A 144,179-nucleotide genomic window follows, 5' to 3' on the forward strand; every position below is an offset into this window, starting at 1 on the left:
GATCACGTGATCATTTAGATGACTAGAGGGATGTCTATCTAAGTGGGAGTTCTTAAGTAATATGATGTAGGAGCAACTCCGGATGTTATGAACGTCTGGCAGAGCAAAGCTAATGACTACTCGATAGTTCAGTGTGGCAAGCTTTACGGCTTAGAATCGGGACTTCAAAGACATTTTGAACGTCATGGAGCATATGAGATGTTCCAGGAGTTGAAGTTAATATTTCCAGCAAATGCCCAAGTTGAGAGATATGAAGTCTCCAACAAGTTCTATAGTTGCAAGATGGAGGACAATAGTTCTGTCAGTGAACATATACTCAAAATGTCTGGGTATCATAACCACTTGACTCAGCTGGGAGTTAATCTTCCTGATGATAGTGTCATTGACAGAGTTCTTCAATCACTGCCACCAAGCTATAAAGGCTTCGTGATGAACTATGATATGCAAGGGATGGAAAAGACTATTCTCAAGCTCTTCGCGATGCTAAAGGCTGTAGAGGTAGAAATCAAGAAGGAGCATCAAGTGTTGATGGTTAACAAGACCACTAGTTTCAAGAAAAAGGGCAAAGCGAAGAACGGGAACTTCAAGAAGAATAGCAAGCAAGTTGCTGCTCAAGGGAAGAAGCCCAAGTCCGGACCTAAGCCTGAAACTGAGTGCTTCTACTGCAAAGGGGCTGGTCACTGGAAGCGGAACTGCCCCAAGTATTTGGCGGATAAGAAGGATGGCAAAGTGAAAGGTATATTTGATATACATGTTATTGATGTGTACCTTACTAATGCTCGTAGTAGCGCCTGGGTATTTGATACTAGTTCTGTTGCTCATATTTGCAACTTGAAATAGGGGCTACGAATTAAACGAAGATTAGCTAAGGACGAGGTGACGATGCACGTGGGAAATGGTTCCAAAGTCGATGTGATCGCCGTCGGCACTACCTCTTCATCCACCTTGGGGATTAGTTTTAGACCTAAATAATTGTTATTTGGTGCCAGCGTTGAGCATGAATATTATATCTGGATCTTGTTTGATGCAAGACGATTTATTCATTTAAATTAGAGAATAATGGTTGTTCTATTTATATGAGTAATATCTTTTATGGTCCTGCACCCTTGATGTGTGGTCTATTTTTGTTGAATCTCGATTGTAGTGATACACATATTCATAATATTGAAGCCAAAAGATGCAAAGTTAATAATGATAATGCAACTTATTTTTGGCACTGTCGTTTAGGTCATATTGGTGTAAAGCGCATGAAGAAACTCCATGCTGATGGGCTTTTGGAATCACTTGATTATGAATCACTTGATGCTTGCGAACCATGCCTCATGGGCAAGATGACTAAGACTCCATTCTCGGGAACAATGGAGCGAGCAACTGACTTGTTGGAAATAACACATACTGATGTATGCGGTCCGATGAGTGTTAAGGCTCACGGCGGGTATCGTTATTTTCTGACCTTCACATATGATTTGAGCAGATATGGATATATCTACTTAATGAAACATAAGTCTGAAACATTTGAAAAGTTCAAAGAATTTCAGAGTGAAGTGGAAAATCATCGTAACAAGAAAATAAAGATTCTACAATCTGATTGTGGAGGTGAATATTTGAGTTATGAGTTTGAAACAATGTGGAATAGTTTCACAACTCACGCCACCGGGAACACCACAGCGTAATGGTGTGTCCGAACGTCGTAACCGTACTTTATTAGATATGGTGCGATCTATGATGTCTCTTACCAATTTACCACTATCGTTTTGGGGTTATGCTTTAGACGGCTGCATTCACGTTAAATAGGGCACCATCTAAATCCATTGAGACGACACCATATGAACTGTGGTTTAGCAAGAAACCTAAGCTGTCGTTTCTTAAAGTTTGGGGCTGTGATGCTTATGTGAAAAAGCTTCAACCTGATAAGCTCGAACCCAAATTGAAGAAATGTGTCTTCATAGGATACCCAAAGGAGACTGTTGGGTACACCTTCTATCATAGATCCGAACGCAAGATATTCGTTGCTAAGAATGGATCCTTTATAGAGAAGGAGTTTCTCTCGAATGAAGTGAGTGGGAGGAAAGTAGAACTTGATGAGGTAATTGTACCTTCTCCCGAATCGGAAAGTAGTTCATCACAGAAATCAGTTCCAGTGATTCCTACACCAATTAGTGAGGAAGATAATGATGATGATCATGAAACTTCAGATCAAGTTACTACCGAACCTCGTAGGTCAACCAGAGTACGGTCCGCACCAGAGTGGTACGGTAATCCTGTTCTGGAGGTTGTGTTACTTGACCATGACGAATCTACGAACTATGAGGAAGCGGTGATGAGCCAAATTCTGCGAAATGGCTTGAGGCCATGAAATCTGAGATGGGATCCATGTATGAGAACAAAGTGTGGACATTGGTTGACTTGCCCGATGATCGGCAAGCCATAGAGAATAAATGGATCTTAAAGAAGACTGACGCTGACAGTAATGTTACTGTCTACAAAGCTTGACTTGTTGCGAAAGGTTTCCGACAAGTTCAAGGAGTTAACTACCATGAGACCTTCTCACCCGTAGCGATGCTTAAGTCTGTCTGAATCATGTTAGCAATTGTTGCATTTTATGATTATGAAATTTGGCAAATGGATGTCAAAACTGCATTCCTTAATGGATATCTTAAAGAAGAGTTGTATATGATGCAACCAGAAGGTTTTGTTGATCTTAAAGGTGCTAACAGAGTGTGCAAGCTCCAGCGATCCATTTATGGACTGGTGCAAGCCTCTCGGAGTTGGAATATACGCTTTGATAGTGTGATCAAAGCATATGGTTTTAGACAGACTTTTGGAGAAGCCTGTATTTACAAGAAAGTGAGTGGGAGCTCTGTAGCATTTCTAATATTATATGTGGATGACATATTGTTGATTGAAATAATATAGAATTTCTGGATAGCAAAAGAAGTAATCCCCCCATGTCATGCTAGCCATGCCATGTCTTATGCCGCTTTACACATGTATAATGCATAGAAGTTGGAATACTCTCAATTGGAATGTTAGAGGGATTAACTCAAATGATAGATGGGATGATATCAGGCTGGAAATTGATGAAAGCTCATGTTGTGTTATGACTTTCCAAGAAACTAAGAGAGAACAATTTGACCTGGCATATATTCGGAATTTCTGTCCTAAAAGGTTCAACCAATACAGTTTCATGCCCTCTGCCGGTAATTCAGGTGGTCTGATTACCATCTGGAATGGTAATCTTTTCAAAGGTAGAGAAATATCCAAAGATTATTTTCAGATTACTGTGGAGCTCACATCAAAACTGGATAATACTGTTTACTTCATAACTAATGTTTATGGGCCAAACTCTGTGGAGGGCAAAACTGAATTTTCTAACTGGCTTCTCAATGTTAATATCCAACCTATGCAGTTGTGGCTCATTGTTGGGGATTTTAATTGTATCAGAGGGCCTGAGAATAGGAATAGAGGAGGAGGTGACTACAATGATATGATTCACTTCAACAACATCATTATCAATCTTGATCTAGTTGAGATCCCACTGAAAGGCAGGCAGTTCACCTGGAGTAATATGTAGGATATTCCTCTATTGGAAAAGCTTGATTGGATTTTCACAAGTGCTGATTGGACCAGCAAGTTCCCAAATACTCTTGCAACCCCCATGGCCAAACTCTCCTCTGATCATGTCCCCATAAATATTCAGATTGACAGCATGATCCCCAAGTGCCACATATTCAGGTTTGAGGAATTTTGGTTGGACTTTGAAGGTTTTATTGACACTATCTCTAATTATTGGAATAACTGCACTTTCTATGCTGACTCAGCAAAGAACTTGGTGGCTAGGTTTAAATCCATTAGAAAAGGACTGATAATTTGGAGCAAGCAACTTTCACGGCTCAATAAAACCATTGAAAACTGCTGCTTCTATGTTAAGCTCCTTGATGGTATTGAAGATCAAAGAGATCTCTTTCAACATGAGAAGAACTTCAGGAAGTTATTGATCAGGCACACTAATAAACTTCTTGAGGCCAAAAGGAAATATTGGAGAATCAGAGCGAATATTAGATGGGCTCAGCTGGGTGATGAAACCACCAAATTTTTCCATGTTATAGCCACACATGTTTTCAGAAGTAATTATATTACTTTCCTAATCAATACTGATAACCTGATTGTTAATGATCATGAGCAGAAAGCAGCTATTTTGTGTAACTCATTCAAAAATAGGATTGGCAGTGCTGGCACATCCCAGATGAACTTCAACATTGATCACCTTTCCAGAACAATTAATCAAGAGGAGTTGGAACAACCTTTCTGTATGAAAGAAGTGGATGATATCATTAGTTCTATGCCTAATGACATATCCCCTGGACCTGATGGTTTTAATGGCATTTTCATGAAGAAATGCTGGCATATCATTAAAGAGAGCATCTATAAATTTCTTCAGGATTTCCAATCAGAGAGTGTGGATCTTGCTCCAATTAATACTGCTTATATTGCCCTGATCCCTAAGAAAGAAAACCCTGAAACTCCCAATGATTTCAGGCCCATCTCCTTGGTAAGTATGCCTATCAAAATACTTACTAAGCTTCTTGCAAACAAAGTCCAAAAATGCATCATTCCCGTGATAAGCAAGAATCAATATGGCTTCAACAAAACCAGGAATATTCAGGATTGTCTTGCATGGTCTTTTGAGTACATCCATATGTGACACAAGTCTAAGAAAGAAATTGTCATTTTCAAAGTAGACTTTGAGAAAGCTTTTGACAAAATCAACTATGGGGCCATTCTTTTCATGCTCAAGCACCTGGGATTTGGAGACAAATGGATTAGATGGATCAATAACATCCTACAGACTGCCTCGGCTTCTGTAATTTTAAATGGTGTACCTGGGAAGAAAATCAAGTGTAAATGTGGAGTAAGACAAGGGGACCCTCTCTCCCCTCTTTTATTTGTTATTGCTGTTGAATTGCTACAGATCCTGATCAACCAAACTTGGCACAATGGCCACATCAATACTCCCATTGAGCAACCTGCTTCCATGCCATACCCTATTGTCCAATATGCTGATGACACCTTAATTATTATGCCAGCTGTGCCTCATCAGATTTCACATGTTATGGAGACTTTAAAGATATTTTCAGATTTCACTGGGCTTCAGGTGAATTTCCACAAATCTTCTCTTGTACCCATTAACATCTCTGATAAAAAGCCACTCAACTTGCTAATATCTTGGGCTGTAAAAAAGAAAGCATGCCTTTCACCTACCTGGGACTGCCAATGGAGTCCACCAGACCAAGAGTTGAGGAGTTCATGCCAATGGTTTCAAGACTAGATAAAAGGTTATCTGGGATTGCAACAATGATGTCATATTCAGGTAGGCTCACCCACCTAAAGGCTATTATCACTGCACTACCTATATTTGCAATGTGTTGTATCAGGGTACCCTTCACCATCTTGGATCATTTTGAAAAATCTGGCAAAAGTTTTCTTTGGTATGGTAAGGACATCAATAAATTTGGCAAATGCCTTGTTAAGTGGGAACAAGTTTGCTTACCCAAGGATGCTGGTGGTCTTGGTGTTCTAGATCTTAGAGCACACAACAAAGCATTGTTGACCAAATTCTTGCACAAGTTTTTCAATAAAATGGATATCCCATGGGTGCAACTTATTTGGAGCAAGTACTATGGAAATGGTAAATTACCACACTTCCCAACTAGGCTTGGCTCATTCTGGTGGAGAGATTGTTGCTCTATTCTTGACAAGTACAAGAACCTCGCAACCTGTTCTGCTGGTATTGGTGACACCATTTCTTTATGGCATGACAAATGGAATGACAATCCAATGAAAGACAGCTTCCCACACATATACTCCCATGCCATAAACAAAGACATCACACTCCAGAAGGATTGCATTGAAAGTGAGAATGACTTCTATAGCATGTTCCACCTAGCTATGTCTTTTGTGGCTGTCCAACAAAGCACAGAGCTCATGGCCCTCATTAATGGTGTGATGAGTAACAGTGAACCTGATACCTGGAAGTTTAAATGGGCCTCTGGACACTACAATGCTAAGAAGGTCTACTTTGAATATTTGGGATGCCCCGAGAAAGCTCCCAAGCCTTTCCAATGGATTTGGAAATCTCGTTGCCTACCTAAACAAAAATTCTTTTTCTGGCTCCTTCTTCTGGACAGATTAAACACCAGAGATCTTCTCACCAGGAAAAGCTTCTACATTGAGAGTTCCATATGTGTGTTATGTGATGATGAGCCTAATGAATACATGAAACATCTATTTTTCTCATGTGATTTCAGCCAAAACTTTTGGTTATCAATTGGTTTTGAATGGAACACTGATTTGAGCTGCAATGATATGCTTATTGAAGCCAGAAACAGAACTCAGATTCAGCCCTTTAAAGAATGCCTAATTGCTGGTTGTTGGACCATCTGGAAACACAAAAACAGCATCATTTTTGACAACAAAGAAAGAGATTTGAGCTACTGTATTTCCTGTTTCAAGGATCACTTTGGCACCATCATGAAAAGAGTCAAACCTAGTTTAAAGGAGGGAATGCAAAGCTGGTTGGATTATTTGTAATTTTTTCTGTTAATGCTACTGTCCTTTGTTGTAATCCATCTGTATATAACACCCCCCCCAATATCAATGAAAAAAGAGTTAAGTAGGGTTTTTACCCTATTGTGTTTGCTCAAAAAGAAGAATTTTTCAATGAAAGACCTCGGTGAAGGTGCTTATATATTGGGCATCAAGATCTATAGAGATAGATCAAGACGCTTAATTGGACTTTCACAAAGCACATACCTTGCTAACGTTTTGAAGAAGTTCAAAATGGATCAGTCAAAGAAAGGGCTCTTGCTTGTGTTACAAGGTGTGAAGTTGAGTCAGACTCGATGCCCGACCACTGCAGAAGATAGAGAGAAAATGAAAGTCATTCCCTATGCCTCGGCCATAGGTTCTATCATGTATGCAATGCTGTGTACCAGACCTGATGTGTGCCTTGCTATAAGTTTAGCAGGGAGGTACCAAAGTAATCCAGGAGTGGATCACTGGACAGCGGTCAAGAACATCCTGAAATACCTGAAAAGGACTAAGGATATGTTTCTCATTTATGGAGGTGACAAAGAGCTTGTCGTAAATGGTTATGTTGAAGCAAGCTTTGACACTGATCCGGATGACTCTAAGTCACGACCGGATACGTATTTATATTGAATCGTGGAGCTGTAAGTTGGTGCAGTTCCAAGCAGAGCGTCGTGGCGGGATCTACGTGTGAAGCGGAGTACATAGCTGCTTCGGAACCGGCAAATGAAGGAGTCTAGATGAAGGAGTTCATATCCGATCTAGGTGTAATACCTAGTGCATCGGGTCCAATGAAAATATTTTGTGACAGTACTAGAGCAATTGCCTTGGCAAAGGAATCCAAATTTCACAGGAGAACCAAACACATCAAGAGACACTTCAATTCCATCCGCGATCAAGTCAAGGAGGGAGACATGCAGATTTGCAAAATACATACGGATCTGAATGTTGCAGACCCGTTGACTAAGCCTCTTCCACGAGCAAAACATAATCAGCACCAAGACTCCATGGGTGTTAGAATCATTACTATGTAATCTAGATTATTGACTCTAGTGCAAGTGGGAGACTGAAGGAAATATGCCCTAGAGGCAATAATAAAGTTGTTATTTGTATTTCCTTATATCATGATAAATTTATTATTCATGCTAGAATTGTATTAACCGGAAACTTAGTACATGTGTGAATATATAGACAAACAGAGTGTCCCTAGTATGCCTCTACTTGACTAGCTCTTTAATCAAAGATGGTTAAGTTTCCTGACCATAGACATGTGTTGTCATTTGATGAACGGGATCACATCATTAGAGAATGATGTGATGGACAAGACACATCCGTTAGCTTAGCATTATGATCGTTTAGTTTTATTGCTATTGCTTTCTTCATGACTTATACATATTCCTCTGACTATGAGATTATGCAACTCCCGAATACCGGAGGAACACCTTATGTGCTATCAAATGTCACAACGTAACTGGGTGATTATAACGATGCTCTACAGGTGTCTCCGAAGGTTTTTGTTGAGTTGGCATAGATCAAGATTACGATTTGTCACTCCGTGTATCGGAGAGGTATCTCTAGGCCCTCTCGGTAATGCACATCACTATAAGCCTTGCAAGCAATATAAGAGTTAGTTACAGGATGATGCACTACGGAACAAGTAAAGAGACTTGCCGGTAACGAGATTGAACTAGGTATGAGGATACCGACGATCGAATCTCGGGCAGGTAATATACCGATGACAAAGGGAATGACGTATGTTGTTATGCGGTTTGACCGATAAAGATCTTCGTAGAATATGTAGGAACCAATATGAGTATCCAGGTTCTGCTATTGGTTATTGATCGGAGATGTGTCTCAGACATGTCTACATAGTTCTCGAACCCGTAGGGTCCACAAGCTTAACGTTCAATGACGATTTGTATTATGAGTTATGTGATTTAGTGACCGAAGTTTGTTCGGAGTCCCGGATGAGATCACAGACATGACGAGGAGTCTCGAAATAGTCGAGAGGTAAAGATTCATATATTGGAAGGTTGTATTCGGACATCGGAATGGTTCCGAGTGATTCAGGTATTTTACCGGAGTACCGAGGGGTTACCGGAACTCCCCGGGGAACTGTTGGGCCAACATGGGCCTAAGGGAGAGAGAGGGAAGCCCGCGGGGGGTGGCCGTGCACCCCCCCTCCTAGGGAGTCCGAATAGGACAAGGAGGGGGCGGCACCCCCCTTCCCTTTCCCTCTCCCTCTCCTTCCTATTCCCTCCGGTGGAAGAAAGGAAAAGGGGGGCCGGATCCTACTTGGACTAGTAGGACTCTCCCTGGCGCGCCCCTCCTAGGCCGCCGGCCTCCTCCTTCCCCCCTTTATGTACATGGGCAGGGGCTCCCCAAAGAACACACCAAGAATTCTTTTAGCCGTTTGCGGTGCCGTCCTCCAAAGTTTACTCCTCCGGTCATAACGTAGTAGTGCTTAGGCGAAGCTCTGCGTGGATCACATCACCATCGCCGTCACCACGCCGTCGTGCTGACGGAACTCTCGCTCGACCCTCTACTAGATCAAGAGTTCGAGGGACATCATCGAGCTAAATGTGTGCTGAACACGGAGGTGCCGTACGTTTGGTACTTGGATCGGTTGGATCATGAAGACGTTCGACTACATCAACCGCGTTAACATAATGCTTCCGCTTTCGGTCTACGAGGGTACGTGGACACACTCTCCCCCTCTCGTTGTTATGCATCTCCTAGATAGATCTTGCGTGATCGTAAGAAAATTTTTGAAATTGCATGCTACGTTCCCCAACACGAACTCTATTTGCATTTCCGGTAATTAAAATACCAACAAGGCCTACGCTAGTGGCTGCACCTCACGGTCGAAATGTTTGAAAATTCTCCCTGTTTCCCGGACAATGAATGAAAACTCGCAAGCGGTACACAAATGATTTTGCTAACAGCCACATGTAGTTGCCGCTAGGATTTGATATGTATGCACTAAATGCATGGTAAATGTAAAAAATGGCTTAAATATAGCAAACGAGACCCGATATGCGCTAGAAAATCAAACCTAGGGTATAATGGTGATTGCGTACCGTGGATAAAAAATTGAGGCGAAACAATGAAACCACGTCTTCATTGGAACAAAAATATTTTGTTAGTTGATGTAACTGTTTCCAAATAGCACACGTTTCATTCATGAAAGTTGTGTGCCTACCAAACCATGGCCGATGCACCCCCCCTACCGCGCGCGCTATGTGAGTCGTATGTTCTAATTTTCCAGAACCCAAACCCAATGGATCATACGTCTGCACCATTGGATGCTCCCAGATCGAACGACAATCCTCATCCCTTTCATCAGCACATGTAGTTGCAGCTAGGATTTCATATGTATGCACTAAATGCATGATAAACGCAAAAAATGGCTTAAATATAGCAAACGAGACCTAAAGTGCGCCAAAAAACCAAACCTAGGGTATAATGGTGATTGCGTACCATGGAAAAATATTTGAGGTTAAACGATGAACTCACGTCTTCATTTCAAAATTAGCATGTCTTCATTTCAAATGAAATTATTCTATTTGTGCACATGGGCGCTTAGAGGTAGCCGTTTGCATAGGCCTTTCTGCGAGGTGACCGTGATCTTTTTCCACCTTTTTCACCAAAGCCGCCAACATCCCCCCACCGCTCGCCCCCATTTCACTCAATAGTCCGCGTATGCCACCTAATCTCCATCGCCAGCACCCCCTCCCCCAGATCCACACCAGAACCCTCTCCGGTGCCGCCATGCTCAACCCGTCCGTGTACCCGCTCTTCAGCGTCAACCCTACCTTCACTGCCATTCCCAACATGCGGTTGCCCACCCCTCGACGTCTTCGTTTGCTCGTCAGCCGCCCTCGAGCATACCGATCCTGTAAACCCTCGCCTCTCCTGTGGTCCTGTCGGGTTGCACAAAAACCTGTTAGTTACTTCTCTCCAATGCAGTGAGGCATATTTCCTCGTAATACCTCTTCCTATTTCGTTCGGTATGTTCCCAAATTGGCTATAAAATAATGGAGAGCATACATATGTTCATTATCTACCTTCCTAACTAGTACATATAAGTTGTATTTGTTCCAATTAGTTATTGTCAATTTACAGATCGTGGGCACCCGAGTCACACAAAGTTTATAAATTAGCCGTACATTTTCAAAGTTATTGCATGACATGTTTAGACAGCTTGCTACCAAGTTGTTAGCTTTATGCTTATCCTCCTTTGCTGAGTTTCACACGTGTTCTCTATAGATGCTGAGTAGCAGCAACATCACTCATGCTTCAGGCGATGTATCTTCATCTGAGTCTGACAACCCTAGGTCTCCAGCAGATGGTCAGGGATTGATGAGGACATCAATACCATTGTTACAACCGCAGCCCCTGCTGATATACATACTCGACCAATTACTAGAGCTTGCACATGCCAATTAAATTACCAGGTACTTTCGTTTCTTGGTAATGATTCTAATGTTCATGAGAATATGATGCTACCTAAATTGGATACATTTTTCTTGCTTACAAATGAAGGGCCTAGCTTGGATAAGAAGGATGAGCATTGGAGCAAGATCAAGCATGGAGATGATGGCATGCGCAAGGGAACAGGAACATAGTTACAAGTGATGATTTCAGGACTTTGAAGCCACCATAATGAGTGCATGAAGCCTTGGATGAAATATACAAGATGCCACTTCATAAATTTATTCCAGAGGCTGTTATGGGTGCTGCGTCACCTTATTATTGGGCCAGGCCCATGTAATTTCGACATACTTGAGTATAGGCTGTTTTTAGAGTCCGTATGTGTGGGGAAACAAGAGATACAGTTGGTTTCGGACCCCTCCTCCAAGGGCCACGAAATCCCCCCCCCCTCTTCTTCCATGTATATAGCCCTTAGGGCACCGTTTAGACTCTGGGTTTTGTTTAGATTAAAAATTCGCCATAGCTACAACTTCGCGTACTTCGTTTGTGTTCAACGACCAGACCAAGATGTCACAGAACCCCACTTGATCAATAAAGCTTTCCTCCTTTATTCGCAATATCCAGATTGCAATTTCAGTTTGTTGCTTGTTCTTCGTTTGCTTGCAGGAAACAGACCTCCGTGGTCAGGTTGATCGTGCTCCAGCGTGGTCAATGGGAAGAGAGGCAATAATTCTCCTTGGACAATTTATTTGTGAAAATGTATGTCTATTTAAATCGCACATAAAAAATCTGGTCAAATTTTCATTGTAAATATGAATTCCTTTATTATAAGAGCAGCTAAACCTTATTTGGCCACTACAGGAGCAACGGTTAATGGTCATTATGGAGAAATCCTTTACAAGGGAGATAGGTTAGTTACGTTTATATATGAAAAATTGATATCTAGTGACATAACGCAAGGTCGTCCAAAAGTGGGACAAATCTTTGAAGCGCGTTCAATTGATTCATTATCCCCGAATCTCGAAAGGAGAATTGAGGATTGGAATGAGCATATACCAAGAATTCTTGGGGTCCCTTGGGGATTCCTGATTGGAGCTGAGCTAACCATAGCCCAAAGTCGTATCTCTTTGGTTAATAAAATCCAAAAGGTTTATCGATCCCAAGGGGTACAGATCCATAATAGACATATAGATATTATTATATGCCAAGTAACATCAAAAGTGCGGGTTTCCGAAGATGGAATGTCTAATGTTTTTTCGCCTGGGGAATTAATCGGAATATTGCAAGCGGAACGAGCAGGGCGAGCTTTGGATGAATCGATCTATTATCGGGCAATCTTATTTGGAATAACAAGGGCTTCCCTGAATACCCAAAGTTTCATATCTGAAGCAAGTTTTCAAGAAACTGCTCGAGTTTTAGCAAAAGCTGCCCTACGAGGTCGCATTGATTGGTTGAAAGGCTTGAAAGAAAACGTAGTTCTGGGGGGATTATACCTGTTACCGGATTCAAAAAAATTGTGCATCATTCCCCACAAGACAAGAACCTTTATTTCGAAGAAAAAAATCTATTCGCGTCAGAAATGAGAGATTTTTGTTTCTTCATACAGAATTAGTTTCTTCAGATTCTGACGTAACAAACAATTTTTATGAGACATAAGAACCCCCATTTGACATTTAACCCTATATCATTTAAGGATACATAAAAAATATTTTTTACTTTACTAGACTTTTGAACTTAGAACACTAACACGCCAAATTTTAGATTTTCAAGATTTTTATTTTCATAAGTAAAACAAGTCAGTTAATTCATTAAGGTGGTTATGTTTATACCATGTATCAATGGCCAACACTTATCTTAGTACAAGGTTCTCTCGGAACAATTATTACTTATTTCAAGCTATTTCGGATCTTTCTTAATCTTTAAAAATAACTAAATTCCGTAATGGAATGGTAGGATTAAAAAAAGGAAGTGTGGAAAAAATGACAAGAAGATATTGAAACATTAATTTGAAAGAGATGATAGAAGCAGGAGTTCATTTTGGTCATGGTATTAAGAAAGGGAATCCTAAAATGGCCCCTTACATTTCGGCAAAGCGTAAAGGTACTCATATTATAAAGCTTGCTAGAACGACTCGTTTTTTATCAGAAGCTTGTGATTTAGTTTTTGATGCAGCAAGTCAGGGAAAAAGTTTCTTAATTGTTGCTACCAAAAAAAGAGCAACAGATTTAGTAGCATCAGGTGCAATAAGGGCTCGTTTTCATTATGTTAATAAAAAGTGGTTCAGTGGTATGTTAACGAACTGGTCGATTACGAAAACTAGACTTTCTCAAATTCTTAATTCGCAACTATCACACGGTCAATAAATTCTTAATTCAAAAGGTTGAATTAACTAATTCATTTCCTTTTTACTTTTGGATTTGTTATTTGATTTGGCATTATTCAATAATAATAAAATAAAAGTTTCAACAAATTCCTTTTTTATTATGTGATAATTATGAGAACCAATCCTACTACTTCTCGTCCTGGGGTTTCCACAATAGAAGAAAAAAGTACAGGTCGTGTCGATCAAATTATTGGACCCGTGCTGGATATCACTTTTCCCCTAGGCAAGTTACCTTATATTTATAACGCTTTGGTAGTCCAGAGTAGCGACACTACCGATAAGCAAATTAATGTGACTTGTGTGGTACAACAATTATTAGGAAATAATCGAGTTAGAGTTGTACCTATGAGTGCTACGGACAGGTTGATGGGAGGAATGGAAGTGATTGACACGGGAGCTCCTCTCACTGTTCCAGTCGGTGGAGCTACTCTCGAACGAAACGTTCTTGGGGAGCCTGTTGACAATTTGGGTCCTGTAGATAGTAGTGCAACATTCCCTATTCGTAGATCTGCTCCTGCCTTTATCGAGTTAGATAAGAAATTATCCATCTTTGAAACAGGTATTAAGGTCGTCGATCTTTTAGCTCCTTATCGACATGGAGGGAAAATAGGACTATTTGGGGGCACTGCAGTAGGTAAAACAGTACTGATCATGGAATTAAACAATAACATTGCTAAAGCTCATGGGGGCGTATCTGTATTAGGTGGAGTAGGGGAACGGACTCATGAAGGAAATGATCTTTATATGGAAATGAAGGAATTCAGAGTAATTAATGAAAAAATATTGAGGAATCAAAGGTAGCTCTAGTCTATGGCCAAATGAATGAACCACCGGGAGCTCGTATGAGAGTTGGTTTAACTGCCCTAACTATGGTGGAATATTTCCCAGATGTTAATAAGCAAGACATGCTTTTATTTATCGATAATATCTTTCGTTTTGTTCAAGCAGGATCAGAGGTATCCGCTTTATTAGGGAGAATGCCCTCCGCAGTGGGTTATCAACCTACTCTTAGTACAGAAATGGGTTCTTTGCAAGAAAGAATTGCTTCTACTAAAAAGGGATCTAACTTCGATTCAAGCAGTTTATGTATCTGCAGACGATTTGACCGACCCTGCCCCTGCCACAACATTTGCACATTTGGATGCTACTACCGTACTTTCCAGAGGATTAGCTTCCAAGGGTATTTATCCAGCAGTAGATCCTTTAGATTCAACCTCGACTATGCTACAGCCTCGGATCGTTGGCAACGAACATTATGAAACCGCGCAAAGAGTTAAGCAAACTTTACAATGTTAAAAAGAACTTCAGGGCATTATCGCGATTCTTAGCTTGGATGAATTATCAGAAGAGGATCGTTTAACTGTAGCAAGAGCAAGAAAAATTGAGCGTTTCTTAGCACAACCATTCTTTGTGGCAGAAGTTTTTACTGGTTCTCCAGGAAAGTATGTTGCTCTTGCGGAAACTATTAGGGGATTTCAACTAATCCTTTCTGGAGAATTAGACTGCCTACCTGAACAGGCTTTTTATTTGGTGGGTAACATCGATGAAGTTGGCACGAAAGCTATAACCATAGAAGAGGAGAACAAATCGCAGAAATGATATTAAATCTTTATGTACTGACTCCTAAGCGAATTATTTGGGATTGTGAAGTGAAAGAAATCATTTATCCACTAATAGTGGCCAAATTGGCGTATTACCAAACCACGCCCCCATTAATACAGCAGTAGATATGGGTCCTTTGAGAATACGCCTCCTCAACGACCAATGGTTAACAACGGTTCTGTGGAGCGGTTTTGTGAGAATAGTTAATAATGAGATCATCATTTTAGGAAATGATGCAGAACTGGGTAGTGATCTTGATCCGAAAGAAGCTCAAAAGGCACTTGAAATAGCCGAAGCTAACTTGAGTAAGCCGAGGGTACGAAAGATTTGGTTGAAGGAAGCTCACTCTCGGACGAGCTAGTATACGAATCGAGGCTGTCAATTGGATTCCCCCATCCAATTGAAGACAATCCAGTGGTTTATAGTTGATACAAAGAAAAAGGGAAGAGGGGTAGAAAAAGTTATTAGATAGCGAAGTGAAGTAAGTCCAATGCTATCTAGTAATTTTTCTACCTACTTACCTACTATTGGATTTGAACCAGTGACTCCCGCTGTATGAAAGCAATACTCTAACCACTGAGTTAAGTAGGCAATTTATCACCACAAAGGAAGACCCATTACTTCGATCGATTATATATTGAATCCCTTTTCTAAGCAATATCGCTCTGTTATTGGTCTATTATATACTAAATACTAAACTAAATACTAAAAAGATACAGATCAAAGAGGTATCCTCTGGCATTAGAAAATATTCATCTTGACAAGAAATTATCTATATGTTAAGATATCTCTGATAAGGGCTATAGCTAACCTCTCGGAGTTGGTTTAGCGATTGCTAAGGCGCGACGTCCTCGCACATTCGTAGTTGGATTGTCAAAGTCTACTGCACCAAAAATGAGAGCTACCATCTCATCGGAACACAGGACACCCTCGCCTCTATCAAGTGGTATCAGGTTTCCAAGTTTCTCGGTGAGATTTTACAGTTTTCTTAGTTTAGATCGAGTTTGTTCTTCATACCTACAGTCCATGAAAAAGCCAGAAAAAAAATTAGGGTTAGTTCACCATATCCGAACCAGTCTGAGCCTTTGCATAGTCTTTTTAGTATTTTGCTTTGTTTAATTTGCGGTTGCATCATCGTGTCAAGTTGCTGGTCTTAGCGTCTAGTCTTTTAGAGTTTTGAGTTTTGGTCATAAGTTGTCACACCGCCCCACCATCATTATCGCCCCTGCCGTCTGCCACCACCGCTTATCCGCCACTGCTCTGAATCCATATACCACCACGGATCTGTATCCATATACCGCCACCGATTCGTACCCGTATACCACCACTACTACCATATACCACCAACGCTGCCATATCATACCACCATATATCCACCACTAATCCGAGTTCTTTTCACATTAGGTTTGTTTTCGAGATCCATCTATTTTCCGATTCATGTTTCCTTGGCTGAGTAGGTTTCAGGAAAAAAAGGAGTCTGGAGACCCCCGGGCAGTTTTTAGGCCAAAATTTCAGCTCGTGAAAATATTTTTTCCCTATCCCATTTTTAGGCTTTTCTGTGTCTTTTGAGACACGTGCCATCATACTGATTTTTTATCGCACTTTTTGGTCGTCGCTGCCCTGATTTCCGGAAAAAAATAGTCAAAAACAAATTCGTGCCTATCCTGCTATTTTGACTTGGGAAGAGTTTTGAGACACTCGTCATTATAGTGATTTTTCACAAAAAAGAACAAAATTCAGAGTGTGCTTTTCCCTTGTTTACGTGCCGCGTCGTGCTTTTGTTAGTGTTCTAGGCTCGCGTCTCTAGTACGGTCTAGCCTAGGACCAGCACAGTACCGTCCTTGAGCGTTTATTCAACGTTGCATCTCTGAATTGATTATTGCTGACATTTTTGCTACCATATCATAAGCCTTCCCAGCCCCACATACATCTACATCGTGTGTTTGACACCACCTGGCAATCGCTCTGTCCAAGCTCTGAGAGTTTTGACTACCATGGTTGCCGATCACCACCTGCTGCTGGGTAAGAACTGGTAAGAATTTGAGATTGGCTTGACGGATTTGTGACACCCCGCCACTTTCTAAAAGTCTGTATGATCATATTCTTGTGTGTTTCTATTGCTGCTAACCATGGCAGGACCACAAGCCGACGAGATTGACTGGGAGAATATGACAAAGAAGGAGCTTCATGATAAATTTCAGCAAATGTTGAGTCAACAGGTGGAAGACGTGATGGCCAACTTTGGAAAGGCACTTGAGAGGATCGACGTTGAGAAGACAATTGACACCAAGTGGGACGCCAAGTTCGATGAAGTACTCACGCATCTCCACAACCACCACCCGAATCTATTGCACCATTGCTACAACATCAACAACCACCTCCACGTCGCGCTCCAGCAGGGCGAGCGCAGTGTGTTCCTCTTGAGCCAGGACAAACTTCTGGTGCCGCTGCTACTGTTGTTGATGCTTCTGTAGCTCCTGCTGCTACTGCAAAGGTGGAGGACTATTACGAAGATGAGGTTGATCAAAATCAGAACTACGTGCAACCAGCAGCGCCACCAGCACCAGGTTGACCTCATGTATATAATCGCAACGGTAGGGCTGCAGCATCACCTCAGGTACAAGATTATGACCATATTCCTAAACTAAAATTGAATATTCCACCGTCTGAGGGTAGATACATTCCTGATGTATATCCCACTTGGGAGTTAGAAACTGAACAACATTTCACATGCTTACAATATCCTGAGGATAGACATGTTGCTGCTGCTGTTTGTGAATTCACTAGTTTTGCTTCTGTTTGCTGGTCTGAACATTGTAGATTATATCATGATAATATCCCTACTACTTGGGCTGCTTTGAAAACTGCTATGCATACTCGTTGGGTTCCACCATATTATTAACATGAATTCCTTCAAAATTGCAGCTTTTAAGACAAGGAAAAAAATTGTAGAAGAATATTATCAGGAATTACAAACTGACATGATTAGATGTGGTATTGTTGAGGATAATGAAGCTATGCTTGCACGTTCTATGGGTGGATTAAATAAAGAGATTAAGACCATTCTAGAGTATAAGGAGTATAATAATATCACTCGTTTATTCCATCTTGCTTGCAAAGCTGAACGTGAAGTGCAGGATCGACAGGCATTAGCGCGAAGTAATTTTTCTGCAGGTCGATCTTCATCATGTACACCACGTACATCCTCTACTCCCACACATCCTACTGCAGCACCAATGACTTCAGCCGCCAATTCCAATCAAGATACAAGAAAACAGGCTCCACCACCACTATCTGCCAGGAGTACACCCTCTGGGCCTGCCAGAGCTCTTCTTCATCCATGACATCAACAGGGCACACACATGATATTATTTGTCGTCGTTGTAAGGGAAGAGGTCATTATGCGAGAGAATGCCAATCTCTGCGTGTTATGATTGCTACTGAGGATGGTGGGTATGACTCTGCTAGTGACTATGATGAGGAGACTTTGGCTCTTATTACAAGTGAAGAACACAGTGGAGATGATTCTGATCATGAGACGCAATACATGGCTGTTGAAGATGCTGACAGGTATGAAAGTTTAGTTGCACAGCGTGTTTTGAGTGTGCAGGTCACACGAGTTGAGCAAAATCAGAGGCATAATTTGTTCCATACAAAGGGAGTTGAGAAGGAACGTTCTGTTCGCGTCATCATAGATGGAGGGAGCTGCAACAACTTGGCAAGCATGGAGATGGTGGAGAAGCTATCTCTCACCACAAGACCACATCCCCATCCTTACTACATCCAATGGTTCAACAACAGCGGCAAGGTTAAGGTAACATGTACTGTTCGTGTGCATTTTAGTATCTCTACATATGCTGATTATGTTGATTGTGATGTGGTACCCATGCAAGCATGTTCCTTATTACTTGGTATACCATGGCAATTTGAACAAAATTATGTACACCTTGGTAGAAACAATTAGTATACTCTTGTTCATAAGGATAAACATATTACATTGCTTCCTATGACTCCTGATTCCATTTTGAAAGATGATATTAATAGAGCTAATAAAGCAAAATAGGAGAAAAATAAGAGTGAAAATTAGATTGTGGCCAAAGAATTTGAGCAACAAATGAAGCCTATTAATAAACCATCGAGTGTTGCTTCTGAAATTAAATTGAAAAGTGCGTGTTTACTTGCCACCAAGTCTGATATTGATGAGCTAGATTTCAGCAAATCTGTTTTCTATGCTTTTTTGTGCTAAGAGGCATTATTTTCATTCGAGGATGTGCCTTCCTCTTTGCCTCCTGCTGTCACTAACATTTTGCAGGAGTTCGCTGATGCCTTTCCACAAGATGTGCCACCGGGATTACCACATATTCGCGGGATTGAGCATCAGATTGACTTAATTCCCGGTGCAGTGCTGCCAAACCGTGCGCGATACCGTACCAATCCAGAGGAGACGAAGGAGGTTATGCGTCAAGTACACGAGTTGCTCGACAAAGGTTATATATGCGAATCTCTTAGTTCTTGTGTTGTTCCTATTATACTAGTGCCAAAAAAGGATGGTACGTCGCGTATGTGTGTTGATTGTAGAGGCATTAATAATATTACTATTCATTATCGTCATCCTATTCCTACGCTAGATGAAATGCTTGATGAATTGAGTGGCTCTACAATATTCTCATTTTTTACCAGAGCATGATAAAATGCCAATTCTTTTTGCAGAAGATTAATATACAAATTTCTCAGGTCTTCCTATTTTTTCAGAATTTTTGGAGTTCCAGAATTTTTCGAAAAAGTTAGATTGCTACAGACTGTTCTGTTTTGACAGATTCGGTTTTCTTTGCTTTGTGTGCTTATTTTGATGACTCTATGGTTTTCTTTGATGAGTTTTTGCCATAGAAAAGTTGGAATACAGTAGATATAATGCAAAAACAAAATATGAATTGGTTTGACACAACACTTATAGTAGTGATTTATTTTTTCTCACACTAACGGATCTCACGAAGGTTTTGTTGAGTTTGTGTGATTGAAGTTTTCAAGTTTTGGGTTATCTTACGATGGATGAAGGAATAAGGAGCAGAAGAGCCTAAGCTTGGGGATGCCCCTGCATCCCAAGCTATTAACCAAAAATGAGCAACCAACTAAGCATGGGGATGCCCCCAAGTGGTGATAGAGGCGGGGGTGTCCCGATCTTTCGATGAGATGATAATTATCGATTTGGTGGAGACGACTTTGATGATCCGACTACAAACATGCACGATGTTGCGCCTTAGCAATCGCTAAAGCAACTCCGAGAGGTTATTGACCACGCCGCAACACGATCAACCTGACCACGAAGGTCTATTCCTGCAAGCAATCGAAGAACAAGCAAGAATATGATAAAGCAATCTGAATATTGTGAATATATATGAAGTATTGATAATGGTGTGGATCCGTAAGCGGTCCTGGTCTGGTCGTTGGACACAAACGAAGTACACGAAGTTGCAATGGCAAACTTTTAGCTAAACAAATCCCAAGGAAAAAGCTACTAGATGGATCTACTTATATAGGAGCAAGGGGTGACGGCCAAGGAGGTGGGAGGACGTCCCAAGGCAGCCTAAAACCAACCCTAGGTCGTACAAGGCTCATGGGCCCAAGTGGAGGTGATGCAACACCTTTGGACTTGTTGTTTGACTCAGATTCTGCTGCAGCGTCAGATTGTTTCATCCATATCTCAACGCTTCGGACGAATTTAAAGGTGAATCCAATTGGGTTGGAAAGAGGACGAAATCTACTTTCCAACAAAAAAATTACCCAATTCGGAGTCTGTATGAAAAAGTTGTTGGCGTTTTGAGTCAGGTATGTCTGTGCAGTCCGAATCTGAATCCAGAACGTGAGAGACTTGGACTCTATCTTCTCTTGGCCCAAAAGTGACGTGAGAGGACTTTTTGAACAAAACCTAAACTTCTCCTTTTGCCTTATCTTCATATGTGGATTGTACAAATATTCCATACACCTGCAATTAGACAAAACACAAAAGTGTGTGAAGTATTTTTGTTCTGGAGAACATAAATAGATTATTGAATAGTTTGCACTAGAAATCACCTGACAAATATGCATGTATGCAATATTTTTGGTCGTATCCAAGGTAGTCATGTCCTCATCATCATCCCCTTCTTGAAAACAAAGCCGTCCTTGGCGTTGCTTAATCTGAAATCTGGCTAACAAAAGAGACAAGGTGTACATGTTGTATATGAACTTGAAACAAAGGGCTCCTCGTGACCTCCTCCCCTCGTGCGGCAGCGCCGCGCCGCACCGGGGCCTCCCCGCCAGGCCTCCCTCTACTCCCGCCACCGCCGCCAAGGGCATCGCAGCCTAAGCCTGCGAGCCGCGGCGGCGGCGGCGGCAATCTTCCTCGGCCGGCGATCGGATCTGGGTGGCGGCGACCCACTCCGGCCGATTCAAGGGCGGTGGCGCAGGCCGGTGGCAACCAGGGTTGTCGTGCTGGTGGCAGTGACGAAGAGATCACGGCGGCGGCTATGGTGTCCGATCTGGATCCCTTTCGAATCTGGATGGTGGTTCCTCGAGCTGTCGTGCACATCCTTTGTTCCGACGTGGCAAGCGGCCTCTGGACTAGGCACGCGACACGAGGACGTCGGGGGCTCCGGCCCTGGGAGTGGAGGTGGTGGCCATCTTCTTCGCCGGAGGTGGTCGGCTAGATGGTTGTGGATTCTCGCATCCAGTCCCGGCGTAGAGTGGGGAGACGAGGTTGCCGGTGAAAACCGTGCTATGACTCGGGTCATGGCGGGCGATGGCGGCGTTTTCGCCTCGTTATCTTGTTGAAGACATCGCCTCTGCAGCTTCTGTCGACTTGCTTGCGCTGCTCTGGGTGAAAACCTAGATCCGGAGTTTCCGGATCGGACGATGCATGTGCTTTTGGCGTCGTTTTCCCTCATGGGGCATCGTTTTTTGAGCAACGGCTGGATGCAAGACCAGAGGACGGATTCTTTAGTGGAGCGGTGCGGCATCTCACTCATTGATGGTGGCGGGTCTCGGCGGCATGGCGCTGTGGTGACTCTGCGTCCGATGCACGGAGATGGACTCGCGCAGGAGGGTGACGCGGTCTGGCGTCGTGGTGGCGTCGACGGCAGCTAGACCGGGGAAGGTAGATGCAGCAGTACAGCTCTGAAGATGGATTGGTGGCAGGTGGCTGCGGCGGCCTCAGACCCGGCAGGCGTCCTGGTTGAGTAGTGCGCCGGACTGGTAGGTGACCCATACCCGGCAGGCGTCCTGGTTGGGACCTCAGGTCTTAGATGTTAGGTTTGGCTGCGAGGTCTGTTTGGTACTAGGCCCAGACTATCAGCATCCCTTCATCACTTGGATAGGAGTAGCGACACTTTTGTTGCCTAGACGGTGGCTTCAGTCTTACTGTTGTATGACTTTATAAGGTCTTGTGTGAATAATTAATAAAGTGGCTGCATGCATCATCCAGATGCAGAGGCCGGGGGTCCTCCTCCATTTCTAAAAAAAATATGTATATGTCATCCATTTTTACTGATCTCATTTGGTGCACATGTGACACGGTTATACAAGAGCACCCATCAAAAGTCGTGAAATGTAAAGCCAATATTTATCACAAGAAGTCAAAGGCATGAAAATATTGCAACTCAGTTTGCACATATAAGTGAAGCTCTTATTCATATCAAAATTTTGACAATGCTTATCATTAAACCATCCCAACATTGATGAACCATCACCAAGATTAGAGGTCATATCAAAATGATTAAACATTGGCACAATTATTTTCAAACATATTCGATCCAAATCTGATTTATTCCCTGATTCACTTGATTCTTTTGCATCGATAGTTAATTCAATGGGTTCACTCAAAATTGTTTGATCACATGGCAAAGTCAAATCATCAACGTAGCCCTCTAAAGTAGCTGGTGTGATCAAAGTAGTGGGTAGCTCACCGCATGGTGCACTTAAATTGACAAGGCATTCATCATACTCATGTGGAGGTGGAAGATTAGTACCTTTGTCATTACCTCTTATGATCAACTCAGATGATGTAGGCACTCTCGGTGATGATGTGTCACATGGTGGAGGTGATGTAGTCCTCACAACAACGGATGTGGTTGTCATAGTATGCCTAGTAGTTGAAGGGACAACCGTATCAACTCTTGGAATGTGCATCTCGCGCTTGTTCTCCTTGTGGGCAACACGTCGTTTTATTTCCTGTTCAGCTTTGCAAGCAAGATGAAACAAATGGTCCATAGGATAACACTCTTCATGAATTAGTATCTCCTGAATGTCACGATTTAATCCTCCCCAAAATCTATCCATAAAATCTTCTTCACTTTCTTCTAAAGAGGAATGCAGCAAGGTAGTTTGTAAAGTATCATAATATTTCGTTACGGTGTCACTACCTTGTTTTAAATGTTGCAACTTTGTAATCATGTCACGAGTATAATAAGCGGGAACGAATGTATGTCGCATGGCAAGTTCCAAATCATCCCAAGTAGTAGGTATATCATTAGGGTGTAACCGACAATATTCACTCCACCAAACTACAGCATAACCGGTGAAAGAACCAACCGCAACCTTAACTTTTTTACGTACATCAAAATTATTGGAAGCAAATATATTATTTATGTCAAACTCCCATTCAATATATAAAGCAGGTCTAAAACGGCCATTAAATGGTGGTATAGAAACATTAACCTGATCATGTGCATTTGGATGTTTGTGCACCTCTCGTGACAGTTGTGGTATTTGCATAGGTGATGGCACGTCTCCCACGATCGACAAAGCCCATGAATTGACTCTAGATCCTGTCATGATTAGTAGAAACAAGAAACAAAATTCAAGAATAATGTTCCTATGAACTACTAGGATGTGGTGGTAAAGCGCTCACAGTAAAGCAAATATCAATATCTTACAAGTTCTTACCAAGCAGCAGGTGGTGACAGGCAACCAGCGGTGTCAAATAACTCTGAAGATTGTGTAAAGCGATTGCCAGGTGATGAGGACATCAATACCATTGTTACACCCACAACCCCTGCTACTATACATACTGGACCGATTACTAGAGCTCGCGCACGCCAATTAAATTACCAGGTACTTTCGTTTCTTGGTAATGATTCTAATGTTCATGAGAATATGATGCTGCCTAAATTGGATACATTTGTTTTGCTTACAAATGAAGGGCCTAGCTTGGAGAAGGATGAACATTGGAGCAAGAACAAGCATGGAGTTGATGGCATGCGCAAGGGAGACAAGAACAGAGTTTCAAGTGATGATTTCAGGACTTTAAAGCCACCATAATGAGTGCATGAAGCCTTGGACGAAATATACAAGATGCCACTTCATAATTTTCATCCAGAGGCTATTCTAGGTGTTGCGTCACCTTATTTTTGGGCCAGGCCCATGTAATTTCGAAATACTTCAATATAGGCTGTTTTTAGAGTCCGTATGTGTGGGGAAACAAGAGTTAGGGTGGGTTTCGGACCCCTCCTCCAAGGGCCACGAAATCCCCCCCCCTCTTCCTCCATATATACAGCCCCTAGGGCATCGTTTAGACTTTGGGTTTTGTTTAGATTAAAAGTTCGCCATAGCTGCAACTTCGCGTACTTCGTTTGTGTTCAACGACCAGACAAAGGCGTCACAGAACCCCACCTTCATTAACAAAGCTTTCCTCTTTTATTCGCAATATCCAGATTGCAATCTCAGTTTCTTGCTTGTTCTTCATTTGCTTACAGGAAATAGACCCTCGTGGTCAGGTTGATCGTGCTCTGGCGTGGTCAATAACCCCTCGGAAGTTGGTTTAGCGATTGCTAAGGCGCGACGTCTTCGCACGTTCGTAGTCGGATCGTCAAAGTCAACTCCCACAGAAAACGATTGCTATCTCATCGAAACATCGGGACACCTTTGCCTCTATCAAGTGGTATCAGATTTCCAGGTTGCTCGGTGAGATTTTACAGTTTTTCGTAGTTTAGATCGAGTTTGTTCTTCATACCTATAGTCAACGAAAAAGCCAAAAAAAATTAGGGTTAGTTCATCCTATCCGAACCAATCTGAGCCTTTGCATAATCTTTTCTGTATTTGCTTTGTTGAATTTGCGGCTGCATCGTCGTGTCAAGTTGCTGGTCTTAGCGTCTAGTCCTTTAGAGTTTCGAGTTCTGTTCACAGGTTGTCACGTTGCCGCTGCCATATATCACCATTGCATCATCATCATCGCTGCTGCCATATATCACCACCGCATCATCATCATCGCTGCTGCCATATACCACCACCGCACCAACTTCATTACCGCTGCCATATACCACCGTCACATCTTCACCGCCAATCCGAGTCCATATACGCCACCACATATCTGCCGCCATCACGCCAGTCCGAGTTCCACCAGATTCATCTCCGCCACCAGTCCGAGTTCCACCAGATTCATCTCCGCCACCAGTCCGAGTTCCGAGTCTAGTATTTTGTTACTCTGTTTTGGATTTCCAAATCACGCCATACTCCGAGTCGTGACGGAGAAGGACTCCCAAACTTCCGTGTTACCCGCAGTAGAAAAATAGTTCCAGTTAAAAAAACGAGAGGAAAAAATTGCAAAAAAAGGAAAAAAAAGAGAAAAAAATTCAGAGTGTGCTCCTCCCTTGTTTACGTGCAGCGCCGTGATTTTGTTAGTGTTCTAGGCTCGCGTCTCTAGCACGATCTAGCCTAGGACCAGCACAGTACCGTCGTTGAGCGTTTATTCAACTTTGCATCTCTGAATTGATTATTGCTGACCCTTTTTGCTACCATATTATAAGTCTTCCCAGCTCCACATACATCTACATCGTGCGTTTGACTCTCCCTGGTAATCGCTCTATCCAAGCTTTGAGAGTTTTGACTACATCGATTGCCGATCATCGCCTGCTGCTGGGTAAGAACTGGTAAGAATTTGAGATTTGCTTGACGGATTTGTGACACCCACCACCACCACCACTTGTTAGTAGTCTATAGGATCATATTTTTGTGTGTTTCTATTGCTGCTAACCATGCCAGGATCACAAGCGGACGAGATTGACTGGGAGAACTTAACGAACAAGGAGCTTCATGATAAGTTTCAGCAAATGATGACTGAACAGGTGCAAGATGTGCTGAACAATTTTGAAGAGGCCATGGAGAAGATCACTGGCCTTGAGAAGACGTTCGAAACAAAGCTCGATAACAGATTTAATGAACTGCTTGCGCGTCTTCCACCACCGGCTGCACCTGCCGCACCTCTACAACAACAACGACTACCTCCACGTCGGGAAACAGCCCTCCGCCGAGCGAGCCGTGTCCCTCTTCAGCCTGGCCAAACTGCTGGTGCTGCTGTTGATACTTCTGTGGCTCCTGCTGCTGATGTGGAGGAGGATGATTATGCGGGAGATTACGAGGATGAGGTTGATCAAAATCAGAACTACGTGCAACCACCAGCACCAGAACCACCAGGTCGTCCACATGCAAATAATGGCAATGTTAGGGCTCCCCCTCAGGTACGAGATCATGACCATCTCCCTAAACTGAAATTGAATATTCCACCATTTGAGGGTAGATATGTTCCTAATATATATCTTACTTGGGAGTTAGAAACTGAACAACGATTTACATGTTTACAATATCCTGAGGAGAGACGTGTTCCTGCTGCTGTTTGTGCTTTCACTAGCTTTGCATGTGTTTGGTGGTCTGAACATTGTAGATTATATCCTGTTCCACCTACTTGGGCTGCTTTGAAAACTGCTATGCGTACTCGTTGGGTTCCACCATACTATCAACGTGAATTACTTCAAAAATTGCAGCGCTTAAGACAAGGAAAAAATTCTGTAGAAGAATATTATCACGAATTACAAACTGGCTTGATTAGATGTGGTATTGTTGAGGAGAATGAAGCTATTCTTGCACGTTTTACGGGTGGATTAAATAGAGAGATTCAGACCATTCTAGAGTATAAGGATTATAATAATATCACTCGTTTATTCCATCTTGCTTGTAAAGCTGAACGTGAAGTGCAGGATCGACAGACATTGGCGCGAACTAACTTTTCTGCAGGTCAACCTTCATCATGGACACCACGTGCATCATCTACTTCCACTGCAGCATCAGCTCCTTCAGGTGCCACCTCCAACCGTGATACAAGAAAGCAGGCACAACCACCACTATCTGCCAAGAGCACACCTGTCGGGCCTGCACAGAGCTCTTCTTCTTCCATGGCGTCAACAGGGCACACAAGTGATATTATTTGTCGTCATTGTAAGGGAAGAGGACATTTTGCGAGAGAATGCAAATCTCAGCGTGTGATGATTGCTACTGATCATGGTGGGTATGAGTCCGCTACTGACTATGATGAGGAGACTTTGGCTCTTATTACACATGAAGAACACGGTGGAGATGATTCTGATCATGAGACGCAATACATGGCTGTTGAAGATGCTGACAGGTATGAATGTTTAGTTGCTCAACGTGTTTTGAGTGTGCAGGTTACACAAGCAGAGCAAAATCAGAGGCATAATTTGTTCCATACAAAGAGAGTTGTGAAGGAACGTTCTATTCGCGTCATCATAGATGGAGGGAGCTGCAACAACTTGGCTAGCATGGAGATGGTGGAGAAGCTATCTCTCACCACAAGACCACATCCACATCCTTACTACATCCAATGGTTCAACAACTGCGGCAAGATTAAGGTAACACGTACTGTTCGGGTGCATTTTAGTATCTCTACATATGCTGATTATGTTGATTGTGATGTGGTACCTATGCAAGCATGTTCCTTATTACTTGGTAGACCATGGCAATTTGATAAAAATTCTGTACACCATGGTAGAAACAATCAGTATACTCTTGTTCATAAGGATACAAATATTACTTTGCTTCCTATGACTCCTGATTCCATTTTGAAAGATGATATTCATAGAGCTAATGAAGCAAAACAGGAGAAAAATAAGAGTGAAAATCAGATTGTGGCAAAAGAATTTGAGCAACAAATGAAGCCTAATAATAAACCATCTAGTGTTGCTTCTGAAATTAAATTGAAAAGTGCATGTTTACTTGCCACCAAATCTGATATTGATGAGCTAGTTTTTAGCAAATCTGTTTACTATGCTTTTGTGTGCAAAGAGGCATTATTTTCATTCGAGGACGTGCCTTCCTCTTTGCCCCCTGCAGTCACTAACATTTTGCAGGAGTTCGCTGACGTCTTCCCACAAGACGTGCCATCGGGATTACCAACTATTCGAGGGATTGAGCATCAAATTGACTTAATTCCCGGTGCATCGCTACCCAACCGTGCACCATACCGTACCAATCCAGAGGAGACGAAGGAGATTATGCGTCAAGTACAGGAGCTGCTCGACAAAGGTTATATTCGCGAATCCCTTAGTCCTTGTGCTGTTCCTATTATTTTAGTGCCGAAAAAGGATGGTACGTCGCATATGTGTGTTGATTGTAGAGGCATTAATAATATTACTATTCGTTATCGTCATCCTATTCCTAGGCTAGATGATATGCTTGATGAATTGAGTGGCTCTACAATATTCTCCAAAGTTGATTTGCGTAGTGGATACCATCAAATTCGTATGAAATTGGGAGATGAATGGAAAACAGCTTTTAAAACTAAGTTTGGTTTATATGAGTGGTTAGTCATGCCTTTTGGGTTAACTAATGCACCTAGTACTTTCATGAGACTAATGAACGAAGTTTTATGTGCTTTCATTGGACGATTTGTGGTAGTCTATTTTGATGATATACTGATTTATAGCAAATCTTTGGAAGAACATTTGGAACATTTACGTGATGTTTTTATTGCTCTACGTGATGCACGTTTGTTTGGTAACCTTGGGAAGTGCACCTTTTGCACCGACCGAGTATCTTTTCTTGGCTATGTTGTTACTCCACAGGGAATTGAAGTTGATAAAGCCAAGATTGAAGCTATTGAGAGTTGGCCGCAGCCCAAAATGGTCACACAAGTGAGGAGTTTTCTTGGACTCGCTGGTTTCTATAGGCGTTTTGTGCGAGATTTTAGCACCATTGTTGCACCTCTCAATGAGCTTACAAAGAAGGATGTGCCGCACAGGAAGAAGCCTTCATGATATTGAAAGATAAGTTGACACATGCTCCTTTACTCCAACTTCCTGATTTTAATAAGACTTTTGAGCTTGAATGTGATGCTAGTGGAATTGGATTAGGAGGTGTGTTATTACAAGATGGCAAACATGTTGCATACTTTTCTGAAAAATTGAGTGGGCCTAGTCTGAACTATTCTACTTATGATAAAGAATTATATGCTCTTGTTCAGACCTTAGAAACATGACAACATTATTTATGGCCCAAAGAATTTGTTATACATTCTGATCATGAATCTTTGAAACACATTAAAAGTCAAGCTAAACTGAACCGTAGACATGCTAAATGGGTTGAATTCATTGAGACTTTCCCTTATGTCATTAAACACAAGAAGGGTAAAGAAAATGTTATTGCTGATGCATTGTCTCGTCGTTATACTATGCTTTCACAACTTGACTTTAAAATATTTGGTTTGGAGACCATCAAAGATCAATATGTGCATGATGCTGAATTTAAAGATGTATTGCAGAATTGTAAAGAAGGTAGAACATGGAACAAGTTCGTCGTTAACGATGGATTTGTGTTTCGTGCTAACAAGCTATGCATTCCAGCTTGCTCCGTTCGTCTTTTGTTGTTGCAGGAGGTGCATGGAGGAGGACTAATGGGACACTTTGGCGTGAAGAAGACGGAGGATATACTTGCTACACATTTCTTTTGGCCAAAGATAAGACGGGATGTTGAGCGTTTTGTTGCTCGCTACACTACATGTCAAAAAGCTAAGTCACGACTCAATCCTCATGATCTAGGTGCTGCGTCACCTTATTTTTGGGCCAGGCCCATGTAATTTCTAAATACTTCAATATAGGCTGCTTTTAGAGTCCGTATGTGTGGGGAAACAAGAGTTAGGGTGGGTTTCAGACCCCTCCTCCAAGGGCCACGAAATTCCCCCCCTCTTCCTCCATATATACAGCCCCTAGGGCATCGTTTAGACTTTGGGTTTTGTTTAGATTAAAAGTTCGCCATAGCTGCAACTTCGCGTACTTCATTTGTGTTCAACGACCAGACAAAGGCGTCACAGAACCCCACCTTCATTAATAAAACTTTCCTCTTTTATTCGCAATATCCAGATTGCAATCTCAGTTTCTTGCTTGTTCTTCGTTTGCTCGCAGGAAATAGACCCTCGTGGTCAGGTTGATCGTGCTCCGGCGTGGTCAATAACCCCTCGGAAGTTGGTTTAGCGATTGCTAAGGCGCGACGTCTTCGCACGTTCGTAGTCGGGTCGTCAAAGTCAACTCCCACAGAAAACGATTGCTATCTCATCGAAACATCGGGACACCTTTGCCTCTATCACCATGGGAACGTACGTATACACGGTGCAGAAATATGTGGAGCTGGGTTGGCTATATATTGTAGCAAAATATTAGCAATAATCAATTCAGAGATGCAATGTTGAATAAACGCTCAACGACGGTACTATGCTGGTCCTAGGCTAGACCGGGCTAGAGACGCGAGCCTAGAACACTAATGAGGTCACGGCGTAGCACAACTAGCATCAATGAAGGATACTAAGTAGCTCTGGACAGCAAGATATAAGTGAAGATCACAACGGCAGTAAAGATAATTATGAAAAACAACTACCAAGCAGGATATACAACAACTCTCTCTCCAACTTTCCTCTTGAAAAGTTTGAGCCAATTTTCTGATAACTTTTTTCAAAGAATGCTACTAACTCAAGCTTTCAAATGCAGAAAGAATCACTCAATTCCGAATTGATATGAGGAGTCAAAGAATTCTAAAACTGGCTTGAAAAACTGGAATAAGCTGTGTCCGCGAACTTTGGAGAGCAAAAAGACCTATTTAGAAGCCGATTTTGAGGTGTCAAATAGTGAACTAACCTCTGCAACTATTTAGATGCGGCTTGTCGCTAGCTTTAATTTGAGTACTCGTGGAGCCAAAACTGACTTTGTATGAGGAAGTTATGCCTGTTTTACTGAACAGTGCACAAAACAGATTCCAAACCGAATTCAACTACGAGATTGAGTCTAGATAGATCCGAATTTTGTTTTTTTTCTTCTCTCTTTTTTTCCTCACACTTTTTTTCTTTTTCTTTCTCTCTTTTTTTCTCTTTTCTCTCTCTCTCTTTTTCTCTCTCCCTATTTCCAAAACAAACTAGATAAGATGCAGATTGGATCAAGCGAAGATGTGAACGATCTCAACTATGATTATGACAATGAACGGTGGGTAGCACATGGTGGAAATTGATGGATGGGTGGTGGACAGCGGAAGGGATAACGATGCAGTGGCTGCGTGACTAATGTGAACAGAACCCGAAGCTCTAAACGAACTAGACACTAAGACCAGCAACTCGACACGACGATGCAACCGATAATTCATTAATGCAAACAATGAAAAGAAAACTGCAAAGGCTCAGACTGGCTTGGACAAAGGATGAATAGATCTAACTTTTTTTGTGGCTTTTTCTTGGACAATAGGTAAGAAAATAAATCTAATCTAGAAAAACTGGAAATTCTCACCAAGCAACCAGAAAACTGATACCACTTGATAGAGGCGGGGGTGTCCCGATCTTTCGATGAGATGATAATTATCGATTTGGTGGAGACGACTTTGACGATCCGACTACAAACGTGCACGACATTGCGCCTTAGCAATCGCTAAACCAACTCCGAGAGGTTATTGACCACGCCGCAACACGATCAACCTGACCACGAAGGTCTATTCCTGCAAGCAATCGAAGAACAAGCAAGAATATGATAAAGCAATCTGAATATTGTGAATATATATGAAGTATTGATAATGGTGGGGATCCGTAAGCGGTCTTGGTCTGGTCGTTGGACACAAACGAAGTACACGAAGTTGCAATGGCTAACTTTTAACTAAACAAATCCCAAGGAAAAAGCTACTAGATGGATCTACTTATATAGGAGCAAGGGCTGGCGGCCAAGGAGGTGGGAGGACGTCCCAAGGCAGCCTAAAACCAACCCTAGGTCGTACAAGGCTCATGGGCCCAAGTGGAGGTGATGCAACACCTTTGGACTTGTTGTTTGACTCGGATTCTGCTGCAGCGTCAGATTGTTTCATTCATATCTCAACGCTCCGGACGAAATTAAAGGTTAATCCAATTGGGTTGGAAAGAGGACGAAATCTACTTTCCAACAAAAAAAGAATCACCCAATTCGGAGTCCGTATGAAAAAGTTGTTAGCGTTTTGAGTCAGGTATGTCTGTGCAGTCCGAATCTGAATCCAGAACGTGAGAGACTTGGACTCTATCTTCTCTTGGCCCAAAAGTGACATGAGAGGACTTTTTGAATAAAACCTAAACTTCTCCTTTTGCCTTATCTTCACATGTGGATTGTACAAATGTTCCATACACCTGCAATTAGACAAAACACAAAAGTGTGTGAAGTATTTTTGTTCTGGATAACATAAATAGATTATTGAATAGTTTGCACTAGAAATCACCTGACAAATATGCATGTATGCAATATTTTTGGTCGTATCCAAGGTAGTCATGTCCTCATCAAGTGGCATCCCCTCTTTCTTCTAACGACCATCGGTATTTTACTCAAAGCTATATTTTTATTCGTCACATACTATGTGTTTTGCTTGGAGCGTCTTGTATGGTATGAGTCTTTATTTGTTTTATTTTGTGTTTTAAGCCTTGATCCCTTGCTGGACACACCTATTTGGGAGAGCCAAAATTATGTCATGACTTGTTAGAATTGCTCTCTATGCTTCACTTAAATTTTTATGAGCAATGGACTTGCTCTAGTGCTTCACTTATATCTTTTTGAGCACGGTGTGCTTTAGTATTTTTGAAGAAATGCTCTCTTGATTCACTTAGATTTATCTGAGTCAGTAAAATTTTCAAGAAATTCTCTCTTGCTTCACTTAAATTATTTTGATATAAAGAAAGAAAAATTATGCTCATGATCTTCACTTATATTTGTTTGAGCTTATGAAAAGCAACACATGAAAATTAGTCCCAAAGTGATAGATATCCAATAAGGATATAATAAAAACTTTCATGAAGATCATTGGACAAAATAAACTTGATTCTTAGTAATAGTTTTGAGATATGATGATGTAATATGTGAGTTATGTTGATGAGTAATTATGCTTTAGTAAGAATATTGGTGTTAAGGTTTGTGATTCCCTATGCAAGCATGAAAGTCAATAGTCATGCAATGAAATTATATCCTACTTGTGGTGCATTATCTGGTGTTATTTATGCTTAATGCTTGCTTATGAGATTATTCGTTTCTTGGTTGGTCGCTTCTCAATCTTTTTGCTAGCCTCCATTTTGCACTAACTATGATCTCTACTTGTGCATCCAAAAACCTTTAAACCAGTTTTGCCACATGAGTCCACTATATCTACCTATATGCGGTATTCTTTTGCCGTTCTAAGCAAATTTGCATGTGCCATCTCTAATTTTCAAAATAAACTTCTCTTTTGTGTGTTTGTTTCGCTCGCGGAGCGGTGAAGGGAGGCTAATATTTTCCATGCTAGATGTGTTTGTATGTGACTTCTCCTTTTTATTGCTCTGTTGAGCTGATTTTTTATTTATTTCTCTAATGATACATTACCTATGTCTCTTTTTTGTTGTTGTACATTGAAGATAAATGGATGGTGCACGACTGAGTTAATTGCAAGGTGGAGAATGGGGCTGCTACCATATAGATTTAAGTTAATTTTATAGAATGTCATTTTCATGCTCAATGTACAGAAGTCATGTATATCTCAATGTACAGAAATCATGTATATGTATTCTTTGGATTGCATTCCATCTAATGCAACTGACTCGATTTAATATATGAGATCTTTTTGTTTTATGGATTGTTGCTTGTGTGCACTATCGATGTTGATCTAGTAACAATTATTGGTAGTATATAAAATACTAGTAATTTTTCATGCTAAATCGGTTTGTGTAAGTTACCACCAACCCATATGAAGCGTTGTTAGGCTGCAACTATATACGTTGCTATCTTGCAACGTTTCCTCATGTAGATTACCAACGCAATTATATCCGTTGTTGAGACCCTAACAACGCCACCAATGACAACGCATATTAATCCGTTGGTGTAGACCTTAGCAACGGTTATATGGACATACGACAATGCATCGATCCATTACTAAAGGGGGGGTCCTCTTGTAGTGAGCGTGCCACCGACGAGGAGCTCCGGTGGGCGCCCAACGAAATGGCAAGATCGGCCGCGCGCGTCCGCCAGCAAGAGGCAGATCCGTACGTCAAGCGCTGCGAGGCGGAGGAGTCGGAGTACTGCCTCCGCACTGGGAAGACGCCGCGCACCAGGGAGTTGCTGGCGAGGGGCTGCACCTAGGAGTCGGAATACTGGCCCCAGGTTTTAGTATTGTTCGTTTTTAATTTTATGCATTGCACCTAGTAGTTAAGTATCATCACGTATATGTGATGATATTATATATATATATTCTGTGATGAACTAATGAATAATTAATATATATATATATATATATTATGAAATCCATTTTCTATCTGTTTTTGTATACTAATTTGAATCTAGTTGTTATCATCCACATATACAGAATGGAAAGCGTATACACACACATTGAAATAGAACATATAAGAATGAAAAACAGAGTACACACATTGAAACAGAGCAATAAACAGAGCAATACTATGATTGTTGTGAATACATAGCTATCCACGTCGAAACAACTTTTCAAAATAAAACGCGTCCATGAGACCATGACCAGCAGCCCTTGCCTAGGGTAGCTCTTGGCTCTGCCTGAACTCGTGCAGGCGTTCGTCCAAGCAGTCGACACGCTCGCGATACATCTGGAGCACGATCTCGAGATCCAAGTTGGCTATTTCATCGAAGATCACCAACCCGAGGATGCGACGGCCATGTTCCTCTACTGCGCCCAGGTGGACACCTCGGCCAAGGAGGCGGTCGAGCCTACGGACCAGCGCATTGGCATCCAGCGGGCCGCGGACAAGGCGAACGGTGGCACCCATGCGAACGGCGCGGCCGGCCTCTGGTGCAAGTACGACGCTGAGGGCCTCTGCCCACTCCTGGCGAGGAATGGGGGTACTGACAGGACGTGTACCCAGCTGCGACGCTGTGTCGACAACAGGCAAGCGCCGATGGATCCGCTCTTGCTGTGCGGCGCGCCGCGCCTCTTGCTCTGCGGCGCTCCAACGGTCTCGCCGTGCGGCGAGCCGCAGCCTATCGGCGCAGACACGCCTAGCTTGCTCTGCGGCGCGCCTTCGATCATGTTGTGCGGCGAGCTGCAGCCTGTCGGCGCTGACATGCCTATCTTCATCCGCGGCGCTCAAGCGCCATGCGCCAAAGGTCTGCTCAACCCTGGCGATGACGCGCATCATGGCGTCGTCCATCGCGTTGCCGGGGAGCGCCTCGGCCTCGACGGGCCGTGGCGACTGCTCGTTTTCCTCGTCGACGAGGTTGATGGCAGAGGCGGCGCTTTGGTGGGTTGGCATGCTTTGAAAAGGTGGATGTGCTACAGGCTATGCTTGTCGCCTCCGTGCGTCGCGCGCCGCCTATGCGCAATGTAGCTGGGTGGTGGGAAACATGTGAGGAAATGGCGGGAAACGGTGGCGTGTTCGTAAGACGCCGTCAATTAATGGAAACTTAGCATAGAAGGAACATCGAGCTAGCACAGGAAGTAGATGATGATCAGATGAACACAGACCACACTAGGGAACCCGTCGGTGATGAATTCATCAATCCCAAATGGTTGAATACTAGCAAGCGTTTGCCCGGAACACACACGGCCTATTCCATCACATACAGGTCGGATGGATCAACTGTATGCCACGTATTGCACATTGTCAAAAAGTAATGCGGTAGACCTTCTTTAACATGTGTTAAAAAATAAAATAAAATAAAAACAAGGACCTCGAGGTTAAATTAACTCATGGGATGGGTCGTATCGGTCATTTAATTTGACAGATACGACCCATCCTATCCGTTCATTTAACATCAACACAACTTCCCATCCAGTCACCCATCTCATGGCTGCTCCAGCCTGAGCACGCTTAACTTGAGAGCTTTCTTACATGAGCTACTGGTGGAACAACTAGTCCTTGCTGATAGGATGCCTCTTCGCATCCTTATGGCGTATCCGGATGACCGCCCGTCCCCCGATGGCCAATAGATGTTGTGTAGACAGAGCATATCACATACGTCTTATTAGTTGCAACCGTCTGTGTTATTATTGGTCTTCGCACAAATTTCTGATTACAGACCTCTTTACCGCGTATCACACACATCTTGTTATATTGAACCATTTCTGTTCTCTTGTCTCAACGCAAACAGTTCATCCGAGTGAACCGCATGCCGTATATCACACACACCTTCATCTGGCTTACTGTTTATTTTGTGTTACCTAATCACAAACAGTTCATCCGAGTGAACCGTATGCTGTATATCGCACACACCTTCATCTAGCTGCCCGTTTCTTTTGTTCCTCCTCAGCGCAAACAGTTAATTGAGCTGAACCGTATCCCCTACATCGCACACGCAACTAAAATTTGAACTGTGTTTAATGCATCCTCCATCGCAAACGTTTTTCACATTTTTTGACGGTTATTTTACACCCCCGTTTGCGATTGTGACATCGCACACAGTTTCGTCGAAGGGTCTCTGATCGTAGTGTCGCGTTAGCAGCAACCTGCAGTAATGAGTGTTGGCATGTAATCTGTAACACTACACTATGGATGGGTCTCTTTCACCCTTATCCTTCTTTAATAGATGATACGCACACTCGTACGTATTCTAGAAAAAAATTGATCCCTATGATTAAATGAATGATATTCAAGTGAACCTTTGGTTATCATATGTTATACACTTTGCTTCGCGATACTTGACAAGACCCGATGTGAGATATATTGGTATCCCCTGGAGTCATTCTCATGCTCACTATACCGGTCTCCTTGTTACCAGTTTTGTTCTTCTTTCTCGTTGACATGTTCTGGCATCCTTGTGACGTAGTCACCTGTGTCTGGTTAGACAATGATGGATGCCGTCACGCAGAGAGGGCCCTAAGAATATCGCTCCATTGTTGGAGGAGCAAATCCAACTCTTGAGCTATCCAGGCACTCAGTGTACTTTCCGATAAACCTGTAAGTTATCGTTATGACCACCGTGTTACAGATGACGTTGGAGAAACACCAATGTGTATTGTCTAGTATGAAGTGACTTGATATTCTCATGGTCTAAGGAATTAAAGCATATATTAAGCCTTCATGTTATAATTATGGACTTGCTGTGATAACATCTCAAAGTATAACAAACAAGTTGGGTCAATTCGATATGATTGCTCTACTAAAATCATACCCTCAATGTTGTTGGCATCCTTGTTACACTAAACAAACAATAATACTAGACGACATGATGATTGATACAAAAGCGTTACACGGAGAGAATGTGGCCTCATCTAATTGCCTCCCTCCTAATTAAATCTCTGCTAATCACACCCCCTCACCCCCCTAAACCATCTGTAAACTCTCCGTATGTCTAGCATTGCTGCTAAACAGACGCTCATGATTAGGAAAACATAATCATCACATGACACTTGAGCTAGTCCTATAGGCAAAACTGGGAATTAGGTTTTATCGTTTATCATTTTATATATGCTTATGAGTTTTCCTCCGAATCACATATTCAAGGACCATATATACCACTTATAGCATATAATATAGAATGTTAATTATAAACATGTAAATAAACAATACAAAATATTATTGCCTCTAGGGCATGTTTCCAACATGGAGCTGTAGGCGTGACCGGCCCTCGCGGAGGAGGTGGGCATATTCCCACTGAAAGATCATGGATGTCGCCTAGAGGGGGGGGGTGAATAGGCGCTTTAAAATAATTACGGTTGAGGCTTGAACAAATGCGGAATAAACCTAGCGGTTAATTTGTCAAGCACAAAACCTACAACAACTAGGCTCACCTATGTGCACCAACAACTTATGCTAAGCAGGATAAACTACTAGGTGATAGCAAGATATATGACAAGAAACAATATGGCTATCACAAAGTAAAGTGCATAAGTAAAGAGCTCGGATAAGAGATAACCAAGGCACGCGGAGACGACGATGTATCCCGAAGTTCACACCCTTGCAGATGCTAATCTCCGTTTGGAGCGGTGTGGATGCACAATGCTCCCCAAGAAGCCACTAGGGCCACCGTAATCTCCTCACGACCTCGCACAATGCAAGATGCCGTGATTCCACTAAGGGACCCTTGAGGGCGGTCACCGAACCCGTACAAATGGCAACCCTTGGGGGCGGTCACCGAACCCGTACACTTTGGCAACCCTTGGGGGCGATCACCGGAACCCATCAAATTGCTCGGGGCGATCTCCACAACCTAATTGAAGACCCCGACGCTTGCCCGGAGCTTTACACCACAATGATTGAGCTCCGAACACCACCAACCGTCTAGGGCGCCCAAGCACCCAAGAGGAACAAGCTCAAGGGTACCAAGCACCCAAGAGTAGTAAGCTTCTCAACTTGTAACTTCTACGTATCATCGTGGAGAACTCAAACCGATGCACCAAATGCAATGGCAAGGGCACACGGAGTGCCCAAGTCCTTCTCTCTCAAATCCCACCGAAGCAACTAATGCTAGGGAGGAAAATAAGAGGAAGAACAAGAAGGAGAACACCAAGAACTCCAAGATCTAGATCCAAGGGGTTCCCCTCACATAGAGGAGAAAATGATTGGTGAAAATGTGGATCTAGATCTCCTCTCTATTTTCCCTCAAAAACTAGCAAGAACCCATGGAGGGATTGAGAGTTAGCAAGCTCGAAGAAGGTCAACAATGGGGGAAGAACACGAGCTCAAAGGATAAGGTTTATTGGGGAAGAAGACCCCCTTTTATAGGAGGGGGAAAATCCAACTGTTATGTGCTCAGCCCGCACACGAGCGGTACTACCGCTCCACGAGCGGTACTACCGCTCGGGCGGAAGAAGCAGTGAAAAGGAGCAACAAAACAAGAACCTTGGGGCGGTAGTACCACCGATAAGCGGTACTACCGCTAGAGGAGCAGAACACGGGACAAAAGGAGGCAGGACAGAGCAGAGTACGGTGGCAATAGTGCAGGATAGGCGGAACTACCGTGCCTTACTGCCGCGCGACTACTGCTGAACCCGACACGAAAAGAGCAGACCCAAAATTGAGGCGGTAGTAGAGCGGTACTGCTGCTTGACGCTACAAGCGGTACTACCGCTGCCACCGCGGTACTACCGCAGGGAGAAAAACAGAACTGCCAAAACTTCTTCATATGAGCTCCGAATTGAGCAAACTCAAGCTTGTTGGATACAAGACGACGAGTAGCATCAAAACAGCGACTGGTTATAGTAAGAAGAGGCAAGGGAGGTATGCCAACAAATAGAGGAGTGAAACCTCCAACCGAGAAGAACCGGCATAACCTCCAACATCGAAAACATCATAGAAGATGCGAGTGAACTCCGTTTTCAATGAACTCGAGCTTGTCATCAAGATGACCATAAGCTCCAAAACTCACAAAGAGAAGAACCAAATAAGAACCAATAAATAAGATGCAAGGATGCAATGGTTTGAGCTCTCTATGAACGATACGATCAAGCTACTCATCGAGAGCCCCCCTTGATAGTACGGCAATCGATCCTATAACCCGGTCTCCCAACCACCATCATGAGACCGGTAAAATAGAAAACCTATCAAGAGCAAACCTTTGCCTTGCACATGGTCCACTTGAGCTAGATGATGACGATCTTGACTCCCTCAAGATGGACCACCTTTCTTGATTGCGTTGGCTCGATGAATACTAGTTGATTGCCCCCCATACTCCACTATGGGTGAGCCACCCTTCCGCACATCTTCACAAGTCCATTGTCACCATAATGGCTTCAAGCATTTGATCTCTTCGTGATGCTTTACTTGAACTTGCCCGCTTCACTTGAACTTGCACACCGCAACCTAACCCCACAAAGAACTCTCACGAAGACCATGGGTTAGTACACAAAGCGTAATTGACAATGCTTACCATACCATGGGATCGCTTGATCCCTCGGTACATCTTGTGCGCTTTGTGTGTTGATCAACTTGATTCACTCTTGACTTAGTCTTGATCAACCTTGACTCTTTCCAACTCTCTTCATTTGGATGATGTCTTGAAGGTAAACATGAATGATCACACAATCTTCTTCTTCAAGACATGCTTGCAATAAGCTCAACTCTCACATGACCAATCTTTGGATAATTCCTTAATAACACCTTGGTCACCACATAAACTCCTTAAAACCAACACATGGACTTCAAGAAATGCCTATGAACAAATCCTTCAAATATAACTCAAGGCAACCATTAGTCCATAGAGATTGTCATCAATTACCAAAACCAAACATGGGGCACCGCATGTTCTTTCACCCACCCTCGGCATTAATCCTGCGGCGGGTTGAGGTGATGAATACCGAGGTGCTCTGCTGGTCCTAGACCCCGCGGAGCTGCGGGCCTGGCGGCACACAAGGAGGAGATCCACAGCGAGCTTCGCGGTGCGGCGACCACACACACGATTGCACTGTTGCACACATCACTAGGCATCGATGGTCCACTCGCACCTTGGTGGCGGCCCGCGGTTGCGCACACCACACACATGCCTGCACCACAACACAGAATGGTGCACCCATGCACACATACATCAAACATCACACACATGAGCACTTCCGCCGCCGCCGGGTGCGACCATTTGGGAGGAGCTTGGCGGCGTGCACGAGCTCAAGAGGCAGGATCTCGGGAGAAGACAACAACAACGGAGGGTCGTAGATCGTGCAAGGCTGGAGTTCGCGAGCAGCACAAGTCAACGGCCTTTCTCCCGAGAGCTGTGGCGTGCGGGAGAGTAGCTCGTGCATGGGCGTAGCGACGGGATGTCGGGTCGGCGAGTGGAGATCAAGGAAGGCCGGAGGCCAGGTGTCTAGCGAGGAGGACGTGACGTCGAGGTGCCATCGAGGCCGTGGGAGCACATGGCTTCTTCGACGCTGTCATGGCCGCAGAACAGGGCAGGTCCAAATCTGAGCTGTTCCTCTACGCCGCGCAGCTGCTGGGCTTCATCCCCAACCGAGCCAAATCGAGCGAGTAAGCCGGACTTACTCCTAGTCAGGGGCCGACACGCGCCTCCTCGCAATCAGCACCTGACAAGCGGGGCCCGCTGGTGAGTTTCCTTGTAAAAAAAAAGTTTAAACACGAGTCAGCTCGATTTGTTGCGGCCTGATCCGAGACGTGATACTTATCCGAAAAAAAAAACGTAAAGTGGTTACCCAGGCCCAATTGTGGTACCAAAGTGAACTCCGCGCTGGCCGTGAAAGAACACTCTGCCATCTTCCTCGCCGGACGGGATCCTCCCGCACCAGCCTTCACCGACGGGTCGCTGGCCGTGCTTTCGAGGCTGCCCCCATCGGAGACGCCCAGTATCTGAGCTAGCATGGATAGGATGCGGGATGCCTTGGAGCGGGCCAAGATGCTGGTCGGCATGGAGTTCGACGAGGAGTCCGCGCCGCCGCCGCCTGAGGAGCAGTCCTTCTTCGACGACATCAACCGGCACTGCACCCTCAACACCACCCAGGAAAGCCGCCGCCGCCGCCTCCTCCTCCTCCGTTCCCCATCTTTTACTTGCTACCTCTCGGACCCGAGGCATCTCCGCTCAGATCTTGCTGTGAGAGTCACCCGGGACTATCAGCCAAGCTAATGCTAACTACTCCCTCCGTTCCTAAATGCAACTCTTTGTAGAGATTTCACTGACAACATATGGATGTATCTAGATGCATTTTAGAGTATAGATTCACTCATTTTGCTCCGTATGTGGTCCATAGTGGAATCTCTCCAAAAACTTATATTCAGGAACGGAGGGAGTTGTTGCAGTCATTACCTTCTCGGGGATTGACCAGCAAGGATTGATGAGGATAGGTCGCGGTAGAACATCTCCATCAATGCGGCTACGCTGCTCATCAAATCTGGGTTACTGTTCTTGTTGTATATAGTGGTTGTACCACAGAACTAAATCCAAGACCTTTCGATTTTGTTTTTCTGTGTGCAGAGGTTGTATGGTTTTGCGATATGCTTGGCTGCCGGTTTGACTTGCACTTTCTTGGTGAGTTTACCTGCCTTATCAGCATTCTTATGCGCAGTTCCCCCCCTTTTTTTTCTGCACGTGTAACATCACGTGATTAATAGTATTTTTTTCTTCCTGAACGCTGTTATTTGTACCTATTCCGATGCTACACCCTTGCAGTATGTTCTTTAACCTTCGGGTTTAAGTCATCTTCTTACGCTTTATCAGGCTGTCTCCTTTTGGATCTCATATGGAGATAACATCGTGTATGATTAGGAGTTCTTGTTAGTATTCACGATGTTTTGCCAATTTGGCACACGGCATTAGCAGTAAATTTAAAATAAAAAGCATTTTGGAGAGCTGGTTTTTATTTTTCTAGAGCTCCTTGGATGTCATTAGTTCATGAATTCTTGCACGCACAAGCACACTCGAGTTCAAAAAAAAAGTTCAGATTTTTTGAATTTGTTCCGAATTTACAGTTCACGTGAGAGCAGGTGAACTCGGGAATCGGGATCATCCACGAGTTACCGATACATATGTTACAGTATATGTGGATTGCACTAGCCCTTTCCATCAGTTCGGACTTTTGCTTGCGTTGCCTAGTCCATGAAGCTTAACATGGTATCGGAGCTAAGGTCTTGAGTTCAAGTCCCGACTTTCGCAATTTATTAAAAATTGCTGATAGCCCCCCTTTGTGTCCACGTAGAGGCCTCTTGAGTCATACGTGAGTTTCGCGCGCCGTCTCTCTCTCTTTCGGTTGCACGTGTTGACTTGTCTTCCCCGTCACACGTGAGAGGGGGTGTTACCGTATATGTGGATTGCACCAGCCCTTTTCATCAGTTCAGACTTTTGGTTGCGTTGGCTAGTGCATGAAGCTTAACAATATAAAGCCTAACTATGGTGCCTTGTATATATTTCTGCACTAATATCATTGTTGTGTTCAATGAATTTCATGTGTCTTGCCCGGTGTTTTACTACTGGTAATTCTATTAACCATGAAAATAAAAAACAGCTAGACTAAACATTTTGTTAGAGTTTGTCAAATGTCTATAAAATCAGTCTGAACTGGTTGAATTATTTTCTTATGGCTCTAATTGGTAATTGTTTTTAAAGGGCTAATCCTGCAAATGAATAAAAATATGTTCTTATTGAAGGGTTACATCAGCTATAGTGTTACTTTTTTTTTGTAGGGAGCTACTTCTAATTTTCATTCACACAATGTATTTGACGGTCATGGTTCCTCTTTTTCTAAAGGGATAGTCCTTTTAGTTGTAGTCCTTCTAGGCTAGCATGGGTCATCGGGGCTGCATCCTGATCTTCTTTTTTACCTATGGAAGTTCTCCATCCCGATCTTCGTCTCTGTTCGGAACACAACAATCCATCGAAGTGGAAGAATCAACGCACACGGCACTCACTCACGCTCTTTTCACATCTTGATTCCCCAACTTCACCAGGAATGACCCCCTCCTCCAGTCTTTTGTCTAATGCTGCATCCCTTCCGACGTATGTCATCATCTTTCTAAGGCGCTTCTTTCCCACTATGACCAGAACTACTACTGCTCTTACCCTCAGCATATCTGTTGCCTCAGGAGGGATGGATGATCCATGGCCCATTGCCCACCTCGACCTCAGATTACCGGCCCGTCTCTTCTCGAGATGTACCAGGCCGCATTGATCTCTCGTCTTTACCTGGCACCACACGCACAGTTGGACAGAGTTATCGATGTTGATAGTGGAAACCGCGGCGACGCTCCTGGTTGTGACCTGTTGGTCTTGATCTCGACATGGGCGGTAGCTGTTGTTGTTCCATTTGGTGCCAAGAGCATGAGGCAAGCACAAAGGATCTAGAAACTGGGTTGTTGGAGTGAGGGTGTATAGGGCATCCATTTTCCGCTGGAGCAACAAAGAAGAAAATTGGAAGGTACTTTTTTCGGCCCATTCTCATGTGAAAGTTTCTTTATTTTGCTGCAATTTGCCGGTTGCTTTGATGCTCAATCGGAACTGTGACTCTAGGATTTATTTTCCAAAATTTGCACTTTTTTTCCTAATTTAATCTCTATTCTACTTCTACGTGGGACCAAGTTAACTCTGGTTGTTGGTTCGGCAGGCGGATCACTGGATTTTAGGTTAAGATGCAAAGAACGACTGGTTCACTAGGCGCTAGTGGCTAGGGACACGGGTGCAAGCGAAGTTTCTAGAGCCGAGCTTTGAGAGAACGTTCGTCGTTTGATTCAATGTATCCATGTCTTAAAACACAGGGATTCACGACAGTTTCTGCCGTTGGATGTAGCAGTATCAATGGCTAGCATTGAAACTTATTCCTGCACTATATAGAAGTATAAATGTCAGTCATTGCAATTGCTAGTATTTAGTCCAACTGTGTTATTTATTTGGCTTTTGTATCTGTCATTGCAGTCGATGATCGTTTTCTTCAATCCTGTGAAGTTTGGAGTTACATTCACGCTTGGCAATGCGATGGCACTCGGAAGGTCTGTTGCACTATTTGTAGTTCTTTTTGATAGAATATGTGTCTTCTCTCACTTTGTTTTGCTTTCGAGAATTGTCTATATCCCTTCATATTTAGTTTTTGATCCCGTACAAATAAGTTTTTTTCTTTTGCGGGTGAGTACAAATGAGTTAACCACATACTATGTTTTCTTGTTCTAAAACACTACTCCCTCTGTTCCAAAATAATTGATGTTCTAGGTTGTCGGTGCACTAAGATATGGGTGCCTTAGTATCCTGACTTGTGCACAGGCAGTTGTAGCTTTTTTCGTCGGCAACGCTTGCCGGAGGACTATTGCATACAAGACTCGAGATTCAATTCACAAGACCGTGAAGAACATCTCCCGACAGGTCATTGAGAAGTACTAAGTTAGTACTGACGGTCAAGACTCCAATTGCCGGCAAGCTCCACACCAGCAAGCCAAGATCCGACAAGCTCCTTGCCGGGAAGTTCTCCCTCCCGCTTTTCGGCCGCTCCACCTCATCGGTTAGTTGATGGCTTGTCAAGATTAGGTGTTGAGCGGGCAGGCGGCTTAGAGATGATCATCAGGTCATGTGTCAGCACGTTGCATAAAGGTTAACTTTATTGACACCCGTCTAGTGGACGTGTCAAGATGATAGGCTCGCCCGGACCGACGGCATAGAAGGAGAGACTCTTTTTTGCCAAGGATCGTTATCAGCTCACAGTGCATTAAATGCCCTTGTCCTAGTCCGGTGGGATTAGATTGGATAACATCGAAGCCACTATTCCATGCATGTAAATGACCATGTTGCCATTGTGGTGACCCCTTTTCGTCTATAAAAGAAGGCCCATGGCTACCTGGGCACGGGTCGACACTTTGCTCACTCTTACACAGTAGCTGCACCTTGCATGCCCCTTTCCGGCAAGTTGCGCTTGTTTGTAACTTGAGCCCCAAGTCAATCCATCAAAAGGCAGGAGGAGTAGGGATGTACGCCCCCACGGCGGCCCGAACCTAAGAAAACCCTTCATGTTAACCTCTGGATTTGCTCTCCGTGCTCGTCGATCTCCCCAGCCGAACTGCAAAGGGGCCTCGCTGGTTAGATTGTCGTACCCTAACATCTTTGGCGCGCCAGGCAGGGGGATCGCTTGTGCGGATCTACTCCAGCAGTTCTCGTGCAAGTTTCACCATCTTCTTCATCCATGGCGCCCAAGAAGAAGAGCGCGACGGTGGGTGCACCGTCTGCCTCTAAGCTGCCGACCCAGACACCTCCGGCGGACAGGGGCGGCGACGAGCACTCTCCCCGCCGTTCTGGAGGCAAGAGTCGTCACTCTGTCGGGAGTCAAGACCCGCGCATCGCTATGTGGAAAGGCGGCGCTGCGGCTCATAAGGTCGCTGTGGCTACGTCCAAGGATGACGCCACGAGATCCAAGACTGATGGAGCGGTGGGACGCACGCCGAGGCCATCACAAGATGGACACGAAGCGCTTCCCCGCAACGACGTCGACCCTGGTCGGCGTCTAGGAAAGAAGCATGTGCACCAATCCCATGGTGCGCATGGCCTGCCGCCACGTCGAACTGCTGGTGAGCATCGACCGCGGCAGCAGGACAGAGATGGAGCTCCTTCTGGCTTGCACAGAAGCCGAGGCACCTCTTAGTCCTTGCGCCCAGTCATGCCCACGTCGCTGGCGGAGGTGTTGGCGCAGGTGTAGCTATTGCTGAACTTTCCTCCGGCTCCGGAGAAGATGGATGAGTGGCGAGCCACCATCTAGAGCCTCGTGGGCTTCGCCAACAACGATGGGGTGCGGCCGGCGGGGCCCTCTTAATGGCAGCCAACGACGCCAGTACGAGGGGCTGATGGGCGAACCAGGGGTGGTGCACCAACGGTGCAGTCCCCTCCTCGGCAAGTATGGCAGAGCCAGCGGGTCGACGCCCGTGACGATATGTCAATGGCGTCGTCTGATCTGCCAGGCCGCCGGAATCGCCACCAAGATCAGCGCCAGGTCATCAACGATCGGTGCGCTGAGGATGCTCGAACTACCGCCGGGAAGCGCGCCGTCAGTCAGACGCGTGGGAAGGACCTGTTGTGAACGAGCCTGCACAGGGGTTCCCTGGGTGCGTACCCTACGATGTGGGTTGCCCAGCGTTTATCCGCGAGTTGCGGCAACTTCAGTAGCCCTCTTCCCAAAGTTTCAAGCCTGACTTGCCAGAGAAGTATGACGACAAGCTCAATCCGTCTGAGTTTCTTGGCATATTTATACCATCGCTGTGCAAGCTGCTGGTGGCAGAGACGACAAGATTCTCGCCAACTATTTTCCGTTGGCGCTCAAGCCCAACGTGAGATCTTGGCTGATGAACTTGCCGGAGGGCTCCATTTCTTCTTGGTCGGACATGTGTCATGAGTTCGTTGGGACCTACATCGGGGGCCATGAGCCTCCAGGGAAGCCCAGTGACCTCCACTTGATTCCACAGAAGGATGGTGAATCGCTTCGTAAGTACGTCCAGAGGTTTAGCCGTGTGCATCACAACATCCCCGATGTGCACCCCGCTGCTGTGATTGCTTCGTTCCACACGAATGTTCACAATCGCAGGATGTGGGCTGAGTTGAACATTGGGCAGTTGAAGACCGTCAACGACTTGTACGCCTTGGCGAACCAGTGTGCGCGTGCTGAGGAGGGGAGGAGACTTCCCGGGAAGAATGCCAGAGCCGAAGCTGATTCTGAGGACGACGACGTATCCAGCCCAAAGAAGACATGCCAAAAGCGCAACCGCAGGCGCAAAGGCAAGACTGTGATGGCCGTCAAGGGTTCTGGCTGACTCCAATGCCGCCAAGAAGTCGAAGACCGAGAGCTCCGGCAACAAGGTTGCTGGATACGCTGGTTGTCAGGAGGCTGCGGCAGGCGAGAAGACGGAGGGCTCCGGCAAGCAATACTGCAAGATCCACCGTACCAAGGGCCACGACGTCCAAGATTGCCGGCAAGTGGAACATCTTGCCGAAAAGCAAAAGCAAGAGTACGAGAAGCGTGACAAGGAGAAAGTCCAAGATTGCGCCGATGGGTTCGGCAACAAAAGCCGCGGTGGCCGTGGGGGTCGCCGCGCCAAGGGCCAACAGCAGAAGGAGAAGCCTGCTCGCGGCCACGAGAAGGAGGGCAAGGATGATGGTGATGACAACGATGAAGAATCTGAGGGTCAGGAATTCCAAAAGGCTGTGGAGGCCATGTGCGTTGATGGAGGTGCAGCTTTGCACTCCTCTCACCACCAGCTCAAGCAGTGGGCGCGTGAGATCAATGCGGCCGGACTAGCAGTAGAGGCGCAAAAACCGCTCAAGTGGTCCGACACGCCGATTGTTTTCGACACCGAGGACCACCCTGACCGGACCACCGTAGTCGGGTGTTTGCCTTTGTTTGTTTCTCCAACAATTCGCAACCTCAAGGTGACGAAAGTGTTGGTTGACGGTGGGGCCGCTTGAATGTGATCTCCCCCAATGTGATCAGGAGGCTGCAAATCCTTGATGGAGATCTCCGAGAAACGGGAACGTTTCAAGGGGTTAATCCGGGGAGGAGCCAGCCTACCGGAAAGATTACCTTGCCGGTCACTTTTGGCACCGGACCGAACTACAAGACCAAGAAGGTTGTTTTCGACGTCGTCAAGATACCATTGCCCTACAATGGGATTCTTGGTCGTTCGGCCCTGGCAAAGTTTATGGCAGTGTCACATTACGCCTATAATACTTTGAAAATGTCGGGTTCGATGAGCATCATCACCATCCACTCCGACAAGAAGGACGCAGTTATCTGCGCTGACAAGCTCTATCAAGAGGTAGTGACAGCATCTGCCGTCAAGGCACCTGCTCCTGCCGGCAAAGCTCCCGGGAAGGAAAGAAGAAGACCGGCAAGACCTCTAGCGAGGCCATCGAGTAGCACACCTTAGAGTGTAGCATGCCCGTTGAGGACGTACCAGAGAGCTCTACCGGCAAGAGCAAGAAGGCCAAAGCCTCAACACTTGCTACGAAGCAAGTCTCTACCAGGGTGGCATTGGCGGTACCTTTACCGTGAGTTGCAAATAGGAAAGCGCGCTCATCGCCTTCCTGCAGGGGAATATTGATGTGTTTGCATCACACGCATAAAAGTGCCGGGTGCTTCGGATAAGCCCATAGGCATAACTAGCCATTCATACAAGGCAAACTTGGTTTTGAAAGCGGTTTTCCATTCATCACCTTCTTGAATATGTATTTGGTAATAGCCACTTTTAAGATCAATTTTAGAGAAAATTGTGGCTCTGCTAAGCTCATCGAGCATATCATCAAGGCGAGGAATAGGATATCGATAACGAACGGTGATAGCATTGATGGGACGGCAATTGGAACACATGCGAAAACTACCATCTTTCTTAGGCACAAGAATAACCGGGACGGCACAAGGGCTTAAACTTTCACGTACATGTCCGTTGTCCATGAGTTGTTGCACTTGCCTTTGGATTTCTTTTGTCTCGTCTGAGTTGACACAGTACGGTGCCTTATTTGGTAGAGGTGTGCCGGGAATGAGGTCGATGCAGTGTTCGATGCCACGTAGTGGAGGTAGTCTCGGAGGGAGTTCGTCGGGAAAAACGTCCTGGAATTCCTGCAATAGAGAAGACAACACTAAAGGTAGATTGTGAGAGGTGTTAGTCCTTGCCGCTTCATCTTTGCACAATACGACATAGTGGGTGACACTAGATGGGTTCTCACACACTTCTCTCATCTCTCTTTTGGTGGCTAAGAGAACTAAGTTTTTCTTGTCGCTCATCGTGGAGGCACTCAATTTTGGCTTGTGGCGCTCACTCTCTTTTTGGTGGTTCACTCTCTCACTATTCTCTCCACGATGGGTGGTAGCTTGCTTGTCGGTGATCACTTGGCTTAGTGACATAGGTCGTAGCACGTACTCCTTTCCCTTCACCTTGAAGCTATAGTGATTGGTTCGCCCATTGTGAATGACGCCGCGGTCGAATTGCCAAGGTCGTCCAAGTAGGAGATGGCAAACGGACATGGGAACCACATCACACTCCAAGGTGTCTTCGTATGCTCCAATCTTGAAGGAGACTTGAGCGGTGTGCTCCGCTTGGATGGTGCCGGAGTTGCTAAGCCATTGGACCTTGTAAGGACGAGGATGCTTCATCTTGACCAATTGTAGCTTGGAACATAGCTCTTCACTTGCCAAATTGTGACAACTTCCTCCATCGATGATGACCTTTACGGAACGTCCGTTGATGCCCGCTTTGGTATGGAAGATGTGACAACGTTGGTCTTCCTCTTGTTGATGTTGAAGCGTCAAGACCTTGGAGACAACGAGAGCGGGGCTCGAATCATTGTCACAAAAGACTTGGTCATCTTCATCTTCATTCACTTGCCAGTGCATGGCCACATGCTCAAGGGCTTCCATTTCTTCTTCACTCATGGAGTCGTATGTGCCGTCGTCGTTGGCTATCATGGTGCGCCGATTGGTGCACTCGAATGTCTTGTGGCCTCGGCCTCCACATATGAAGCATTTGATGGAACTTGTCTTGACGGTCTCATCCGATGGAGTTGTAGATGATGAAGCTCTCGGCTTGAAGTTGCTTGTAGTAGGAGGACGACTTGAGGTTGTCGAAGTATTCTTGTAACTTGACTTGTCGCCGTTGCTTGGGGAAGCTTTGGTCGAGGTAGAAGGCGTCGTAGTCGTTGAAGCTTCATTATAGGAGCCGTAGGTCTTGGAAGCGTACTTGGCATACTTGTAATCATCTTGCACTTGTCGCTCCTCCTTGGTAGCTTGGTGCACTAGCTCGAGGAGGTTTGTGTACGGTTGGAAATCCGCGATCTTCTTGATAGGATGGTTGAGTCCATTCAAGAAACGTGCCATAGTTTGCTTCTCATCTTTCGTGACATTAGCTCGTATCATTGCGATCTCCATTTCCCTGTAGTACTCTTCAACGGACTTAGTGCCTTGCTTGAGGAGTTGCAATTTCTTCTATCCCAAGTGCACAACCTACAAAGCAAAAATGCAATGACTTCTATCCCAAGTGTGCTATATATGTATGATGTTCCGGTGATATGATCCAAGATGATCAAGTATGACAATCTTAATGTAGTATGATGCTGTGGTTCTTGCTTAAAAGCTCATTGCTTATCTTTCTCTTTTGCTTAAAAGCTTGTTGGCTCTTTCTCTTTTTAGCTCTTTCTTTGGACTTCTTTTGCACACTTGACGAACCAAGATAGCAATTGTGTATATGCGATGACAACCTTGTGACACAAGAGATGATACCAAGATACGGATACCAAGATGATGTGATATATGCAATGAGACGATGATCACTAATGTGCACAAGTAATGTTGCTGGCAATACTCAAATGGCTAGTTTCGATAGGAAAGTGACGCAAAATGGGCTATGGGGTTATCAATGTAATGGAAAGGAGTACACAAAGGTGTTGTCGAAGTTACCGTCCTTGCTTACGGTCGGGGTGTCAAAATTGTGAAGTGGCCGTTGTCGATGTCGAGTCCTTGGCGACGATGAGCGGTGCGATGTCGATGTCGAACCATTCCTAGTTAGCCGAAACACCCTAGGAAACGGAGAACCACAACTCAAATTCTCAAAACCAAAGTCAAATGGTGGTACGGTTGGATATGTCGAGGGGTTTGCGGAAGTGGAATGGTGGTGGTCGAAGTGGGTATGCAGGTGCGAAAATGGTGGCGGTGGAGAACTGCAGAAATGCAGTTTCGTCAGGGGAAGCCGGATGATCCGGGCGCGTCCGGATGATCCGGGCAGGTCAACTGCTCGCGGGTGAGGCTCGGGATAAACTCGAAATCATGGGGAAAATCGAAAATTTCGGGGATTTTGGGTGGATTTCGTGGTGGGGATGGTGGGGAAAGGGTAGATCCACTTGCAACACAACGAATCCACGGATCAAATCCAACAAAACTTCATCAAACCAACAAATCACAAAAAACTTTGGGGCTATTTTTGTGGGGATTTTTGAAATTGGGACAAAATCAGCAAAATTAGGCTAGAAAACGAGGGGTAGGGACTCCAAATTCGTGATCAACCTTGGTTCATGATACCAAGATGATGTAGGGTGGAACCCTATGGGCCGATCTTTCACGATTTGGAGGGGGATTCCCGAAGAACATGACGAACACACAAGGGGAAACACGAGGGGAAACGAGAGGAAACATTCAAATCAACGAGAAACGATCACACATGTGCTAGATCCATGAACACAAAGGGAGACACATGATTCAAATCCAACGAAGGAGGGATACAAGTAGCTAGTTCTTCTCCACTAGGGTGATACGGACATTGCGACGTCTAGAATATTATCAAGTGCGGCTGCTACTAAACTCGAACCAACTAAGGTGAGCGAGAAGAGTCTATTTGAGGATGCTGGCACAACTATAAGTTGTCCAAATATATTGCACACTGGCAGAGATGGCAAGAAACGTTTGCTATGCGGTCCAGGTATTCGTGCTGCGAAGATGGATGCACGTCAAGCTGGTTATTTGGACAACAAATTGATGCATAGACGTGCTTGTACATGCACACACACAAGGAAATATAAGAGTTGGTTTGATAAATAAAAGGAAGTCAGATCCTTTCCAAGAAATATATGCTCATCACGGCAACCAACTTGAGATTATGGAGGAACCCATACGTGGCAAGGTGCAACCCAACTTTCGTACACCTCCCCGATGGATTAAAATTGGGACGATGGAGCTGCACGTTGGGTCCTAATAGCATGGAGAATAGTCATATATTTTTTGAGTCCCTTTACCTTACGTACGCATGTGTCCTTTTAAAAATAGGAAGTATATCTTCTTGTTAGCTAGTAATTTTCCTTGTGCTAATTACGTGCCATATAAATCGTGATGGCAAGTTGTACTAGTTACGTAGTTAGGAGTCTGGTGGTGTGGGCCTTAGGCCGTGAGTTGGTTATATAAAAGTAGATGGCGTCCATGTAACGGGGGGAGATCAGTTTTGTATTGGGAGTTATGAAGTATACAGAAAAACGTCCGAGTCAAGGGCGACCATATCGTGTGTATTATCTGTGATTTTCCCATCGAGGAAATTACTAGCGACGGAGGGTTGATCATCACATCGACGCCTACGTGCTGATCCGAGGGGATCATTATTTTTGTTCGTGTATATTCGTACACGGGTGAATCTTATTATTGGAGGTTGAGGGACCAGGTGGAAGAACAGTTGATCAAGCATCGCCGTGAAAGATCGGGGCATCTACACGCACGATTTAGCATCTCGCTAGTCCGTGCCTCATCATAGGGGATCTTCTCCGTGAGGAGGTCTTGAATCCACTAGGGGATCTTCGTGAGGAGGGCTTGAATCCACTTGGGGGATCTTCTCCTAGATGGAGGACTTGGCCTCCAAGGGAGTAGGTATCAAGTGGATGAGCTAAGCTCTGTCTCTCATATGAGCTAAACCAATGCTAACCCTAGAAAAGTGGAGGTGGAGTCGTATATATAGGCTAGGGGGACGAAAGGGTACATGGGCCTTGGCCCAACTCATGCACGCAGGCAGGGTCCGGATGATCTGGGCGGCCGTCCGGATCGTCCGATGTGTCGCAGCCGTCGAGGGGGGGGGGTCTGGATGACCGGGAGATGGTCCTGACGTTCGGGTGGTTCCGGATGATCCGGGAGTCGGTCCGGATCGTCCGGTTTCGCAAGGAGGCTTGCTGTGGTCTTCGTGTGCTGTAGCCGGATCATCCGGGCCGGGGTCCGGATCGTCCGGGCTGGAGCCGGATCGTCCGGACAACGGTCCGAATCATCCGGGCATCTCCTGTCTTGCCCTTTGTCTTCTCCGTCTTCACGTTCGCCTTCCTCCCTCGGTCGGACTTGCTCCTTAGCTTCTTCATGGCGAACTCCTCGGTACCTGCAAAGTGTCTCCAGTTGAGGTAGTAGCCATGTCTCATGTGTTTCAAAGAGGAATTGCGAGAGGAGAGATGTCACCTCGGTTTCGAGAGCTCTTGCACGTGCACGTGTCATAGGTCCACTTGGCGCTTGGTGAGTGGGGATAACCTTGGGATGCTCCGCATCAACATGCCTTTTAGCTTTCGTGGCACTCTCTTGTCATAGAGGACGCCAGAAGCTTGGCGTCACTTCATTCATTCGGCTTTGATTCGATGGCTCACATCTTCATCAATATCACCATCCTTTTGCAGCATTGACCCCAGATATCGAAGGTGCCCTTTTGAGGTAGCACCTGTCCACCAAGGCTAACCTCCTTGTGCCTAGTAGTACTGAAACTGCACCCATGTACTTAGTTTCAGTTCTACTAAGATTGAAACCTTTTGATTCCAAAGTTTGTCTCCACAGCTCAACTTTCTATTAACCCTGTCCGACTACCTTCGACTAGCACCACATCGTTTGCAAAGACACCACAGGATATTTCTTTGTATATCCCCTGTGACCTTATCCATAACCAAAGCAAAAAGATAAGGGCTCAAAGCTGACCCTTGGTGCAGTCCTATTTTAATCGGAAAGTCCTCCGTGTCGCCGTCAGTGTAGTAGAGCTCTCATTCTTCTTAAGCGGTGCTCAATGACTCTCTCCCATAGCTTTAGTATGGCTCATCAGCTTAATTCCATGGTAATTAGTACAACTTTGAATATCCCCATTATTCTTGAAAATTGGTACTAATATACTCCGTCTCCATTCTTGGGGCATCTTGTTTGCCTGAAGAATGAGGTTGAAAAGCGTAGTTAGCCATACTATCGCTGTCTCCGAGGCCTCTCCACACCTCAATGGGGATACAATCAAGGCCCTTCGTCTTGCCTCCTTTCATCCTTTGTAAAGCCTCCCTGACCTCAGACTCCTGGATTTATCGCACAAAAGGCATGTTGGTATCATTGTGTCGTCCAGCTCAATGGTAGTGCTCTCATTCTCTCCATTGAACAACTTGTGGAAGTACTCTCACCATCTATGCTTGATCTCCTCGTCCTTCACAAGAGCAATGCAAAATTCCTCAAGAATGAAACAAGCACAGAAATATAAAGGAGAGAGGAAACAGAATCGGATTGCTGATGAAGACACAAGAGTTTTTTTTTACAAAAGTTCAAGTTGTTGGCAACAACTCTACGTCTTGATTAGATAGGCTAAATACAGTGCTCCGAAGTCACACAAGACTTCCATCTTATTTACCTTGAGCTAAGTTCCTCCGAATTCACCCAATACTCGCGGTAGATCTCGCGGTGATCTCCTAACCATTACAAACTCGATTGCGGCAAATCCACACGTTGGATGCACACAGGTCGACGTCTAACCATCTAGAGGACGCCAATTCCTCAAGAGTAACAAGCAGGATTGCTCAATCACAGCAACTGTGTTTGCCCTGATTTTCTTCACTTAGGATTTGTCATGAAATCGGAGGAAGGGAAAACTTGCTGCAGACAGGGCGGGATGATGCTCAAGAATCCAGCTCAAACTAGAGGGGGTAGAGGGCTATTCATAGCATGGGCTGAGAACTAGTCGTTGGTCGGCCGAGCTAACCATCTTGCGGGCCATGAAAGAAACTGCAACGGTTACAATTTAAACTGGCAGCTACCCTAAAAAAAGAACTGGCCTCGCGTGCAGTTGTTCTCTCTAAAGAACTTAGGGCGACTCCAAGAACTAACTTCACTAACTCAATGAAGAAGCTAATCCTAGTGAAACTGAAGAAGTACGTTCCCGAGTCCTCACCCACGCCGATTCTTCAAACATATTCAACTTAGTCATTGAAGCTAGCAGATTCATCTGGAAAGAAATCTCAAAGGCGTATATCCAACCCCTCTTGCCTCGGTATCCAACCCCTCTTAATAGTACGGTTTGCTCTATGACTCAAATGAAGAAATAGAAACAGAAAGCTCACTACGCCTTTAGGGTCTGACATCCTTCAGTTAAACCATTGCTTCAGTGACTACTCATCTGTGTATACTCAACAAACACACGACTCCCTTATTCGTTTGTTATACATCACCAAAACTCACCAGGGAACAGTGGGGCACTAGATGCACTTACACCCTCAGTGGCATTTTCTGAAAGAAGAAGAAACCCACCCACCGCTTGGAGGTTGTGCCTCGAATGCAGGGGGCAGACTTTGTGAGGCTAGCCACCCAAGCACACGCTCAGTTTTCACTTCTACATCTGGATGCAAAAATCAGAAGTTCCATTTATCGTTCATAGCAGACTTACAAGGATCATCTGAAGAACCAAGATTTGTAACTCAACTAGATCAACCATGCAAAACACCCTCAGAAACTTCTAATCACTATGTTCTCCCCCTTTGGCATCAACGATAACCAAAAGTTGAGGACATAGGCACTAATCGTCCCTGGCACTGCGTGGTGAAGAAGTTGATGGAGGCGCTGCAGCCTGCAGGTGAAGCCTTCGTAGCAGTTGAGGCGGTCAGAGCTGCTTGGCGACGGTCTTTAGAATGTGACGGATAAGTCGCAGTTTCTTCATCAGCATGTCTGGTTCTTGAAGCATTTTATACTAGTTGAATCTGATACCCTTGGCGTGACACAGTATCGATGGAAGAGGCTATTCAGTACTAGTTGTAAGTTTTCTTCAGTCCTAGTGCTTCAAGTTATTCAGTAGTGCAATATTTCTTTAGAAGAACCCATGAGCGCTTCAGTGCTTCTTCACTAGCATGGCAATTCACCTTTGACACATTGTGAAGAAAGTCCATCTCATGACACATTAGTTTGCTTTCCTTATCAAGATTGTCCAGCTTCCGAAGAGCTAGGATAAACATCTCCTTCTCTGTCTGAGGACTCCGTGGAGGTAGTTTTAGATAATCAGTACATGTAGGTATATCTGAAGAAACAAATGCTGATGAACACTGCGATGGATACAACTATTGAAGCATTACAACAAGAATTTAGCAGAAATCGTACATAGAACAGAAATAACACCATGTCAGATGTCACAGGCAGAGTAATAACCAAATTCCTCAAGAATAGTAAAAGTACAGAAATGTAAAGGAGTGAGGAAGTAGAATTAGATTGCTGATGAAGACACATCTACCTCTTCACTGAAGAGGCTGAGCACACTGCTCCGAAGTCGCACAAGGCTTCACCTTATTCTCCTTGAGCTAAGTTTCTTTGAACTCGCCCAACACTCTTGCGGTGATCACCTGACCGGTATAAACTTGATTGCGGCGATCTCCTGACCGGTATAAATTTGATTGCCGTGAATCCACACGTTGGATGCTCACAGATCAATGCCTAACCGTCTAGAGGACGCCAATGCTTCAAGAGTAACAAACAGGATAGTTAGGCAAGACTGTTTTTAGTGTGATGCTCAGTCACTACTCAGATGTGTTCGCTATGGTTTTCCTCACTTACGATTGGTGATGGAATTGGAGCAAGGGGAAACTCGCTGCAGAAAGGGCAGAATGGCACTTGAGAATCCATCTCAAACTATGTGGGGGTAGGGTGCTATTTATAGCATGGCGCTGAAAACTGGCCATTGGTCGGTCGAGCTGAAACTTGTGGGTCACAAAAGAAACCCCAACGGTTAGAGCATCTCCAATATATGGTCCATATTTTGGCGATGTAAACCGCTGATGTAAAATTTTACATTACCAAAAAGTGCTTTTTACATCTCCGAAAACGAGGCAACTCCAACAGATGGTCCAAAATGAAGATGTAAAACAGCAACTCCAACAGATGGTCCAAAACGAAGATGTAAAACTGGCAGGTGGCCACGCGGCTGCTGTTCAGCCGCTGTACAGCCACTGTACAGCCGCACATATTGCAAAAAACAACATAAAAAAATTATACATGTCCACAATATCAAATTATTACATAGTTCTTCAAATCCACGAGATCAAATGCAACACAAATGCAACACAAATACAACATAGTTTTGCACAATACAACATAGTTTTACACAAACAAATAATGAATCTATGCGGCTCTTTCGCCATGCCATTTCCAATGCTCTTCCATCAAATATTTCTGGAGTTGATCATGCACATCGTTGTCTCTAATCTCGCTGTACACCTTCATGAAACGTCTGGTCCGCTCTTCTTTTCGCATGGGGTTAACACGAATGCCCATCAACTGATAGAAGTTGTAATCTAAATTTTTTCCACGCTCGTTCTCAATTATCATCTTATGCATGATCACGCAAGCGGTCATGATGTACCAAAGGATCTTTTGATCCCAGAATCTAGATGGTCCTTGCACAATAGCAAATTGAGATTGCAAAATCCCGAAAGCCCTCTCAACATCTTTTCTAGCGGCCGCTTGTGCATTGTGAAAGACGAGTTCTTTCTTACCTTTGGGTTTTGCAACCGGCTTGACAAATGTACTCCACCTCGGGTAGATCCCGTCTGTAAGATAGTACCCATAGTTGTATGTGCGGCCATTTGCTTCGAAGGTCACCGGTAGTGCTTCTCCATTTGCTAACTTGGCAAACAGAGGTGACTGGTCGAGCACGTAGATGTCGTTGCAAGATCCAGGCATACCAAAATATGCATGCCAAATCCATGTTTCATGATCGGCAACTGCCTCAAGAATGATAGCGGCATCCTTCCCACAACCCTTGAATTGTCCATGCCATGCTTTTGGGCAGTTCTTCCATTTCCAATGCATGCGATCCACAGACCCGAGCATACCTGGAAACCCTCGAGCTTGTTCATCTCCAAAAGCCTCTTGAGTGTCCTGAGCATTGGGTGCTCTCAAGTATTGTGGACCAAACACTTCTACCATAGTCATTGCAAATTGCTTGACATAGAAGATAGAAGTGCTCTCTGTCATCGCCAAGTTGTCATCAATGTAATCTGCCGGAACACCATATGCCATCATGCGCAAAGCGGCAGTGACCTTCTATTCGGTGCTATGGCCAAGCAACCTGGCACAGTTCCTTCTCTGCTCGAAGGCTGGATTATGCTGCTCCACGGAATTGCAAATGTGGATGAAGATGGCCGGCGGTTGGATTGGTGGCCCAGCTCTCCGATACCATGTAGAACGAGTCCGTCGAACACCTTGTGCGCGGGGTGGAAGAAGATGGCCGGCGGTTGGATTGGTGGCCCAGCTCTCCGATACCATGTAGAACGAGTCTGTCGAACACCTTGTGCGCGGGGTGGAAGAAGATGGCCGGCGGTTGGATTGGTGGCCGGTCACTGCTGCGGACGGCGGCGCAGAGGAGAAGGGAGCTCGGTGGCCGGCGGAGAGGAGCTATACGGGCTGCCGGACCACCGGAGTCGGCGAATCCCGCCGCGGCTGCTTCCCGAATCGGCGGCGCCGGGGCGGCTGCGAGACGCCCTCCGGCGGGGGAGGCGACGCGGGTGAGGGCGGCGGCGGCGATTTGGGGCGGTGGCGGCGACGGTGACGGCAATTTTGGCGGTGGCGGCGGCTGGTGCTCGGGCGGGCGGTCGCGAGCGGGAAGGAAAATGAACGGGCGGTTGGTCGTTTCGCGGGCGGCAGCGGTTTTACATCAGATGTATCTCGTGAACTAAGTGTTGTATTTTACATCTCCGGGAGGCGGTGATGTAATTTTTTTTACATATGGACCATCTGTTGGAGCAGCGTTTTTTGCTCTCGGAGATCCAAAAGTTAGGTATTTTTACATATGGACCGTCTATTGGAGATGCTCTTAGAATTTGAACTGGCAGTGTGCACAACAATACTATTTGAAGAACCTAGGGCAACTCCAAAAACCGGGTTTCCTAACTCGTCATTGAAGAAGCTAATCCTACTATCCTAGTGACACTGAAGAACTACACTCTTGAGTCTCGGCCACGCTGATTCGTCAGATGTATTCAACTTAGTCACTAAAGCTAGTAGATTCATTTGCAAGGAGATTTCAAAGGCTTATGTGTGTAGAATTATGAGCTATAACTGATAATCACACACAATTCACCTTGCTTTGATAGCCAACCCCTCCTAATAGTACAGTTTGCCCTACGACTCAAATGAAGAAACTTAAGAACGAGAAACCTTCTGGTGCTTCAGGTGGCAGACTGAAATCTTCAATATTTCCTCATCATTTTTGGGGGTCGACATGCTTCAGTTAAACCAGTGGCCCATTACTTCGGTGACTATCCATTGCTTCAATGACTACTCATATGTGTATACTCAAGAAATACATGAGTCCCTTAATTGTTTGTCATATTCATCAAAACTGAAGAAACTTAAGAACGAGAAACCTTCTGGTGCTTCAGGTGGCAGACTGAAATCTTTAATGTTTCCTCGTCATTTTCGGGGGTCGACATGCTTCAGTTTTAAACCATTGGCCCATTACTTCGGTGACTATCCATTGCTTCAATGACTACTCATTTGTGTATACTCAACAAATACATGAGTCCCTTAATTGTTTGTCATAAATCATCAAAACCCACCAGGGGCACTAGATGCACATGCACTTACACCCCTGGTGGAATTTTTTGAAAGAAGATCAAACCTACCCACTCCGCAGAGGCACACCATTTTTTGAAAGAAGATCAAACCACCCACCCAGCTGAGGCCTTGAATGCAGGTGGGTGGACCTGTGAGGCTAGCCACCTAAGTACACACTCAGTGGCACATTTCACTTCTGCATCTGGATGCAAAAATCAGAACTTCCATATACTCTTCATAGCACCAAGAAGAATGTGACTTTTCCACTGTTGCAACTTCTATCTGGTTATAGAAGTTTCTGCTAAATGCAAACTAACTTTGGCATAGTAGAACAAATATTCTTTACAAGGTGCTGATTTGTTTTGGCTGTGAGCACCTCAATATCCGTGGAACTACAACAACAAAACAACAACAACAAAGCCTTTTAGTCCCAAACAAGTTGGGGTAGGCTAGAGTTGAAACCCATAAGATATCGGAACCTAGTCATGGTTCTGGCACGTGGATAGCTAACTTCCACGCACCCATGTCTATGGCTAGTTCTTTGTTGATATTCCAGTCCTTCGGGTGTCTCGGACTCCTCCCATGTCAAATTTGATCTACCTCGACCTCTCTTGACATTATCAGCAAGCTTTATCGTTCCTCTATGCACCGGCGTTTCTTAGAGGTCTGCGGTGTATATGCCCAAACCATCTCAGGCGATGTTGGACAAGCTTCTCTTCCACTGGTGCTACCCAACTTTATCACGTATATCATCATTCCGGACCTGATCCTTGTGTGGCCACATATCCATCTCAGCATGCACATCTCTACTACACCTAACTATTGGACATGTCGCCTTTTAGTTGGCCAACATTCTGCGCCATACAACATCGCTGCCGTCCCATAGAACCTGCCTTTTAGCTTTTGTGGCACTCTTTTGTCACAGAGGACGCCAGAAGCTTTGCACCACTTTATCCATCCGGCTTTGATTCAATGGTTCACATCTTCATCTATATCACCATCCTTCTGCAGCATTGTCCTCAAATATCAAAAGGTGTCCTACTGTCCTTCTGAGGTACTGCCTGCCCATCAAGGCTAACCTCCTCCTCGTGCCTAGTACTTACTGAAATCGCGCCTCATGTACTCAGTACTGACGTATCCAAGGAACTACCTTGCTGTTTATTTCATATGCGCTGTAATGTTCATTCACCTTCCTTAACTAGATTATTATCGTTTATGTATCAAAGTTTTTCCTCATGTCAGCTAATGATGGGATCATTTGTTTGACAGTACAGCGTTTCTTATAGGTCCCAAGAGACAGTTTGATATGATGCTTGATCCTGTCCGTATATATGCTACTGCTATATACATTGCAAGCATCATAATTTCTCTATTCTGCGCTCTCTTAGTAAGTAAAATGATTAGAGAAATCTGGCATATTTCATAAATTTTCTGCCAGGTTTATGTGTTAGTTCTATAACCAACCAAATATCTGTCTTTTCTGCTCCAAACAGGTTCACAGTAAGCTGTTGACTCTACTTGCCATCGTCTTGGAATTTGGTGCCCTTATCTGGTAAGTTTAATATCTTTTAAAGTTTGATTTTTAGCAACGAGTTCTGTTCAATGTTGACTCAACTGCACACTCATAATTTCTCCTAGGTCCAACATGTGTAAGAAAAACTCACTGGATGATTACTTTAAAATTAACCAATATTCGTGCTATTTTTCTATTAAAAATATTCCACAGCTAAGCAGACACCCAAAGAGATTATTTTTTTAAGAAATGCAAGCTGCGTGTCTTTTGTACAAAGAAAGGTAGAGCGTTACATCAGTTATATACAGGGGTGCAACCACAGGAGAAAGCACTCCGCCATGGACAAAGAAAGTGCTAACTCACATTCCCTACAAATCCACAAGATCTAGCAAATCTTCCACAAAGGAAATTCCTCCCTAATCTGCTTGATGACCAGCGAGGGCATTGACGCCACCTTGTCGAAGACATAGCTGTTCCTTTCGAGCTAGAGGAGCCGGAGAGTCAGACAAATCAGAGCGTCCACCTCCCTGCGGTTGCACGCTGGAACAGCATGACTGCCGGGCGGCCGATCATCATCCATCAAGGCTCGCTCCCCCTCCCTCCTTGCCTAGCCCCACCAACCCCGCCGCCGACGAGCCCTCGCCGGTAGCCCTCCTCCCTCAACCCCCCCCCCCCCCAGCCCCTCCCCACCGCCCCATGGCGCCCCCGTCCGACTCCGCCGGCGACCTCGACCTCAGCCCTGCTAGCGCGCGCCGCTGGATGGAGTCCGAGGGCGAGTCCAGCCGGTCCTACAACGACGTCGCCAAGAGCTACCCTACTCCGCCAAGCTCGGCGCCCACCGCGCCGCGCCTCCCCCCTGCGGTTGCGCGCGAGCGCGCCACGGCTCCCCGGCGCGCCCCGGCCGCATCTCGCCTGGGCCCTCGCTCCGAGGTCCACCGCGTCCAGGGTGGTGCGGAGGTCGACGCTGACGGCTTCCAGCTCCCCCGGCGCAGGAACCGCCGCCGCCGCGCGCGCCCTGAGGCTGCCCCCCGCGCCCAGCAACCGCCGCGCCGTCGCAGCCCGTCCCCGGAGGAAAGCGCCGGCCTCTGCTTCCGCTGCCTCGACCCCGGTCACCCTGTCCGGGACTGCACAAACGACGTTCGCTGTCGACGTTGCCTCTACTCCGGCCACAGCTCCCGGGACTGCCACAAGTTCTGCCGCGGCGTTCTCCGTGCACCTCCCCGCGCCACCACCCCCCAGTCGCGGCGCCGCGCGCCACCGCTTCTGCATGCCCCGCCTGCTGCAGGCCCCTCCGCCAGTGAGCCGGCCTAGCCCTCCACTCCGGTGCGCGTGGTCATGTCCCGCTCCGTTGAGATGGAGGAGGTCGAGCTCGTTCTGCGGCGCGGGATGGTGGTTTCCATCACGGGTGCCAGGCCGGCGGTCACCCCGCGGGAGGTCGAGGACGTCCTGCACTCCTCCCTTTGCCTCCAGCCCGGCGACTTCTCCATCCACGTGCATGCCCCGGAGGACTTCCTCCTCATCTTCTCCACCAACGAGATCATGGCGCGGCTCGCAGGCGACCACTTCATCAACGGCCCCGGCTTCACTCTGTCGCTCCGCCCTTGGAACAAGCTGGCGCACGCCGACGTGAGCTCCTTCGAGCACACAGTCCAGGTGGAGCTCCATGGCATCCCCGCGCAGGCTTGGCACCTCTCCACCGCTGAGCACCTTCTCGGTTCCAGCTGCTGGATTGAGCGACTGCACCCGAGCACGCGCTCGCGCGCCGACCTTGTCGTATTCCGGTTGACGACGCGCACGCACGAGCCGGCCAGCACCCGCCGCGCGGCCGTCCTGGAGATCGTGGAATCCGTCCCCGCCACCAGACGCGGCTCGCTGTCGACCATCCGCACGCTGAACTACCCCGTGACTATCATGGTCGCCGATGGCGCCGTTGCGCTTGCCGCCTCGGCTGCTGCCGGCAACAGCGGCGGCCCTAGTGATGATGCGTCGGGTGGCGAAGCCGGTGAGGAGACACGCCGAGATGGGTCTGGTCGCGGCCGAGGCCGCCGCCGTAGCCGCAAGAGACGGCGCACGTCTGACGCCCGCGACGGCCGCGCGGACGGCATGGCGGTCGACTCCACCGGTTGGCGTGCCTCCGATCACCATGGCCGTGCGGATGTGATCGCCGTCGTCGCCCGATGGCCCGCCCCACGCCGTCGTACGGACGCAGCGATGCCGCTGCATGCCCGTACCCAGGGAAGGACGATGGAGCCCTGGCCCACAGCAAGCAGGCAGCTGTGCTCCCGTCGGCTTTCCGCATGAGCAATATTGGAAACATCATATGAAGAAAATGGACAACATCCAAAACAATGCATATCCGTAGCCAGGTGGTCATGGCATGGCATATGAGATAAATGATGCAAAGGGAGTATCAATATCATCACAAGAAAAACAAATGCCAATAACCATGGGCTTTTCATCTATGCCATATGTGCAAATTGGGTTTATTTTAATGGCATATGCATAGTCACTACGATGAGATTGCTAATATGACATATGATTGATCTCATGCATAGCATATGACAAGTCAAGCGGATTGTCAAACATGATATGACCTAAAGAATTATCACAAGAAATCCTATGTAACATGGCATCACAACTAATAGACTCGACATTAGAATCATCATACTCATCGTAAATGGGCAAGAAATCATCACATGAGGAAGTCGCACTAGCATGAAGCATGGAAATAGGTTGATCAACATCATGCAAACAATCAATGTCAAGAATGTCCACTAGTGGGACTAGAGCATCACCTTCACCTATGTTACCTTGTTCATTCCACTCAAGTGGTGTAGGTGAGGTGGGAAAGATCAAATGGTGGTCATCTTCATCTTGATCGAACCATGTGGGGGGTGCATCATATTCCACCATGGCCATCGTCTTGTCCAAAGAAAGGACGAAGTCGTCGCGAAGCGGCGCGTCATCATATATGGGACCTAGCACCAAATGAGAAGACACAATAGAGGTAGAGGTCAAGTTGTTAGAAATGCATATGGCCTCACCCTCTCTATGTGGTGGCTCACTCACTCCCTCAAGGTAGGTGCACTCAAACTCACATATGGTGGAGTCACTCATCTCGCTCAAATGGTGGGGGTTGTGGCTCTCCTCACATGAGAATTGGGGCAACACATCGTATATGGAGCTAGTGGTGAAGTCACTCTCACTCTCAATATGGTGGCACAAGTCACTCAAGTCATCATACGTCGCCGTGGTCGAAGGGAAAATCCCATGCTCAACCATTTCGTCGTCGACGTCATGGATGAAGGCTGAAGATGGCACAACATCACTCTCGCCTCCTAAGATGGAAGCATCATCCTTGCTCGTCACCATGTCACACGCCTCCAAAGCTTGGTCCTTGAAGGTCTTCGTAGTCGTACTCGTCGCCGCACCGTCTTGAAAAAGAGTCGTGGAGGACGCGGCATCATCAATGCCACAAAGAGGGATGGCGGTGAAGTCGAACTTGGGAGCATCATATTGGAGCTCGTCGGGCTTGGACATCTTGGTGGTGCTATCCTCATGCTCGTTCTCATGGAGCTTGGTCGTCGCGCAGTGAGCTTGGGGTGGAGAAGCCTTGGCCTTCATGAGTTCTTGTTCCGCCTTGAGAGCACCAATGTAGTTGTCGTCGAGGGACTTGTAGTTCTTGAGGAAGATCGTCTTGGAGATGTCGTTGTTCAATCCCATCATGAAGTGGAACTTCATCGACATGGGGTTGTCCACGCCGGCTCGTCGCAAGGTAATCTTCATCTCCTTGAAGTACTCGTCGATGGAGTTGGATCCTTGGATGGTGTTCTCCAATTGGCGTAGAAGTTGTTCCGTGTAGGTTGGGGGCACAAACTCTCGCCGCAAAGCTCTCTTCGTCTTGGGCCAACTCATATCGGAGGTCTCCAAAGGTGTGTGAAGCCACCATGTCGACGCATAGTCGTGGAAATTTCTTGAGGCGCACTTCACTTGATCTTCGGGAGGAACTTGATGTAGCTTGAGGTAGTCGTCCATGAGGCGCTCCCATTCGAGATACTCCTCGGGTTCTAGAGTCCCATAGAAAGGAATCTCGTGGTCGGTGTCGAGGTCGTAGTAGCTCGTGGAAGTCGCGGACTTGAGCTTGGGGAGCTTCTCTTGAGCGTAGTCTTGAGGTGCTTGTTGGCGAAGATGCCGTATGTCCGTAGGCGAAGATGCCTTGAAGTCGCTTGGCGAAGATGCCAAGGGTGATGGTGAAGTCGTTGAGCGGTTGTTGGTGTTGAGCTCTTGACCTTCACGTTCTTGGTGGTGATGGTGTCGATGCCGATGTGATCTTGCCGGAGATGCTAGCTTGGAAGAATGTGCTCTTGAGCGTCTTCTCGAAGATGAGGGAGATCTCTTGTAGGACTTGATGAGGGCTTTGATGTCCTCCATTTGAGCTTGCATCTTGGCGTCGTTGGAGTTGTTCGTGGCATCAAACTCGTCGTTGTTGTTGTAGACCGAAGGTGAAATGCCTTGCCTATCCAGCACAAGACCCGAGTAGAGGTGAGTAGGAAATGAGATAAACAATACCAAGTTACCTTTTCCCAATGTTGAGGATGTATCCCGTTTCACTCAATGTGAGATGAAAGAATAGTGGAATTGGTACCGGACTTGTTCACTCACACCTATCAAGTAAAGCTTATGGTGTAGCTCGGTGAGGATAGTGACACAAAAATTTAATGCAAAATGTTAACAAGAGTCAATAATGTTGAAAGAGATTCACAAATTCGCAAGTGAAACAAGTAGACCAATAGCAAAAAATGGCACACGGAAACGCACACACGGATAGATAATTGGGGTCGTGCAACCAAAGAGTGAGCACAAAATGTGGAATCCACGGAAAACGCTCGTGTTGCACAACTCAAGAGAGACGTTAACACGCTTGCTCAATAGGCGGATACGACACTTGTGCACAACCTAAGATGCAAAATGTAGCAACTTTCTATTCCAAGTATGCTATTATGTATGGTTCCCGGTGTTTCTCTCAAGATGATCCAAGATGATCGGATATGACAATCTTATGTGCAATGTGGTATGATGCTATTGCACTTGCTTACAAGCTTTTTTACTCTTTTTCTTTTGCTTAAAAGCTTATTCTTTTTTTTTGTATGCCACTTTGCACAAACCAAGATAGCAATTGTGTATATGCGGAAACAAACTTGTGACACAAGGAATGATATGATGATACCAATATGATATGGTATGTATGCAATGGAAGGGTGGATCACTAATGTGCACAAGTAACGTTGCCGGGCAATACTCAAATGGCTAGTCTCGATAGGCAAGTAACGCAAAATGGGCTAGGGGTTATCAATGCAATTGCAAGGGGAATATACAATGGTGTCGTCGAGGTTACCGTGCTTTGCGATGATGAGTGGCGGTGTTCTTGATGAAGATACCAAGATGATGGAGACTCGTCCCTAAGTAGCCGAAACACCTTAGGAAACGGAAAAAAAAACCGTGAACTCAAAATCTCAATGACAAAAGTCAAATGGTGATAGCGGAAAGCGGTGGTAGTTGCACTAGGCACTGCGGAAGTGAAGGTTATGGTGGTGGAATATACACGGAGTCGGAGTTGAAAGCACGGTCCCTAAGTAGCCGAAACACCTTAGGAGACACAACTCACAACACAAACAAAATTGGGTTAAGTTGAGGTGGCGGAAGTGTATGGTGGGCAAGCCTATGCGGAAGTGGTGGTGGTGGTTGATGAAGCAACCGTCCCTAAGTAGCCGAAACACCTTAGGAGACTCGAATCACTACTCAAGCAACCACATATACAATGGGGATCAAAATGGGTTAGGTTGCGGGAGTCGGTGGTGGTGATGTGGATGATATGGTGGAAGGCCCAGGCAAAGATGCCAAAGTTCCAAAAATTTGATGAAGTCAAATGATGATGGTGGTATTTTTGTGGGAAGGAGGATGTCAAGAGCTTCAAAACGAGCTAAAGAACGTCAAAACGGAGTTCGGATGAATTAGATATGGCCAAAACAAAATTTCAGCACAGTCAGTTTCAGGGTTAGCCGGACATCCGGGAGGAGGTCCGGATGATCCGGATGATCCGGGTTCGTCAAGGCCGGTTCGGGTATTCGGGTGCGTGGGTTATCCGGACGTCGGGGGGGGGGGGGGGCGTCCAGCTGATCCGGGGGATGTCCGGATGATCCGGGCAGGTCAAACTGCTCGGGATTTCCTCTCGAGGACGAATTTTTGGGCGGAAATGAGGGATTTTCGGGTCAAAATTGTGGAGATTTCGTGGATGGAAGGTGGGGAAACTTGGGGAGATGCTAGATCCACTCGAAACCAAGCAAATCCATGGATCAAAATCGACAAAACATCATCAAAACCAACAAATCACAAAAAAATTTGGGGCTATTTTTGGTGGGGATTTTCGAATTTAGGACGAAATCAACAAAACTAGGCTAGAAAACACAACGGGGAGGCTCCGAAATCATGATCAACGTGGCTCATGATACCAAGATGATGTAGGGTGAAACCCTAGATGGCCGATCTTTCACGAAAGGAGCGAGATCCCTCGAAGAACACGGGGAAGAACGGAGAGAAATCACAAGGGGAAACACTCAAGAACAAGTCCAATCACACATCCACTAGACAATCAAACACACAAGATCCACAAGGTACATGAACAACAAAGGGAAAGATACAAGGTAAGGTTCATCTCCATGAGGAGGTCTTGAAGGGGGCCGCCCAAGAGAGGGTCTTGATCGATATATCCCGCAGGATCTTCTCACATGGAGGTCTTGAACTCCATGGGAGTGGTGGTCTCTCTCTTTCTCTCAAGAGTAGAGTGGTACAAGGAGCAAAGCTCTCTATCAAATGAGTTATCACTTTGCTAACCCTAGAAAGGAGGTGGAGGAGGTCTATTTATAGTCTAAGCCACGAAGGGGTAAGTGAGGGGGCGGAATGGGTACATAGGCCTCGGCCCGAGTCATGCACGCAGGCAAGGCCGGATGATCCGGACGGGGTCCCGGATGATCCGGGCGTCGGGGATCCGGATGATCCGGACGGAGTCCCGGATGATCCGGCTTCAGGTGAAGCCTTCGATTGTCTTCGACGCAGTTATCCGGACGATCCGGGGGTCGGCCGGGATGATCTGGCTGAGCCCGGATGATTCGGCTCGGCGTCCGGATGTCCGGCTCCAGCTCAGCAGCCGCTCCGTCTTCTTCTCCTTTCTTCTGTCTTCTCTTCCATGCTTCCCTCGCGGATGGTGTAGACGTACACTTGCGCTCGCACTCCTCCTCGACATCCGTGATGTTCAGACAATACCTATGCATGCACACGGAAGGAGTGTCAAGTAGTATACCATCCTCGAGAGGGTCAAGTGAGCACGTGTAAAGGAGATGATTCCCTTTGTGTATGTGAAGTAGATGTCGCACGTGTCACTTGCCAAATGGACTCTTGACATGATGATGTCCTTAGGATGCTCCGCATCATTATCCCATGTGATGTCTCATCATATCACATAAATGGGCAACATTTTTAGATAAATAATTGGTACAACTACATAAATTGATAAATAATTGGTGCAACTACATAAATTAGCATCCCAAGAGCATGAGTGATGGGGCAGCAATTCTGAAGTTACAGTTGTTGTTATGTGCAGGTACAGTCTAAGCTATATACCCTTTGCACGATCAGTTGTTTCGAAAGTGATGGCATCTTGCTTCGACACTGAATTCTAGAGCAACTATCATGATAGATCTACCTTTGGTTGATGGAACAGTAGTCTCATTGCTGGATCAGTAGATGCTGCTGATCTACTGTGTACTTTTAACCAAGGCCATGGTCTTCTGTTATGCTCAGAAATAATGTTAACCTTTTCCCCACTGTTGCTCCCTTCTTGCGCACATATGTATATGACGCTCCTTTGTTCCCTTTGGCTTGGGACATTTCATGAACAGTGCATTTGTCGTGGATTGGTAGGACCAGCACCTGATAACGCGGTGTTTGTGTGGAAATCCTGCTTGCTTAAAGTCATATATGTTGTCAAAACTTAAAGTCCTATATATGTTGTCAAAAGTTTCACTGCTTATCACGGTGGTGCTTGCCAATGGCATCGTACGATGTAAGGTATAACCATGGGAAATCATCAATTGCGTAGTTAAACTTAAACTTCATGTACTCCAACGCGAGTTCTCTTACGCGAGGAGCTTATTGGAAGAGCTCCTGCCATGTCCACCCCCGGGGGGTGGCCTTCCACCATGGAAGCCGGCCGAAGGAAGCGAGCTGCCGGGAGGGAAGAGGGACGGAGCCGGGCACGGGGGGCGACTCTCAACGGACGGGAGGAGACGAGGAAGGACGCATGGCGGCTGCTCGACCCGGCTGATTTAATATATACTCCATTTTTTTGCGAAAAAAATAGTGTGCTTGTGCGTGCATCTCAACAAAATGGTGCGGCCTATTAGCGGCCGGTGCCGACGTTTCTTTTGATTTGAGATTAGGGGGCGAGATGTGCGTGCATCTCACAAAGTGTGCGTGTTTTTTTTCCCTGAGAAACAGCCTATCTGATGTCTACGTGAAATGTTTGCGTTTGGGCCAAGTCCAAATAGTGAAAAAAGGAAATATAATAACCAAACAAACAAACATTCTCTTAAAGGAAATTCAACATCGTAAAAACCCGCTTGCAATCAAATATTTTAATAAATTATAAAAAAATCCAACTTGAATACACCACTACTCTTTCATCTGACGATAGTGTGAAACTGAAGGAGACATCGTCAAATGACATGAATACGGCTTCATCAATCTTTTTTTTTCTTCCGGTGCAAACGGACATATTAAATTACTTTTTTTAGATGACACATTAAATTGCTGCATACAAAGGTTGAAGGAAAAAGCATAGATGCAGGCGCTGGGCGTACATTCACCCCAATGAATGAGATTTGAAATTGATGAAGTCACCCATAGGAAATTTTTGAATTAAACGGGGCTACTTTGAAATCCGATGGTAAGAATATTCCACAGTAATAGGTATTAAAGCATGAGATGAATTTCTTCTATACCTAGGCACGACACATCCCTACCCCCGTCATGCTGCGTTGACGGGTGTTATGCCGAACACTTTAATTTTCTCTCCCGTTGCAACGCACGGGCCCTTTTGCTAGTAATATAAAACCGCTCACCGTCACACACTTTTTGCAGAAAAGCCCCTATGGTTTTGTGTATTAAACCCGTAATCCATCATTAATCTGTAAAGTTAAAATGATTCTGCAAGTAAAAAACGATTCGCTGGGAAAAAATACCCGTACACTTCCGCCTCCTCGCCTCGACCTTATGCCCGAGCCAAATCCCCCTTGCCGCTGCCGCACCACTCGCCGCCGCGGCCGCACCTTTACCCGCTTGCCACCCCGCCGCGGCGCTCGAGCGCAGATTCTGGATCAGGTCAACGCGGCGGCTCGAGGGGCTGGGGACGACGCATCTGCTCGGTGCAGAACGGCGGCGGCGGGATCCAGCGGGCACGGGAGAAGGATGGATCCGGCACGGCGGCGCACTTTGATTTTTCTGGTAGAAAAGAGAGACAGAGAAGGATCCAGGGAGGAGGAGAGGTAGGAGAAGAAGGACGGGGAAGAAGGAAGGGTGCGGCAACGGTGCAGCGGTACGAGGGCACTGGTCTTGCGCGTGAGGAGCGCCTCTCCTCAGGAGGATCTGGAGGGAGCGATTGAAATTCAAATCCACTTCAGAGCAAGGTATTGTTCTAGAATGTCTCGTCCCGATCGTGAGACCTGAAGGGGAGGATGGGATCAGAGATGAGAGGAGAAGGACGAGCGTAGGTGAGAGCGAGCGAGAGAGATAGACGACATGGAGGAAAAGGTTCATTCAAATCTCGATGCCTCCGCGTCCACACACGCGCATACAAGTAAGCCAAGCCACAGCTGGCACACACACTCAATCCCCTGACAGTGGGCCCAGCCCGGCCCCGCTGACCAGGTCGTTGCTGTTGCAAGTTTAGAACTCTGAATTTCATTTCTTCAGTCCGTTGTAGATTGATCTACAGGCGTGACATTTGCCCCCTCTCGAGCAGCAGCTTCTTCATCTTCCCAGAGCTGTGCGTCGGGGTAGCGTTGCCGCAGGACAGTGTAGTCTTCCCAGGTAGCAGCTGATTGCAGCATGGAGTTCCATTACACTTGTATTTGTACCACTGGAGTGTTCCCCTTCTTCATCATGCGGCGGTCCAGGATGGCCACCGGAACACGCTTAGCGGCGGTGAGGTCCGGGATCTTGGGCAGCTCAGTGAAGACTGGTGTATAGTCGGGGACGAACGACTTGAGCCGGGAGACGTGGAACACCGGATGGATGCGTCTTGGGGTAATTGCAGGCGGTACGCCAGGTTGCCGATGCGCTCCATCATGGTGAACGGGCCGAAGAACTTGTATGCCAGCTTCCGGCATGGGCGGTTGGCGACGGAGGATTGCGCGTAGGGTTGAAGCTTGAGGAGAACTTGCTCGCCCACGTCAAAGGCGCGCTTGGCATGGTGACGATCGGCCTGCTTCTTGAAGCGCGCCTGGGCACGAAGCAGCTCGGTGTGGGTCGCCCAATCGTTCTCGTCGAGGGGCGCGTGCGCGAAAATGGTGGTGCTGACCGCGGGAAGCCCCCCCAAGTTGGGTTCTCGCCCATACAGAGCCTTGAAAGGGGAGCCATTGAGCGAGGCGTGGTGTGAGGAGTTGTACTAGAATTCCGCCGCGGAGAGCCACCGGCGCCATTGCTTGGGCGTGTCATGGACGACGCATTGGAGATACATCTCCAAGCACTGATTCACGCGCTCCGACTGGCCATCGGTCTGGGGGTGGTACGCCGTGGAGTACAACAGCTTGGTGCCTGCGGCGGCGAGAATTTCCCGCCACATCGCGCTGGTGAACACCTTGTCGCGGTCGGAGATGATGGAGTGCAGCACACCGTGGAGTCTGATGATGTTGTCCCAAAAGGCGCGGGCGACTTGAGTGGCGGTGAAAGGGTGCCAGAGAGGTACAAAATGAGCGTACTTGGTGAGGCGGTCGACGACCACCATGATCGCGTCGTGGTCGCCCGACTTGGTTAGCCCTTCTACAAAATCCATGGTTATATCCTGCCATGGCTCTTGCGGGATTGGAAGCGGTTGGAGCTTGCCCGCAGGGTGGGTTTGCTCGTGCTTCGCGTGCTGGCAAATGCTACATTGCTTGACGAAATCCTCGACGGCGCGCTTCAAGCCAGGCCAGGAGAAGAGCTTGCGTACGCGCTGGTAGGTGGCGGTGGTGCCTGAGTGTCCTCCCACCGTGCTGTGGTGCAGTGCGGCGATCAGCTTGGTTTGGAGCGCGATGTTGGTGCCGATTCACAGCCACCCTCGTTGGCGGATCACTCCTTGCTGCAGAGTGCGGCCTTGGTCATTGGTGTCGCAGAGGGCAAGCTTGGTGAGAAGCTCTTGTGCGTCCGCGTCCGTCACGTATGAATTTTCCACGTCTTGCAACCACTGGGGCTGGCACACCGAGAGCGCGTCCAGCGACAGTAGGTGCCCCACCCTGGAGAGCGCGCCGGCTGCGCCATTGTCCGCGCCCTTCTTGTAGCGGAATGTGAACTGCAGGCCCACCATCTTGGACATGGCCTTGCGCTGAAGATCCATGACGAGCTGTTGATCGCCCAAGGAACACAAGGTCTTGTGGTCGGTGACGATCTCAAACGGTGCATGCTGGAGGTAAGGGCGCCCCTTGTCGATCGCCATCATCACGGCGAGAAACTCCTTCTCATACGCAGAGAGCTTTTGGTTCTGCACGCCGAACGCCTTGCTCAGGTACGCGATGGGGTGGCCGTCCTGAACCAGCACCGCGCCCACGCTGGTGTCGCACGCGTCGGTCTCGATGGCGAACGGGCGTTTGAAGTCTGGGAGTGCAAGCACATGCGTGCTCACCATCGCCTTCTTGAGCATCTTGAATGCGGTCTGGGCCTTGTCGTCTCAGAGGAATCTTTTCTTTGTGAGAAGGCGCATCAGGGGCTTCGCGATAATGCCGTAGTGTGGCACGAACTCGCGGTAGTAGCCTGTAAGGCCGAGGAAGCCGTGGAGCTCTGTGGGCGTCGTGGGCACGGGCCATACACTCATGGCGCTGGTCTTGCTGGAATCGGTGGTGACGCCGTCCTTGGAGATGACATGTCCCAAGTACTCGATCTTTTGCTGGGTGAACGAGCATTTGGAGGCCTTGGCGTACAGCTGGTGCGCCCGCGGGAGGTCGAGGACAGTGCGCAAGTGTTCTTCATGTTCCTGTAAATCAACACCGAAGACAAGAATGTCATCGAGGAAGATGATGATGAATTTGTGAACGTGGCGACCGAACACGGAGTTCATTAGACACTGGAATGTGGCCGGCGCGTTGCAGAGGCCGAACGACATCGCCCTGAATGAAGGAAATATGCCCTAGAGGCAATAATAAAGTTGTTATTTATATTTCCTTATATCATGATAAATGTTTATTATTCATGCTAGAATTGTATTAACCGGAAACTTAGTACATGTGTGAATACATAGACAAACAGAGTGTCCCTAGTGTGCCTCTACTTGACTAGCTCGTTAATCAAAGATGGTTAAGTTTCCTAGCCATAGACATGTGTTGTCATTTGATGAACGGGATCACATCATTAGAGAATGATGTGATGGACAAGACCCATCCGTTAGCTTAGCATAATGATCGTTTAGTTTTTCTACTATTGCTTTCTTCATGACTTATACATGTTCCTCAGACTATGAGATTATGCAACTCCCGAATACCGGAGGAACACCTTGTGTGCTATCAAACATCACAATGTAACTGGGTGATTATAAAGATGCTCTACAGGTGTCTCTGATGGTGTTTGTTGAGTTGGCATAGATCGAGATTAGGATTTGTCACTCCGTGTATCGGAGAGGTATCTCTGGGCTCTCTCGGTAATGCACATCACTATGAGCCTTGCAAGCAATGTGACTAATGAGTTAGTTACGGGATGATGCATTACGGAATGAGTAAAGAGACTTGCTGATAACGAGATTGAACTAGGTATGATGATACCGACGATCGAATCTCGGGCAAGTAACATACCAATGACAAAGGGAACAACGTATGTTGTTATGCGGTTTGACCGATAAAGATCTTCGTAGAATACGCAGGAGCCAATATGAGCATCCAGGTTCCATTATTGGTTATTGACCGGAGATATGTCTCGGTCATGTCTACATAGTTCTCGAAACCGTAGGGTCCGCACGCTTAACGTTCGATGAGGATTTGTATTATGAGTTATGTGATTTGATGAACCGAAGTTTGTTCGGAGTCCCGGATGAGATCAAGGACATGACGAGGAGTCTCGAAATGGTCGAGACATAAAGATTGATATATTGGAAGGTTATGTTTGGACACCGGAATGGTTTCAGAAAGATTCAGCCATTTTCTGGAGTACCGGGGGTTACCGGAACCCCCCGGGAGTTAATGGGCCTTCATGGGCCCTAGTGGAGAGAGAGGCGGCAGCCAGGTGACGACGCGCGCCCCCAAGCCCAAACCGAATTGGACTAGGGTTGGGGGGGCGAATCCTACTTGGATCGGGAGTCCAAGTAGGACTCCCCTTCATGGCGCCCCCCTTGGGCCGGCCACCTCTCCTCCCCCCTTTATATACGTGGGAGGGGGGGGGGTACCCCAAAGACAGACCAAGCCTTCTCTTAGCCGTGTGCGGTGCCCCCCCTCCATAGTTACACACCTCGGTCATATCGTCTTAGTGCTTAGGCGAAGCCCTGCGCCGGTAACTTCATCATCACCGTCGCCACGCCGTCGTGCTGACGGAACTCTCCCTCGGCCTCAACTGGATCAAGAGTTCGAGGGACGTCATCGAGCTGAACGTGTGCTGAACGCGGAGGTGCCGTACGTTTGGTGCTTGGATCGGTTGGATCGCGAAGACGTTCGACTACGTCAACCGCGTTACTAAACGCTTCCGCTTTCAGTCTACGAGGGTACGTGGACACACTCTCCCCGCTCGTTACTATGCATCTCCTAGATAGATCTTGTGTGATCTTAGGTAAATTTTTTAAAATACTGCGTTCCCCAACAGTGGCATCCGAGCCAGGTCTATACGTAGATGTTATATGCACGAGTAGAACACAAAGAGTTGTGGGCGATAATAGTCATACCGCTTACCAGCAACGTCTTATTTTGATTCGACGGTATTTTTGGATGAAGCGGTCCAGACCGACATTACATGACCGCGTTCATGAGACTAGTTCTACCGACGTGCTTCGCACACAGGTGGCTAACGGGTGTCTGTTTCTCCAACTTTAGTTGAATCGAGTTTGACTACGCCCGGTCCTTGTTGAAGGTTAAAACAACACACTTGACGAAAAATCGTTGTGGTTTTGATGCGTAGGTAAGAACGGTTCTTGCTAGAAGCCCATAGCAGCCACGTAAAACTTGCAACAACAAAGTAGAGGACGTCTAACTTGTTTTTGCAGGGCTTGTTGTGATGTGATATGGTCAAGACGTGATGATATATAAATTGTTGTATGAGATGATCATGTTTTGTAACAGTTATCGGCAACTGGCAGGAGCCATATGGTGATGAGGACATCAATACCATTGTTACACCCATAGCCCCTACTGTTACATATACTGGACCAATTACTAGAGCTCGCGCACGCCAAATAAATTACCAGGTACTTCCGTTTCTTGGTAATGATTCTAATGTTCATGAGAATATGGTGCTGCCTAAATTGGATACATTTGTTTTGCTTACAAATGAAGGGCCTACCTTGGAGAAGGATGAACATTGGAGCAAGAACAAGCATGGAGTTGATGGCATGCGCAAGGGGAACAAGAACGGAGTTACAAGTGATGATTTCAGGACTTTGAAGCCACCATAAGGAGTGCATGAAGCCTTGGACGAAATATACTAGATGCCACTTCATAAAATTCGTCCAGAGGCTATTCTAGGTGCTGCGTCACCTTATTATTGGGCCAAGCCCATGTAATTTCGAAATACATAAGTATATGCTGTTTTTAGAGTCCGTATGTGTGGGGAAACAAGAGATAGGGTTGGTTTCGGACCCCTTCCCCAAGGGCCACGAAATTCCCCCCTCTTCCTCCATATATACAGCCCTTAGGGCACCGTTTAGACTTTGGGTTTTGTTTAGATTAAAAGTTCGCCATAGCTGCAACTTCGTGTACTTCGTTTGTGTTCAACGACCAGACCAAGGCGTCACAGAACCCCACCTTCATTAATAAAACTTTCCTCTTATATTCGCAATATCCAGATTGCAATCTTAGTTTCTTGCTTGTTCTTCGTTTGCTCGCAGGAAACAGGCCCTCGTGGTCAGGTTGATCGAGCTCCGGCGTGGTCAATAACCTTCGGAAGTTGGTTTAGCGATTGCTAAGGCGCGACGTCTCGCACGTTCGTAGTCGGATCGTCAAGGTCGACTCCCACAAAAAACGATAGCCAACATCTCATCGAAACATCGGGACACCTTTGCCTCTATCAAGTGGTATCAGATTTGCAGGTTGCTCGGTGAGATTTTACAGTTTTTCATAGTTTAGATCAAGTCTGTTCTTCATACCTACAGTCCACGAAAAAGCCACAAAAAAATTAGGGTTAGTTCATCATATCCGAACCAATCTGAGCCTTTGCATAATCTTTTTAGGGTTTTTGCTTTGTTGAATTTGCGGTTGCATTGTCGTGTCAAGTTGCTGGTCTTAGAGTCTAGTCTTTTAGAGTTTCGAGTTCTGGTCATAAGTTGTCACGCCGCCGCCGCACCATCATCATCGCCCCTGCCATCTACCACCACCGCTTATCCGCCACCGCTCTGAATCCGTATCCATATACCACCACCAATCCGTATCCATCTACCACCACCGATCCCTATCCATATACCACCACCGCTACCATATACCACCACCGCTGCCATATCGTACCACCATACATCCACCACCAATCCGAGTTCTTTTCATATTAGGTTTGTTTTCGAGATCCATCTATTTTTCGTTTCGTGTTTCCTTGCCTGAGTAGGTCTCGGAAAAAAAATTAGGCCAAAATTTCGGCGACCAAAAATATTTTTTCCCTATCCTATTTTTAGGCTTTTCTGAGTCTTTTGAGCCACGTGCCATCATAGTGATTTTTTGTCGCACTTTTTCGTCGTCGCTACCCTGATTTCCGAAAAAATGGTCAAAATTTTTCATGCCCATCCTGTCATTTTGACCTGGGAAGAGTTTTGAGACACTCGCCATTATAGTGATTTTTCGCAAAAAAAGAGGAGCGCAAAAAAAAAGAGCGCCAGAAAAAAAATAAAGCGAAAAAAAAATTCCAGAGTGTGCTTTTCCCTTGTTTACGTGCAGTGCCATGAATTTGTTAGTGTTCTAGACTCGCATCTCTAGCACGGTCTAGCCTAGGACCAGCACAGTACCGTCGTTGAGCGTTTATTCAACTTTGCATCTCTAAATTGATTATTGCTGACCCTTTTTGCTACCATAAGCCTTCCCAGCTCCACATACATCTACATCGTGCGTTTGACTCTCCCTGGTAATCACTCTATCCAAGCTTTGAGAGTTTTGACTACATCGGTTGCCGATCACCGCCTGCTGCTGGGTAAGAACTGGTAAGAATTTGAGATTTGCTTGACGGATTTGTGACACCCACCACCACCACCACTTGTTAGTAGTCTATAGGATCATATTCTTGTGTGTTTCTATTGCTGCTAACCATGCCAGGATCACAAGCCGACGAGATTTACTGGGAGAACTTAACGAACAAGGAGCTTCATGATAAGTTTCAGCAAATGATGACTGAACAGGTGCAAGATGTGCTGAACAATTTTGAAGAGGCCATGGAGATCACTGGCCTTGAGAAGACGTTTGAAACAAAGCTCGATAACAGATTTATTGAACTGCTTGCGCGTCTTCCACCACCGGCTGCACCTGCCGCACCTCTGCAACAACAACAACAACGACTACCTCCACGTCGCGAAACAGCCCTCCGCCGAGCGAGCCGTGTCCCTCTTCAGCCTGGCCAAACTGTTGGTGCTGCTGTTGATAATTCTGTGGCTCCTGCTGCTAATGGGGAGGAGGATGATTATGCGAGAGAATGCAAATCTTAGAGTGTGATGATTGCTACTGAGGATGGTGGGTATGAGTCCGCTAGTGACTATGATGAGGAGACTTTGGCTCTTATTACACGTGAAGAACACGATGGAGATGATTCTGATCATGAGACACAATACATGGCTCCTGAAGATGCTGACATGTATGAATGTTTGGTTGCTCAACGTGTTTTGAGTGTGCAGGTTACACAAGCTGAGCAAAATCAGAGGCATAATTTGTTCCATACAAAGGGAGTTGTGAAGGAATGTTCTATTCGCGTCATCATAGATGGAGGGAGCTGCAACAACTTGGGTAGCATGGAGATGGTGGAGAAGCTATCTCTCACCACAAGACCACATCCACATCCTTACTACATCCAATGGTTCAACAACAGCAGCAAGGTGAAGGTAACATGTCGGAGTAAATGGCCACGAGTAGCCTAACCGACTGCCCCTGGTTCTTCTGAAAAAATTATCAGGCCTTCGGGCCTCCAAGCACTCCAAGCATAGGGCCGCCTTCCCTGGCCGGCTACCTCTGAAGCCGACTCCCGGAAGGCGACCCAGCCTCAGCAACCCCTCCCCGGGACGACTACGGGGTAGCCGTCTTCAAGAAGCCAGCCAAGAAGAACGCCGACTCCAAGAAGCCGGCCGAGACCACAACCACCAAAGCTACGCCCACATAACGGTGACAAGACGGGGTGTGGCCACAGTGCGGCCCACTACCCCCGAGGCCCGAGGCAGGCATGGCCACAGGAGGTCGTACGGGATGACCGTCTCCCGTTCGGCTCGGCACTGTAGCCATGCCAGGCTCAACGTCATCCACGACCGACTCCTGTACGGCCCGCAGGCGCCGGGCCCCTTCCGCCAGAGAGACGCGCGGAGGCGGCCCGGCCTCCCCCAGTCGACCGAGGGTGTAGCCGGCCCCCAGAAGCCGGCTACCCCCTTCCTCGAAGCAGGAGCCCCATTAAGGAGACAAGACGAGGTAAGGCTACAGTGAGAGCCCCCGAGGCGGCCCACTGTAGCCATGCTTACCTCGACAAAGCCCTCGTCATCAGAGGCAAGGCTACAGTAAGCAGCCGCCGACAAGACCCTAGGCGGTGGGGCCGGCCTGTCGACCAAGAAGCCGGCAGCCGGCGGGACCCACCAGTCAGCGGGACCCAGCAGCCGGCGGAGAAGCCGGCGAGCGTAGACACTGACGGCTGGGACCAGTGCCCAGCCGAATTACCATTGTACCCCCGGGGGGTAGGCCTATATAAACCCCCCGGAGCACCCATGCAAAGGGTTAGCTTCTGAACACAGCACACACACCATAGAGATAGAGAGAAGCAAGAGCTAGCCTCGTTCTTCTTCTCCCTTGAACCCAACAGCTCTAGGAGCGATTGTAGCTACCTTTCCTTGATCTAGTGATCATGCGGAGACCCCGCAGAGCAGGACTAGGGGTGTTATCTCCTCGGAGAGCCCCGAACCTGGGTAAGATCCGCCGGCGTGCATGTCTTCGCCTCATCCCGTTTCCAGGCACCGGCGATGTCTTATTGGCACCCACAATGATAAGCCATCCATTGGCATATGTCGCACCAACCACCCGACATTTGGCGCCCACCGTGGGGCCAGGTGCACCGTCGTCTGGAGACCTGTTCTGGACGGGAACCCTCTTCCTCCCCCGCGAGCGCAGCCAGCCTGCTGCGCCCGATGGCGTTTGCCTCGACGCGCTGCAAGGCGTCGACGACGCCTGCGCAGCGAGCTGCCTCGCCGATCTACTCGGCGAGACTCGCATCTCCGACGAGCCTGCGTCCGACGCAGGCACCGACTACCCCGAGAACCGCCTCGTCAGCCTCCTCGAGCAGCTTCACGTCTCCAGCGAGCCTGCTGCAGACATGGAGTCGGTCGGTTCCACCGACCCGATGCTCATCGACTCCGACACAGCATCGCTTGACGCCTACCCCTCCGACGTGGTGGTCTTCGACGGCCCCCTCTCTCGAGCTGACAGCGGCAGCAGCGGTGTCACCGAAGTGTTGGTCATCAGCCACGCCGCCAACTCGGGCGAGAATGCCCACGGCGCCCTGCAAGCGGCAATGCACGACCTCTCCGTCCCCATCCCGGCCGACGCCGACGCCGAGACCCTGGAGGCACGCCGCCTTGCCCTCATCGCGGAGGGCCAGAAGATAGCCTCCATGAGGCGCCTCACCGAGGCCCACCAGCGCGAAATCGACCGCGCCGCCTTCGGTACGCCGATGCCTAGCGGCCCGAGCCGAGCCGGCTTCGTCCAGAAGCGCGGCGCGGCCGTCGCCAGCATGCTGGGGGCAGATCGCCCTGTCTACGCCACCCCGCTCGAGAATCTACGAACCGCTCAGGCGGCTGCAGAAGAGCTCAATGGGCTGGGAGCCGATGAGCTCCCCTACATGGCGAGACGGATCCAGCAGCTGATCGACGCGGCTGCAGAACGGCATGAAGCCGGCGCCCGTGCTGATAGTCATCCCCCGCGCCGGGAGCACGCCGCGACGTCCCGCTCGCCGACTGCGAGCGGCGCGCGCCAGAAGAAAGACAAGGAGCCGGCTGCCAGCCGCAGCCGGACTCGCATTACCATCGAGCGCGACGCGGAAGGCCGCCCTCGAGCGGTTGAACACCAAGGAAATCTGCCTCCTCCCCCGCCTCGAAGAGAAAGACGCCTCACTCCGCCGCCTATCACACACCCGACTCTTGGCGATCGACTCGGCCGCCGAGAAGGAGTCGGCGAGAATGACGCCCGCCACAGGATCGACCGCCTTGCTCGATCCTTGGCGTTAGAAGAAGAAGACGATGTCGGCCCGCCATGCTTTGGCCCCCGCATCCGCGACGAGCCCTTCCCCAAAGGGTTCTCGCTCCCCAGAGACACGCCCAAGTACAACGGCTCGGTGAAGCCGAAAGATTGGCTCATCGACTACTCCACGGCCGTCAGCATAGCCAACGGCAATCGGCGCGTCGCCGTGAAGTACGTCCCCCTCATGCTGCAAGGCACGGCGCTCACATGGCTCAACAGCCTCAAGCCCTACAGCATCAACAGTTGGCTGGACTTCACCGAAGTCTTCGTCCGCAACTTCACCAGCACCTACAAACGGCCTCCCAAGCCTCGCCAACTCTCCCTCTGCGTCCAAGGGCCCAACGAGTCGACCCGCGACTACCTCACGCGATGGGCCGAGCTCCGCAACTCCTGCGAGGGGGTGCACGAGGTCCAGGCCATCGAGTACTTCACCGCCGGGTGCCGAGAGGGCACCCTCCTCAAGCACCGACTCCTCTGCGACGAGCCGGCTACCCTCGATGAGTTGCTGGTCATCGCGAACAAGTACGCCACAGCTGACTCCTCAATGAAAACGGAGCTCCGAGTGGACGCCTCGGGGAAAGTGATTGCTCCGGCTCCTAAGACGCCGGCTGGCGACCCTAATCGGCGCCCCTACCAGAACGACCACAAGCGCAAGGCCCCCATGCCGACTTCCTCCAGTCGGCAGGTGGCCACAGTTGAAGACGAGCAGCCCGAAGAACGGCCCGCTCCCAAGAAGAAGGGTGGAAGGCCGGCTTGGCAGCCGTCTTTCTCCTACGAACAAGCTCTCGACGCCCCCTGCAAGTTCCACAGCGGCGCGAAGCCGTCCAACCACACAACCCGGAAATGCCACTGGCTCACCCGCATCACCAAGGGCGAGGGGATGTTGCCGCCTCCGCCTCCCGGCCCGCCGCCTCCAGCCCCCAGCAGCCGGCGGCTCGGCCGGCAGTCGGCGCCATCCAAGACGAATTTCCCGAAGAGCACGCCGCCTACGTCGTCTTCACCAGTCAAGCCGACGACAAGCGCAGCCGACGCCGACAGCATCAAGAAGTGAATGCAGTCGCCACTAACACTCCCGAGTTCATGCACTGGTCAGAAAAACCAATCAGCTGGAGCCAGGCCGACCACCCAGAGGTAATGCCTTCGCCTGGCTCCTATGCAATGGTCTTGGATGTCACCCTCGCGACGGAGAGGCGAGCTGCCAGATTTTCCCGCGTCCTGATAGACGGCGGAAGCAGTATCAACATACTGTACCGCGATACCATGGAGAAGCTGAACGTCAAAGCGAAGCAGCTCATGCCGAGCCGCACCGTCTTCCATGGTATCGTCCCTGGCCTGTCTTGCTCCCCAATCGGCAAGATCAAAATGGATGTTCTCTTCGGAGACAAAGATCATTTTCGCCGAGAAGCAATACGGTTCGAGGTAGTGGATTTGGAGAGCCCCTATCATGCACTGCTCGGCCGACCTGCCCTGGCCAAGTTCATGGCTGTGCCCCACTACGCCTACCTGAAGATGAAGATGCCGAGCTCGAAGGGGATCATCACGGTAGCCAGCGACTACAAGAAGTCCATCGAGTGCGCCATGGCCAGTAGCCGGCTGGCCGAGTCCCTCGTGGTGGCAGAAGAGAAGAAGATGTTGGAACGGGTTGTGGCCATGGCCGGCAAGCAGCCGACCTTGTCCCCCAACCCCAAGGATTGTGATGCGCAGGGCTCCTTCCAGCCTGCCAAAGAGACGAAGAAGATACCCCTGGACCCGGAGAACCCGGAGAGGTTCGCTGTCATTGGGGGGAACTTGGACAGTAAATAGGAAGGCGAGCTCGTCGACTTCCTCCGTGAGAATCGAGACATCTTTGCATGGTCCCCAAAGGACATGCCGAGTGTCCCGAAGGATTTCGCCGAGCACAAATTACATGTCCGAGCTGATGCGAAGCCGGTCAAGCAGCCCCTCCGCCGACTGTCAGAAGAGAAGCGAAGAATTGTGGGAGAAGAGATAGCCCGGCTCCTTGCCGCTGGCTTTATCATGGAAGTGTTCTTTCCAGAGTGGCTTGCCAACCCAGTTCTGGTTTTGAAGAAGAATAACAAGTGGCGCATGTGTATAGACTACACCAGTCTGAACAAGGCCTGCCCAAAGGATCCGTTTGCTCTGCCACAGATTGACCAAGTGATAGACTCCACAGCCGGATGCGAGCTGTTAAGTTTTTTGGATGCGTACTCAGGGTACCATCAGATCAAGTTGGACCCAGCTGACCGCCTGAAGACTGCCTTCATCACACCCTTTGGAGCTTTCTGCTACCTGACTATGACATTCGGCTTGAGAAATGCCGGTGCCACTTTTCAGCGTTGCATGCAGAAATGCCTCTTGAAACAACTCGGCAGAAATGCCCACGTCTATGTAGACGACATTGTGGTGAAGACAGAGAAGCGCGGTACCTTGCTGGAAGACCTGAAAGAAACATTCGCCAACTTGCGCCGATTCCAAATCAAGCTCAACCCCGAGAAGTGCGTGTTCGGAGTGCCAGCCGGCCAGCTGCTGGGCTTCCTGGTCTCCGAACGCGGCATCGAATGCAACCCTGTCAAGATCAAGGCCATCGAGAGGATGGAGATTCCCACCAAACTGCGAGATGTGCAGAAATTCACTGGCTGCTTAGCCTCCCTGAATCGTTTTATCAGCCGACTAGGAGAGAAGGCTCTCCCCCTGTACCGACTCATGAAGAAGTCCACTCACTTCGAGTGGAACGACCAAGCCGACCAAGCCTTCCATGAGTTGAAGAAAATGCTGACCACTCCGCCTGTCCTGGCAGCGCCGACTGAGAAGGAGCCCATGCTCCTCTACATCGCCGCGACTAGCCGAGTCGTCAGCACTGTTGTTGTGGTCCAGCGCCCGGAGGAAGGCCGAGCCCAGCTAGTCCAGAGGCCGGTGTACTATCTCAGCGAAGTGCTATCCAGCTCAAAGCAAAACTACCCGCACTACCAGAAGATGTGCTATGGGGTGTACTTCGCTGCCAAAAAACTGAAGCCCTACTTCCAAGAGCACCCCATCACGGTCGTATGCACTGCCCCGCTCGCCGAGATCATAGGCAGCCGGGATGCATCCGGCCGGGTGGCAAAATGGGCCATTGCATTGGCGCCCTACACAATCTTCTACCAACCCCGCACCGCCATCAAGTCGCAAGCATTGGCCGACTTCCTCGTCGACTGGGCCGAGACCCAGTACCTACCGCCGGCTCCCGACTCTACCCATTGGTGGATGCACTTTGACGGGTCCAAGATGCGCACCGGCTTGGGAGCCGGCATCGTCCTCACCTCTCCCAAAGGCGACAAGCTCAAGTACACGCTGCAGATCCACTTCGCCGCCTCCAACAACGTGGCCGAGTACGAGGCGCTCGTACACGGGCTCCGGCTAGCCAAAGAGCTTGGCATACGCCGGATCCTGTGCTACGGCGACTCAGACTTGGTGGTCCAGCAATCGTCTGGCGACTGGGACGCCAAGGACGCGAACATGGCGAGTTATCGATTCCTCGTCCAGCAGATCAGCGGATACTTCGAGGGGTGCGAGTTCCTCCACGTGCCAAGGGCCGACAACGACCAAGCAGATGCCCTAGCATGGATCGGCTCCACCCGACAAGCCATACCGACTGGCGTCTCCCTCCAGCGCCTCCTCAAGCCGTCCATCAAGCCGTCTCCAGAGTCGGATTCCATCTTTGTACCACCTGCGCCAGATACAGCCGGATCCGACTGGAGAAACCCCGCAGGCGGCACGGGGACTTCGACAACTGGCCCGGGGACTGCTGTAGTCGCACCCGGCCCGGGGACTGTAGTAGTCGGCCCGGGGACTACAACGACACAAGAAGCAGTGGCCGACTCACCCAACCCACCCACCCGAGTCATGGTGGCTACATTAACAGAAGAAGAAGTCACAGCTCCCTCATGGGCCCAGCCCATCCTCAGGTTCCTAGTCAGCAGAGAGCTGCCGGCTGATGAGATCTCAGCAAGACTAGTGCAACGACGAGCCGCAACATATACAATAATCAACAGAGAGCTTGTGAAGCGCAGCGTCACTGGAGTCTTCCAGCGTTGTGTCGAGCCAGAAAAAGGAGTGGCAATCCTCAAAGACATCCACCAAGGCGAATGCGGCCACCACGCAGCCTCAAGATCACTTGTGGCCAAGGCTTTCCGCCATGGTTTCTTCTGGCCGACTGCCTTGGAGAATGCTAAAGAAATAGTCAAGAGCTGCAGAGGATGCCAAGTTTTTAGTTCCAAGCAACACCTGCTGGCTTCTGCACTCAAGACCATTCCCCTCGCCTGGCCTTTTGCCGTCTGGGGACTGGACATGGTGGGCCCTTTCAAGACAGCCCGCGACGGCTTGACGCATCTACTTGTCGCTATGGACAAGTTCACAAAGTGGATCGAAACAAAGCCGATCAAAAAGCTGAATGGGCCGACTGCCGTGACATTCATCACCGACATCACTACTCGGTACGGCGTGCCGCACAGCATCATCACCGACAACGGCACGAACTTCGCCAAAGGAGCATTGACATGTTTCTGCGCGACGCAGGGCATCCGACTGGACTTAGCGTCCGTTGCCCACCCGCAGTCAAACGGCCAGGTCAAGCGAGCAAATGGACTCATCCTCTCCGGCATCAAACCCCGACTGGTTGTACCACTGGAGCGATCGGCCGGCTGCTGGCTCAAAGAGCTGCCGGCTGTCCTCTGGAGCCTGCGCACTACACCCAACAAGTCAACCGGCTTCACTCCATTTTTCCTTGTGTACGGTGCCGAGGCTGTCATCCCAATAGACATCGAGTTCGACTCGCCTCGGATCACCACGTACACGGAGGAGCAGGCCAAAGAAGCAAGAGAAGACGTCGTGGACCTACTAGAAGAAGGCCGGCTGCTAGCACTCAGCCGGTCCGCCATCTACCAGCAAGGGCTGCGCCGCTACTACAACCGCAAGGTCAAGCCAAGATCCTTCCAAGAGGGCGACCTTGTGCTCCGGCTGATCCAGCGAACAGCCGGCCAACACAAGCTCTCGGCCCCTTGGGAAGGCCCCTTCGTCGTCAGCAAGGCACTCGGCAACGACTCCTACTACTTGATCGACGCGCAAAAACCAAGAGCACGCAAGAGAGACGACTCCGGCAAGGAGTCGGAGCAACCATGGAACGCAAACCTCCTGAGACGATTTTACAGTTGAAAGCAGTATGTATCATGCTACCCCTTTTTTGTATTAAGTACAAACCAACAGGCCCCCCGAGCAGTACTCGGGGACTGCCCTTGTTTATCTATGAATGACAAGTGTCATATCCATGAATGTATTATTACATTTTGAATTCTTGTCTGGCACCGGGTTCGACTAGTCGGCCCGGGGACTGGCCGCCTTGAGCTATATTGAAAGTTCTACCTGAAGTCAGAAAAGTAGTGTGCCGGCTCCCGAGTCCCCTCTTGTTGAAAGTCGCAGCTCGAAGAACCGACTGTCCGACTAGCAAGAGGCAAGGCAGAAAGGACGCCCACACGAAAAATGGCTAAGGAACAACGAACCTATATAGCAAAGAGACGGCCTCCAAACATGCCTGCCGGCTGCCAGAACAGCCGGCTGGCCGGCTTCCTAAACACTTAGCTTTAGTCCAGCAAAGCTAAAGTACTCCCCCCCCCAATTGGCCAAGCACTCCTCCAGCTACAGATTGCAGAGCAACTGTCGGACTGGGGAGGCGGCAACCAAGGGAGGGCGGCAAAGGAAACAGCAGAAGGACAAAAAGCAAAAGTACAAGGAAAGGCCAAATGCATAAGTTATATATACACATAAAGCCCCCAACAGGCTGGCAACAGACATAAGTTCGAATACACCCAGTGGGTGGAATTGTGCAGACTTAACCAAGCATTGTTCCTAAAGTAACAAGACAGGAAAACAAAAGATGCCAGACTAGGGCGCGGCGCGGAGGCCGAGCTGGTCGGTGGAGACGGCCCCGCCGACTGAAGGAGTGGCCGCCTAGCGGGTCTCGGCTTGACCACCACCGGCGGCAGGCGACACACTCGCTCGCGACGTAGTGCTGGAGGTACGGTCAGGCTGAGGCTGGCCGGCTGCCCCACCAGCCGGCTCGGCGTCTTCACCCTCCTCCTCCTCCTCTTCGCCCTCGTCGCTGGAGTCGATCTCCTCCGCCGAGTCCTCACCGTCCGCCGGGTTCAGCCCGAACCACTCCTCCGGCTGGGCGACACCGTTGTCATCTACCTCGGGGGCGAAGACGCTGGTGTCGGTGTAATCGGCGATCGCCGAAGCCCTCCGGATGATAGCCGGCCGCGCCGGCTCCAGCTCTGTGTCGGCTTGCTGCCGCCAGGTAGCCAGCTGATCCAGGCTCAGGCCGGGATACCAGGCCTTGACGAACTCCAGCGCCCGCCTAGCGCCGGAGCGAGCCGCCGAGGCCTTCCAAGCCTCGAAGCGGCCGACTGCCACCTCCAGCCAGTCGACAGTCTGACTGGGGGTGCGAGGAACCACTTGGCCGGGCCAGAGGGCGGCCAAGACTTGCTCCCCGGCATGCTGAAGCCGACGGAGCAGTCGGTGAGCCGGCTGGATGCGGGCCTGGATCGCCAGGAGCTGCTCCTCCAGCGAGCGGCCGGCGGTTGGCGAGATCTCAAAGCCAGCCTGCCTTCGCGCTTGGCGACGGGCCTCGATGGTCTGGTTGGCGACAGTAGAATAGCCAGGGAAATATTCTGCGCAAGAAAGAAGAAGAAAAGGAGAAAAGAGCACCAAATCAGAAAAAGAGCCAAAGCGGCAGATGGCAAGAAAGGACGAAGAGGTAGGCGGCTTACCGTCAACCAGATCTTCGATCTGGCCATAGCCAGAGACCAGAGTCTGCCTGGCCTCAGCCCAGCCAGCTGCCTCCATTTCGTACTCGGCCTGGAGGGCGGCTCCGCGGTCCTGCACCACCTTCAGGGCCGCCTTGTGGCCTTCCTCCTGGTCGGCCAGCTTCTTGACCAGGCGGTCGCGCTCCTGCACCAAGGCGGCGAGCTCGGCATCCTTGGCACGAAGGGCAGTCTAAGACTCTCCCACCTGTGCCCTCAGACTGGCGTTGGCCGCTGCAGGGACGGCAGAAAAAGAAAGAACAGTAAGAAGAAGTCGTCAAGGAAGATCCGACCCGACTGCTCAGCAGTCGGCCCGAATCTCGGGGACTACACCCAGTGGGTGCGCTGACGCGCCCCCACATGAGATAAAGAACAAAGCACGTACCTCGGCTCTCAGTAAGGTCGGTGGTCTTCTGAGTCAGCTCCCGAGCCTGGGAGTTGAAAGCGGCCGCTCGAAGGTTGTGGTAGTCCTGCAAGATGGACAGAAGACCGAAGTAAGAACAAAAATAGCAAAGGCAAATCCACCAAGAAGTTCCAAGCCGCCTGCTCAGCAGCCGACTCGGAACTCGGGGACTACACCCAGTGGGTGCGCTGACGCACCCCCACGGAAGAAATCAAGATCAAGAAGAAATCAAGATCAAGAAGAAGCAAGATGGGAATACTAACCCGGATGGCCGCCCGCGTCGCCAGGAACTCGTCGGTGAACTGCCTTAGCGCCGCAGCTTGGCCCTGGAGCCGGGTCCGGATGTCCTGTGCAGCCACGTTCACCACGGCCGTCCCTCCGCCTGGCGTCCACCTTGAGGTAGCGCTGGCCACCTCCGCATCCCGGGCCGACGAGCTGGAGCCCACGGCCGGCTGCGGCTCCGACGCGGCTTTCCCCGCGCGCCGGCTCGACGGAATCCGGACCGCCATCTCAGCCCTCGCGGCCGGCTCGCCCCCCGCCGACTGTGCAGGCGGCGGATCAGGCCGGCCGCCTTGAGCCGCCCCAGTTGGCGGGGTCGGCACCGGCGCCCTCTCCAGGATGATGACGTCGTCGCTTCCCCCCAGCCCTAGCTGGTCGCCGCTGGCTTCCTCTGGTGAGGGCTCCATGTCCCCAGGCGCCATGACGCGCATCGGGGTGACCATCAAAACCTCCCCCGCCGCCGCCGCGGCCGCAGCCTCTGCTTGGGCCCTGGCTGCGGCATCGGCGAGTGCCTTCGCCGCCTCCTCCTCCCGTGCCGCCTGGGCGGCGGCCGCCCTCCGTGCCTCCGCCTCCCGCGCCTCTCGCTCCGCCCGCGCCTCCCGCGCGTTCCTTTCTGTCACCTCCTGAAGGTCGGCACGGGGGTCCACGCGGCGGGTGGTGCTCCCAGAGCCCCTCGGCGACTCAACGACGGAGGCGGCAACCGCCCGCTCAAGCGACAACGGAGCTCTGATCGTTGAAGAAAAAGACAAGGGTTCAGGAACCACCAGAGAAAAGAAAGAAAAAAGAGTATACGAAAGAAAGTGAACTTACGCCGACACGGTCTGCGGTTGCTTCACCGTCTTGCGGAAGCGAGCCGCCTTTGCGGTCGCCTCCTCCCGCCTGGTGGCTGCCGCCCCGCCTCTGGGCTTCTTCGTTCGGCTGCCGAACAAACCCTGGGCGGCGCGACGCTTTTGACCTCCACCCCGAGCAGGCAGCGCGGCGGAGGAACCCGCGCCGCGTCCAGATGCCGGCTGGCGGCGCGGGACGACTTCGGCCTCATCGTCGTCCGGCCAGTCGTCAAAGGTAACTCCGAGCCCGGAGCCGCCTGCTTCGCCGCCGGCTTGGCCACCACCCGGCTCGACGTCGTCGTCCATACCGGCCGCCCCCAGGTCGGGGTCCTCCAGATCGTGTTCGGTCCGGTCGGGGACGAATCGGCGCTCCGAGTCTAACCCGCCGGCCGGCCGAAGCAGAGGGCTCTGTCGAAAAGCAAACCGACTAAGTTAGAATCGGCTACGAGGAACTCGGCAACAAAGCGAAGAGAGTGAGAGAAAGAGACAAGGAGAACATACTGTAGGCGGCGGATTGGCTCGGCTATACGGTTCCTTGCCGAACTGCCACTCTTCGGTGAGTTTGCAGTTCGCAAGGTAGTTCACCATATAGGCGACCTCCTCGCGCGGCATCTCCTTGGTACACATTCGGCTCGGATCGAGCGGGCCGCTCATCTGACAGATCAGATGAGGCCGGCTCTGGAGCGGAAGAACCCGGCGCGTGACGAACGCGGCCAGAAGGTCGGGCCCCGTCAAGCCCTCTGCCTGGGTCAGCTCCCGCACTCGGGCGACGGCGGCGGACCCGGCTGGCATCAGAGTCACGGCCCGGAAGGACCACTGGGGCCGCCTGCCCTCCGGTGGGCCGGCTACGTAAGCCGGCAGGTTGATGTAGTCGCCCCGCGGGGCGATGTTCCGCACATAGAAGTACGATTTTTGCCACTTCTTCACCGATTGGATCAGCGTGATGACCGGGAAGGGGTTGTCGGCGACCGATCTCCGCGACGCGATGAAGGCGCCAGTCTGAGCCGGCACGCCCCGCATGCGCGTGCCCAGCTTCGACTGGAATAACTCCCCCCAGAGCTCAAGGGTGGGGAGGACGCCGAGGAAGCCCTCGCACAGGGTGACGAAGGCGGACAGCAGCACCATCGCGTTTGGGGTGAGATGGTGCGGCTGGAGCTGATAGAAGTCGAGCCAGGAGCGGAAGAAGGCGCTCGCTGGCAGGCCGATGCCACGCAAGAAGTGCGAGCGGAAGACTACCCGCTCGCCCTCCCGCGGCTCCGGCGTAATTTCCCTCGCCGGCGTAAGGCGGACCTCCACCTTGTCCGCGGCCGGCAGCCGCCGAGTATTGCGGAGGAACTCGACGTGGTCTTCGTGCACGTTGGAGCCGTCCCAATCCCCGCCATACTGCTCCGTGGCGGGAGGCATGGCAAAAACTAGCACGGCGGCGGAGGAACGTGCGGTGGAAGAGCGCGGCGGCGAGGCGCTGTTGCAAGAAACGGCGAGCGAAGAAGATGGTGGGAGTAGGAGGAGCATGCGAGGGCCTGCCGCCCTCCACCTCCCCCTACTTATAGCTTCGCGAGGCGAGGCCGAAGAGGCCGGACGTGGGGGGGAGATGTGGGATTAACTGCACCCATTCCCCCCACGCCCCGCGATTATTGCGCCCTAAAGGCGAGCCGAAACTGCCGCAAGGAGATGTGCGGGCAGTTTCGGGATACAGAGAATCCGCGCCTGGGCCCGGGCGCGGACGTGGCGGGCCCCCCTGCGGCGACGTCCCGTCACGCGCGTGGGCTGGCAGGCTTTCTGGCCGAGGGAGGCCACGTGGTTCGCAGACGGCAAGTGGCCGGCCCGCGGCCCGGAGCACACGCTAGCGAGCTCCCGCCCTCCGACTCCGGAGTTTTCGACCAAGGCGGCACGCCTAGCTAAAGCCGGCTCCCAGCTGCCGACTTGTCGAGATAGGAAGCTGATCGAGCTTCTCAATCCCTACTCCACCTCGAAGCCCAATCAGCTTCAGGGACTACTGTCGGAGTAAATGGCCACGGGTAGCCTAACCGACTGCCCCTGGTTCTTCTGAAAATATTATCAGGCCTTCGGGCCTCCAAGCACTCCAAGCATAGGGCCGCCTTCCCTGGCCGGCTACCTCTGAAGCCGACTCCCGGAAGGCGACCCAGCCTCAGCAACCCCTCCCCGGGACGACTACGGGGTAGCCGTCTCCAAGAAGCCGGCCAAGAAGAACGCCGACTCCAAGAAGCCGGCCGAGACCACAACCACCAAAGCTACGCCCACATAACGGTGACAAGACGGGGTGTGGCCACAGTGCGGCCCACTACCCCCGAGGCCCGAGGCAGGCATGGCCACAGGAGGCCGTACGGGATGACCGTCTCCCGTTCGGCTCGGCACTGTAGCCATGCCAGCCTCAATGTCATCCACGACCGACTCCTGTACGGCCCGCAGGCGCCGGGCCCCTTCCGCCAGAGAGAGGCGCGGAGGCGGCCCGACCTCCCCTAGTCGACCGAGGGTGTAGCTGGCCCCCAGAAGCCGGCTACCCCCTTCCTCGAAGCAGGAGCCCCATTAAGGAGACAAGACGAGGTAAGGCTACAGTGAGAGCCCCCGAGGCGGCCCACTGTAGCCATGTTTACCTCGACAAAGCCCTCGTCATTAGAGGCGAGGCTACAGTAAGCAGCCGCCGACAAGACCCTAGGCAGTGGGGCCGGCCTGTCGACCAAGAAGCCGGCAGCCGGCGGGACCCACCAGTCGGCGGGACCCAGCAGCCGGCGGAGAAGCCGGCGAGCGTAGACACTGACGGCTGGGACCAGTGCCCAGCCGGATTACCATTGTACCCCCGGGGGTAGGCCTATATAAACCCCCCGGAGCACCCATGCAAAGGGTTAGCTTCTGAACACAGCACACACACCATAGAGATAGAGAGAAGCAAGGGCTAGCCTCGTTCTTCTTCTCCCTTGAACCCAACAGCTCTAGGAGCGATTGTAGCTACCTTTCCTTGATCTAGTGATCATGCGGAGACCCCGCAGAGCAGGACTAGGGGTGTTATCTCCTCGGAGAGCCCCGAACCTGGGTAAGATCCGCCGGCGTGCATGTCTTCGCCTCATCCCGTTTCCAGGCACCGGCGATGTCTTATTGGCACCCACAATGATAAGCCATCCGTTGGCATATGTCGCACCAACCACCCGACATAACACGTACTGTTCGTGTGCATTTTAGTATCTCTACATATGCTGATTATGTTGATTTTGATGTGGTACCTATGCAAGCATGTTCCTTATTACTTGGCAGACCATGGAAATTTGATAAAAATTCTGTACACCATGGTAGAAACAATCAGTATACTCTTGTTCATAAGGATAAAAATATTACTTTGCTTCCTATGACTCCTGATTCCATTTTAAAAGATGATATTAATAGAGCTAGTAAAGCAAAACAGGAGAAAAATAAGAGTGAAAATCAGATTGTGGCAAAAGAATTTGAGCAACGAATGAAACCTAATAATATATCATCTAGTGTTGCTTCTGAAATTAAATTGAAAAGTGCATGTTTACTTGCCACCAAATATGATATTGATGAGCTAGATTTTAGCAAATCTGTTTGCTATGCTTTTGTGTGCAAAGAGGCATTATTTTCATTCGAGGACGTGCCTTCCTCTTTGCCCCCTGCTGTCACTAACATTTTGCAGGAATTCGCTGACGTTCTCCCACAAGATGTGCCACCAGGATTACCACCTATTCGAGGTATTGAGCATCAAATTGACTTAATTCCCGGTGCATCGCTACCCAACCATGCACCATACCGTACCAATCGAGAGGAGACGAAGAGGATTATGCGTCAAGTACAGGAGCTGCTCGACAAAGGTTATATACGCGAATCTCTTAGTCCTTGTGCTGTTCCTATTATATTAGTGCCTAAAAAGGATGGTACGTCGCGTATGTGTGTTGATTGTAGAGGCATTAATAATATTACTATCCGTTATCGTCATCCTATTCCTAGGCTAGATGATATGCTTGATGAATTGAGTGGCTCTACAATATTCTCCAAAGTTGATTTGCGTAGTGGATACCATCAAATTCGTATGAAATTGGGAGATGAATGGAGAACAACATTTAAAACTAAGTTTGGGTTATATGAGTGGTTAGTCATGCCTTTGGGTTAACTAATGCACCTAGTAGTTTCATGAGACTAATGAACGAAGTTTTACGTGCTTTCATTGGACAATTTGTGGTAGTCTATTTTGATGATATACTGATTTATAGCAAATCTTTGGAAGAACATTTGGAACATTTACGTGCTGTTTTTATTGCTCTACGTGATGCACATTTGTTTGGTAACCTTGGGAAGTGCACCTTTTGCACTGACCGAGTATCTTTTCTTGGCTATGTTGTTACTCCACAGGGAATTGAAGTTGATAAAGCCAAGATTGAAGCTATTGAGAGTTGGCCGCAGCCCAAAACGGTCACACAAGTGAGGAGTTTTCTTGGACTCGCTGGTTTATATAGGCGTTTTGTGAGAGATTTTAGCACCATTGCTGCACCTCTGAATGAGCTTACAAAGAAGGATGTGCCTTTTGTTTGGGGTACCGCACAGGAAGAAGCCTTCACAGTATTGAAAGATAAGTTGACACATGCTCCTTTACTCCAACTTCCTGATTTTAATAAGACTTTTGAGCTTGAATGCGATGCTAGTGGAATTGGATTAGGAGGTGTGTTATTACAAGATGGCAAACCTGTTGCATACTTTTCTGAAAAATTGAGTGGGCCTAGTCTGAACTATTCTACTTATGATAAAGAACTATATGCTCTTGTTCGGACCTTAGAAACATGGCAACATTATTTATGGCCCAAAGAATTTGTTATACATTCTGATCATTAATCTTTGAAACACATTAAAAGTCAAGCAAAACTGAACCGTAGACAAGCTAAATGGGTTGAATTCATTGAGACTTTCCCTTATGTCATTAAACACAAGAAGGGTAAAGAAAATGTTATTGCTGATGCATTGTCTCATCGTTATACTATGATTTCACAACTTGACTTTAAAATATTTGGTTTGGAGACCATCAAAGATCAATATGTGCATGATGCGGAATTTAAAGATGTATTGCAGAATTGTAAAGAAGGTAGAACATGGAACAAGTTCGTCGTTAACGATGGATTTGTGTTTCGTGCTAACAATCTATGCATTCCAGCTAGCTCCGTTCGTCTTTTGTTGTTGCAGGAGGCGCATGGAGGAGGACTAATGGGACACTTTGGTGTGAAGAAGACGGAGGATATACTTGCTACACATTTCTTTTGGCCAAAGATGAGACGGGATGTTGAGCGTTTTGTTGCTCGCTGCACTACATGTCAAAAAGCTAAGTCACGACTCAATCCCCATTGTTTATATATGCCTTTGCCTATACCTAGTGTTCCTTGGGAGGATATATCTATGGACTTTGTTTTAGGTTTACCTCGAACAAAGAAGGGGAGGGATAGCATATTTGTTGTCGTGGATAGAGTCTCAAAAATGGCACACTTTATACCATGTCATAAAAGCGATGATGCTGTTAATGTTGCTGATTTGTTATTTCGTGAAATTATTCTCTTGCATGGTGTGCCAAATACTATTGTTTCAGATCGTGATACTAAATTTCTTAGCCACTTTTGGAGATGTTTATGGGCTAAGTTGGGGACTAAACTGCTTTTTAGTACTACTTGTCACCCCCAAACTGATGGTCAAACTGAAGTAGTCAATAGAACATTGTCTACTATGCTTAGGGCTGTTTTGAAGAATAATAAGAAAATGTGGGAAGATTGCTTGCCTCATATTGAATTTGCTTATAATCGTTCGTTGCATTCTACTACTAAGATGTGCCCTTTTGAAATTGTGTATGGTTTCCTACCTCGTGCACCTATTGATTTGTTGCCTCTTCCATCTTCGGAGAAGATTAATTTCGATGCTAAACAACATGCTGAATTGATTTTAAAAATGCATGAGTTAACTAAGGAAAACATTGAGCGTATGAATGCTAGATATAAACTTGCGGGAGATAAGGGTAGAAAACATGTTGTGTTTGCACCTGGAGATCTTGTTTGTTTACATTTGCGTAAGGATAGATTTCCCAATTTGCGCAAATCAAAGCTAATGCCACGTGCTGCTGGTCCTCTTAAGGTGTTAGAGAAAATAAATGATAATGCATATAAACTTGAGCTACCTGCAGATTTTGGGGCTAGTCCTACTTTTAACATTGCAGATTTGAAGCCTTATTTGGGTGAGGAAGATGAGCTTCCGTCGAGGACGACTTCATTTCAAGAAGGGGAGGATGATGAGGACATCAATACCATTGTTACACCCACAACCTCTACTGTTACATATACTGGACCAATTACTAGAGCTCGCGCACGCCAATTAAATTACCAGGTACTTTCGTTTCTTGGTAATGATTCTAATGTTCATGAGAATATGATGCTGCCTAAATTGAATACATTTGTTTTGCTTACAAATGAAGGGCCTAGCTTGGAGAAGGATGAACATTGGAGCAAGAACAAGCATGGAGTTGATGGCATGCGCAAGGGGAACAATAACGGAGTTACAAGTGATGATTTCAGGACTTTGAAGCCACCATAAGGAGTGCATGAAGCCTTGGACGAAATATACAAGATGCCACTTCATAAAATTCGTCCAGAGGCTATTCTAGGTGCTGCGTCACCTTATTATTGGGCCAGGCCCATGTAATCTCGAAATACATAAGTATAGGCTGTTTTTAGAGTCCGTATGTGTGGGGAAACAAGAGATAGGGTTGGTTTCGGACCCCTTCCCCAAGGGCCACGAAATTCCCCCCCTTCCTCCATATATATAGCCCTTAGGGCACCGTTTAGACTTTGGGTTTTGTTTAGATTAAAAATTCGCCATAGCTGCAACTTCGTGTACTTCGTTTGTGTTCAACGAGCTGACCAAGGCATTACAGAACCCCACCTTCATTAATAAAGCTTTCCTCTTATATTCACAATATCCAGATTGCAATCTTAGTTTCTTGCTTGTTCTTCGTTTGCTCGCAGGAAACATGCCCTCGTGGTCTGGTTGATCGAGCTCCGGCGTGGTCAATAACCCTCGGAAGTTGGTTTAGCGATTGCTAAGGCGCGACATCTCGCACGTTCGTAGTCGGATCGTCAAGGTCGACTCCCACAGAAAACGATAACCACCATCTCATCGAAACATCGGGACACCTTTGCCTCTATCATATGGTTGTCACTTTATTGTATGAAATGCAATCGCCATGTAATTGCTTTACTTTATCACTAAGCAGTAGCGATAGTCGTAGAAGCAATAGTTGGCGAGACGACAACAATGCTATGATGGAGATCAAGGTGTCAAGCCGGTGATGATGGTGATCATGACGGTGCTTTGGAGATGGATATCAAAGGCACAAGATGATGATGGCCATATCATATCACTTATTTTGATTGGATGTGATGTTTATCCTTTATGCATCTTATTTTGCTTAGTACGGCGGTAGCATTATAAGATGATCCCTCACAAAATTTCAAGGTACAAGTGTTCTCCCTGAGTATGCACCGTTGCTACAGTTCGTCGTGCTGAGACACCACGTGATGATCGGGTGTGATAAGCTCTACGTTCACATACAACGGGTGCAAGCCAGTTTTGCACACGCAGAATACTCGGGTTAAACTTGACGAGCCTAGCATATGCAGATATGGCCTCGGAACACTGAGACCGAAAGGTCGAACATGAATCATATAGTAGATATGATCAACATAGTGATGTTCACCATTAAAAGCTACTCCATCTCACGTGATGATCAGACATGGTTTAGTTGATATGGATCACGTGATCATTTAGATGACTAGAGGGATGTCTATCTAAATGGGAGTTCTTAAGTAATATGATTAATTGAACTTTAATTTATCATGAACTTAGTACCTGATAGTATTTTGCATGTCTATGTTGTTGTAGATAAATGGCCTGTGCTACTGTTCCTTTGAATTTTAATGTGTTCCTAGAGAAAGCTAAGTTGAAAGATGATGGTAGCAACTACACGGACTGGGTCCGTAACTTGAGGATTATCCTCATTGCTGCACAGAAGAATTATGTCCTGGAAGCACCGCTAGGTGCAAGACCCGCTGCAGGACCAACTCCAGATGTTATGAACGTCTGGCAGAGCAAAGCTGATGACTACTCGATAGTTCAGTGTGCCATGCTTTACGGTTTAGAATCGGGACTTCAACGACGTTTTGAATGTCATGGAGCATATGAGATGTTCCAGGAGTTGAAGTTAATATTTCAAGCAAATGCCCGGATTAAGAGATATGAAGTCTCCAATAAGTTCTATAGCTGCAAGATGGAGGAGAATAGTTCTGTTAGTGAACATATAGTCAGAATGTCTAGGTACCACAACCACTTGACTCAACTGGGAGTTAATATTCCTGATGATAGTGTCATTGACAGAGTTCTTGAATCACTGCCACCAAGCTACAAAAGCTTCGTGATGAACTATAATGTGCAAGGGGTGGATAAGACAATTCCTGAGCTCTTCGCGATGCTAAAGGCTTCGGAGGTAGAAATCAAGAAGGAGCATCAAGTGTTGATGGTTAACAAGACCACTAGTTTCAAGAAGAAGGGCAAAGGGAAGAAGGGGAACTTCAAGAAGAACGGCAAACAAGTTGCTGCTCAAGTGAAGAAGCCCAAGTCTGGACCTAAGCCTGAGACTGTGTGCTTCTACCGCAAAGGGACTAGTCACTGGAAGCGGAACTGCCCCAAGTATTTGGCGGATAAGAAGGATGGCAAAGTGAAAGGTATATTTGATATACATGTTATTGATGTGTACCTTACTAATGCTCATAGTAGCGCCTGGGTATTTGATACTGGTTCTGTTGCTCATATTTGCAACTCAAAACATGGGCTACGGATTAAGCGAAGGTTGGCTAAGGACGAGGTAACGATGCGCATGGGAAATGGTTCCAAAGTCGATGTGATCGCGGTCGACACGCTACCTCTACATCTACCTTCAGGATTAGTTTTAGACCTGAATAATTGTTATTTGGTGCTAGCGTTAAGCATGAACATTATATTTGGATCTTGTTTGATGTGAGACGGTTATTCATTTAAATCAGAGAATAATGGTTGTTCTATTTATATGAGTAATATCTTTTATGGTCATGCACCCTTAATGAGTGGTCTATTTTTGTTGAATCTCGATAGTAGTGATACACATATTCATAGTATTGAAGCCAAAAGATACAAGTTTAATAATGATAGTGCAACTTATTTGTGGCACCGCCGTTTAGGTCATATTCGTGTAAAGCGCATGAAGAAACTCCATGCTGATGGGCTTTTGGAATCACTTGATGCTTGCAAACCATGCCTCATGGGCAAGATGACTAAGACTCCGCTCTCCGGAACAATGGAGCGAGCAACAGACTTATTGGAAATAATACATACTGATGTATGCACTCCAATGAGTGTTGAGGCTCGCGGCGGGTATTGTTATTTTCTGACCTTCACAGATGATTTGAGCAGATATGGGTATATCTACTTGATGAAACATAAGTCTGAAACATTTGAAAAGTTCAAAGAATTTCAGAGTGAAGTGGAAAATCATCATAAGAGGAAAATAAAGTTTCTACGATCTAATCGTGGAGGTGAATATTTGAGTTATGAGTTTGGTCTTCATTTGAAACAATGCAGAATATTTTCGCAAATCACGCCACCTGGAACACCACAGCGTAATGGTGTGTCCGAACGTCATAACCGCACTTTATTAGATATGGTGCGATCTATGATTTCTCTTACTGATTTACCGCTATCGTTTTGGGGTTATGCTTTAGAGACGGCTGCATTCACGTTAAATAGGGCACCATCTAAATCCGTTGAGACGACACCATATGAACTGTGGTTTGGCAAGAAACCCAAGTTGTCGTTTCTTAAAGTTTGGGGCTGCGATGCTTATGTGAAAAAGCTTCAACCTGATAAGCTCGAACTCAAATCGGAGAAATGTGTCTTCATAGGATACCCAAAGGAAATTGTTGGTACACCTTCTATCACAGATCCGAAGGCAAGATATTCGTTGCTAAGAATGGATCCTTTCTAGAGAAGGAGTTTCTCTCGAAAGAAGTGAGTGGGAGGAAAGTAGAACTTGATGAGGTAATTGTACCTTCTCCCGAATTGGAAAGTAGTCCATCACAGAAATTAGTTCCAGTGATTCCTACACCAATTAGTGAGGAAGCTAATGATGATGATCATGAAACTTCTGACCAAGTTACTACCGAACCTCGTAGGTCAACCAGAGTAAGATTCGCACTAGAGTGGTATGGTAATCCTGTTCTGGAGGTCATGTTACTTGACCATGACGAACCTACGAACTATGAGGAAGCGATGATGAGCCCAGATTCCGCGAAATGTCTTGAGGCCATGAAATCTGAGATGGGATCCATGTATGAGAACAAAGTGTGGACTTTGGTTGACTTGCCCGATGATCGGCAAGCCATAGAGAATAAATGGATCTTCAAGAAGAAGACTGACGCTGACAGTAATGTTACTGTCTACAAAGCTTGACTTGTTGTGAAAGGTTTCCGACAAGTTCAAGGAGTTAACTACCATGAGACCTTCTCACCCGTAGCAATGCTTAAGTCTGTCCGAATCATGTTAGCAATTGCTGCATTTTTTGATTATGAAATTTGGCAAATGGATGTCAAAACTGCATTCCTTAATGGATATCTTAAAGAAGAGTTGTATATGATGCAACCAGAAGGTTTTGTTGATCTTAAAGGTGCTAACAAAGTGTGCAAGCTCCAGCGATCCATTTATGGACTGGTGCAAGCCTCTCGGAGTTGGAATATACGCTTTGATAGTGTGATCAAAGCATATGGTTTTATACAGACTTTGGAGAAGCCTGTATTTACAAGAAAGTGAGTCGGAGCTCTGTAGCATTTCTCATATTATATGTGGATGACATATTGTTGATCGGAAATAATACTGAATTTTTGTATAGCATAAAAGGATACTTGAATAAGAATTTTTCAGTGAAAGACCTCGGTGAAGCTGCTTATATATTGGGCATCAAGATCTATAGAGATAGATCAAGACGCTTAATTGGATTTTCACTAAGCACATACCTTGATAAAGTTTTGAATAAGTTCAAAATGGATCAGTCAAAGAAAGGGTTCTTGCCTGTGTTACAAGGTGTGAAGTTGAGTCAGACTCAATGCCCGACCACTGCAGAAGATAGAGAGAAAATGAAAGTCATTCCCTGTGCCTCAACCATAGGTTCTATCATGTATGCAATGCTGTGTACCAGACCTGATGTGTGCCTTGCTATTAGTTTAGCAGGGAGGTACCAAAGTAATCCAGGAGTGGATCACTGGACAATAGTCAAGAACATCCTGAAATACCTGAAAAGGACTAAGGATATGTTTCTCGTTTATGGAGGTGACAAAGAGCTCGTCGTAAATGGTTACGTCGATGCAAGCTTTGACACTGATCCGGATGACTCTAAGTCACAAACCGGATACATATTTATATTGAATGGTGGAGCTGTCAGTTGGTGCAGTTCTAAGCACATCGTCGTGGCGGGATCTACGTGTGAAGCGGTACATAGCTGCTTCGGAAGCAGCAAATGAAGGAGTCTGGATGAAGGAGTTCATATCCAATCTAGGTGTAATACCTAGTGCATCGGGTCCAATGAAAATCTTTTGTGACAATACTGGTGCAATTGCCTTGGCAAAGGAATCCAGATTTCACAAGAGAGCCAAGCACATCAAGAGACGCTTCAATTCCATCCGCGATCAAGTCAAGGAGGGAGACATAGAGATTTGCAAGATACATACGGATCTGAATATTGCAGACCCGTTGACTAAGCCTCTCTCACGAGCAAAACATGATCAACACCAAGACTCCATGGGTGTTAGAATCATTACTATGTAATCTAGATTACTGACTCTAGTGCAAGTGGGAGACTGAAGGAAATATGCCCTAGAGGCAATAATAAAGTTGTTATTTATATTTCCTTGTATCATGATAAATGTTTATTATTCATGCTAGAATTGTATTAACCGGAAACTTAGTACATGTGTGAATATATAGACAAACAGAGTGTCCCTAGTGTGCCTCTACTTGACTAGCTCGTTAATCAAAGATGGTTAAGTTTCCTAGCCATAGACATGTGTTGTCATTTGATGAACAAGATCACATCATTAGAGAATGATGTGATGGACAAGACCCATCTGTTAGCTTAGCATAATGATCATTTAGTTTTTCTGCTATTGCTTTCTTCATGACTTATACATGTTCATCATACTATGAGATTATGCAACTCCCGAATACCGAAGGAACACCTTGTGTGCTATCAAACGTCACAACGTAACTGGGTGATTATAAAGATGCTCTACAGGTGTCTCCGATGGTGTTTGTTGAGTTGGCATAGATCGAGATTAGGATTTGTCACTCCGTGTATCGGAGAGGTATCTCTGGGCCCTCTCGCTAATGCACATCACTATGAGACTTGCAAGCAATGTGACTAATGAGTTAGTTACGGGATGATGCATTACGGAACGAGTAAAGAGACTTGCCGATAACGAGATTGAACTAGGTATGATGATACCGATGATCGAATCTCAGGCAAGTAACATGCCAATGACAAAGGGAACAACATATGTTGTTATGCGGTTTGAATGATAAGGATCTTCGTAGAATATGCAGGAGCCAATATGAGCATATGTGTCATCAGGTACTTGGAGGAAAGCCACGGGACAACTACACCCAACGGACAAGACGGCGGGGACACCAAGTACAATGACCAAGAGGAAGAGCTACCAGGAATCTACAACCACTGGACGACCGGTACTTGTCGGACGTCGGACGCCTGGGAGCTCCAGCTAGCCAGCCGAGTCCCAGCCTGCGCATGCTCCAGTGGTCGGACGACCGACACCGAATGGGCGTCTGACATGCTCCAGCCCTCGGACGACCGTCACCACCATCATAGAACCAAAATGCGAGAAGTATATCGAGAGTACCGGACGACTGACGCCCCGGACATCCGACGCCCACCGTCCCGAGCCAAAACGTCGGACTTCCGACAAGTATCGAACAACCGGACCCTCACGAGCCACCGGAAGACCGACAGCTGTCGGACGTCCGACGCCTGTGTGTTGACAGCGTGTTGGGCCGAGGCCCATGTACCCCTTCGTCCACTTAGACTATATATACTCCTCCTCCTCCTCCCTCTTTTTAGGGTTAGCAAAGGATTAGCTCATTTGAGAGATAGAGCTTTGCTCATCCACTTGATACCTTCTCCACCGGAGTTCACGACCTCTACGGAGAAGATCCCCCAAGTGGATTCAAGACCCCATCACAGGAAGACCCCTCAAGACCTCCTCGCGGAGAAGACCTTTTGTATCGTCCTTTGTTGCGTTTGAATCTTGTATCACTCTTTATGTTCATGGATCTAGCACATGTGTGATCGTTCCTCGTTGATTTGAGTGTTTCCTCTTGTTTCACCCTCGCGTTTCCCCTCGTGTTCTTTGTAGGATCCGCTCCAATCGTGAAAGATCAGCCCTAGGGTTTCCACCCTACATCATCTTGGTATCATGAGCCTTGGTTGATCATGCATTTGGAGCCCCTACCCTTATTTTCTAGCCTTGTTTTGTTGATTTTGTCCCAAATTCAAAAATTCCCCACCAAAAATAGGCCCAATTTTTTTTGTGATTTGTTAGTGTGATGAAGTTTTGTAGGATTTAATCCATGGATTTCGTGTGTAGCAGGTAGATCTAGCTTTTCCCCATCTTTTTCCCCGTTTCCATCCGCAAATTCGTCCAATTTTGACCCAATTTTGCCCCTCCACCACGAACCCTAGAAGTTCATCCCGTGCCCAAAACCGCCCAGGCACCGGACGTCCGACAACCACCAGTCATCCGACCATCACCGGACGTCCGACGTTTCCTGACGAAACTGAAATTTTTGACCGAAAATTTTCAGCCACCGCCCACACTTCCGCATTGCCACTCCATTTTCACTTCCGCATACGCAACCCCCATTCCTCTACAACTTTCGCATACGCACTTGCATACCACCACCGCTTTCCGCAACCACCATAGCTTACCCGTTTCCCAACTCTGACAATTTTGACACGTTTTGTTTTTGGAGAATTTGAGTTGCGGTTTCCGTTCCTAACGTGTTTCGGCAACTTAGGGACGGTTCGACATCAACACAACCGCCGCTCATCTTCGCCACGGACTCGTCATCGACAACAACCGCTCCACCATTTTGACACCCTCAACAGTAAGCAAGGACGGTAACCTCGATGACATCTTTGTCTACTCCTTGCCATTGCATTGATAACCCCATAGCCCATTTTGCGTACCTTTCCTATCGAGACTAGCCATTGAGTATTGCTGGCAATGTTACTTGTGCACATTAGTGATCATAACTCCCATTGCATACATACCATATCATATCGGTATACATATCTTGGTATCATCTCTTGTGTCACAAGGTTGTCATCGCATATACACAATTGCTATCTTGGTTCGTGAAGTTTTGCATAAGAGGCCAAAGAAAGCGCTCAAAAGAGAAAGAGCCAAACAAGCTTTTAAGCGAAAGGAAAAGATAAGCAAAGAGCTTTTAAGCAAGAACCGTAGCATCATACTACATTAAGATTGTCATACTCGATCATCTTGGATCATATCACTGGAACACCATACATATAGAATATTTAGGATAGAAGTTGTTGCATTTTGCTTAGCAAGTTGTGCACAAGTATAGTATCCGCCTATTGTGCAATCGAGCAAGCGTCTCTCTAGCGTTGTGCAACAAGAGCATTTTCGTGGATTCCACATTTTGGCTCATTCCTTGGTTGCACGACCCCATCTATCTATCCGTGTGTGTGTTTCCGTGTACCATATCTTGCTATTGGTCTACTTGTTGCATTTGCGAATTTGCGAATCTTTTTCAATATTATTGAGTCTCACTAACAATTGCATAAATTTTGTGCCACCATCCTAACCAAGCTACACCAAAGGCTTTATTTCTGTATGTGTGAGAGATTGACGAGATACGGTACCAATTGTGCTATTTCCTTGTTCCATCATTGAGTGATCTTTTATCCATTCTCAACATTGGTCAAGGTACATTTGGTATTGTTCTTCCTTTCTTCTACTCTCACATTTGCTTGGAATGATGGATAGGACAACTACTTCTACCAACCCACTCTTCATCGAGCGAGACGAGGATCCGAACACTTGTGTCACCAAGAACCACCTCGCCGGTGCACAAAGAGCTTTGCACTAAGAACAACAAGCATAGAGCGACCGCATTGACAATCTCGCCACCGACTTGCGACATTCCGAGCAACGTACAAGAGACTACTTCGACAACAAGCTCAACGAACAAAAACAAGATAACAATGCAAGAATGGATGAGATTCATGCCTTGTAGGTCAACCGCTCTTCTACCACTTCATCATATTCAAGACGGAGCCGCTCGAGTCAACACTCCGACGATGTGGCACCCCGGCTCAGAGCGACCGGTTTACCATGCATTGCCAGCCCAGAGACCATGTCTTCTGGCAACACACAACATCTTGGTACAGAAAGCAACCGCTTTATTGATGCTAGCGGATCAGAGTTTATATTACAACAGTTGTCGAGGCCAAGCGGCACGCCCGGTGCGGCTGAACAATGTGTACATCATTTAGTGAACATAAAGGGGCCTCGATCATAACAACTACGCGGCAGCGGAACAACGTCGTAGCGGAAACTCCATATCACAGGGACACTGATGTGGACACGATCTAGACTCGAGCAGCGTTCCTCTCCAACGAGATTTTCCTGAAATCTGGCATGACACGCCAAGTCAGTACATTGAATGTACTTGCAAGCTCACAACAGGCATAATCATAATGGCAAACAATATCATGATAATTAACCAATTAATACTAATGCAACACTATATGTCCAACATGCTATGATCATGCTCGAACGTCCCTCGGGACAACTTACCAACGGTGATCATTCTGGGATCACAAACAAACCACCATCATGGTCTTGACAAGAGTACCTCGTGATCCTTACGGCGATCACAACCACGACCAATATTTGGTCCCAAACATCTCGATGGCCTTTCCGCCATCATCAACAGTGCAAAGTTCATAACTTAGTGTGCAAATTTTATTAAACGTTGACTCATGGTGGGACCTACTACGAGGTGTCCGTGACCGTGGACTCGGCTATCGATAAATTATACACTCTGCAGAGGTAGCACACTGTACCCACACCACGGAACCCATGGCCTCGCACTCCCATTCGGGTGGACCAACGGCATTCCGACGAAACCCTTCCATTGCCATGACACTCTCCCGGCCACTCTGACCCAATCCCCAACGGGCTAGTCCTGGGTGGCCCGTGTCTACCAAAGATACAACGACCACCGTCGTGGCCAAAACGATCCCACTCGGGGACCCGGTACCATAATCTCAATAACGGGCGCACAAGGTTATGCCTGCTTACCGGGCCAGGGTAAGCATGCCATAACCTTCCCTAGTTGGAGGCACCGACCAGAGGCAATGTCAATGGACCGAATCAAGGCCTTCCCACAAAGGCAAATGTGGTTGCACTGGGAAAAACTCGATTCAGCGGCACCATGACCCAGTCAACGATATATTCAAGTTGAGTTATATTCAGGTTCAACTTAAAATGAAAATGACCGGTGTCATAGCATGCCATGAAATGCAAAACTACACATGCATCACTTATTAACGAAAAATGACCGATGCCATCCACATCCACACTAAGCATAAACATCAACAACTCATATTACTTTGCTGGTCAGGGTAACTCACATTTTAACCAAAATATTTTGCAGCAAGTTTAATTATTTTCTAATGCAAGAAAATAACTCCGATTAATTTCTCACATGCATAGCAAAGATTATACCACAAAAAAATCCTAATTATTTACCAACCAAGTTAGGTTCAAACATTCTGTAAGTCAAATAAAATGACTAAACAAGTACTTAACAGAATATTTTCTAGCAAATTTTTACTATTTTATTAATGTAAGAAAATAACTTTAAGTAATTACTAACATGCATAACAAAATTATTTGTATCATCACCACAAATAGATCTTAGCATTGCTTTACCAACTAAGCTAGTTTCAACATTCTGTAAATCAAGCATAATAACTAACAAACACTTAACAGAATATAAATTACACAAAAGTTATATAAATGCATGGATTAATCATTTCATTCAAGTAAGAAAATCATAAATATTGAAATGACACCATGAAAATGTTGCTGTGGCTTGCCTTAGTGCAGATGAGGTTCACAAGCCTTCTGGTGATCCTCAAGACAAGCCTCACCCTCTGAAAATAATTTTAAACACAAAAAAGAAAATATCAAGAACACTTCTGAAAATCACCAGAAATTCTAAACAGCTCAGAAAAATCTCATCTTTGGTGAGCTGCTAGATTTCTTTGCAAAGAACAAAATGCAAAAAGAATCAATTCATTTGGACTTATGGTTGAAGAGTTATGGCTGTTTGAAGTGTTCTGTAAATTCAAATGAATTTGAATAGAAATAAACAGACTGGGGGGGGGGGGTGACGTCGAAGGCGTAAAGCCCAGGGGCGCCACCACTCATACCGCTTCGCGCGCGTACAGAGTGGCTGACTAGCGGGCCCCGCTAGTCAGGTGAGGAGGAGGGGAGAAGGAAATAGAGGGAGTCGCGGCTTCGCCGGAGCTCTCGCCGGCGACGAGGGCTCCTTGGCCAAAACGAGAGGGAGGGATGGAGAGAGGGACGGAGGCGCACCTGCCCGTACCTGTAGCATAGCTAGGGGTGGTCGGACGACGTTGGAATCAACCTCGGAAGCGGAGGCAGAACATGGTGGTCGCCGGAGGTGAAGAAGACGGCGAGTAGAGGCAGCTCCACGGGCTCCAGAGTGGCGGGACGGCTTCACCAGAGAGAGGCGGAGGCCCTGGAAGGGTCGCCCTAGCCTGGGAGGGGCTGGAGCTACCGCGGCGACCAGAGGGGATCGCCGGCGAGCTCGAGCTCGAGGACGGCGGCCCGCGGCCTGCCCGGCCGGGCTACGGCTTCCTACTCGTTTGTGAGGTGTGTGGGAGTGGTGGATGATGCTCGAGGAGGCTGGGGGCGGCTCTATTTATAGGCGAGCGGCGAGGGGGTGTCGGGCTCCGCCGGTGGACACCTGTCCACGGCGCCCGACGACGAGCGGTGTCTGTGAGAGGGGGAGAAGGCGACGCAGCTCACGCGGCAACTGTTGGCGAACGGGGACGAGCACAGGAACGAGGAGAAGGCGACGAGCACAGTGCGCACCACACTGTGGGTTTGGCCGGACCGTGCCCGTGCTCGCTGCGGCGAGCTCCGGCGTCGGCGTGCGCCAGAGGGGAGTTAATGGCGTTGAGACGAAGATGGTGGCGAGGTTTGGCACGCTCGGGCAGACGAGGGAAGCGAGCACGCGCGAACAGAGCGCTCGGCGGCACACAGAGCGCGTCGACACGCAGGCATGACATGGTGGACACGCGTGGTCACCGTGCGAACTCCTCCCTCAGGCCAGCCTACGTCCAAAAATCATGTCTGGCATGTTGTTCGTGGTGGTTTTGAAGTTTACCATGCTTTGGTTTGGATCCAGGTGCAGTAGAGAAGTTTTTACATGCCAAACAAGTTTCTGGTCAGTAACTTTGAGCAGTTACTGAGGTCAAATGGCTGGGAGTTGGAGGCTGTACTTTGGAGGTTAGCCATGATCTACTAAGGTGAAAATGCACAAGAAAACCCAGGCACAATGGAGCAAGTAAAATGGTAGTTGCTGTAGAAACCACCATTTTTGTCCAGAACAGAAAATATTTTCTGTAGAAAAAATATTCCAAAAAGTGATGAAATATTTTTGCTCAGGAAGGTGCCCTAGGGTTCAAAGAATATTTGTGAATTTTCTCAGATCTTTCTGGGCCATAAAAATTGGGGTTGCTTTGGAGCATACTGATCTGGCTAGGGTTTTTGGAAGAAAAAAGAATATTTTTCATTTAAGAAAAATATTCCAAAGATTATTTTGGGGTGGATCAGAAGGGGAATGATGTTTAGGGAGGGAAATGAGGCACTTGGGTGAAAGCCAAGGGTACCCAAGTGTTTAAGTCCATATGAAAAGATTCAAAAACTCCAAATTTCAAAATGACTTCAAATGAAAATCAAGCAAATGAGAGAGGGCAAAAACCAGGCTGTCACAAACCTCCCCCACTTAGAATGAATCTCGTCCTCGAGATTCGGTTGCTTGGGAAAACCACTCTGGATAATGTGATTGTAGAAATTCTTCCTGCTCCCAAGTTGATTCCGACTCTGTGTGATGCTCCCATTGTACTTCGTAAAATTTCCTTACTTTACTGCGAGTGACCCTTTCCATCTGATCCAAAATTCTAAACGGCCTCTCTTCATAAGTTAAATCATTTGCCAACTCTACCTCAGCCATAGCAGTCCTTTTCTCAGGCGGGGATATGCATCGTCGCAATTGTGAAACATGAAACACGTTGTGCACGTCTGACAATTCAGCGGGTAGTTCTAATTGATATGCAACGGTACCCACTCAAGACATAACCGGGAATGGGCCAATAAATCTGGGTGCCAACTTTCCACGAGTCTGAAATCTCTTGACTCCTTTCATAGGAGTGATTCGGAGGTATGCGTGTTCTCCGGGTTCAAAATTTATCTGTCGGTGCTTTGCATCATAATAACTTTTCTGTCGAGATTTGGCCAATTGCAATCGGTCTCTGATTTCCCTAACTTGTTTGTCAGCTTCCATCATGAGATCTGTTCCGAAGATACGGCTATCTCCAGTTTGAGACCAATTTAAAGGAGTGCGGCACTTACGGCCATACAGAGCTTCATACGGTGACATTTTTAGACTGGTCTGGAAGCTGTTGTTATAGGAAAACTCGGCATATGGCAAACAGTCTTCCCATTTAGCTCCTTGTGCTAAAGCATAGGCTCGCAACATATCTTCGAGTATTTGATTTACCCGTTCTGTCTGTCCATCCGTCTGAGGACGATAAGCAGTACTATATTTCAGTGCTGTCCCTAAGGCTTGATGGAGGCGTGACCAAAAAGCGGAGGTAAACAGGGAACCTCGGTCGGAAGTGATAGTTTGGGGCACTCCATGCAGACTGACTATCCTGGATACATACAACTGTGCAAGTTGATCTGCTCTGTATCTGGTGTTGATCGGAATGAAGTGAGCAACCTTGGTTAGGGTGTCCACTATGACTCAGATTGCATCAATGCCTCGCTGAGTCTTAGGTAATCCCGTAATGAAATCCATACAAACGTCATCCCATTTCCACTGTGAAACCGGCAGCGGTTGGAGGAGTTCGGCTGGCTTCTGATGCTCTGCCTTCACCTTGTTACATATGTCGCAACAGGCTACAAAATAGGCAATGTCTTTCTTCATCCCATCCCACCAGAATATTTGTCTAAGGTCCTCATACATTTTCGTACCTCCCGGGTGACTGGAATATGAGGATTCATGTGCTTCTGACAGGATTTTCTTCCTTAGGTCCGGTTGATTGGGTACACAAATCCATCCACGGAATCGGAGGGTACCGAATTTGTCCTTGGAGAAATCTGGGGTCTGCTCTGCCATCTGGCCCTTGGCATGTCTTTGCAGCTCGGCGTCAGCTGGCTGGGCCTTGCAGATCTCTACCTCAAGTGTGGGGGTAACTTCCAAAATATTAGCGAGGCCAGCATCCACTATGACCAGGTTGAGCTGAGCGATCTCCTCTTGGAGTTCGGGAGGCAAGGATTTCAATATGACATTCAAGCTGACGGGCTTTCGACTGAGTGCATCGGCAACCACGTTGGCCTTACCCGGGTGGTAATTTATTCCAAGATCATAATCCTTGACCAACCTAGCCATCTTCGTTGACGGAGGTTTAAATCTGGCTGAGTAAAGATGTATTTGAGACTTTTGTGGTCGGTAAAAATTTGGCACCTTTTTCCAATGAGGTAATGTCTCCAAATTTTTAGCGCATGAACCACCGCAGCCAATTCCAAATCATGAGTAGGATAATTTCCCTCGTGGGGTCATAGCTGTCGTGATGCATATGCTACTACCTTGCTGTCTTGCATAAGTACGCAACCAATGCCTTGCCTGGAGGCGTCACAATACACATCAAAACTGCGATAAATGTCTGGAAGAGTCAATACGGGTGCGGTTGTCGGCCATATCTTTAGCTCATTAAAACTTTTCTCACAGTCCTCCGTCCATTCAAACTTCTTATCCTTTTTGAGCAGCTCCGTCATGGGTTTAGCAATCTTGTAAAACCCTTCAATGAAGCGACAGTAATATCCAGCTAATCCGAGAAAACTCCGGATCTGCGTCACGGTCGTGGGCGGCACCCAATCGAGCACATCCTTTACGTTGCTCGGGTCCACGGCTATACCTTCGGCGGATAGTACATGTCCGAGAAACCCAACTTGCTTGAGCCAAAATTCACATTTACTGAATTTGGCGTATAGCTGATGGTCGCGGAGTCGTTGTAGCACTGCTCGGAGGTGATCCTTGTGCTCTTCTTCACCCTTGGAGTAAATGAGGATGTCATCGATGAAGACTACCACGAGTTTGTCGAGGAAGTCCATGAATACTTTATTCATCATATGCATGAAGAAAGCAGGGGCATTGGTGAGACCAAAGGACATCACGGTATATTCATAAAGACCGTACCGAGTAGTGAATGTGGTCTTAGGAATATCCTCCTTTTTAATCTTGAGCTGATGATATCCGGTCCGTAAATCGATCTTAGAGAATACTTTAGCCCCACTGAGCTTATCAAACAGATCATCAATCCTTGGCAGCGGATATTTATTTTTGATGGTGACCTCATTCAGCTGGCGGTAATCTACACACATGCGGAGACTGCCATCCTTTTTGTCCATGAAAATAGCAGGTGATCCCCATGGTGAAGAGCTGGGACGAATATATCCTTTCTGCAGCAGTTCATCAAGCTGTTTCTATAGCTCCACTAATTCTGATGAGGGCATCCGGTAGTACTTCTTGTATAATGGTGCAGTTCCGGGCACAAGATCTATGGCAAATTCCAGTTCCCGATCTGGTGGCATGCCTGGCTGTAGCGACCAGACCTCGGACGGTCAAGTCTCTGTGCATCAGTGTCATCCCTGGATCAGTAATGCTGACACACACAGTACTCAAAGAATTTATAACAGGGTAGCAATCACACACTTATTACATCGAATGTCTCAAAAGAGAACTTAATACAATAAATATGGCTTAAGGCCATCTAAAAACGATAACAGCGGAAGACTTGGAAGATAAGTGAGTCCATCAACTACAACGGCATCACTGAGTATAGAACCACGACCTAAGGCACCTTACTCGTTGTTTGAAAAGTCTGCAACATGAAACGTTGCAGCCCGAAAATGGGTCAGCACATGGAATATGCTGGCAATGTAACACATAGAGAGTAATGAACAGAATAATGCTATACTACATGCATATTTGGCTGGTGGAAAGCTCTATGGTTACAGTTTTGCGAAAAGCCAAATTTTCCCTACTGCAAAGGAATAAATTTTATTTAACTATCATGGTGGTTGTTAACATTGAGAATGGTTGACACCATATCAATCTCAATTAAGTTTCAACATTAATCCCAACAAAATTAATTAAAGTAACATGATGAGATTCACATGATAATCCAAGTACTAGATACTCAAGTTGTCCATAACTGGGGACACGGCTAACCATGATTAGTTTATACACTCTGCAGAGGTTTGCACACTTTTCCCCACAAGACTCGATCTCCTCTGTTGGGATTCTCGCACTACATAATGTTTGAGAAACGGATGACCGAGACATAGTCTTTCAGAAGCGTTTGCACCTTACGATCGGGTAGACAGTACCACCTAGAACCCCTACATCTGCTAGTCTACTACTGTAAGAGTTCACACAACTTAATCAACTATGCTAGAGCCCATAATAGCTTGTGGCTGCACACGGAAGTTTCTAGCATGAATAATCTCATGATCCCTTTGAGCCTGGGTGGCGGTCCATAAAAAAAACAGGCAATCGCTGGAATACCCAGGTGCCTCAATCCACCCAGATGTGTGTTTAAGTAGCCACCTTAAATTGAACCATTAATTAACAATCTCACATCTGTCATGGATACACTCACCCAATCCACGTCTACTAGCATAGCATAGCAATATAAGCAAACGTAGAAGTAACTCCTAGGGGTTTGGTAATAAACAGGGCAATAGGTTCTACCTCATCAGCTACTTCTCAACCCACAATTTAATCAGATCCTAATCATGCAATTGTTTGAGGATTGATCAAATGCAATAAAACTGGGTATGAAAAGAGGTATGATCAAAGTGTTACTTGCCTTGCTGATGATCCGTGAAACCTAGGGATTCGAAGTAGCAAGCGGCGCACTCCGGGTACTCTATCGCAAACAAACAAGCATACAATAAGTACTCATCTAATGCACAGGTAAAACTCAAATAAGAGACCTAACCAGAAAGTTCAACTTAAGAACTCCGGTTTGCAAAAAGAATCAAATCAAACGAAGCAACGAAAGTCAAATGGCGAAAGAAACAAGCTTCGTTTACTAATCTGGACCTAAGTCAAATTTTGCAGTAGCAAAACTTGTTTGAGTTGGTTAAACAGAAAGAGGGTTTCGAGACAAAACTCTAGGCGCTTGAATCGCCTGATTCCGACAAACGAGCGAAAAGTTAAACCAAAACGAAAAACAGATCGGAAATCGCGATCAGAAATAATCGCGGAAAATCCAAGAAAAAGAAAAACTGACGAACAGTTTAACGAACGGACGTTCGTTAACTGTAACTAAACGATGAACGCGTTCATTAAAACGAACGAACGAGCGAACGCTCGCTAAATAAGAAAACCGAAAAAACAAAACAAAACCGATCTAAAAAACCTAGGGTTTTCTAAAAAAAAACCGAATCGGTTTTCTTCAGAAAACCGGACGGCGGGCGGCTACCTCGACTCAGGGCTCCGACGAAGTCCGGCGGCTCCGGCGGGGCGACGGGAGGCGGCGTGGGGCGGCGGGGCTGCGGACGTCGGCGGCGGCGGCTTTCCCGGCGGCGGCGGCGACCTCCGGCGGCGGGGCTGCGGGTTCGGTGGCCGGGTGAGGGGCGGCGGCGGTGGCTATTTAAGGAGGGGGGGTGCGGCTTGGGGAAGGGGGCGCCTCGGGAGGCGTGCTCCTCCCGGACTCGGGCGGCGGCGGCGGTCTCTGATCCGGAGACGGCGGCGGGAGGCAGTGGCGCGGGCGGGCGGACCTGGTTCGGCTGGGCTTCGGCCCAGTCGGGCGCGCGGGAGTTTAAAAAAAACAATTCCGCCGAGACTAAGAAAAATTCTAGAAAATAAAATAAAATTCTAAAAATGCCAAAATAAAATTTCACCGTCTAAATAAAATATTTAGAACAAGATGAACATTTTCTTGGCCCTAAAATGCAATTTTGAAAAACGTGCAATTTTCCTAAATTCAAATAAAATAGCAAAACTCCAAATAAAATAAGATTTGATTTTTTTATTAAATCCTCAATATTTCTTATTTTTGGGAAAGTCATTTTATTCCCTCTCTCTTATTTTTATAAATGAAATAATTGAATATAAAATAAATAAAATCAAATGATCCTATTTTCAAAATTTGAGAAAACCCAAATATGAAAATAACGAAATCCCCAACTCTCTCCGTGGGTCCTTGAGTTGCGTAGAATTTCTAGGATCAAACCAAAAATGCAATAAAATATGATATGCAATGATGATCTAATGTATAACATTCCAAATTGAAAATTTGGGATGTTACAAACCTACCCCCCTTAAGATGAATCTCGCCCTCGAGATTCGGGTTGGCTAGAAAATAGGTGAGGGTGGTCCTTCCGTAGATCTTCCTCTCACTCCCAGGTGGCTTCATCCTCGGTATGGTGGCTCCACTGAACTTTGCAAAACTTGATAACCTTGCTACGGGTGACTCGGCTGGCATACTCAAGAATCTTGACTGGTTTCTCCTCATAAGTCAAATCACTATCCAACTGAATCGCCTCCAGTGGCACTGTATCTCTCAGCGGTATATCAGCCATCTCTGCGTGGCACTTCTTCAACTGGGAAACGTGGAACACATCGTGAACTCCTGACAATCCTTCGGGTAATTCCAACTTGTAAGCAACTTCTCCCATACGCTCCAAAACTTTGTATGGTCCTACAAAACGTGGCGCTAACTTTCCCTTAACTCCAAAGCGCTTAACTCCCCGAAGTGGAGATACACGAAGATAAACTCTATCTCCAATTTCGTAAACTGTCTCCTTACGTTTTGAATCCGCATAGCTCTTCTGTCTGGATTGGGCTACCTTGAGCCTATCGCGAATCAACTTCACCTTCTATTCAGACTCCTTAATCAAATCTGGTCCAAACAACTGGCGGTCTCCAACTTCGTCCCATAAAAATGGTGTTCTACACCTCCTTCCGTACAAAGCTTCGAAAGGGGCCATCTTCAAACTGGATTGATAACTGTTGTTGTAAGAGAACTCTGCATATGGCAAGTTATCGTCCCAACTAGATCCATAATCTAGCGCACAAGCTCTCAGCATGTCCTCCAGAATCTGATTGACTCTCTCGGTCTATCCATCTGTCTGTGGATGAAAGGCTGTACTGAATTCTAGCCTGGTACCCAAAGTTTCATGTAACTGATGCCAGAACTTTGAGGTAAACTGGGTTCCTCTATCTGATACAATGCTCCTCGGAACTCCATGCAGACATACGATTCTGGTCATGTATATCTTTGCCAACTTAGCACTGGTGTAAGTGGTCTTCACTGGGATGAAATGAGCTACCTTCGTCAAACGATCGACTACAACCCATATTGAGTCATAGCCTGAACGAGTCCTGGGCAATCTCGTGATAAAATCCATGCCTAGTTTATCCCACTTCCATTCGGGTATCGACAATGCCTGTAGCAATCCTGCTGGCTTCTGATGCTCTGCCTTCACTCTCTGACATACATCACAAACTGCTACATACTCTGCAATATCCTTCTTCATTCCGGTCCACCAGAAAATATCCTTCAAATCCAAATACATCTTGGTATTTCCTGGATGAATCGAATACAGCGAGTCATGAGCCTCCTGCAGAATCAACTTCCTGATCTCCGGGTCATTAGGCACATAAACGCGGTCCTCAAACCATAAGGTATCGTGCTCGTCCTCACGAAATCCCTTGGCTTTTCCTTTGCTCATCCTCTCCTTTATTCTGGCAATCTCCTTGTCTGTCTTCTGAGCTTCTCTGATATTATCCATCAGAGTAGACTGTATCTCCAATGCTGCAACATAGCCTCTCGGAACTATTTCCAAACATAGCTCGCGAAGATCCTCGGCTAATTCCTTCGGTAACTCTCCGGTCATGAGTGTGTTGACATGGCTCTTGCGGCTCAACGCATCTGCTACTACGTTAGCCTTTCCGGGGTGATAATGCAATCTCATATCATAATCCTTTATGAGCTCCAACCATTTCCTTTGCCTGAGATTCAACTCCTTCCGCGTGAAGATGTATTTCAAACTCTTGTGATCCGTGTACACCTCACAGTGGTTTCCGATGAGAAAATGTCTCCATGTCTTCAACGCATGTACTACGGCTGCTAACTCCAAATCATGCGTAGCGTGATTCATCTCATGGGGTTTAAGCTGTCGTGAAGCATATGAAACAACTCCTCCTTCCTGCATAAGCACTGCCCCAAGTCCTTGACGAGAAGCATCGCAGTATACTTCATAACCCTTGCGCTGATCTGGCAGAATCAACACTGGTGATGTAACCAAACGTTTCTTCAACTCTTGGAAACTAGCTTCACATTCCTCAGTCCAGTTGAACTTGGTGTCCTTCAACAGCTCCGTCATGGGCTTAGCAATCCTTGAGAAATTCTCAATGAATCTCCGATAGTATCCTGCAAGTCCAAGAAAACTCCGGATCTCTCCAACTGATGTGGGTGATTCCCAGTTTGTCACAGTGTCGACTTTGGTGGGGTCTACTGCTATTCCTTCTCCGGATATAACATGTCCGAGGAATCCAACTTCCTTCAACCAAAACTCATATTTGCTGAACTTGGCGTATAACTGATGTTCTCTGAGCTTCTCAAGTACCAAACGCAAATGTTCCTTATGCTCCTCTTCATTCTTGGAGTAGACCAAAATATCATCAATGAACACCACAACAAACTTATCCAAAAACTCCATAAACACCTTGTTCATCACGTTCATGAAATAGGCAGGTGCGTTAGTTAGACCAAATGACATAACAGTATACTCGTACAACCCATACCTAGTGGTAAAAGCCATCTTAGGTATATCCTGCTCTCGAATCTTCAACTGATGGTATCCTGACCGCAGATCGATCTTGGAAAATACCTTAGCTCCTTGTAAGCGGTCAAACAGATCATTGATCATCGGCAGTGGGTACTTGTTTTTGATGGTCACTTCATTCAGTCCTCGATAATCAACAACCATCCTTAACGATCCATCCTTCTTCTCCACTAGAAGCACTGGCGATCCCCAAGGTGAAGAACTTGGGCGAATATAGCCTTTATCCAGCAACTCCTTAATCTGCTTCTTAATCTCCTCCAAATCCTTTGTGGGCATCCTGTACGGTCTCTTAGATATTGGCCCTGCGCCTGGCAAAAGCTCAATCAAAAACTCAATGTCTCTATCCGGTGGCATGCCTGGCAACTCCTCTGGAAATACGTCAGGGAAATCCTTCACCACTAGTACTTCCTCCTGTACAACTCCTGATAAAGAATTCACCTGAGTTCTCTTAGGCACATGCCGGGATACATACTTGATCCTTCTTCCTTCTGGGGTGGTAAGAAAAATCGACTTACTAGCGCATTCAATGTTCCCTCCATACTTCGATAACCAATCCATGCCTAATATCACATCCAGTCCTTGTGATTCCAATACTATTAGGTCCGAGGGAAACACGTAGTTACCAATCCTTAATGGTAACCGATCACACCATAGACTAGCCATATACTCTGCTCCTGGCGAGGTTACTAACATGGGTGACCTAAGGGCTTGGGTTGGCAATTTATACTTATCCACAAATCCCCTTGATATGTATGAATGCGATGCACCAGTATCAAAAAGAACGAGTGCAGTAAATGACTTAACCAAAAACTTACCTATTACTGCATCTGGCTGGGCTTCAACCTCCTCCACGCTAACGTGGTTCACATGTCCTTTGTTGAAAGGGTTGGGCTTCTTCCCAGAGCTTCCATTGCCATTTCCATTCTTAGCTTCAGGACACTCATTAGCATAATGTCCAGTCTTCTGGCACTTGTAGCAAGTGACTTGGCTCAGATCTCTCTTAGCTGGGGTCGATGGGTTGGTACGGTTCTGTCCGTTGCTTCCTCCATTCCCATTACCATTCTTGGGTCCACTATGGTTGTGCGAACGTCCTGCTCCATGGGTATGCTGAAAAGGTCCTCCCGAATTCGGGGTAAAACGTGGCTTCTGATGAGCTCCAGAATTGTACTTCCCTTGTCCATACTTCCTCTTGCGGCTTTCAATCTGCTGCTGCTTCCCTTCAATCATGAGAGCTCTATCTACCAACTCCTGGTAGTTGTTGAAGGTTGCTACCATCAACTGCATGCTCAGCTCATCATTCAGCCCTTCCAGAAACTTCTCCTGCTTGGTTGCATCTGTAGCAACGTCATCTGGGGCATAACGTGCTAACTTACTAAAGTCCTCCACATACTGGCCTACGGTGCGTCCTCCTTGGCATAAGTTACGAAACTCACGCTTCTTCATGGCCATAGCTCCTGCTGAAACATGGGCAGTACAGAAAGCTTGCTGAAACTGGTCCCATGTGACAGTGTCGATGGGGTGAGTGGCTGTGTAATTCTCCCACCATGATGCTGCGGGTCCATCAAGCTGATGTGCGGCAAAACGCACTCTCTCCGCATCTGTGCATCCTGCAGTGGTCAACTCCCTTCCAACTTTGCGGAGCCAATCATCTGCAACAATCGGCTTGGTGCTACTGGAATACACCGGCGGATTTAGCCTCAAGAAACGGGTCAAATGATCAACAGGTGGTGGTGGTGGTGGGTTGTTGTTGTTGTTGCCTTGGTTCTGTACTAGTGCTTGCATCAAGACATTCTGCTGCTGAATCAACTGAGTGATCTCCGGTGGGAAAACAAATCCAGTGTCGCGTCTCGGAGGCATCTGATGGGTTTAGAAAAGATGAGAATTTAGAATAGAATGAGGTCTAGAGAGAAAACACTACCCATATGCACATGAGACAAACACAATCAATGTCACTCAAATCAATTCAAACAAGGCATACAATCGACCTAACTATCGTCACAAAGTGCTCGGACTATACTATATACATGGGGGAATACTACTACTGATTATGGTGGTCTACTAGAAATTTTGATCGGTCGAAGACTCCATGATATCTGCTCCAGCTTCATCAACAAACTCATCCTCACTGGGGTCCGAGTCGGTGTCGTCGATGATGATGTAGTTATCCGGGCAAGTGCAATCATCGTCTTCTCCTCCTGGTGCTGGGTCTCCCATGAATACTCCGATCTTCTTTATCAGGTCGTCATTCTTCTCCTACAACGTGGCGATCTCCTCCTCATATCCATCGCGCGTAGACTTGAGTTTATCCTCCAACTCCGTGATCTTGGTCAATGCCTTCTTCAGATCTATCATGCCTGTGCACATTTGGTTCTCCTGGCGACGAATGTGTTGGTTTAACTCCTGGATGAAAGCTGAATTGATCTATCCTTCTTGGTGCTGATCATCTCCCATTGCTCATCTCGGCGCCCACAAATCTGGTAAATGGTATCCTTAAGCTCCTTGTGGTAAACTTCTCCAATGCGTCCCATGGTGATGTGGGCTGCCATGCTCTTTCCTAGACTCCAGGTTGGTGCATCAAAGGAAAACTCTATGGGCTCGGTGACGGGCATGAACGTCCTTCCTGGAACTTGAACTTGAATCATCCAACGCTCCTCTTCTGGTAGTGTGGCGTTGTAGGTTCCGGTGAAGCTTGGTATTCCGATGTTCAGGTATCTAGTGACTTCCTTCAAGTGGCGTCAAAAAGGGTGTATCTTCATCTGGTTGCATGAACTTGTTCCTGGCATCCGCCATCCTAAAAGAGTGGAAAATGGAGAGGAGTCAGAAATGAGAAGAGAATACTGATCTAGGGTTTAAGCTTAGTGGTCGTGTCCTACAGTAGTGGTCGTGCTCTGATACCATCTTGTAGTGACCAGACCTCAGACGGTCAAGTCTCTGTGTATCAGTGTCATCCCTGGATCAGTAATGCTGACACGCACAGTACTCGAAGGATTTATAACAGAGTAGCAATCACACACTTATTACATCGAATGTCTCAAAAGAGAACTTAATACAATAAATATGGCTTAAGGCCATCTAAAAACGATAACAGCGGAAGACTTGGAAGATAAGTGAGTCCATCAACTCCAATGGCATCACTGAGTATAGAACCACGACCTAAGGCACCTTACTCGTCGTCTGAAAAGTCTGCAACATGAAACGTTGCAGCCCGAAAACGGGCCAGCACATGGAATATGCTGGCAATGTAACACATAGAGAGTAATGAACAGAATAATGCTATACTACATGCATATTTGGCTAGTGGAAAGCTCTATGGTTACAGTTTTGCGGAAAGCCAAATTTTCCCTACTGCAAAGGAATAAATTTTATTTAACTATCATGGTGGTTGTTAAACATTGAGAATGGCTGACACCATCTCAATCCCAATTAAGTTTCAACATTAATCCCAACAAAATTAATTAAAGTAACATGATGAGATTCACATGATAATCCAAGTACTAGATACTCAAGTTGTCCATAACCGGGGACACGGCTAACCATGATTAGTTTATACACTCTGCAGAGGTTTGCGCACTTTTCCCCACAAGACTCGATCTCCTCCGTTGGGATTCTCTCACTACATGATGTTTGAGAAACGGATGATCGAGACATAGTCTTTCAGAAGCGTTTGCACCTTACGATCGGGTAGACAGTACCACCTAGAACCCCTACATCTGCTAGTCTACCACTGTAAGAGTTCACACAACTTAATCAACTATGCTAGAGCCCATAATAGCTTGTGGCTGCACACGGAAGTTTCTAGCATGAATAATCTCATGATCCCTTTGAGCCTGGGTGGCGGTCCATAAAAAAAATAGGCAATCGCTGGAATACCCAGGTGCCTCAATCCACCCAGATGTGTGTTTAAGTAGCCACCTTAAATTGAACCATTAATTAACAATCTCACATCTGTCATGGATACACTCACCCAATCCATGTCTACTAGCATAGCATAGCAATATAAGCAAATGTAGAAGTAACTCCTAGGGGTTTGGTAATAAACAGAGCAATAGGTTCTACCTCATCAGCTACTTCCCAACCCACAATTTAATCAGATCCTAATCATGCAATTGTTTGAGGATTGATCTAATGCAATAAAACTGGGTATGAAAAGAGGTATGATCAAAGTGTTACTTGCCTTGCTGATGATCCGTGAAACCTAGGGATTCGAAGTAGCAAGCGGCGCACTCCGGGTACTCTATCGCAAACAAACAAGCATACAATAAGTACTCGTCTAATGCACAGGTAAAACTCAAATAAGAGATCTAACCAGAAAGTTCAACTTAAGAACTCCGGTTTGCAAAAAGAATCAAATCAAACGAAGCAACGAAAGTCAAATGGCGAAAGAAACAAGCTTCGCTTACTAATCTGGACCTAAGTCAAATTTTACAATAGCAAAACTTATTTGAGTTGGTTAAACAGAAAGAGGGTTTCGAGACGAAACTCTAGGCGCTTGAATCATCTGATTCTGACAAACGAGCGAAAAGTTAAACCAAAACGAAAAACAGATCGGAAATCGCGATCAGAAATAATCGCGCAAAATCTGAGAAAAAGAAAAACTGACGAACAGTTTAACGAACGGACGTTCGTTAACTGTAACTAAACGATGAACGCGTTCGTTAAAACGAACGAATGAGTGAACGCTCGCTAAATAAGAAAACCAAAAAAACAAAACAAAACCGATCAAAAAAACCTAGGGTTTTCTAAAAAAACCGAATCGGTTTTCTTCAGAAAACCGGACGGCTGTCGGCTACCTCGGCTCGGGGCTCCAGCGAAGTCCGGCGGCTCCGGCGGGGCGACGGGAGGCGGCATGGGGCGGCGGGGCTGCGGGCGTCGGCGGCGGGGCTGCGGGTTCGGTGGCGGGGTGAGGGGCGGCGACGGCTAGTTAAGGAGGGGGGGGGGGGGGCGGCGCGGCTTGGGGAAGGGGGCGCCTCGGGAGGCGTGCTCCTCTCGGACTCGGGCGGCGGCGGCGGTCTCCGATCCGGAGACGACGGCAGGAGGCGGTGGCGCGGGCGGGCCGGCCTGGTTCGGCTGGGCTTCGGCCTAGTTGGGCGCGCGGGAGTTAAAAAAAAAACAATTCCGCCGAGACTAAGAAAAATTCTAGGAATAAATTTTTTTTCTAAAAATGCCAAAATAAAATTTTCACCGACTAAATAAAATATTTAGAACAAGATGAACATTTTCTTGGCCCTAAAATGCAATTTTGAAAAACGTGCAATTTTCCTAAATTCAAATAAAATAGCAGAACTCCAAATAAAATAAGATTTGATTTTTTTATTAAATCCTCAATATTTCTTATTTTTGGGAAAGTCATTTTATTCCCTCTCTCTTATTTTTATAAATAAAATAATTGAAGATAAAATAGATAAAATCAAATGATCCTATTTTCAAAATTTGAGAAAACCCAAATATGAAAATAAGGAAATCCCCAACTCTCTCCGTGGGTCCTTGAGTTGCGTAGAATTTCTAGGATCAAACAAAAAATGCAATAAAATATGATATGCAATGATGATCTAATGTATAACATTCCAAATTAAAAATTTGGGATGTTACACTGGCAGTTCTTCTGGAAATACATCAGGGTACTCACTGACCACAGGGATTAATTCCAGCTCAGCCACAGCGGTGCAAACCAAGTCTTGCTTGGGTATATTCTTGCGATCATAGAATTTGGTAGCCTGCCCATTCAGACTGGTCAAAGTGACTTCTCGTGTTGCACAGTTTATGCAAACTTGATATTGGGTCAACCAATTCATACCCAATATAATATCCAACTTTTCAGACTCAATGACTATCAGAGAGGTTGGAAAGTAGACTCCGTTGATATTGATTTCCAGATCACGGCAGACCAGATTGCTCTTGATTATAGATCCCGTGGTTGTACCAGCATATTTTTGCCCAAAAGCGTACAAGGAAATTTGTTTTGGGTAGCAAAACTCCGAGAAATAAAAGAATGGGAAGCCCCAGAGTCAAATAAATTACGGCAGGTATGTCATTAACAGAAAACATACCAATGACGACTTCTGGTTTCTCTTGGGCTTCATCTGCGGAGATATGATGCACGTACCCCGTGAAGTTTTGCTGGGTCAGGCATGACTCCATAAAGTTGACTTGTGGCCTGATTAGGGCATTCGCTTTGTTGTTCTTGGGGCACTGTCTGGCATAATGTCCATTCTGCCCACAACTGAAGCAAGAATTATTGCGCTGGCGCTCCTCATGCATTGGGTTGGTCACGACATTCTTGACTTGAGTGGTGGCCTTGTTAACATTCTGTTGCCAATTTGGCTTGTATTCCACCAGAGTCTGCTGCCAGGTACGAGCCTTTTGCACTGGTTGCCCATCCTTCTTTGGTTCAAACTTACGCTTGTTGTTGTTGTTGTTAACATGCCTATTATCTGATATAAGCTTGTGCTCCCGTTCAGCAATGAGAGCCTTGTTCACCAGAGTTTGGAAATCTAGGAAATCAAGCATACTGAGAGTACACCGGAGTTGCAGATTTAAGCCTCCAAGAAATCTGTCAATCTTCCTTTCTTCGGTGGCCATGTCATAAAGAGAGTAACAGGCCAGATGATTGAATTTTTGCAAATATTCACTCACAGACTGATTTCCTTGGATGAGTGCAAGAAATTCACGCTGCTTAGTCTTCATAACTTCAGTAGGGATATGATATTTCCGGAACTGATCCTTAAACCTTTCCCAGGTGATTTCTTCATCAACAGGCCACATGGCTTTTGCATTTTCCCACCATATGGCAGCTGCGCCTTCAAGGTAATGAGTTGCGAATGGAACTTTATCATTTTATTCAGTACGAGCAATCTCAAGCTTTTTCTCAATAGTGCGCAACCAATCGTCTGCATCCAATGGGTCAACAACCTGACTGAAACTGGGTGGCTTGGTCCTTTGAAAATCTGACAGCTTTGATTGATGACCGTTCTGATTTCCATTCTGTCCAACCATAGCTTGCACACTTCTTAATATTTCAATCAGATCATTGTTCCTTCTTTCCTCAAACATACGCAAAATTTGCTCGGTGGAGGGCGGATTTGGCGGTGGAGGTGGTGGCGGAACGTACGGCTCGGGAGAATGTCCTGCCTGTCGTGCGGAACGACGAACAGGAGTTCCCTCACGAACGTTGCTACTGCTGCCTCCCCGCATCATCCTATTGTTGGTTTTTTCCAAGGCAACACAATTGAGATGAGAAACATCCAAGAATAAATTTTGGGGAAAAGCCAGCAACAAATCCCGGAAGAAAGCAAGAGAGCGAAGAAAATTCGGCGAATAAAGTCCCAACATAATTATACATAGACTCATACATGAAAGAAAAACAACACGCCAGGTTCAACTACTCTCATACATGCAACGAAGCATCATGACTCGTACGACTACATCCGTACATCATCCGGACGACTGCGAATACTCAAAGATACTACTGCTCTGCTGGTGCTGCGGTGTCCTCCCCTGAAGCAGTCTCGGATCCTGAGCTGACGAGGTTAACGGAAACCTCCGGGTTAAAGGTAACACGACGGTGCTGCCTCGAGGGTTCTCCCTCAGGGGCAGGGGTAGGATGAAGCATCGGGGCTACAGGAGTAGTGAGAAGTGAAACCTACTCGACAGGAGTACTGAGAGGGTTCACGGCCGAGACGCCCGTGCTACTCGGAGGAGTAACCGGGGAAATAGGGGAACTAGAACTGGCTGGAATATAAGGAGTAAATCCCAGAGAAGATGGAGTAGTGGCAGATCTAGTAGTGACTAAAGCAGCGGCTAAAGCAGTACGGGCACGAGTCAGCTCTCGAGCCAGCTCGTGGATCATAAGGTAGCTAGCAGTGACATAACGAGCAAGGTGGCTAGCAACACTATCAGACTCCGGATCAATGATAGGGAAACGGGCACGACCATTGTCTTGCAGAGAAGGGTAGTAATAGAAACCTGGGTGGTTCTGCATTCGGACCTCGTTGTAGCGAAGCTCTACGAGGACCTCGAATGCAGCAAACTGGACAGCCTGAGAAGCGGTGGAGGCGTAACCGCTCCGAGAAGTACGAGTGTAAGAGCTGGAATCAGAACAAGTGTGCAGAGTGACCACTGCGTGATACTCATACACTGAATCAGCTAGACGCTCCCGGTACACATGATAGACTGGGTTGTCTCCGAGAGGGTACAGCTAACGCCACACGTTGCGAAGGAGGTGCGGTGACGTGTACGGCATCAGTTGCAACTGGCACGGATATGGCACCGGAGCCATCTACACTCACAACCATTAGCAGGTTAGCATAAAAATTATAAACCAAATGCATGCAATACAACAACAAGCTACAATTGCTACCGGCACTCAACTTAAACTCGTATCTAACGTCCAGTTAACACGTCGTAGTCTAGCGTGGCCTACAGTCAGCGCGGCTCTGATACCAAGCGTTGTGGCACCCCGGCTCAGAGCGACCGATTTAACATGCATTGCCAGCCTAGAGACCATGTCTTCTGGCAACACACAACATCTTGGTACAGAAAGCAACCGCTTTATTGATGCTAGTGGATCAGAGTTTATATTACAACAGTTGTCAAGGCCAAGCGGCACGCCCGGTGCGGCTGAACAATATGTACATTATTTAGTGAACATAAAGGGGCCTCGATCATAACAACTACGCGGCAGCGGAACAACGTCGTAGCGGAAACTCCATATCACAGGGACACCGATGTGGACATGATCTAGACTCGAGCAGTGTTCCTCTCCAACGAGATTTTCCTGAAATCTGGCATGACACGCCAGGTCAGTACATTGAATGTACTTGCAAGCTCACAACAGGCATAATCATAATGGCAAACAATATCATGATAATTAACCAATTAATACTAATGCAACATTATATGTCCAACATGCTGTGATCATGCTCGAACGTCCCTCGGGACAACTTACCAACGGTGATCATTCTGGGATCACAAACAAACCACCATCGTGGTCTTGACAAGAGTACCTCGTGATCCTTACGGCGATCACAACCACGACCAATATTTGGTCCCAAACATCTCGATGGCCTTTCCGCCATCATCAACAGTGCAAAGTTCATAACTTAGTGTGTAAATTTTATTAAACGTTGACTCATGGTGGGACCTACTACGAGGTGTCCGTGACCGTGGACTCGGCTATCGATAGATTATACACTCTGCAGAGGTAGCACACTGTACCCACACCACAGAACCCATGGCCTCACACTCCCATTCGGGTGGACCAACGGCATTCCGACAAAACCCTTCCATTGCCATGACACTCTCCCGACCACTCCGACCCAATCCCCAACGGGCTAGTCCTGGGTGGCCCCGTGTCTACCAAAGACACAACGACCACCGTCGTGGCCAAAACGATCCCACTCGGGGACCCGGTACCATAATCTCAACAACGGGCGCACAAGGTTATGCCTGCTTACCGGGCCAGGGTAAGCATACCATAACCTTCCCTAGTTGGAGGCACCGACCAGAGGCAATGTTAATGGACCGAATCAAGGCCTTCCCACAAAGGCAAATGTGGTTGCACTGGGAAAAACTCGATTCAGCGGCACCATGACCCAGTCAACGATATATTCAAGTTGAGTTATATTCAGGTTCAACTTAAAATGAAAATGACCGGTGTCATAGCATGCCATGAAATGCAAAACTACACATGCATCACTTATTAACGAAAAATGACCGATGCCATCCACATTCACACTAAGCATAAACATCAACAACTCATATTACTTTGCTGGTCAGGGTAACTCACATTTTAACCAAAATATTTTGCAGCAAGTTTAATTATTTTCTCATGCAAGAAAATAACTCCGATTAATTTCTCACATGCATAGCAAAGATTATACCACAAACAAATCCTAATTTCTTTACCAACCAAGTTAGGTTCAAATATTCTGTAAGTCAAATAAAATGACTAAACAAGTACTTAACAGAATATTTTCTAGCAAATTTTTACTATTTTATTAATGTAATAAAATAACTTTAAGTAATTACTAACATGCATAACAAAATTATTTGTATCATCACCACAAATAGATCTTAGCTTTGCTTTACCAACTAAGCTAGTTTCAACATTCTGTAAATCAAGCATAATAACTAACAAACACTTAACAGAATATAAATCACACAAAAGTTATATAAATGCATGGATTAATCATTTCATTCAAGTAAGAAAATCATAAATATTGAAATGACACCATGAAAATGTTGCTGTGGCTTGCCTTAGTGCAGATGAGGTTCACAAGCCTTCTGGTGATCCTCAAGACAAGCCTCACCCTCTGAAAATAATTTTAAACACAAAAAAGAAAATATCAAGAACACTTTTGAAAATCACCAAAAATTCTAAGCAGCTCAGAAAAATCTCATCTTTGGTGAGCTGCTAGATTTCTTTGCAAAGAACAAAATGCAAAAAGAATCAATTCATTTGGACTTATGGTTGAAGAGTTATGGCTGTTTGAAGTGTTCTGTAAATTCAAATGAATTTGAATAAAAATAAACAGACTGGGGGGTGACGTCGAAGGCGTAAAGCCCAGGGGCGCCACCACTCGTACCGCTCCACGCACGTACAGAGTGGCTGACTAGCGGGTCCCGCTAGTCAGGTGAGGAGGAGGGGAGAAGGAAGCAGAGGGAGTGGCGGCTTCGCCGGAGCTCTCGCCGGCGACGAGGGCTCCTTGGCCAAAACAAGAGGGAGGGATGGAGAGAGGGGACGGAGGCGTACCTGCCCGTACCCTTAGCGTAGCTAGGGGTGGTCGGACGGCGTCGGAATCAACCTCGCAAGCGGAGGCAGAACACGATGGTCGCCGGAGGTGAAGAAGACGGTGAGCAGAGGCAGCTCTAGGGGCTCCAGAGGGGCGGGATGGCTTCACCAGAGAGAGGCGGAGGCCCTGGAAGGGTCGCCCTGGCCTGGGAGGGGCTGGAGCTACCGCAGCGACCAGAGGGGATCGCCGGCGAGCTCGAGCTCGAGGACGGCGGGCCGCGGCCTGCCCGGCCGGGCTACGGCTTCCTACTCGTTTGTGGGGTGTGTGGGAGTGGTGGATGATGCTCGAGGAGGTTGGGGGCGGATCTATTTATAGGCGAGCGGCGAGGGGGTTTCGGGCTCCGCCGGTGGACACCTGTCCACGGCGCCCGGTGTAACGCCCACGATGCGGCTATATCTCCCACGTGTCGAGGCACGACTTAGAGGCATAACCGCATTGTGGTTTTGTCGCAAGAAGGGTCATCTTCACACAATCCCATGTAATGAACAAGAATGGGATAACGAGAGTTGGCTTACAATCGCCACTTCACACAATACATAAATATAATTCATACATCATCCAAAATCCACACATATAGACCGGCTACGGTCAAATCCGAATGAAAATAAGATAACCCCAAATGCTAGATCCCCAATCGTCCCAACTGGGCTCCACTACTGATCATCAGGAAAAGAAACATAGTAACGACCACGTTCCTCATCGAACTCCCACTTGAGCTCGGTTGCGTCATCTGCACTGGCATCGTCGGCACCTGCAACTGTTTGGTAGAATCTGTGAGTCACGAGGACTCAACAATCTCACACCCGCGAGATCAAGACTATTTAAGCTTATAGGAAAGGATGGTGTAATGAGGTGGAGCTGCAGCAGGCACTAAGCATATATGATGGCTAACATACACAAGATAGAGCGAGAAGAGAAGAAACGCAACAGTCGCGAAGCTAGAAATGATCAAGAAGTGATCCTGAAACTACTTACGCTCATGCATAACTCAAACCGTGTTCACTTCCCGGACTCCGCCGAGAAGAGACCATCACGGCTACACACGCGGTTGATGTATTTTAATTAAGTCAAGTGACAAATTCTCTACAACCGGACATTAACAATTTCCCATCTGCCTCATAACCGTGGGCACGGCTTTCGAAAGATAATACCCTGCAGGGGTGTCCCAACTTAGCCCATTATAAGCTCTCACGGTCAACGAAGGATAAACCTTCTCCCGAGAAGACCCGATCAGTCTCGGAATCCCGGTTTACAAGACATTTCGACAATGGTAAAACAAGACCAGCAAAGCCTCCCGAATGTGCCAACAAATCCCGATAGGAGCTGCACATATCTCGTTCTCAGGGCACACCGGATGAACACTACGTACAACTAAAACCAATCCTCGAGTTTCCCCAAGGTGGCGCTGCAAGTGGCTCTAGTTTGGACCAGCACTCAGAGGAACACTGGCCCGGGGTTTAAATAAAGATGACCCTCGGGCTCGTGAAAACCCGGGGGAAAAGGCTTAGGTGGCAAATGGTAAAACCAAGGTTGGGCCTTGCTGGAGGAGTTTTATTCAAGGCGAACTGTGAAGGGGGTCCCATAAATCACCCAACCGCGTAAGGAACGCAAACTCAAGGAACATAATACCGGTATGACGGAAACTAGGGCGGCAAGAGTGGAACAAAACACCAGGTGTTGAGGATATAACCATTAGAGTCACCCGCCCAGGAGGGGCCGGGTTACGTCATAATGATCATCACGAGGAGCCCAGTACCAAGCTTGACGATGGCGGTTCAATAATGGGCTTAAGACCCGGAGGCGGCTTAAGGCCCGTAGTGATAAACCGTCGTTATGGCAAGACTTGTAGTGTAAGGCAAGAATAGTTAAGAGTCCGAGCCGGACACTGTTATAAGCCGGCTGGGACTCTGAGAGCCGCGGGGCGTCAACCTCTCTATATAAAGGGACGACCCGACGGCGGTTCAGGACAAGGAAGATCAGATCGATAGCCAAGCAGAGCGGTTTAGCTCCTGGTCATCGAAACCCTAAGTAATACCACCTCAACTGGACGTAGGCTTTTACCTTCACCGTAAGGGGCCGAACCAGTATAATCCTCGTGTCCCTTGTCCCGTTTAACCCCTTTAAGCTTCCTAGCTGCGATGACTCCACGACTAAGTCCTTGCACGAGGACATCTGCCGTGACAATTCCACGACAGTTGGCGCCCACCGTGGGGCCAGCGCACGGTGGATTTGAGTTCTTGAAGGGCAGCTTCGAAGGGCTCAAGGGATACGCTATGGGCCGGATCACCAAGAGTCGTCGCGGCAAGTTCTACATCGACGATGCAAACTGGGGCCCCGATGCCGGCTCAATCGAGTACGGGTACCGGGTCCCCTTCGGCAGAATCCATGTCTTCATTGGCAAGATTGGTGAGCCGGGCCCTGAGCCGGACCTCTGCGCCGATCTCGTCGAGACGGCTCAGCGTGCACGACCCGCCCGGACTCTGCCTGCCTTGAAGCATGCTTTCGTGGGATGCGTCCATGGAGGACTCTCTGAAGGATCTGGATCTGGCGATGAGACGGCCGCTCGCTCTGACGGCGAGTCATCCACAGAGGAGACCGACTCGTTATACCAACTTCAAGATGGCAGGCTCAGGGGTTGTTCCGATGGCGACAACATTCCGGACCCCTTTGAGCCACCGAGCCGGGTTGGAATCTTTATGGCCAGCGCACAACCTGTTCAAAACCCCGCCGCCGGGGCAGGAAGCCCTGTGCACTCGCCAGCTCGGGTGCTGATGGATCTCACAGACAAGATGACGGCCCTGTTAACCGCTACGGTCGCCCCAGCGGATCAAGCTCAGCATGACGCGGAGGTGGCACGGTTAAAGCTGGATCTAGCAAAAGCCAAGGAGGATCTGGCGGCGGAAGGGATCAGGATGGCTGCAGAGAGGGCGGCTCTCGACGCCCAGACTCAGCTGATTCAGGTGCAGTCTTTCCGGCTCACGATGGATCAGAACGCGTCCAATGAGATCATGAGAAGGAGGCATCAAAAGGCTCAATCTCGACTCCCTCCGGTTTACGATCCTCGAAACCTCTTCAACACGCCTGGTGCAGGGCCCAGTAACCCGCCAGAGATCACGGCGCCCGGGGCTGGAACGCCAATTCAGCCCCAAGTGATGGGGCCTCCCCGGGTAAACACTACCCCGCCTCAGTACGTGCCGATACCACCGGGTCATTATGCCAACCCGTTGGAAAACATGGTCGCCGCGGCGGCGCGAGTGGCGGCTCTCCCAATCGATGGCGACTTTCCAACGGCGGTCGAAACCCGCTGGGTCAGAGAACTCCTTCAGACGGCTCTGGCGCAATAGGAGGCATATTCATATAGCCGGGACAGGATTCATTCAACCCCTCGTCCAGGCCGGAGCCCGAGTTATAGCAGACACATGGTCTCAGCGACCGGCTCAAGCAATGTCCGACGCCGTGACTTGCCTCCTGGCCACGGCCCAGTTCATAATGGAGCTTTTAAGCGGTGGACCAAGACAGAGCACGGCAAGAGGCAGAGCAGGCGCCTCAGTTGATGGCTTACCAGCCCCTCCCGGTTTATCCGACGGCTTCTATCGAAGCGGGTATACCTACGAGGACCGGAGGTGTCCCCTGTCTGGTGCCGGCTCTCCGTAATGAACGTCTGCCCAAGGATTTCAAAGGACCTAGGAAGGTACCTAATTACACGGCTGATTTACAGCCCGGGGCATGGATCGAGAGCTACGAGATGGCTATGGAGTTGCTGGAGGTCAGCGAAGCGGCAATGGCCAAATACTTCACCATGATGTTGGATGGAACTGCCCGCACTTGGTTGAAAGGACTGCTGCCTAATTCTATCGGGTTGTGGGCGGAGCTAAAAGCCCGGTTCATCCAAAACTTCAAAGATACATGTAGGCAATCTATGTCAATTGTGGATTTGACTAACTGCAAGCAGCAGGAGGGTGAGTCTACAACCCATTGGGTTCGCCTGGTCAAAGAGATAATACATTCATCTGATAAGATGGATGCCGGCTCTGCAGTCTTAATGTTGGAGCAGAACTTTCGCTTTGCGCCCCTGAAGATGAAGCTCGGCGGCTCAAGCGCGATTGCAATGATATGGGTACGCTGATGGCGGCTCTGGTCAAGTACGCCGACTCTGATAGTACCAAGGATCCCGCGTCGGATGATGAAAGGATAGGAAAGGGAAAACGGAATGGCAATGGCAAGGGCCCCCAGCATAACCCGGCGAACCAGGGAGGTAACAAGCGTAAGGCTGATGGCAGTATGGAGTTTGTAGCCAACTCCAATTCACAGGGTAACAACCACCGACGTAAGGGGAGACCACCTCCCCGAGCCGGCGGGTCAGGCCCGACGCTTGAGCAGTTGTTGAATGAGCCCTGTCCAAGGCATGGCTCTAGGGAAAAGCCGGCCACTCATCTATGGAAGGACTGCGCAATCATGAAGGCCTTTAAAAATTCCAATGCGTTCAATGGCAACAATGGCTCGGGCGGCGGCTCAGGCGGCGGGGGCTTTCATGGCCCGGGCGGCGGCTCAAATTCCAATTCTCAGAATTTTCAAGGGGGCTTTAATCAGCAGTCCGGCCAGGGTCATCAGCAGCAGCAGCAGGGGGGATACCAGACCAATCCAAAGCGGCTTAATGGCGGGCAGTATCATGTGTTTACTACCAGTCTGTGGAAGCGAGAGCAGAAGCTCCATAAAAGGGCTGTGAATGCTGTTGAGCCGGCGGTTCCACGCTATTTAAGATGGTCTGAGCAGCCTATCGTGTGGAGTAGGGAAGATCATCCTCCCCGGGTTGATAATCCGGGTCACCTGGCCTTGGTGGTGGCTCCTCAGGTTGGGGGATATAAATTCACTAAAGTGCTCATGGACGGAGGCAGCAGCATCAACATCCTCTATTATGAGACCTTCCGTCGTATGGGATTGACTGATAAGAACCTCAGCCAGTCCAATACTGTTTTCCATGGGGTGGTGCCCGGTAAGTCGGCATATCTAGTCGGTAAGATCGAGCTGGAAGTGGCCTTTGGAGATGAGTACAACTACAGGGCGGAAAAACTAACCTTTGAGGTGGTTAAGATAAGAAGTCCGTATCATGCTTTATTTGGGCGGCCGGCTTACGCCAAGTTCATGGCACGACCGTGTTACGTGTATTTGCAGCTCAAGATGTCGGGTCACAATGGGACCATTACAGTTGATGGCCGCCGAAGGATAGCCTTGGAGTGTGAGGAAGGTGACGCGGCTTACGCTGAATCTGTTTGTGCAACAGAGGAGTTGAAGTTTTACAAGGACAATGTTGACCCGGCAGATATGACGTCTTTGAAAAAGCCAACCACGGAGCATGAGCCGGTAATGAAATTTAAGTCAGCTGATGAGACTAAACTTGTTGACTTTGTTCCAGGTGACTCATCTCAGCAGTTCAGCATCAGTGCCAATCTGGATCCGAAATAGGAAGGCGCGCTCATCAAGTTCATCCGTGAGAACAGGGACATCTTTGCATGGAAACCTTCTGACATGCCGGGTGTACCTAGAGAACTCGCTGAGCACACTCTCAATATTGATCCAAAATTTAAGCCGGTCAGGCAATTCCTCCGACGGTTTAATGAGGAGAGGCGGAAAGCCATTGGTGAGGAGGTAGCCCGGCTCTTGGCGGCGGGTTTATTGTTGAAGTTTTTCATCCAGAATGGTTAGCTAACCCGGTGCTCGTGCTTAAGAAGAACGGCACCTGGAAGATGTGTGTGGACTATACGGATTTAAACAAAGCTTGTCCGGCTGATCCTTTTGCTCTCCCCCGTATTGATCAAATTATTGATGCTACGGCGGGCTGCGAGCGTTTAAGCTTTTCGGATGCTTACTCTGGATACCATCAGATCAAAATGGCAGTTAAGGACCAGGAGAAGACGGCGTTCATCACTCCCTTTGGAGCCTTCTGTTATGTGTCTATGCCTTTTGGGCTCAAGAGTGCACAGGCGACTTACCAGCGTTGCGTGCAGAATTGTCTTCATAACCAGATTGGGCGCAATGTTCATGCCTATGTGGATGATATCGTGGTTAAATCCAGGGAGAAGGAGACCTTGATAGATGATCTGAGAGAGACCTTTGATAATCTCCGGGTCTACAAGATGATGCTTAACCCGGCCAAGTGTGTTTTTGGTGTTCCTGCAGGCAAGCTCTTGGGTTTTCTGGTTTCTCACAGAGGCATTGAAGCTAACCCGGAAAAGATCAAGGCAATCACCTCTCTGGCTAAGCCGGCGTGCATAAACGACGTCCAGCGTCTGGCGGGTCGCATCGCTGCTTTGAGCCGGTTTATAAGCCGGTTGGGCGAAAAGGCCATGCCACTGTACCAGATGATGAAGAAAACAGATGACTTTATCTGGAATGATGCTGCTAATACTGCTTTTGAGGATTTGAAAAGACAGCTAGCTGAGCCACCAGTCCTTGCTGCTCCCGTTGACAAGGAGCCCTTATTGCTGTATGTAGCCGCTAACACACGAGCCGTCAGTGTGGCTGTGGTGGTGGAGCGTAAGGAAGCGGGTAAGGAGTATCCGGTTCAGCGGCCGGTTTACTACGTCAGCGAAGTACTCATTGAGTCCAAACAACGGTATCCACATTGGCAGAAGCTTGTTTATGGGGTATTCATGGCAAGCCGGAAGCTTAAGCATTATTTCCAGGGTCACCCTATCACTGTGGTTAGTTCTGCTCCCCTAGGAGATATCATCCAAAACAGAGACGCCACAGGAAGAGTTGCTAAGTGGGCTATAGAACTTGGGCCTCATGGTCTAAAATACGTGCCACGCACTGCTATCAAATCTCAAGCATTGGTGGATTTCATCAACGATTGGACAGAGCTGCAGGTGCCTGAAGAGAAACCGGATAATACATACTGGACTATTCACTTCAACGGGTCTAGGCAATTGGAGGGCTCGGGGGCTGGAGTCGTATTAACTTCCCCTCGAGGTGACAAGTTTTTCTATGTGCTACGGTTGATGTTTCCCTGCACTAACAATGCAGCTGAGTACGAGGCCTTGCTCCATGGTCTTCGGATGGCTAAGGAGATGAGCTTGAGCCGGGTAAGGTGCTTTGGCGACTCAGATTTAGTGGCCCAGCAAGTGTCAGGCAAGTGGGATTCCAAGGACCCTCTCATGGCGGCTTATCGCCGCGAAGTTGATGCCATTGCTGGACATTTTCAGGGTTACCAAGTAGAGCACATCGATCGCAGGAAGAACGAGGCGGCTGATGCATTAAGCCGGCTGGGCTCTCAGCGAAAGTCGGTACCGCCTAATACTTTCTTGGACATTTTGCATAACCCTTCTGTTAAGTTGCCTACAGAGGAAGACTTGGCTGTTCCTGACCCAGAGGCACAGTTGGTGGCGGCTCTCCACATTATCCCAGACTGGACAGTACCATACTTGGCTTACATGACCCGGGGAGAATTGCCTAAGGATGAAACTTTGGCCAGGCAAATAACCCGGCGGTCTAAGTCAATGATCATTATCAATGGCGAGCTGCGTCGTCGCAGTGTCACTGGAACTTTCCAGCGTTGTGTTTCCCCTGAGGAAGGTCAAGAAATTTTACGTGAGATTCACGAGGGGGATTGTGGCCATCATGCTGGCTCAAAATCCCTTGTGGCCAAGGCTTTTCGTCATGGTTTTTATTGGCTGACGGCTCATGCTGATGCAGAGGACTTGGTCAGTAAATGTGACGGTTGTCAGAGGTTCTCGCGACGGGCTCATGTGCCGGCTCAAGAGTTGAGGATGATTCCAATCACTTGGCCATTTGCGGTCTGGGGGCTTGACATGGTTGGGCCTTTTAAAAGGTCCAAGGATAAGAAGACCCACCCCTTGGTGGCGGTCGACAAGTTCACAAAGTGGGTTGAGGCAGAGCCAGTTAGTAAGTGTGACGCAGCCACAGCGGTTCAGCTTATGAAAAGGGTGATATTTCGCTTTGGTTTTCCACACAACATTATAACTGACAATGGTACCAATTTGTCTAAAGGCGCCATGGAGGAGTTTTGTCAATGAGAGCATATTCGGCTTGATGTTTCATCAGTGGCTCATCCTCAGTCCAATGGTCAAGCTGAGAGAGCCAATCAGGAAATCTTGAAGGGCATCAAGCCCCGGCTTTTGGTCCCTTTGCAACGGACGCCGGGTTGTTGAGTGGAGGAGTTACCCTCCGTGTTATGGAGCATCAATACTACTCCTAACAGATCTACGGGTTACACGCCTTTCTTCATGGTTTATGGAGCGGAGGCGGTCCTCCCTAGCGACATCCGTCATGACTCGCCTCAAGTGGCGGCTTATGTTGAGGCGGATAATGAGCAGGCGCGTCAAGATGCTCTTGACTTGTTGGACGAACAGCGTGATGTGGCAGCAGCTCGCTCGGCGATTTACCAACAAGACCTGCGCCGCCATCACAACCGCTGGGTTAAGTCCAGGGTCTTCCAGGAAGGTGATCTGGTGCTCCGTCTTATCCAAGATCAAACAGATGCACACAAGTTATCCCCGCCTTGGGAAGGGCCCTTTGTGGTCAGCAAGAACTTGCACAACGGGTCATACTACCTTATCGATGTTCGGGAGCACAAAGATTCACGTAAGTCGGAGGAAGAGACCCGTCTGCCGTGGAACATAGCTCAGCTTCGGCCTTATTACACTTGAGTCACCGGCTCTCATAATGTACATATTTCTATAGCCATGTATATATTATGATAAATAATAAAGCAGGACCTCTGTCCTTTTTTCCTCCAAAGGTAAATGTATTATTGTTATTTCCATTACAACATTACATGGTCACTTGGAGGTTGATCCGGCTTATGATCGTATTCGAATCTAGCCGTTAACAGTATGATCACTTGGGGGCTTCCTGTTCAAACATAGGTCGTATTCGAACCAAAGAGAACATAGCTGTCGATACCCACTTGATGGGCAAATTGCCGAGCTCATTGGGGAGTTTTTCTTGATCATATTTGAATCATGGCTCAACCCCCTTTGAGAACCGACGTGGATCATATTCGAATCAGCGTCGTTAAACAACTCTCAAGGTCATTTGGGGGCTTCCTGTTCAAACAAAGGTCATATTCGAACCTAAGAGAACATAGCTGTCGGTACCCTCTTGATAGGCAACGCCAAAGCCACTGGGGGCTATATGATCGCATTCGAATCTTAGCTTAACCCCTTTGGGACGGTTCTCTGGTCGTATTCGAATCAGAAGCCCCTAAGTTTTTGATCTTTTGGTTTGCAACAAGTTCTTTTGATCATATCAAAAGTGTGCACGGGTGGTTCTTACTCCACCGGCTTAACTTTGATTAATAATGTTGATAGCACACAATAAGCATTATAGGTGCTGGTGAACCGGAGTTGAGTTTCTCCACCTCATTATTTGGGTTACATGAACCGGAGGTGTACTTGAAGGCTTACAGGTATGCTATTATGGTTATCTCGAAGATATGATTGAGAGCCGGTCTTTTATGACCTTGGTTCATACTCCGGGTTATATGTAAAATATATGACTCTCCATGCGGTAAGCCGCCTAGAGACTTGTGATTTGTTTTTCTATGCAGGACACTTAAAGACAGCTCTTTAAGCTTAAGGAAGGTAAATGATCAAACATAACCCGGAGGAATATAAAAGAGCAGCTTCAACAGAGTTAAGCGCTGCACACATGCACGATGGCACGACAAAATTAAGTGTTTGTCCTACTCTATTACAGAACTCCCCGAGTCCAAAAGGTGAGGCATTGTTTTTAAGGCATAACCATGAGCCGCCTACGAAGTCAAAGTGCTTGTTGGGTTGAAGCTTCCGGCTCATCCCTTTCCGCTCCTCCGGCTGTTTCCATGACCTGGAAGGTTGATGATTTCCAGTCAATGCCACTCAAGGCTTCAAATTGAGCCTCATCATCAATTAACCCGGCCGGGTCAACTTCTGGGGCGAAGGTATGCTTACGAGTCGGACGGATCAGGCTGACTGCTTCATAGCGTGGAGTTGGGATCCTCTGATTTTCTGCGTCATAGCCCGGTTGATACTTGGTAAGGTCTGTGTCATTCCCAATCAAGGTGGCCACTGGACACACGCTCTTCACACAGGCAGCGAAGTCTTTCTGTTCAAAGGGGGTGCCGTCTTCCTTCAAGCTGGGGTATCCAAGAGCGATGTTGGCTGAGCAAGGCAGTCTTCTCATCGGCCCAGGATTTTCTTTCTGTTTCAAATTTTTTTCTTCAGTTTTTCTTGTGCAGAGACACTGAATTCAAATTTGGCATTGGCCTTTTGGGTCTCATTTTCCTAAGTCTTCAGGCGGTTCTTCAGATCAGAGATTTCCAATTCAAATTTCTTGCAGGAAGCCTGTACAAATTCTGGGTTACAGTTTGAGTGATTATCATGCAACATTAAAGTCCCAAGCACTTTGCAAGCAAAGACACTTGGCACTTGGGGGCTAATGTAGGCTGAGAAGCTCTATTTACAGTGCCGGTTCATGAAAATAAGTCCCAAGCCCTTTGCAGGCAAAGGTGCTTGGCACTTGGGGGCTAATGTGTCAAGTTGCTCAACTACTTGGTTAAAGTGAGGAAAGAGTCGGGTGAACTATGCTGTTTAAGCCGGCCCTTGAGTGGTACCAGGTAAGCCGGTTTTCTTGCAGTAGTTACTAAGCCGGCATTAAGTCTACAACATATTTTATCATAAGTCATAGACTTGGGGGCTGACATGGTAAGGATAAATATGGAATAAGCAAGAGAGTCATACCTCAGATTTTTGCTGGATTTGCTTCACCATGTCAATTTCCAGGTCCCGGCTGTTGTGCACTTGATTAACATAGCCGGAGACAATATCTCCAATGCTCAAGTTAGCATAGTCAGTGATATCCAGCCTGGCCCTGCGGCGCTCCAGCAGTTCTTCCTTGGCAGAGCATCTAGCCAGCACAGTGGGTCTTCCCGGCTCGACAAACTCTGTCCGGGTGATTACAACGTCCGGGTCATCGGCCGGTTGAGCTGGGCTGGGAATCTCCGGGTTATCAGAACCCTCCATGGCTTGTTCTTCAGTTGGAGCGGTGGTTTCAGGAGCTGAAGCAGACGGCGGCTCATGAGCAGAAGCCTCCGGTTGAGTTAGGACCGATTCTTCGACCGGTTTACTTTTCTTTGCCCTCTTGCTGGGCTTTGCTTGTGCACTGAAAGTCAAAAGGTTAGTGCAAAAACATGAGTAAGATAAGCACAAAATAAGCTGATCATCATTACCCGGGTGCGGTCTTGAAAGCCGACAAGTTAGATTGCATGGAGTCACCGGAGGAAGGTGAAGTTTCCTGATAGTTTGAATCAGAAGAATTGAGTGGTTGACGAGTGACGCCCGCCAAAGGATGAAAAGGATATAAGTTGGAGATAACCTCGGTCCGGCACTTCCTTGATGCTTCAGGTAAGCCGGAGGAGAGGTCTGCATCCTTGTTGGTCCGGGTTTGCCTCCGGCTCTCATGAATCTGTCGCTTCAAAAGAAATTGAGGATCTTGATAAGCTAAAGGATGTGAAAATCTTACTTTCCGGGTTACTCTTCGGACTTTCAGCTTTGGCAAGGGCTCCGAGTCGGAGGAAAGTATAGTTACCTCTTCAATCACCGGGTTACTCGCTCCGGTATCCTCCTGCTGATAATCAGTGTCAATAAGGTGGTTAAAAACAAACAAAAAACAAAAGAAGAGCCTAAGAATCAAGGGCTACCTCTGACTCGGAGGTGTCATCCAGGTGAAGCAGGTCTGAGGCGCTAGGCTTACTCCCCTTCTTGTGGGGAGCGGCTCTCCTGGTGGCTTTTTTAACCTTCCTGGCTTTTTTAGCAGCCTCATGGTCATACCTGACCTTCCAGAACTTATCATTAGCCTGAAAAATACAACAAAGGTTTCTTGAAGTTAAGACGAAAATTGTTAAAATGGAAAGTAAGGTGTTCAGATCAGTAGCTTACCGCCGGAGCCGGGTTAGCTTTGCAGAAGGGACTTAAGCCTGTCCTCCCGCAATCTGCTAAGCTCTCGTTCAGAAAGGACTTGGTCATGTCATCAACGACGTCCTCAGGTAAGTCGTTGGGGCTGTGCCGAAGAGGATCATCCTTCCGGCCCGTGTAATCACACATTAAGCCGGGGCGGCGGCTTAGAGGAATCACCCGCCAAGCAATCCAGACCAGGACCAGATCAACGCCGTTAAGGCTGTTTCCCAGAAGAGCTTTGATTTTGTTGATGGTGGGGATAAGTGGTTGACGCTTAGCTTGAGATAATTTGTCTGGCAGGGGGTGATTTGACTCCAGACGCAGGGCGCGAAAGCCGGGCAGAGGGTTCTCATCAGCCGGAGAAGTATCCTGGCAGTAGAACCATGTCTGGTTCCAGTCCTTTGGGTGGCTTGGCGGCTCAGCATAAGGAAAGAGACAATCTCTCCGTCGTTGAATTGAGATTCCACCAAGTTCCAAGCTAGGACCGTTGGCGCATTCATTCTGGCGGTTCAGGTAAAATAACTCCCTAAAGAGTAGCAGGCTGGGTTCTTCTCCGAGGTATACCTCACAGAACACTTGAAAGTTACAAATGTTCGACACAGAATTGGGTCCAATGTCTTGAGGTCGCAGATCGAAAAAGTTCAGAACATCTCTGAAGAATTTTGAGCCAGGAGGAGCAAAGCCCCGGCTCATGTGGTCAGCAAATATAACAACCTCTCCGTCTTTTGGTTGAGGTCTCTCTTTGGACGGGTCAGGCGCACGGTAGGACATGACCTCCTTTTTAGGCAGGTAACCCATTTTTACGAAGTCATCTAAGGTGCTTTCAGTAACATTGGACCTCACCCAGTTGCACGTAATGAGCGCCTTGGGAGCCTTGGGCGGCATTGTGGAAAATGGAAGCCTATGACAAAGGAAAATTTCTGGTTCAAATTTAAGCCGGAGAAAGATCTCAGTTCGGTATTCAGGACAGCGGTTTATGAAGGGGCCTAATGATACATGACTAATTGTGTCAGGTTGTTTAAGCCGCCGTGGGTATTATAAGCAATTTAAGTTATTTAATTCTATTATGAGTAAGCCGGAAATTTCACAAAGCATGGCTTCTTTTAAGCCGGCGATATGAGCCGCCATGGCTAACATATGCAATTTTTGTCTAAGTGTTGCATAAACAACTTTCACAGATTGCAGGGATTATTTTGGATCAAACGATCGTCCAGAAAGGAAAAATTTCTAGACCTAAAAAGCTGATACAGAGAAGTTCATAAGCTCTAAACGAGGTCTTTTTGCAGACAAAAGGGATCTACCAGCATAAAAATGGGTGAGAAACTACTACCGCAGGGAGTCTGTACCGTTTTGGATCAAAAGGAACCTCGGTGGAGGAACTGTGAAGAAATCGCGATGAACTACGAAGAACACAGAGAACTTGCGAGCCCTAATGCGGATCTAAGGTACGGGACGGCGAAGACTTACTGGTGCTGATGAGCAGCAGAGGCGCGCCGCAGGTTTCTGGTCAAGATAGGTTGATGCAGCGGCCTTGGTCAGTGAAGACGAGGTGCGCGGCGGCGGCGGCGGAGCTCGGGCTCTGGGGCGTCAGAGGAGGAAGACGACGGATCGAGAAGAGTGACAAAGGCTTACGGGCCGGGCCTATTTATAAGGGCCGGCTGGTAAATGGGCGCGAGAAACGAGGAGGCTGAAGACATGATGATCTTGCCGCAGAAATGCCTCGATTCTCGGGATGGTCATTAAGATAAGATCCGTTGGGATATGACAGAATAAAAAAATGAATTTAATGGAAGATGACGTCATGGCGGGTTACCAAGAATCCAGAAGATGACGTCACGGCGGGTCATAACCTTCGCACAAGCAGAAGCTGAAAGATTTTCTCTTAAAGGTATTGAAGATTGACATGAACCGGTTCAAATCAATCTAGGGCCTAATGTTGAGGATATAACCATTAGAGTCACCCGCCCAGGAGGGGCCGGGTTACGTCATAATGATCATCACGAGAAGCCTAGTACCAAGCTTGACGATGGCGGTTCAATAATGGGCTTAAGACCCGGAGGCGGCTTAAGGCCCGTAGTGATAAACCGCCGTTATGGCAAGACTTGTAGTGTAAGGCAAGAATAGTTAAGAGTCCGAGCTGGACACTGTTATAAGCCGGCTGGGACTCTGAGAGCCGTGGGGCGTCAACCTCTCTATATAAAGGGACGACCCGGCGGCGGTTCAGGACAAGGAAGATCAGATCGATAGCCAAGCAGAGCGGTTTAGCTCCTGGTCATCGAAACCCTAAGTAATACCACCTCAACTGGACGTAGGCTTTTACCTTCACCGTAAGGGGCCGAAACAGTATAATCCTCGTGTCCCTTGTCCCGTTTAACCCCTTTAAGCTTCCTAGATGCGATGGCTCCACGACTAAGTCCTTGCACGAGGACATCTGCCGTGACAATTCCACGACACCAGGCATAAGGCCGAGCCTTCCATCCTTTACCAAATATATAGATGCATTAAATTAAATAAGAGATATTGTGATATTCCAAAAATATCCATGTTCCAACATGGAACCAACTTCAACTTCACCTGCAACTAACAACGCTATAAGAAGGGCTGAGCAAAAGCGGTAACTTAGCCAAACAACGGTTTGCTAGGAAAGGATGGTTAGAGGCTTGACATGGCAATATGGGAGGCATGATATAGCAAGTGGTAGGTAGTGCAGCATGGCAATAGAACGAACAACTAGCAAAGCAAAGATAGAAGTGATTTCGAGGGTATGGTCATCTTGCCTGCAAGGTTCTCTGAGTTGTCGAAAGCTTGATCCTCGTAAGCGTACTCAACAAGTTCCTCGTTCACGAACTCGTCTCCCGGCTCTACCCAAAACAAGGACACAAGCAACGGAACCACAATCAATCACAGGGAATGCACAAGCAACATGATGCAATACATGAATGATATGCAAGATATGATATGCGATGCATATGCGTGCTCCGGACGAAAAATGATGAACAAGGCAGTAACTTGGCAAACCAAGCATTCCACTGGAAAGATGAGATGATTTTGGTTGAAATCGATATAAAGATCACCGGAAACGGATGCACGGTTTGCAAATGGCAAGCAAAACAAGAATGACACGAATCTGTGATTAACAGCATGATAGCACTTAGAATGCAACAAGAAACTATGCTACAGCACCCCAACATAGCAACAAAGCATATGGCAGTAATCTACAGGAGATGCTTGACAAAAGATGAACACTGAGCTACGGCTAGATCACACCAGGCATGGCAAACGTGCAAAAGATATCAGGTTCACAGACTTGGTGAAATTACTGGACATGGCAGAAACAGCATCAGGTAGCAATGTTCAGAGTACGAAATCAACATGCTACGGGAACTTAACATGGAAAAACAAGGCATGGCAGTATTCTACTAAATGGATATGACAAAAGTCCCTTACTGACCATAAGCCAAAAAGGACCAGACGATATGATGTCAACCATGTAAACATAGCAAGTTTCGTTAACAGGTTTCAGACATCAGAAAACAGAGCATGGCAGAAACAGACATTATGAGGGCATCTTTGTGAGCTTGACGCACTCATCACAAAGCAATGCATGACAAACCAAGCATACCTACAGCAAGATGGCATGTTTATGAAGCTATCCATGGCAAGAGCAAGTACCTAGCATGTATGAAACAACTACAACAAGCTTGGAAAAATTGAATATCATGTTAAGAATCTGCCAGAAATATTTTATAGCAAAAGTAGAGCAAGATTGAGTCATGCTATTGCACTCCATAATTGCAAACAAGGGCATGAATGGATCAACTACAAGAATATATACAAAACATCCTTACTGAACATCACCAAAAGGAGCATAGATCTCTCTGTAGCCACATGGATACATAGCAACAAAATAATAGGTCACAGACTTGGAGAAATCACTGTCCCTGAAATCAGAAACATTACGGAGCCTAGTTTGCATGCTTGTGCTAGTCACCACAGAGATCACAAAAATACATGGCATACACCTCTGTAAAGATGGCATGGCATACATCAAAACACATGTAGAGCTCATACTCATAAGATGCACCGATTAAATCCAACAAAAAATAACAAAACCCTAAGATCTGATAAGTAGCAGCAGATAACAGCAACTAGCACTCTTGCACTAGCGATTTGGGCATCAAGATGGGCTCAAATGAACATGGTGCAATGGAACAAAATGAAGACGAGACGAACATTTCGATATATTACACGCATGAAACGGAGCTATATGCAGAGAGTTATGATGCGATGAACATGAGCATGTAATGCAAAAATCTCAGGACTTGGGATTTTCGGGAGAGGGAGAA

The 144,179-nt window shown here is 47.4% G+C and overlaps 1 protein-coding gene across 1 annotated transcript; it reads left to right on the forward strand.

Moving 5' to 3' along the window:
- The first annotated feature begins 41,374 nt into the window (after positions 1-41,374).
- On the forward strand, positions 41,375-69,551 carry LOC109755371 (uncharacterized). The gene is made up of 6 exons (XM_073501347.1): positions 41,375-41,685; positions 42,157-42,213; positions 44,590-44,663; positions 61,250-61,367; positions 61,474-61,532; positions 69,151-69,551. The coding sequence occupies exons 1-6, from the start codon at positions 41,548-41,550 to the stop codon at positions 69,227-69,229; spliced, it is 525 nt and encodes a 174-aa protein (XP_073357448.1). The 5' UTR covers positions 41,375-41,547; the 3' UTR covers positions 69,230-69,551.
- Positions 69,552-144,179: the final 74,628 nt, after the last annotated feature.

Source organism: Aegilops tauschii, chromosome 6, assembly GCF_002575655.3.
Source record: "Aegilops tauschii subsp. strangulata cultivar AL8/78 chromosome 6, Aet v6.0, whole genome shotgun sequence".
Lineage (NCBI taxonomy): Eukaryota > Viridiplantae > Streptophyta > Magnoliopsida > Poales > Poaceae > Aegilops > Aegilops tauschii.

Coding starts and splice junctions, on each gene's coding strand:
- LOC109755371 (XM_073501347.1), top strand. CDS start 41,548: ATGGATAGGATGCGGGATGCCTTGGAGCGGGCCAAGATGCTGGTCGGC. Junction 41,686..42,156: donor ACTGCACCCTCAACACCACC/CAGGAAAGCCGC, acceptor TTTTTCTGTGTG/CAGAGGTTGTATGGTTTTGC. Junction 61,533..69,150: donor GAATTTGGTGCCCTTATCTG/GTAAGTTTAATA, acceptor TGTTATGTGCAG/GTACAGTCTAAGCTATATAC.